Source organism: Oreochromis aureus, linkage group 8, assembly GCF_013358895.1.
Source record: "Oreochromis aureus strain Israel breed Guangdong linkage group 8, ZZ_aureus, whole genome shotgun sequence".
Lineage (NCBI taxonomy): Eukaryota > Metazoa > Chordata > Actinopteri > Cichliformes > Cichlidae > Oreochromis > Oreochromis aureus.
Window position 1 is genome coordinate 21601164 of NC_052949.1, and position 144179 is coordinate 21745342.

General features: G+C 39.4%; 6 protein-coding genes across 12 annotated transcripts in view; 3 read left to right on the forward strand and 3 right to left on the reverse strand.

Annotated features, from left to right (window-relative positions):
• si:dkey-121b10.7 (heparan sulfate glucosamine 3-O-sulfotransferase 6) overlaps positions 1–15391 on the forward strand; it is a 20376-nt gene extending 4985 nt beyond the window's left edge. Inside the window, exon 2 of the mRNA XM_031727053.2 lies at positions 13797–15391. Within this exon, the coding sequence (XP_031582913.1) occupies positions 13797–14439 (643 nt within the window). The 3' untranslated portion in view covers positions 14440–15391. The remainder of the gene's footprint in view (positions 1–13796) is intronic.
• Positions 15392–48522: 33131 nt separating this feature from the next.
• Positions 48523–56691, forward strand: meiob (meiosis specific with OB-fold). Of its 2 annotated transcripts, none has more exons than XM_031726950.2 (14): positions 48523–48645; positions 48937–49024; positions 49188–49245; positions 49424–49555; positions 49706–49778; positions 49935–50130; positions 53064–53164; positions 53398–53450; positions 53640–53735; positions 53932–54024; positions 55230–55374; positions 55467–55653; positions 55872–55958; positions 56039–56691. In XM_031726950.2, the coding sequence occupies exons 2-14, from the start codon at positions 48968–48970 to the stop codon at positions 56153–56155; spliced, it is 1395 nt and encodes a 464-aa protein (XP_031582810.1). In that variant the 5' UTR covers positions 48523–48645; positions 48937–48967; the 3' UTR covers positions 56156–56691. The 2 variants fall into 2 exon arrangements, with proteins under 2 accessions (XP_031582810.1, XP_031582807.1); XM_031726947.2 differs by having other exon boundaries at positions 48523–48622.
• Positions 56692–57124: 433 nt separating this feature from the next.
• Positions 57125–77437, reverse strand: LOC116310224 (voltage-dependent T-type calcium channel subunit alpha-1H-like). Of its 3 annotated transcripts, none has more exons than XM_039616177.1 (33): positions 77320–77437; positions 75387–75542; positions 75094–75196; positions 73943–74079; positions 73679–73767; positions 72344–72503; positions 70620–70905; positions 70322–70414; positions 69966–70123; positions 69625–69667; positions 69409–69534; positions 69025–69173; positions 68512–68697; positions 67941–68058; positions 66997–67152; positions 66815–66883; positions 66585–66701; positions 66353–66438; positions 65304–65427; positions 64787–64855; positions 64452–64636; positions 64180–64306; positions 63733–63858; positions 63053–63142; positions 61997–62168; positions 61646–61794; positions 61432–61541; positions 61208–61341; positions 61039–61097; positions 60813–60891; positions 60438–60559; positions 60152–60310; positions 57125–57585 (listed from the first exon to the last, which is right to left on the reverse strand). In XM_039616177.1, exons 2-33 carry the CDS (start codon positions 75521–75523, stop codon positions 57478–57480), a joined length of 4026 nt encoding a protein of 1341 aa, XP_039472111.1. In that variant the 5' UTR covers positions 75524–75542; positions 77320–77437; the 3' UTR covers positions 57125–57477. The 3 variants fall into 3 exon arrangements, with proteins under 3 accessions (XP_039472111.1, XP_031582824.1, XP_039472112.1); XM_031726964.2 differs by having other exon boundaries at positions 75387–75503; positions 77320–77402; XM_039616178.1 differs by lacking the exons at positions 75094–75196; positions 75387–75542 and having other exon boundaries at positions 77320–77402.
• A 1243-nt stretch (positions 77438–78680) lies between these two features.
• On the forward strand, positions 78681–82192 carry mlst8 (MTOR associated protein, LST8 homolog (S. cerevisiae)). Of its 2 annotated transcripts, none has more exons than XM_039615985.1 (9): positions 78681–78783; positions 78962–79109; positions 80078–80129; positions 80220–80382; positions 80462–80537; positions 80641–80793; positions 80910–81034; positions 81120–81283; positions 81601–82192. In XM_039615985.1, exons 2-9 carry the CDS (start codon positions 78981–78983, stop codon positions 81717–81719), a joined length of 981 nt encoding a protein of 326 aa, XP_039471919.1. In that variant the 5' UTR covers positions 78681–78783; positions 78962–78980; the 3' UTR covers positions 81720–82192. The 2 variants fall into 2 exon arrangements, with proteins under 2 accessions (XP_039471919.1, XP_031582923.1); XM_031727063.2 differs by having other exon boundaries at positions 78681–78761.
• A 139-nt stretch (positions 82193–82331) lies between these two features.
• Positions 82332–91036, reverse strand: bricd5 (BRICHOS domain containing 5). 2 transcript variants are annotated; one of them, XM_039615988.1, is made up of 8 exons: positions 90988–91036; positions 86758–86906; positions 86318–86433; positions 85983–86120; positions 85756–85905; positions 85556–85663; positions 84230–84380; positions 82332–82678 (listed from the first exon to the last, which is right to left on the reverse strand). In XM_039615988.1, the coding sequence occupies exons 3-8, from the start codon at positions 86369–86371 to the stop codon at positions 82584–82586; spliced, it is 696 nt and encodes a 231-aa protein (XP_039471922.1). In that variant the 5' UTR covers positions 86372–86433; positions 86758–86906; positions 90988–91036; the 3' UTR covers positions 82332–82583. The 2 variants fall into 2 exon arrangements, with proteins under 2 accessions (XP_039471922.1, XP_039471920.1); XM_039615986.1 differs by having other exon boundaries at positions 86758–86929.
• A 1721-nt stretch (positions 91037–92757) lies between these two features.
• Positions 92758–95081, reverse strand: LOC116310311 (phosphoglycolate phosphatase). Of its 2 annotated transcripts, XM_039616038.1 has the most exons (3): positions 94885–95081; positions 94166–94769; positions 93514–93839 (listed from the first exon to the last, which is right to left on the reverse strand). In XM_039616038.1, exons 2-3 carry the CDS (start codon positions 94758–94760, stop codon positions 93514–93516), a joined length of 921 nt encoding a protein of 306 aa, XP_039471972.1. In that variant the 5' UTR covers positions 94761–94769; positions 94885–95081. The 2 variants fall into 2 exon arrangements, with proteins under 2 accessions (XP_031582934.1, XP_039471972.1); XM_031727074.2 differs by having other exon boundaries at positions 92758–93839; positions 94166–95078.
• Positions 95082–144179: the final 49098 nt, after the last annotated feature.

The window sequence follows — 144179 nt, forward strand, 5'->3', positions numbered from 1 at the left end:
AATTTGCCAACTGGTTTTATAACAGCCGATAAATTACATTTTAATAAGTAAAGAAAAGACGAGAGAAACACCCTTCAGCCATGTTTTGAGCGTTGACATTGTATAGTTTGTCCACCAGAGGGCACTTTTCAAATTCCTTGTTGGCCATTGTGTTTAGAACACCCTAAACAACTTTGGGAAAATCTTTTTATGTTTGATGTTTCAAAAGAAATATTCACAGATATATCAGAATATCAGATACTTAAATTGCCAAATATATGTAATATATCTGTCTCAAAAATGCCAAATTTGTCGCACTCTACTAATATCTTCTTTTTCCCTCCTTCCTTCGATTTTCCTGCTTTTCTTCCTTTTCCATAATTCCAAATCTAATCTATTTTTGTAATAAAAATATATGATTAATTAAGTGTAATTACAGCCTAAGTACCTAGTGATTCAGATATATCAATTTGAAACAGAACCGTAGCATATGAAGCCAACAAAATCATCTGAAATTGTGCTGGAAAGTATCACTTAGTATTCTCTGACAGAGCTCTTCATTTCAAAGTGTCTTTGAGCTCAGAGAGCCATGGCCCTGTCTTCAGCTGGTAACCAAGTAAAACACATGGACATCCTTAAAGGAAGCATTTGGCAAATTGTTTCAGAAAAAATGCTTATATGTGGAAAAGCCTTGGCTTTACCATCTACTGGAAACGATTCTGTGGCTTTGTGGTGGGGAATGAGGGTTCAGACAGCCATGGTGTGCAATGAGTGAGTGTGAGCATGTGTGTGAGCTTGGATTCATTCACACTGCTTCAGCTGTATACCTGATCTCCATCCACTTTCTTCTTCTTCTTCTTCTTCTTCTTCTCCCCACCATTTCTTGACGCTATAAATATCTCACAGATAAAAATGTCATTTCCCCATATTGATCACCTAAAATACGTTCTTCCTATCGATTTCCTCCTCTCTGCCTTTATCATGCTGTTGCAGCAGAAATGAATTAACTTCTGAATATTCCATCTTGTTGACAAGAAGCTCGTACTCCCATCCGTGGCTGACATTTATGCCCCACAGTCTGAGTGTTGATGGAGTGGATTTATTGGCTTGTTCAGGTCACTCAAACTGTGTAATGTAAAGCCACCGGACACGCTCTCACTCCTTTTAGAGCCTCGTTCTCTTTATGCCTCCTCACAGTCACTACTTTTCTTTCTTTTTCGTTATCGACTCATTTCGTTTTCTCGTCGTAAAACCAAAGGAGCGTGTTGTATAATTCAGCTGAGGGTTAGATGCGCCGCCTAGACAGTAATGTCCAGGTTGTATTTCCTGTTAGGGCACTCTACCAATCACATGGGATTCTCTGGTTGAATTTCTCAGTACTCACATTCTTGGAAGCTGCATGTTACGGAGTGTTTTTTAGACTAAAAGAGGACTGGGAGGGAAAAAGGCACTTTCAATAAAGAATTCAGAAAAATAGGAAATGCAAAGAAAGAAAGGGAGCTTTCCTTGGAAGACAGGGTTCAGTGCTTTGGACGTTTGAAGCTGTATCACTATAAGAATAAACAAGTGGGTTCAAACCATTAACATTAGTAGCATCATCCAACATGTCTGTCAGAACTGACACACATGAGATTATTTACCTATATATAGAGAGATGTTATTATCAGAACGAGTATGAAATTCAGCTGGAAAAGCTTAAGTGCTGTAATTAAATGTGACTCAATCAAACTAGACTTGTTCTGGAGGAGGTATGGATTTTTACTTGGTCAAAAAAAAGGCCTGATGTAGCCCTGTCATCAGTTTTTTGACAGCTCGTCACGGTTCGACCTTTCCCCCCGCCAGCACGCCATTTTCATCCAGTCAAATTTAATAGAAACAGATGACTGGTGAGAGATGAACAATGAAAGGATCACTGGGGAAAGTATGAAACTTACCACATTTCAATCACAGTTACAGAAAGAGAAAGTTTGTGTTGTTCATCACCCAAACTGGTTTTTAATTCTTCTGTTTGGGATTTTAATTCCAAACTGCTGTGCTGAGTATGTGCATTTTTAGTAAGACTCAAAGAAGAGGGGCGTCGCTCTTGTTCTTCAGTCGCAAACTCATTGAAATCTGCAGACGAGGCTGCAGGAGACCTGTGAGATCAGGATGACTGATGAGCTGCCACAGACAACAAAATAATAATCCTATTTCTACCTCCTTCACCTTCTTTTCATCACATCATTTGCCTTCATTTCCACCAAACCTCTTGCTTTATTTTTCCCCCCTTTACACTGTTATTAGTCTTTTTATATTAAATGAGCCGGCATGAGGAAAGATGGGAGGGGTTAAAAATAGTGCAAGATCTGCAGACGTAGCTTACTCATAAATGAAAAAGAGGAAATGAAAGAGGTGTGAGGAGAGAAACAAAACTAACACATTTATTTCACTTAACTAAGCACCTATTATACTTATATGCTCCACTCACTCATAGGCCAGCAGCTACCCACTGCACTTATGGTGTCACAGCTTTGCTAATCTAATGTGAACGTTGATGAACTCTGCATGAACAAAAGGAGGGTAAACATACAAGACAAACAGCTTATTATTGCTTATTTGAGACCTTTATTTGATCATGTCGACCACACCTCTGGCCATTATCAGAAACTCCTGTGCTAACTGTCTACTTTTTTTTAACAACCCTAATTTACATTGATGGACATTACTTTAAATATACCAGAGTGAGTCACAGGCTCATTTTGACCTGTAGCTCTTGGCCATATTTACTCATATTTGAGGAACTATGGTAAGCAAATTTGAAGTTGTGTACAGTTCTGGGATATAAGTACCGTTTTATATCCCTTATAAATGAATATTTTTAACTCCAGTACATTGCCCATGTTAATTATGCAACATTAATATTAATTTAACCGTGATTAATAAATCCTTAATTTTTTTCAATTGACATTATGTCAAAAATGTGGTACTTTTACTAACCACAAACTGGTGAATTATGTCTACAACTTACTCTAATGTTTATATATTTTTTATTATATTTTTAATTTTATATATTTTCAATTATAGATTTTTTGTATTTATTTTATTTTAATTATTTTATTTTTTTAAATTATTTTTTATTTTATACATTTATGTTTAACAACTCTAATATTTAGTAATAGTTACTAAAACAGTTTGAATTCTAAATGTTCTAAATGCTTGTTCTAAAAACAACAGAAAAATATTTAAAATGTCTTTATATTGTTTTATATATTTGCCATCTTCTGGGGATCATTTTTAGTCAGCTCCACAATCTATAAAAGCTCAGGAATTTAAATCTCCTTTTAATTCTGCTTCCTATACGATGTTTCCTGCTTTTCATTCATAGTTAATGTTAATCCACAAATCCACACCAAATTTGCCACAAATGCTCTCTCTGGAGAGTCAGGTAATTATTGACTGTGTGTGTATTTGTGCGTGGCTGCTGACCTCTCATTGGTGTCCATCTCTGTTTAATGTCTGACTGCCTGACGGGCTTGGGGGTGGGTGGGTCGTGAGAACCTGCAGCCACTCTGAGAATCCCACAGAGAAACACACCTTTCTTTGTCTGCTACAAAACCTTCCTAGAAAACTCCCCTATGCTGGAACTAACCAACTTAGAATAACTGGTTGATTGTTAGTGATGCCTGTGTGGGTTTTGAGAGGAAATTAGGTTAATTATGCCTGAAACTCTGGCAGAGAGAGCTAGAGCTGAATTTGAGGACAAGCAAAACATCAAACAAGACACGGTGATGGGTGGAAATCTGGAAACCAACACCAGCTTCTGCTTCATGTACATCCAAAAGCCTTCTGTGTCCTGAATGTTTGATGTCTGGACAAATGTAGCCAAAGCTTGCTAAGAGCCTGATAGATGCTACTAATGGCAGACCGCTGCAAGGATGTTTTCCAGTTGTAAAAGCCCAGTCTCTGCCAGCAGTGATTTCCGTTTTTCAGCTTAAGACAGTGCTAACAATGAGCTGAGAAACCACAGGGATGAAGGCTGCAACTGCTCGGAAGTGGGTTTCCACGATCGTACAGTATCGAGTGTTCTTATTGGTCGGGACCTGGGGAGTTGCCAGGCAAGCAAAAGTCCATATTGAGTCAATTATAGCGTTGCCGAGGTGTGTTTGTCCCACATGTGTATGTACTCATTTAGAGGAGCTGTTTAATTAGTGGAAGCGTGTGTTCCCTGGTGCTAGTGCACGGTCAAAGGGAAGGGTAAACATTACCGCATGTACCTCTTTGCACATGTTTAATATTTAACTGGACTAACTGGACCGAAGGGCAAACTAACAGCAAGTCAAAAGGCAATAAACAGCAATTTATCTGTTTGCTATAATGGGTCATATTTGTGGTATAAAATTATAATTACTGTTATTATAGATTTGTCAAGCTGTAAAATGATATACATTTTGCCGTATGGTTTTAATATATTTATATCAAATGTTTTCATTAATTTTATAGTGAACATAGTGACTAGAAATGCTCATATTCATTATTATGTCCGAAACAGGCTCATTCATGAACTGTAGACGTGCACTGTTTGATTGAATTATTGTCATTCAGTCAATAGGCCAAACAGTGCACATCAGTCAAGAAAAATAATAATAATATGAATATATATATATATATACATAGTATAGGTAACATAGTAATAACATAATAATAACACCAAAGTCTGCTTTTTTTGGTTGTTGTTTTGTTTTATTTTTTGTTATACATTAGTGATTTCTACTTTCTATCTTTGACTTCCCTCTAGTGTGATTTTTCTGCCCCACCCTCAGTTGCATTAGTATCACCTGTGTTTAATGTACCACACCTGTTCCCGCCTCCCACTTGCTCACTCATCTGGTTCTCATTACACTCAAATTTTCCAGCAGTTTCTTTTTTTCCCTCTTGTAGCGTTCGTCTTTTCTTTTTTTCTCATGTTTCTACACAATTTGGTTCGCTCTTGCTCTTGAGTCGTGTATTTGTGTCCTCTTCCTCTGGATATTCTTTGTTAAAGTAGCAAACATTCACATATGAGTGGCGTTAGGGGAGTTCATTGAGTATTTGCTTATTCCATTAAAAAAAAAAAAAAGTTCCAGAGAAACTTCTCTCATGCTCACATGCATTCCCAAGTGTTGACATCTTACTGCCAGCCTAATTATATAACCGCAGCGTCCTGTGATGTCGGTGAGATCGTGACATTGTGACATCACCGGGGTTACATTCGAGAAGGCAGGAAGTGGAAGAGTCCCTCGCTTTCTCCACCCACTCTATCTGGCCGTATTCATCCTGCGTTCGGGAGATGGGGAAAGGCAGGGCGGGGCCCCTTAAAGGCCCCCTAGCTAGCTGCTCGGAGATAAAGCCCCACAAGTGGGCTGCTGTGGGCCCCGGCAGGAGCACAACAGTAGATTTTCCCATTTGATAAGTCAAGCAGGGTGGGAGCAATCAGGGGAAGTGACATGCACGTGCAAACACACACACAGTTATTTAAACTCACTTGTATGGGCACAAAAAAGTAGACTCACACGCCCAGACACTCATGAGGGTTTCCGTACTTTAGTGCTTTCTGTCATTACGGGCTGTTCTGTTATCAGAAAGATCTTATCATCACATCCTTTCTTCCTGATCTTCATTCTGTCTTCTTTAAGAGATTTACGAGTGTAGTATTTTCCAAAATGTTAAGCTACTCCCCAAAAAATATAATGTGTTATAAAAAGCCAGAAGTTCAATATAAAACACATTTATTCAGTGTAGTCGGTTTCCACCGAATGCTACAGCTTAGTGGTTTTATTGAAATTCACACATACGTTTGACAACAAAACCACGCCGAGCTTCCTCTTTCATTATCTGCTCTGATCTTTTTTCAGGGGAAACTCTGACCGCTCCTCGCTCACTCGCTCACTCACCGCTCTCGGGCCTTGAGATGTGTCTATTAACTGTTACGCCTCTATTTTTCCCCTCAGCTAGACGCATTCTTCAGCTCTTTCCTACCGACCTACCCCAGTGATGCAAACCTCCTCGGTAAAAATACTCATCGCCACCCTGGTGCGTCAGCCAGACAGCAACCTCCAGAGCGTGTAATAGTCTGCCACACACACACAAAAACACACACGTACACAACTGAAGGGAGCGTAACATGATCTGGATTTATGTCACACAGATATTGTGTAAGACTCTTGTGCCAACCTATAACATAGCACAGATGTCCAAGAAGCATTAAAAACACTGAATGCGCGTCCAGTAAGCAGGCGTAAATTCTTATAGGTCCTAACAGAGACGGTAACTTTAGCTAGTTTTGCATTGGTTTGTAAGTGCTTTTTGACCACTTCTTACCAATACTGCATACTAAAGCTTTTTTAAGCTATTTTAACTTGGAAGCTCATCGTCTGATCATAGTCAGCCCGTCAATTAATTTTTAATGCTAGGAATTCTTACATACTGCTGGGAAGTATTAACAAAATGTAATATAAATTTAAATATCACTGTCTGGAATATTTTAAAGGTCTTACATTTTTAATGAACGTAAACCCTTTAGGGTGTCGTTCTTTAAATTAAAAAAAAATTGCACTTAGACACACAAGAATCCCACATACAGTTTCCTTTTGTTATTATTATTATTGATGAAATCTATTTTTGGCAGCCAAACATGAAGAAATTTAAATACCTATGTAAAGGAGAAGATGTGCAAGATTTTTTGTATTTATACAAGGCATTGGGTACATTTAAATAAAGATCAGCGGCCAAAAACATCATCCAACTAACGCAATGGCCCGACTCCAACAGACACAAAGTGAAGCACTACTTTAGCTCCCCTTTTATTGAGTTGCTTACAGTCCCTGCTGACTTCTAATCAGCCCACAGAAACTTCTCAGCCCTGTATTTGCCGACAGTAATGACAACCCTCTCCCTCCACGCAGCAGCTTTTACAGATCTTTGAACACACGCAGGCTAACTGTATCCGTCTTCAGACGTCCCTCTGTAGTGGTTTGAGGATGTCAGTGTGTTTTAAAATCCCTTCACACATGTCAAATGCATTCATAACATTCTCACTTTGAAGGATACAGTAGAGGCCAAGGGGAAGCTTTGAAGTTGCTAAAAAAAAGGGGGGGGATCAGGAGTGGAAGAAAGGAGGTGAGGCGAGAAAAAATGGGGGAGATAGAGAAAGGAAACGCAAGGAAACGAGAGAGAAGTCTGCTCGTGATGACATGTTGCATTACATGATCTCCGTGATCCCCGGTGGTCTCGCTCCGTGAAACGCAACCATCTGCCCCTGACCTTCGGGGTGGAAGAGTCCATTTCCGTGCAGCGCAGGCTGGTGGGGATTAAGAGGGTCCGGGGATCTGGCCTCAGGCCCGGCAGAGCCTGTATGGATCACAGCTTTCAGAGCTCCGAACCCTGGGACCAGAGGGAAACTTCCTAAACCAGAAACACTTCCCTCATCTCCGCCATGCGCACACACATCCAACACGCGCACACAAACTAAGAACTTCATTGCTCCCAGATGTGGGTCCATCCTGTGGAGGGCATGTTCAGATGGTTACTGTGTGCACATGTGTGCGCTGTGTTTATATATGTGTGTGTAAGGAGAAGGCAGACAGAGCAAGATGGGTTGTGCACAAACAGAAATGGAAATGGCCGGGGAATGTGCTTACCACTGGAAAAGCGATAATAGGCATTCACAGTACCTTACCTTACCAAACCGCTTTTTTAAAAACAAATATGGCGTTCAGGTTGCAAAAAGTGGTAGGAATGTGCATGATCTTTGCTGCACCAAAGCTGTGTTGTGGTATTAGAAAGAAAATAGATATATCAATTGGTACATGGGATATTTTCCTTTTGCTTTTATAAAAGAAGATCAAACTCTGTAGCGTTAGCTACGAGAAGTCCCGCCTTATATTCCGTAATGATCAAACTGTAGAAAAACTTTATCCTCCATTCATCAAAATCCAACCCTCGGGGGGTGGAGGTTGCACTGAGGCATTTAAAAACTTTTAGAAACCTCCACTAGAGCTACAGAAAACATACTGCCACAGATGGAGTAGTACATCTTGTGACAGGCCGACTGAGCGTGGTGTGTGAAATGAGTAAGACGCCTCTACAGTCAGATCAAATGTTCAGTCAAAAACAGACACAGTGACCCTGCTGAGCTCGGTTTACTGCTTCTTTTTCTCCATTCGATTAAGCGACTTAGCATTGCGTAAAGAAAAATCCGAACATCAGTGGCAAGCAAAGCAACTAATCTCGCAGATATGTCAGTATTATCTAGCTTTGATATATAGCTGCTGTCGTATAGCAGAAAGTCAACTAAGTGTGCTTCTCATCTGGATTTTGCAGAGTCGGGTTTGGCTTGTTTTCTATTTGGTTTTCTTTTCTGTTTTTTCCTCAGCTCTCTCTGGTGTTCTTGCAGAAATTATTCATTTTTTTCCGATTAATCGGGGTGGCTGAAAAATATTTTTTCAGATAATCTGTTTGTCAAGTAGCCCCTGCTTTTCTCTTGCCTTTGAGGACAGCACAAACTACTAAACTAATGTGTCCTCATTTTCTGTTGATAAATAGAAGCCCACAAGTTTGCAGCCATTTAAACAGTCTCTAATAAACCTCAGCCCACCCACACAGACCACAAGCTAAATGTGTGTGTGTGTGAGAAAGAGAGAGTGTGTGTGCCTGGATGCATTTGTATGCACAGATAAACGCACATCAGCATACTTTCGGACCAAACCGCATTCCTGCTCCAGATGCTGATGGGAGAGGTGTGATGAAAACAAACATCAGGTTGCTAGGTCGCCCTAAACTCTCTCTGGCACCATTTCACACACACACCAGTTGTGATCAGATAAAAAGAACAAACATTTTGCTTTTTTTCTCATCTTCATGAGATAATGGGAGATTAGATGAGATGCCCCTGTTTTGTGCTTTCTCGCTGCTGCTTTTCTTCTCTCCATCTGTGGCTCTCGCCTTTTGTTTTTTTAGACTCACAGTCGCTGATCTTCATCTTCTTCTTCTTCTTCTTCTTCTTCATCTTCTTCATCTTCTTCATCTTCTTCTATCTCCTCTCGGCTGTAATCCACCCTTACCGGCAGCCCTTTTCCTCCCCCCACCCTGTGTTCCATCATTGTGTGGCCTGAAAATGTAAACACGACGTCAATAGAAGCCCCTCTGTGCCTCAAACAGGTTACTGTGGCTTTCATTAGCCTGACTGAAATTAAACATCCATTTAGTGCTGCAGCACACTCACGAAATAGCTCAAACATGCTGGAAACTCAGAAAAATACAATTAAAAAAAGGGGGGAGGGGGTATCGATGGTGTTAATATCACTGTTTCCAGTGTCAGGCTGATTCCTATGACAGTAATATTAATGGGCCAGAAAATATGATAATTAAAGGATGCGACTGTTCCTTTTTCTCAGCTGGAAATACTCACTGAATTGATCCCACATGTTTTTCCGTTGGGATTTTGGGAATCATATTGGAAAAAGTGGGTGACACAGGTAGGCAAGGATGGATAAGGAGAAGTAAATTTACCAGACTAGCATCTTCTTCTTCTACTTCTTTCGGCTGCTCCCTTTATGGGTCATCTGCGTCCGTCTCACTCTATCCCTAACATCCTCTGTCACACCAACCCTCTGCATGTCCTCTTTCACTACAGAGTTCTTCTTCTTTTCCTCCTGCTTTGCAGCTCCATATTCAGCATCCTTTGCCCAGTATATCCACCATCCCTCCTCCTCCTCCTCCTCCTCCTCCTCCAGGCTTTTCCTCAGAAGTAATTATTTCTAATCTTGCCCATCCTGGTCTTCTTTAACTTCTGTCTTTCTCTCAGTGCCCCTTTCTCCAAACTATCTCACTACCATGTTGTAAACCTTCCCTGTCGCTCCTGCTGCTATCCTTCTGTCACAAATCACCTACTTTTTGCTCTTTCCATTGCTTTGTGTGGTTGAGTCCAGTATTTAAAATGATCCCCCGTCATTACTTGTACTCCTTGGATCATCACTGTTACACCTGTCTCCCTCTCATTCACATACATGTATTCTACAAAAACACTCTGAGCTTCTCAGTACTTCCCCATCAACACTCTCAAAGCAAACATCACATCTGTAGTGCTCTCTCAGCATGAAGTCATACATCTTCTTAACCAAGCTTCAACAACTTTTTCCCAAACTTTATGCGAGAGTGCAGTTTCCTCTGAAAGGCAGAGCTCTTAAACTTTTCTGGGATACAAACGAGGTCTTCAGCTTCTTTTTTTCTGGGACTCAGATCCATAAAAACTATATTGCCACTTATATCATGTGGTCACCAGAAATAAACTCACGACCGACATGCTTAGAAACGTCTGAGCTATAGGTTGTAGCTTACACTACGCCGTAATGGAGAGAGGACTCATGGGAATAGCATCGGTTTTTTTTTCCTTTAGGTATTTGTTGTACATTTCACAATTTTGTTTTGCCTCAGCCCCCATAATCCAAGTCAGACATTTCTTATGAATGCCATAAGTTGTGTATTTGGTGTTACCCTCAGAGTTTCATGCCAGGGGACATGCCGGAGTTGGAGCCGAGTGTGTGTGTTGGATCAGAGAAAGAGGGAGAGAGAGAGAGAAATGGAGTCTCCATCACCACACACCAGAGCCCCAGTAAGCCCCTCACTTGCAGACCAACCACGAAGACTCCGACCCAACCGCCACCACATGCCTGCTGAGGAGGGAAGGGGGGAAGCATGGAAATTAGCTGAGGGATCTTTCACAGTTGCAACACTGGCATTCTTCTCCACTTGGATTTCTATAACACAAACTCCTGCTTGCGATTTGAATCTCCTTTGCAAACCAGTGCATTTTGTTGTTTTTTTAGGAGAGGGAAAATTGGCAGAATATTTTTCACAACGGAGGTTATTAGATTCCATTTTGGTGTTACGGTAGCATTTGAATGAAGTAAACGACACGAGACAAATAGGTTTTCCTTTCCCTCCCATTTCCCCCCAATTTATATACAATCTGTTCTGGCAGGTTATGGAGACTCTCAGTCAAACGCAGGCTTCGGTCAGGGTTTGTTGAACTTTTTGAGGTATGTCCTCTCAGTCTGAGTCATCTAAGTAGGGGTAAAGATCAAGAGGAAGAGGGCAGCCCTTTTTTTTTAAAGCCAAAGTGTGCCTAGAATACCTCAAGTACTGATAATAACAAGCAGAGAGCCAAAAGCAATAACAGGATTGGACCAGAAGACATGGTGAGCCCTATTATAGGATACCTTTGGGCTGTATGCAGTCCGCAAGTATAACTGCTGCAGTAGTATAATTGAAATGTAGAAATGCAGTTACACCACCACAGCCCAAATAGTCCATAAATTAAATAACAATCCCAGTTTATCGTTTGGATCTTATTTTTGTAAGTTATTACTTTGCTTGAGTTTGATAGCATGGATTGATCGATAAAATACAAGCAATCTGTCCAAATCCAACTCCCAGCAATTTGTGAAAGACTTGCATAACATCAGTCTGTTAAGCATATTGGTGCAAAGGTAATGAACCAAAAAGCCATTTGCACCAACACAAATTATTTTATTTTAGGTCACAAGATGGTCATATCATGTCAGTCTTAACCCTGTAAACCCTGAACCATTAAATTATTGCCATAAATGTTACATTTAAAAAAAAAAAAAGGAGTGTTTATTGAACCTTCTAAAAAACTCAAAACAAAAATAAATCAAATATTAATTTCCAGTTAATTTAGTTTTAATTTGTATCATATTTGCGACATATTTTATTTTCAATCTATTGTGCTATGCAATTGATTTAGATTTTTTAAAAGTCAAAAATTCATGCATCAAATATGAGATACTTGGTGATGGAGGGTTAAAATGTTACTTTAAGCTTCCTGCAAAGACAAATACTAGACATCAAAGTTAGAGGATATACTAAAGGTTATTTCACCAATGCCCCAAGCCTCATCAGACGACTGGCCTGGGGTTAAGGTTACTTTTTCATTCGTACTTCGTTCTACACAATCTACATTTGCAAAGTCGACTTTCTTTCACTGCGTTCAGGCGAGGTTGAGCTTTCTGTGCCACTACCTGCTTGAAGAGGTGGGCTCTGGCATGGTTCAGCTGTATTGGCATACACATGTTGTGTGATTGCTAACTGTGCCTAAATTACAACTAAAAATCAGCGTGACACTGTGCATTAGGACAGTGTGTTGCCGTGCCTAGACGCCGCCGAAATAAGTCACAAAGTAAGTCTAATCATAAGCTTTTGTTCTGCTGAAGCATCCTTCTTTAAAATAAACTGTCACGTCATAAAGATGTGGCAGCAATGGCGAGCAGGAGGTCAGTCCACTCGAGCAGGGATAATGGAAATAGAGAGCAAAGAGGAGCGGAGTGAAATATGGGGAGCAAAACAGAGAAACTGAAGCATACTTCATAATGTACTTCAATGTTAAAGAGTGGGCGCGGTGCAAAGTTACTGTGACTTTAATTTTGTTGCCTCTTGACAGGAACTTCTTCATCACATTGCATTTCATTCCATTTATCAGAGAAAAACAAACGCATGCCATTTCTACCCTCGGTTTAAACTGCGAGCCGACGTTTTAAATTTCACAGCGGTGCAAATTACTTTCAAATAATATTTCAAATTACATATTTTGACTGGCTTTGACTATAAAGCCTAAATATGCATAAAACCAACAGCAGAGTCATATTGGAGCTTTTGTAGATTATCTAAACCCTCAAGTGTGTGTTCGTCCAAATAACTTGACTATCTGACCATGTTCTTTCTAAGAGTGTTCCCAAATTCCCGGATGTCAGCAATAGCCCATTTTCTGGAAAAAACATTTAGCCATTGCAGAAAAGGCACACATGTAAATAATAAAAAATTAAAGACAGTTGAATTCCATTTAGCAGCTTCAGTTTCGGGGCCCTGGTACCGGCGCGGTGCTCTTTCTGCTGTCCTGTCTCGGCTTGCTGAGAAAAGCCACGACAGAGCGCCGTCAGTAATTAGTAACACCTGTGGTTTCCTAATGTGACAGGTCAAAGTGTCTGCTGTTGAAAAATGCCCGCTTGACGAGTGAATGCAGTGTTTTTGATTAGCAAAGATGGCCAAACTGCAAAAATAACATTTTACTCAAGTAGTAATCTAAACTAAATTTCTGGAGGAATTGCCTCGTGATTGCTGAAAGCTTTTGTAGTTAGCGTGCAGCTGTTTTAGTCGACCGACAGCTGGAAGTGTGTTTGCAATTCAAAGCAAGCAGTACGAGATAATGAAAGTTAGCTAGGTAACAGTTAGCTGCTATAGTTTTGATTTCCAGATGTCAGTGAGAGCAGTGCTGTAAGAAATGCTAGTGGTATTACAGCACTGTGGCTATTACTTCAGGCCAGCCGGACATTCTCCCATCATCGAGGAACACAGGAGCAAGAGCAGCGGTTATGAGCTTGTTTAGAAGGAGGCCGCGGATGAGATGAGGAAATTACTTTTCTGAGGTTAGCATAGCCTCGCGGTTTTCCTACAGTAGCCGTTCAGTAGCTCCCGCCCAGACTAAACTCACATGGTCACTCCATCAGTGCCAGCAGCTAATGCCATGTTTATCTCTCTCTAATCACGGATTTATCCCTCTAATTACAAAGCGAAATCGAAAAGCCTCGAAGGCAAGTGAGGCATCATCAAAGGAATGTACTGGAAATATTAAGGGAATGTATCATTTTTCTAATATGTACTCTTAATATGTGAGTTCTCAGTAATACGGCGCACATGCTGGCATTTCCTACAGTGTAGTGGGGTTTTTTGGGGGGGCTTTTCGACTATGTTTAATGGCTTTTTCTCTCTTCCCCTCTTTCATCCAGGAACCTGATGCCTCGTACTCTGGAAGGCCAGATAACCATGGAGAAAACCCCGAGCTACTTCATCACCAAAGAAGCTCCTCGGCGCGTCTTCTCCATGAGCCGCCACACCAGGCTTATCGTGGTGGTTCGGGACCCTGTGACGCGCGCTGTTTCCGATTACACGCAGACTCTGTCCAAATCTCCCGGGCTTCCGTCCTTTCAGAACCTGGTCTTTCGTAACGCCACCACAGGCCTCATCGACACATCTTGGAGCGCCATACGCATCGGCATCTATGCCAAGCACCTAGAGAACTGGCTGCGCTACTTTCCACTGTCGCGCTTCCTGTTTGTCAGCGGCGAACGCCTTGTAACAGACCCGGCGGGTGAAATGGGCCGGGTCCAGGACTTCCTAGGGCTCAAGCGCGTGGTCACAGATAAGCACTTCTACTTCAACCAGACCAAAGGTTTCCCCTGCCTAAAGAAGCCCGAGGGGAGCAGCAGGCCTCGCTGCCTGGGGAAGTCAAAGGGGAGGCCCCATCCACAGATATCCTCTGAGGTCCTGCTCAGGCTCAGAGACTTCTACAGACCGTTTAATCTTAAATTTTACCAAATGACTGGCCACGACTTTGGCTGGGACCAAATGGCAACTCACCAAAGCTCTTAGAAACTGCCAGTTTTATTCACCAACAGTTAAACACGGGCAGGGATATTGTGTGTTCTATTGTTTGTCGCCAAAGGTTCTACTCTGCATAACTTGCCTTTTGTTTTTCATTTCTTAAGGTATGATACCTGAATGCCAACGCACAAAGGAGCCTTCACCTGGCTTTATAACAACCATGCTAACAAAGTTTAGAAAAACTTCAATCCTTTGAAGCACTTTAGCAAGCATTTTCGACAAAGTCTTGTGCAAATGGCTTGTTTTGTGCTCATACAGACAAGCAGAAGGCAAACTAAAGCATAATGCCTATTTACTTAAATCAGGATTTCAAGCACTTGACACCCCAAGTTAAGCTGCCATTGCTATCCAAAACACTGACGATGGGAGACGTTCACAAAGTTAAACCAAAAAGAAAAAGAGATTTGCCGGGTGAACAAAGCCATGGTACGCAATGGTGCAATCATAATAAATGCAAATGGGTTGAGACACAAGTTGATCATTCGGAAATAGTTACACTAAATCAACAGAAATAACAGTTCAACTCTGGTTATATACACTTACAAAAAGTCTAAAGTTTGTTTTATGGACTATCATTTCATTTTTTTAAATACAAGATGTAGCAAAGATGATAAATAGCTGGTTCTGATGAAAAAAGGTAAGAGAGGGAAACCAGCCATGGTCAACTACATGCTGTAAATTTGCAGTTATTTATGTCATTAATGCAATGAGTGCATTGTTAAAGACTGGAGAGGAACATTTACAGTCAGTAAACCGGTGACTGTTTTTCCACTTTGTTTGATTAACACTTACCCTGTCACATGGTACAGTACTTACATGTAATTGTGTATTTCTAAAAGTCTTAATTTATAAGGTGGCACAGTGTTGTTGAGATGTTTTCTCTGAAACTTTTGTATTTGAAATTCTGCTGGAAATTCTGACTAAATATTTTGTTCTGAAACAAGCATTTGGGTCATTTTTTGCAATTTATTTCTGAGAAGTATTCAGATCAAACTCTTTGTATTTATTCCAGACAGGCCGAGTTTGCTGCTGCCAAGACTACAACATACATCTGCGGGGCAGATGATTTGCTGGTTCCTGGAAAAGATGTACGAGACTCGTGATGACTAGAAAAGAACGCGTAATTAATCGGTGTTGTGTTATTGCAAGAGATGAAGTAGGAATGACCCCATTCCTTTACATGATGTGAAATTGTAAAGACTATTTGTTTAATATTTCATCCTGAAATAATAAGTAGCTTTAAAATGAGATTGGCGCTTTAGCAGTCATGATCTCACACCACAGCTAGCCTCCGTTCCACTTCCACAGCTACTGTAAAGTACTATGCAAACAGTCTTGAGCTACACCAGGGAAATAGGTGCAGCTTTTTATTGAAATATATGAGTGCATAAATGGGAATATAGTATCCAGCCAGACATCTATCCATTCTGTTGTGCCTATCCAAACAAAAATAGAGTATACAAGGCAAAAACAGTTTGTACAACTGATTGAAAGTCAGTACTTGGTATGATCACCTTTATTCTTCTACACAGTTTGATCTCTCTTAGGCAATATTTCTTTTCATTTCTTAACCTAGTCTTTAGGAATAGTTCTCCGGGCTTCTTGAAGGACATTTAAAGCTTTTCTTTGGATGTCGGCGGCCTTTTGTTTTGTTCTCCATCAAGATGATCCCACATTGATACAGTAATGCTGACGTTCAAGCTCTGGTGAGGCCAATCCATGATAGTGTTTTTCTTTCCAGGTATGCTTTTACTGCATTGGCAGTTTGTTTGAGATCATCATCGTCATTATTATTACTTAGAAATAGAGCTGTTGCCAATCAAACACTTTCCAGATGGCACTGCATGGTGAATCAAAATCTGATGGTAATATTCTGTATTCACAATTGTATCATTTTTGATAAGACTGTAGCAAGGCAATACACAGACAGAGCCTCCATTGTGTTTTACAGATGGCTGTGGTTTGTTGTACTGCTCTCCTGACCTCCTATGTACAGGTTGACAGATGTTGGAACCAGAAATTTCAAATCTGGATTCATCGCTACATAATATCTTTTGCCACTGATTTTCAGCCCAGTTCTTGTGTAATTTGACATACCAAATTTTCTCCCTGCTTCCTTAAGAATGGCTTCTTGATATCCATACTTCCACTGAGACCATTTCACGTCGCCCAGGTCCTGTTCTACGTCTAAAGATTTATTTAAAAAAATATTCTTTGTTAAGTTTGTTAAGACTGTTATGTGTAGACACAACACTATTCGTCCTTTTTTTAGTCCTTTTTTATGCTTGAATGATCCAGAGTTCAATCTTAAGTGGCTTAACGAACCACAAAAACTGAGAAACATTTTTCTGAAAGTGGTGAGGTCCAAGGACATGAGTGAAAAAGCAGCCAATGTCCAAAGAAAACTTTGAAAGACCTTAAGAAAGCCTGGAGAATTTGCTCAAGCCTACTTTACAATAATGTCTGACTCTTTGGAAGCAATGAAATGAGGGGTATCTCTTTAACCACAAATAGCTCTGCATTTGACTTCCTGTAACCTACAACTAATCAGCTTTCATTACTACAGTACAAAAGCACCAATGGGAGTTAATTAACAGTGTTATTGTTGACATAAGTGTGATTTTTAACTCTTTTTGCAAAGAAACTGGAAGTTCTAGTTTAACTTAAGCTTTCTGTTTTAACTTTGCTTAACCTAGCAATCTGACAGAAGACATGGTTGGCCTTGTTTGAAAGTCTTATTGTCAGTATTGTCAGTAAGTATCAGGGATATTCTCCCACAGTTTGTAATGCAAACGTTTTTCCCCTCTGCATTTCAATTAGCTGATTAAAATTTTGGGAAACACATTTTTGTTTTCTTGCCAATAGCCAAATTTGAAGATTGACTCTGCTGTTCCTGTGCTTTGAATAAAGACTACAGAGTGAAAAGGTAATGTCATGTCTAATTAGTGAGGTTTAAATGTACTGGTAGGCTAAATTTGTTAAATTTAGAAAAAGCCTACTAATCAAGCCAGTTTCCAGTCTAAACTGTGCTTATCTTTAGTAACAGATATATGCATGCAACTATGCAATAGCTTCTCAAATCACATTTGAAAAAGGTTTGGTTTTATGCAAATAAGCAATCATTTTGGAGATCAGAAAAGAGATCACATATGATGAAATGTAATCACAGAGTCATCACCGTCGCCTTCTTTCGACTGCTCCCTTCAGGGGTCGCCACAGTAAATCATCTGCGTCCATTACACCCTATCTCTACCATCCTACTCTGTCACATCAACCCTCTGCATCACTGTAGTCCTCCTCTTCTTTTCCTCCTACCCGGCAGCTCCATATTCAACATCCTTTGTCCAGTATAGCCAGTTTTCCTCCTCTGCACATGTTCAAACCATCTTACTGCTCAGCCTGAATTATCTCTCCTAGATAAATTAATTTGTAATCCTGTCCATTCTGATCACTCCCAATGAAAATCTTATTAACTTTTCAGCTCGGCCACCTTCAGCTCAGCCAATCCCACCGTACTTCATAGCAGGTCTCACCTCCACCTTGTAAACCTTCTATTTCAATCTTTCTGCTCTCCTTCTCTCACAAATCATCAACAACCAGCCATCACCTGATGACTAAGCTCTGTATAAGCTTTTTTGGAATTTATCCTTGTTCAAAAGGAATAAATGGCACATGGAACAGGAAGTCTGGAACTGAATATCTGTTATCTACTATCAGGACATCCTGGCCACAAAAGACCCGAAAAATTGACTGTATCCCCCAGAGTGTTAGCCAGTCAGTTCCTGGAGTTTAAACTATGTTACCCATCTGCTGACTTTAGCGTCATATTTAGTGAACAGATGTGAGAGAGGTATCAATATTCCCATCTAACTTTCAGCATTAAGATAATTCACCAGGATGTCAAACTATATGTTTGTCCATGATGGAAAATGCTTTCTTCAAAGTGACTCTGGCTCTAACAGCGTAAAACTGCAGAAAGCCGCCCAGCAGTTTTAAATTTGCTGTACTCATTTGAACGTAGACATATGTTCAGTCGGTTTTTGGCACACACTTGTTTTAAGTGTGCAGAGACTGACTAAAGTTGGTGGCTGGATATAGTTGGGGTGGCTTTTTTTTGTAGGGGTCGTGTAGCTGCAGGCGTCTGCGGTTAAATTTGAAGTTAACACAGGACATTGGCTCTTCTGATGTGTAAGCAATCAATTCACCAGGGTGATTGGAGACCTTCTGGGGATGGCAATCTTTGACCTCTTCTCTCCCCCTTGACCTGTGAGCCTGGTCACCATAAACTGCTGACCGCTATAGCCATGCTGGTTAATGGAGTCACCCAGCATGAACTACGAGTGTGGAAGCATGCACACACTCACACACTTATAAACACACGCACACAGACATACAGCAACACCCTCCTGATCCATTAATATTACATTCTCAACCTCTGGGACCTCCACTGTGGGGAGATGCTACCAATCAATAGCTGCCTCTTTAGTTTATAGGTGGTGGAGATACGCGCTTATAGGTGCCATGTTCCAGCGTCGTTGTGATTTAGCTTTGGGGTCAGGTATGGGTCACTATCATACTTATCGTATTTGTATAATATTATTTATCAAATGATAGATCTTTCTTACATCTTTAATCGATGAAGCACCTAAACACAAATACACGGGTGGGGGAGGGGGGGTACTCACAAGGATGCTGGACCTGATTACGACTTTAATCCTTCAAGAGCTGCGCAGCCTGAGAAATGTATCTATTTTTAAATTTATTCATTATTTTAAATTCTTATTTCATTAGATTTGAATCAGCAGTTGTATCAGTTCAATTCAATTACCATTAATGTAGAAAAAGCTTGGATGACACTTGTGTTAGCAGCAGAAATTGAAGCTGGCGTACACATAATGAATTGTCAAATACCGCTGTGCACTCGCTGATCCCTGCACAGTTTTATGAGCAACTTTCACGTTTGATACATTTTTACCATTTTTACAGCTTCTGTTGCTTTAAGTACCTTGTTTTTTAAGCAAAGCTCTCTTTTGAACTCACTGCATGCTATTGGATTTTATCAGCTTAACAGCTAGATTTTAAAAAGAAGAAAAAAAAAACAGGGATGAACGTGGAGCAAGTTGCAGTTACAGGTCAAGACCACATGCTTTTTCATTCAAAATTCTGCAGCCACTTTCACTGCCAACAACATTTTTAGAGGAGTTATGAGGCGATCAATTACCTCAGCAGATTTTTTTAAAGCAAAACGTGCTAACATTTGACAGGCGGGTGGTGTTCACTTTCCCCAGTGTATACTCTCTAGTTATAGAATATCTTCAAGTCACACAATCCCATTCACTGGTGAGGAGTGCGTAAAGGGAACCACCGGGCTATGTCGTCGAGCTCTCCGCTGCTGAAAAGTTTCCTTTATGTCTCTCTCTGCACCAGAGAGCCCTGAGACCTGAGATAGCAGCAAATCTCTCATTCATCAGCTGACTGAAGTTATTCAGGCCTGAAGGTATTGATATGCAAACTAGATGGTTCAGCTTCAGGTCTGCAGAACAGACCTTTATCCAAAAAAAGAAAAAAAAACCCTGCTCTTTCCTTATACATTTCACTGTCGCTGACACAATGGCCCCTCCTGTCAATGGGCCATTTGAGCGTCTGGCTCCACTGACTGCATAGGATCCAAAAACACATGGATTAGGCAAAACCCGGATATCGGGATGGGTGGGCAAATGTCACCCCTTCAGATCTTTGCACCCTTAATAAAAGTGACTGGTGACCCTTATTGAGGAGGTCAAGTGTTTTTATTCAGGTGGATTGGAGGCTGCTTGAGGACTGCCTGCCACTCTGCCAGCCTGCTTACTGGGCACCACATGGGTTCAGTGAAGCGTGCAACAGCCGAAGGATGAGAGAGGCTAATTGAAACCCCGACTCTCGCAGGGTAGACGCACAGACTGGTTCAGAATTAATTTGTAGTTCAACTGGACAAGTTGTACCACACATGATATGCCAAACAAATATACTGCTAAAAAAAGTAAAGAGATACTTTTTATTTAGAATATAACATCAAGTCAGTCAAGCTTTTAGGATATTGATCTGGTCAGTTAAGTAGCAGAGGGGGATGTTAATCAGTTTCAGCTGCTTTGGTGTTAATGAAATTAACAGCAGGTGCACTAGAGGAGCAACCCCCAAAACAGGAATGGTTTTTCAGGTGGAGGCCACTGACATTGTTGCCTTCCTGATCTTTTCTGACCTTTTTTTCCACTAGTTTTACATTTGGCTGGGGTCAGTGTTACTGTAGCATGAGGCGATACCTGGACTCTACAGAGGCTGCACAGGTAGTCCAACTCCACCAGGATGGCACATCAATAGGCATCATTACCAGATGGTTTTCTGTGTCTCCCAGTACACTCTCAAGAGCATGGAGGTGATTCCAGCTCTCCAGTTACTCTAGGAGAGCTGGACAGACCCGTAGAAGGCCTGAGCCCATCAGCAGGACTGGTGTAAGGAGGAGGAGGATGAGCAACGCCAAAGCCCTACAGAATGACCTCTAGCATGACAGTGGTGTGAACATCTCTGACCAAACAGTCAGAAAGAGACTTCATGAGGGTGGCCTGAGGGCCCAACATCTTTTAGAGAGCTCTGCCTGGCACCGTGGAGCCTGATTGGAATTTGCCATAGAATAAAAGAATTGGCAGGTCCACCACTGGCGCCCATGTGGTTTTTACAGATGAGAGCAGGTTCACCCTAAGCACATGTGACAGATATGACATGGTCTAGAGCAGCGGTCCCCAACCCCCGGGCCACAGACCAGTACCGGTCCATGAGACATTTGGTACCAGGCCTCGAGAGTTGAGCCTCAAATGTGAAATTTATGTTTTTCAGGGTTTTTATCGTTAACTCGTTTTTTTTCTGTGTTGTAGTTGCGTGTCTTATTTTGAAAGAAAGATTTACACATTACCATAGTGACAAGAGAGCATTAAGGAGCAGAGAGGAGGATGTTACTCTCAATGTTGTTGGCGCATTTCAGGAGGACGCTACTAATAAAGTTACACAGTTACACAGTGAATTCAAATCAAATCAAATCAAATCACCTTTATTGTCACATCACATGTGCAGGTACACTGGTACAGTACATGCGAGTGAAATTCTTGTGTGCAAGCTTCACAAGCAACAGAGTTGTGCAAAATACAATAACGTGCAACAAGCAAAATATAAAAATGGTTAATCTAAAAAGTAATAAATATATGTACCATATATAAAGGTATATACATTACTGAATGTGTGTACTAAATATGTTTTTCTACGTGTGTGTGTGTGTGTGTGTGTGTGTGTGAGTGTGTATATACATGTTTTACAAATGAAATAGAGTAAACAATAAAATAAGATATATAAAATATAAAATATACAGAGGTAGGTATGTGCAAAACAGTGGCATTAATGTACAGTATGGAGTGCATAATGTTGAAGTTCCAGTAGTGAGGGTGAGGTGTCTATGACGTGTTCAGCAGTCTGATGGCCTGGTGGAAAAAGCTGTCTCTCAGTCTGCTGGTACGGGACCGGATGCTGCAGAACCTCCTTCCTGATGGAAGTAGTCTGAAGAGTTTATGGCTGGGGTGACTGGAGTCCTGATGATCCTCCCGCTTTCCTCAGGCACCGCTTCCTGTAGATGTCTTGGAGGAGGGAAGCTCACCTCCAATTATCCGTTCAGCACACCGCACTACTCTCTGGAGAGCTTTGCGGTTGTAAGCGGTGGTGTTGCCATACCAGGTGGTGATGCATCCAGTGAGGATGCTCTCAATGGCACAGCGATAGAAGGTCCTGAGGATGCGGGGCTCATGCCAAATCTTTTCAGTCTCCTGAGAAAGAAGAGGCGCTGCTGCGCCTTCTTCACTGTCTTGTTTATGTGTACTGACCACGTAAGATCCTCAGCCAGATGTACACCAAGGAAGCGGAAGCTGCTCACTCTCTCCACAGCGGCGCCGTTGATGGTGATGGGGGTGTGTACTCCTCTGCACCTCCGGAAGTCCACTATCAGCTCCTTTGTCTTTGCGACGTTGAGGGTGAGATGGTTGTCTTGACACCAGTGGGTCAGGCGCTGACCTCCTCCCTGTAGGCTGTCTCATCACCGTTGGTGATAAGACCCACCACTGTAGTGTCGTCCGCAAACTTCACAATGATGTTGGAGTTGTTAGTGGCCGTGCAGTCGTAGGTGTAGAGTGAGTACAGGAGAGGGCTCAGTACACACCCCTGTGGAGCACCAGTGTTCAGTGTGATGGGGATGAGGTGGTGCTGCCCAGTCTGACCACTTGGCGTCTGTCAGACAGGAAGTTAAGGATCCAGCTGCAGAGGGAGCTGCTCAGTCCTAGATCCTGCAGTTTCCTGTCCAGCTTCGAGGAACGATGGTGTTGAATGCTGAGCTGTAATCTACAAACAGCATTCTCACATACGTGTCTCTCTTCTCCAGGTGTGACAGGGCAGCATGGAGTGTCAGGGCTATGGCATCATCAGTGGACCTGTTGTGGCGGTATGCGAACTGTAGAGGGTCCAGTGAGTCGGGTAGTGCGGAGCAGATGAAGTCCCTGACCAGCTTCTCGAAGCATTTGCTCACGATGGGGGTCAGGGCTACAGGTCGCCAGTCGTTCAATGATGAGATGGTGGAGGATTTGGGTACAGGGACGATGGTGGCCATTTTGAAGCAGGCTGGGACTACAGACAGAGAGAGGAAAGGTTGAAGATATGTGTGAACACTCCAGCCAGCTGAGCCGCGCATGACTTGAGGACGCGGCCGGGAATCCCGTCCGGACCAGTAGCTTTGCGTGGGTTCACTCTCCTGAAGTACCTCCGCACATCCTCCTCAGACACAGTGTGCGCACTGACGTCATCCGCGGTGCGCACACTGTCCGGTCTCCTGGTGTTCGCTGTGTCGAATCTAGCGTAGAATACGTTTAGATCCTCACACAGAGAGGCCGTGGTCTGCGGTGTGCTGGTTTTCCTCTAAAGTCTGTGATCGTGTTTAGTCCCCGCCACATACTCGAGAGGTTGTCAAACTGTTGCTCCACCCTGTCCCTGTACTCACGTTTGGCTGCTTTGATCGTCTTCCGGAGTTGGTAATGTGCGTGTTTGTAGTCCGATGTGTTCGCGGAGGCAAAAGCGGTGCTCCGTGCCGCTAGCGCCGTGCGAACATCTCCGTTAATCCAGGGTTTTGATTTGGGAAGGATTTAACTGTTCCGGATGGGACGACATCTTCCACGCATTTTCTGATAAATCCACAGACTGAGTCTGTGTATTCATCGATGTCTTTAGCAGCCACGTGAAACATTTCCCAGTCCGCGTGATCAAAACAGTCCCGCAGCGTAGACTCCGATTGGTCCGACCAACGATGCACCGCCCTCAGGGTTGGAGCTTCCTGTTTCAGCTTCTGCCTGTAGGCGGGTAGAAGCAGGATGGAGCGGTGATCTGATTGGCCGAATGGGGCGCGGGGGAGGGCTTTGTACGCATCCCGGAAAGAGGTGTAGCAGTGGTCAAGAAGCCGGTCTCCACGAGTGTTGAAATGGATGTGTTGGTGGAGTTTTGGTGAGACTTTCTTCAGGTTACCCTTATTAAAGTCCCCGGTCGTGATAAACGCCGCCTCTGGGTGTGAGGTTTCCTCACTGCTGATCGCGCTGTACAGTTCCCTGAGTGCTCGGTCAGTGTCGGCTTGTGGGGGAATGTAAACAGCCGTAATAATCACTGCTGTAAATTCCCTCGGTAGCCAGAATGGCCGGCACTTAACCATCAGGTACTCCAGGTCCGGTGAGCAGAAGGTTATTATATTTACAAAGTACCACAGTTTTTGTCTTGGTCGTATCATTTTATTTTGTTGTATTTATCTGCGACACCTTAAAGGCCGGTCGGTGAAAATATTGTCTGATATTAAACTGGTCCATGGCGCAAGAAAGGTTGCAGACCGCAGGTCTAGAGTAGCCGAGGACAATATTATGTAAAATTGTTTAACTTGACTGGTTTGGTGGTGGGTCAGTGATGGTCTGAGGAGGGATACTCATGTAGGGACCTTCACAAGCCAGGCATCGGCACTCTCTCTACTACTAGGTATCGGGATGAGATGTTTGGATTGTCTAGCCTTGGGTCCTCCTAGTGCACGACAATGCCCAGCCTCATGTAGCAAGAGCATGCTGGCAGTTTCTGGAGGATGAAGGAACTGATACCATTTCTCTGAAACCTATCATGCTGTGACAAATTGTTAATCTTTCCAAATAGTTATTCTGATGCTCGGTCAGAGTGGGTACCCTTTTAACAGCAATTTTATAATATCCAAGGAAGAATTCAATCCTAAGTCTAACCAAAAATAAAAAATAAAAAAGGAAAAGTCAGAAAGAAGAATAACATAAATGTCTGTAATCTGCAATCCTAGACAGGACTTGTATGTTTTGGTGGGAAGCCTTCTACTACCCCACAAGCAGTCTTTCTGGGCTTCCTGTTTGCTCTCAACAAACAGCCCAACTAAGCCCTACTGAACTCGAGTGACAGTATTTTTCCTATGAAAACCTCTCAGTGCAGGTTAAACATGATCCTCAATAGGCTGACCAAAGCGTGCCACTGTTGCATTCCGCAATTAAGCGCTAAAATGTCGAAGCTTGTTTTCAATAACCGAACTCAAAACAAGCCTGTTCTGTTCCCACAACACAGAACAGCCATACATATCCGCCATCTACTGTCCACATTCCCTTTTAATGACCAAAACAACATCTCCTCTCACTCTTGAAGTCACTTGAGCAACTGGTCTCTGGTCCCCCTCTGCACTGTGCTCTTCCCTGTGCAGGTCAGGATCAGCACTGTAGCCCGCCTTGAGATCAAAGTTCAAAATGCATTCCACCGCCAGGGTCACTTAAGGTCACCTGAGGCCCGTGCTCTGAAGGTTATTCTGAGACTGATGAGTAGAAAGTGACTAATCTGTTACCCAATTCTAATAATGGAGTAATTTACTGTGAATGATTGAACTAAATTAGTCATTACAGCTCAGGGAGAACCTTTTACACGCTTTTATTATGGATGATCGCTACACTAGACATGGACAGATTGTTACAAAGTCTGTCCATGTCTACAAGCCAAATAAACCAAGCGTTAGCACTCGATATAGTAATGTACTTTTTCATTTTGCTAAGGAAGACCCAGGGCTTTAAACCTAATTCTTATTGTGTTTTTAAACTAATCCAAAAATTTAAAATACACCTCTGAGGTGCTGCACTGGAAGTTTAAGAAACTGAGACTCGCTCACAATCGTGCTAACAAGATCTTGGTCATCTCATAAGCAAATCGAAATTAAAGCCAGAAACATCAAAAAGTGTCCTTCAAACCTCATCTCCTGCTCTTATCTGTTTACCATAACTGTCTAAATGTATGCCAAATTACACAGACCCTGATTGGTTTAATATGAGGTCTTCCCTACTTTGACGAGCAAGCTTCAAATTAGGAGCAAACGTTTGAGTTCTGGCTGCAAAAGCTGCATTCCTGCAGCAAAGCAGAGAAAATCTGCACCCATGCTTCCTCTCTAATTAACAGATCAAGAGACGGACCAAAAACATGGACTACGTACATTTACACATACGCTGTTTTTTTTAACCACTGGAAATAAAACCAAGCCCCCGTGTTACATGCTCTCATTGGCTAATTTCTTAGGAATGGCCTCCTGGTGACAGTTTGCTTAATGAATGGACTCTCACATTGATTTCACCATATGTTCATTTTTTTCACATCTGATATGTTTTTTGTAATTCACTCATTTTGGAAAGAAGTGAATCAAAGAAAAGATAGATAACAAAAGCTATACATGTGGTGCTTTAATGCATTAAAGAAGCTAAGTTTAGAAATAAAAGTTGAAAGAAGAGCTGACAACTGTCAACCTCTAGAGAGGATCATTGACACCTAATGAAATTGATCCCACAGAGGGTATCTATGGGCCACCTTTGACCCTGACAGGGTATGTCAAGATCCTGAAACAGGCAAATTCTTAGAGACAGGCTAGTTGTCATACTGGGGATAAACAGTTATTTAGTTTTACCATGAACTGTGGTTATATTATTATTATTATATAGTATTTTTTAATATTAGATTAGATTAGATGAAACTTTATTAATCCCCCGGGTGGTATTATTAACTAATATGAAAATAAAAATAATAACATTAGCTTATTGTAAGTTAATTCTTTCCCATTAAAAGAAAAATGCACAGTGAAATTTACCCCCCCCCCCCAAAAAAAAAAACAACAACAAAATGAAAATGACCATTACGGCTAAATTCATGAAAGACTTTTATCATTTTAATTACTCTAAAAAATGTCTCCACCCATTCACATCCTGTGCTTGCTTTTCTTCTTTCCTATAGGAACTAAGTACGGCGTAAAGAGTTACTCTGTCAGTCTTTTTGGCCTGCTATGATGGTGTGTAACCCTGCCTGAGCGACCTGCTGTTAAACAGCTGTTTCTAGATCCTTTGCTCAGACAGTCTCACTTGAGTTTACATCTCAGCGAGCACTGATCATGTTGATCTACACACTGCTGCACAGTGAAAAAGTCATCCAAGCTTCTGATGCCTAAATCTCAGTTTCCTGTATTTCCACTAAGTGTTGGAAAAACTGCAGAGGCACACTGAGATATCCTCATTTTTTATTTATACCTTTCTATGCAGCAGTAGATTAAATTATTTCTTATTGGACACTTTTTAGTCAGAGACAGAGAGCGAAAAAATCTACATTTATACAAATGAAAAAGGTCACAGGGTTTTGGCATGTATGCAGCAGGATAGGACTCTAACACAGAGACACGCATACAGACCTCCCATTTCCAGGCTTATTTCTGTGCTTCCCTCCCACAAACCTCCCTTTCTTTATTTTTCCCTCTGCACCAAAAGGTAAATTAGATGCCATTCAAAGTAACAGATGTCTTGGGAGTCAAGTCACCTCTTGTACACTGTCTCAGTGTCTCTTAGGCTCTCTTAGGTCAGATGGAGTTTCCTATCACCCCAACAGAGAAGATGGAGCAAGTCTTTAGGGATGTGATCAGCTTTCAGCAGCTTGGGGGACAATGCAGAGTGGAAAAATAGAAACACATGGTCTAATAAAAACTGAATATTAATATATTTACTAGCAATATTTATTTTGTGTCTTTTAATTTAGCCATTCATTAACTGATTCACTGAATTGTTTGTTTGAATTTTAAGCGTAAAATACTTTTTTTGTAAAAAAAATAAATAAAAAAATTTAACCGCTAAAGTGATAAAGAGAAAAAGAAAAGGCAATAACACAAGCAAAACATAGCCTATGCTGAGTTCATCAATAATTATTAGTGATAATCAAACAAGGTAAGTAAACGGGATTAGCCTATAAAATAAAGCATTTTTGTTATGTCACCAGTAAAATAATAAAATTGCTTTTATTTTACATTTTAGGCTACTTTTCTTTTTTTTCATTTCACTTTTTATCCTTGAGTTTCTATATCCTTACCAAGTTGCTAGCAAAGCTCTGTGAATGACACACTAGCATTTTCAGATAGCATCCTAGCCAGGGGCGATTCTAGGATTAGAGCTTTGGGGGTGCTGAGCACCCAGAGAGCTGCCCAGCCAGGCAAGATAAACTTTACACGTCACGATGAGACTTCTTCCCCGTCTCTGTCGGTCCCTGCATCCTTAAATGTCTCCAGTTGTCCCGAGTTCCCTCTGACTGTCTCCTGGGTGCATTTAAACCCCTGTTCCTCCCTGTCCTCATCGTCTGTTGTCTTCATTTCCGTTATCAGTCATCATAATTTTACCATCTCTGTGCAAGTCTGCAAATTTCTTTATTAAATCATATGATTCTTAAATTCAACAAATCTCTCTCTGTGCCTGGGTCCTCGTCTCAAAACATGACATCACTGTTTTGTACATTTTAACACAATTTAATCCCCACATTTGCGAAAGAAAAACAAAACACTTTTTTTGAAAAGTCTGTAACAAAACCATCAAATCTGATAAAGGTTATTTAAATGCTGCAAAAGAAGAATGGATTGGAATAAAAAAAAAAAAATACATATCCTAACCTTAATTACTGGGGAATGAATGATGCTCATAGTGAGTAAGAAGTAAACTGAGTGCATTTGGACAGAGATTCACTTTTAATGTGTATGTATAATATAATACAGATACATAAAAAACACTCCCAAAACAGAATAAATTATTACAAATAAAAATCTTTACTGCAGATACTAATTCGACTAATTTAATAATACTAATTTTGTGTTGTAAGATTTATGAGTTTCATGCTTTCATAGTGGTACTTGGGAGAACTTGACATTTTTATCAGGTGGTACACACTGTAAAAAGTTTGAAAACATGGCAGCATCTACTGTTGGGATTTGGATTCCCTCCCCGATCCTTTGATTCTGACCTGGTACAAGAAAACGACTCGAAACAGAACAATTCAATTCAACAATTCTTTATTTCACCATGTACATAGGGGATGTGACAGTCTAGCCTTCAGATTTGCGTCACCGCTGTCTCGGTGGAGTTTAATAAACTCTGCTGTCTGCTCCTTGCTATCTAAAATGTAACATGACACTGGTGTAAATTCTTGACCATCTCACACTTCTGTTTAATCAGTTTTCTGTTTGACGTTTATTCATCTGTGTGAAAACCAAGGAGGAGGTCACTAGAGCCGTTCTCGCCGCTCTAGTGACCCTCGAGCTCCCGGTTAGCTATCGAGCTGGTGGGTAACAGACGTCTCCGAAAACGTCGGAGCACTTTTGCAAATATGTGATATCTTGATAAACCGAGCAGATATTTGAAGTTTACACAGCTACAGTATGTTAAAAGTTTATTTTGTGACCCAGAAAGAGTAATAAGAGCAGTGTTGGGTAAGTTACTTTAAATTAGTAACTTAGTTACATTACTAGTTACTTCTCTAAAAAAAGTAACTCAGTTACTTCAAGTTACTCGTTACTTTCAGAGTAACTAGTTACTAGGGAAAGTAACTTTGGTTTTACTCAGAATTCTCTTGTTAATGTGTTGCTTCCCTAACTGGATACCCAGCAAGATTGCCAGTCTTCTAGCTTGCTTACTTGCCACAAGTGCACTGTGCCACCTACCAATAGAAAGGAAAAAATAATGTGCATACTTCCACGAGAGAAATCCCACGCCTGGACCGTCGTTGACCGCCGCCATGATTCTAGCCTGCTTTTTACATCCAACACAAAAACTGTAGTCGTGGTGCTTTTGATTGTACTCAGAACTTGGAAATTCTGCCTTCTGAATAGGAAGATGTAGGTAACACCAGACTGCAGATGAGCTGCATACAGAGCTGGACTGGGACAAAAAAATCATCCCGGGCATTTTGACTAGAGACCGGCCCACCATTATAGGAAAAATCATAAAGCCTTTGAATGAAAATAAACACTGTTGTGACAGTGATGTACACTGTTCTGATGGTATATATGGATCAATCTATCAATCGTTTGTTGTAAGACTCAGATAATTATTTTTTAAAAGCGAGACATTTTAAATGAGAATAATAAAGAAAAGTATTTCCTTGTGCCCCCTTTCCCTGTTAATGCCCTACCTGGCCCCTGGCAACACTTTGCTAGACCCGCCCCTGCACAGTTACCAGCTGTCAGCTACATAGAAAAGGATCCTGGTGTTATTTGTCTCTCAGAAACAGCTCATAACTTCCTTCAACTCATTCATGTCACCTAAAAGGTAAACCTGTTTCTCCATCAGCTGTTCAGCTCTGATGATTCAGTAAGGACATCTCCTGGTTTCATCTTCATGTTTCCTCTCATCAGATAACCAAACCGATATCATGACCAGCAGCTTTACAGCTGTGGCTCCAGCAAACATCAGCTGATACTAGAAATTAATATTAAATAAATTCTAACAACAGCTGATCAAGCTTAAACGTGCTGCTGTTGTTTAACGCGACATCCGCTGGTTTCCTCTTTCTGGCGCAAAGTGGGCGATAAATAAACAAGAGAGAAAAGCCGATCAGCTGATCATTGATCAGTTTCGTGATTGAAGTAGAAACAGGAGAGAATGAGAGAAGAAGAGGCAGCTGTGCAGCTTCAGCTTTGTGTCTTTTTCATTGTAGCTGAAGTCCGGGACAAACTGTGTTCCTTTTCACCTCAGTACGAAACGCGTAATATTTTCTCTGAATACCAGACGATTCTGTTTTTTAGGGGACGGTTGGCAACTCTAATAATTAACCGTATGAACAAAATAAAGTTCAACATCAGTAACATAGCACCCACCCAGCTGTATAGAAACTCCGTCATGCTAGCTAGCACGCAGTACGAAAATGTCAGCATACCGAAAATAAACTCCACCTAAACTTGGTTTATATCTGACTCCGATAGACTGCAGGTCATAACTTCTTACCTGAAGTTCAGTTCACCTGACACGCGGACCGGCGGCCGCTCGGGTCTCTCCTCTTGCCTCCCTTTCCTTCATCCACCTGCTGACCTCCACCACTTGCTAATGTTATTGAATCTGTGGAAGCTCCGCGATATCCACCACCGCGAGTAACGAGTAACGAGCCTATCTAAATCCCAGTAACGAGTAACGCGTTCCTGGTTTTGGCATAATAACTAGTTACCGTGCTCGTTACCACAATAATAACGTAGTTACTGTAACGCGTTACTTAATAACGCGTTAGTCCCAACACTGAATAAGAGTAATATTAAAAACTTAGTAGCGCCCGCCATTGTTGAAAACTGGAATTGGCTGGGCCGCGCTGTGAATTCTGGGACATGGTGGGCCAAGAAGGATACACCCGACCCATCCTTCAAATTCGGGGAAAAGGAGGACGCATTTCTGGGCTGCATTCGGAGGAGTCTACGAATTTGGACAGCCTTCGTCGCGTCGCTGTGACGTAATCGGCCACAGGAGGATGCAGGCCATGAATTTGGACACCCCCAAAGTATCTGAAAACTGAATTGAAATAGTAGTCTAGGTTATGATTATTTTGCTTCCTCGACCTTTTTTATGTACTTTGCTTAATTAGTTCTGTTGGCCAATAATATTTCAACAGATTTAGTTGCAGTTAATCAAGAATTTTTTTAAAACAGGAAGGATTAGCAGCTATCATCTGGCAAAAATTTTGGTTTTTTTAAAACCTATGGGCATTAAATCTAATTTAATTTAATTTACTTGAAGCAAACTGTTTCCTTGCATTTTTTATTTAATTTATCTGCATTTATTAAAAGTCTAAAAACTACACTTTAGACATTTATTAAAAGTCTAAAAACAAAACTAAACAAAACTAAAACACATTAATAACTATCTGACTACACCAGAAGCCCTAAAAGTTAGCCAGCTAATTTATTTCTTTAGGACATTATATTCTTCTTCAGGTATATTTCTCTTGTTTTCATCAGAGGCCACACAACAGATTAAGAAAAAAAAACAATTTATCGCTATAGATTAAGAATATGCTGACTCACTGTTTTCTCACAGAGTAGTTCAGTGTAAGCAAATATTACCACTCAGCATGAGAAAAGATCATCGTGCTTTATTATCTACAGTGGTTACTCAAACAAATTGGAGACAGTGTTCTTCTTGTGTGCTGCTGGGATCCAGACTATAGTTAATTCCCACTTTGGAGGCAGATATGGGAACAATATCACATCTCATCCCTGGGGGGCCTGACAGAGGACCACATCACCTCCCTGAGTCTCATTATTTAATATCAGAGTGCTTTACTCAGAGGCTGCAAGGAGGTCAGAGATTTATGGGTCACTGTTCAATAAGGAGCATGTCACACACTCAAAAAAAGATGAACACAGAGGCCGAGCAGCTTGGGATTTACGGACATTAGTTTGCAGAGGGGGTGAAGAGATACAGCGATAAAGAGAGAGATTGTTGCACATTCAGACAGCACAGAGGAGTAATTGGTGGTGGAGAAAAGGAGGTAGCAAAAAGATGAGATGAGGGTGACCAGACGTGGAGAAAGTGGGAGTGAGCCGTTCAGCTCCAGCGAGAGAAATGAGACGAGCGATGCCATAAAGAGTAGAAATCTTTGGCGGCGCACATTTTCCATGTTTCTATTTTCTTTCTCCAACATAGAAGCCGAGATAGAACCTCGCCATCATTAACTGCAAACAGATGTGGTTATCGTTCGCAATTTAAATCATTGCAAAAAATTATATGATATCAGTGCACTGACAATATAGTCGTAATTACTCATTCATCCGCTTTGAAACATCATGTTGTTTTCCGACCAAAGCGGCCATACGCTGCTGCTCAGCCATTGCTGTCACTTTGAGGTAGAAACTCAGACATCAGACTGACATCATGATGGTTAGGGGCGGATAACACAAACCAGAAATTAACAGAAAGAAAAATTACACGTCCATTATTTTTGGTAGTAATGACTGCAAGCAGTGCATGAGAAAGGAAAGACAAACATTACAGTGGAATCATAATTCTTTATATATATATGTAGGAAATTACTTTTCTGATGTTCGACATCAGACGGCTCAGAGCACTGTGAAGAAAGGTTTAGTAAGTACAGTATTGGGTTTCCCTGGTGGCAAAATATATAAAAATATTAAATATTGTTCTGCAACTATTAATGACATTTTACAGCATTCACCCGTTTGACTTCACACTCCTAATGTGTGTTGTAGTAATCCCTTAGGGAAATAAGTGCAATCAACAGAGAATGTCCTGCCATACATCAGCAATCAACACTCAGCAATCACGCTGAATGCCCACATTTTATGGCCAAAATCAGCTTTTTAAAGACTCTACACTGAACCAATACTAATATTTGCAAAATTAAATAATTAAAAAAGAAATTATTATTTTAGCCATTTAGCTTCATTGACTCATCGTTCACAAGGGACTGTCACGTGAGCTCTCTCTAGGTGAATTCAAGCCAGTTCCAGTAAAATGTCATGAATCTGAATCAAACACACATCTGCTGCTTTGTTTGCAGAAACATGTAATCAGCCAGTCGTATGGCAGCAGCTCGTGCATCTAGACAACCTGCTGAAGTTCAGACTGAGCATCAGAAGACAGGTTAGTATTTGAAAAATTGGTGACCTACACATCTCTAGGGTTTACAAAGAATGGGCTTAGAAAATATTCACTGAGCTGCCGTTCTCTGGGCAAAAAAACCTTGTTGATGTCAGAGGTTAGAAGAGATCCCATATGGAAAAGAAATAGAAAAAACTTGCATAAGATGTGGCCTACTTCATATAGTGAATCATATAAGGCTTATATGATTTACTCATCAAAGTGGCCACTTTTTCATTACTTTGATATATTGTTTTAGTAAGTATCCAAAACATACAAGTTTCATTTATATAATTTTTCATTGGATCTTATATCTGTTTTCACTCTTGTATGCTTTTCATACAAGTTTCACACAAGACAGATACAAATTTTATAAGATTTATATATGTTTTTTCCATATGGGATTGACCAGACTGCTTTGAGCTGATAGGAAACAATTCAAATAATCACCTGTTGCCTCCTCTGAGTCTTCATTTCTGCTGAGACATTTCAATGGCACGGTCAAAAGTTGGTATAAACAGTATGAAGCCCTGGATTCACCCTGCCTTGCATACATTGGTATCTGAGGGTATTTTCTGGCATGCTTAGATTCACCTAGTACACCACAGCCTACCTGAGCTGACCATGTCGATCCTTTTATGACCACAGTTTATCCATCTTCTGATGATGATGATTTCAGCACATCACATCACATTTGTCACATCACAAATTGCTTTCTTGAAAATGACAGTCAAATGTCCTCCACATTCACCAGATCTCGGTCCATTAAAGCATCTTGGGGATGTGAAACAAGAACTTACAGAGAGAAGGACTATTGTTAAAAACAATCCAGCTAATTGTAGTAAAACCTTTTTTTATATATTTATTTTAATAGTAAGCTACTTTTAGCTGCTCATGCGGTCACCACAGCAGAAAGGGCACATATTTGATAGCAGCTCTTTTTTAACCAGGTGTCTGGTGCAGCCCCAAAGGATTTGTGCCTCCTCCAGTGATTAAACCATTTCCCCCCCTTGTTAGGGAAATATGTTAACCACTACAGTATGAAGGCACTGACTGGTTAGTTGGTTGGTGTGGCTCAGGAGGTAGAGCAAGGCTAATCAGAAGATTGGTGGTCTGGATGTGCTCATTTCACTGTGTGACTCTTATCCAGAAAGTATTTTGACACAGAAAAGTGCTTGTGTGAATGGGACGTTATCAGCTGGGTTGTTTTGTTTTCTTTTAAGGGCTGGATAGAGATTTGAGATTGGTTTGTCTGTTGATTTTGGCCCTCTGCAATATTTTGTGTTCCTGTGTTTTAACACTTCAGGTGTTAACACCTTTGGCTCCCAACCTCCGTTCTGGCTAAATCTGGCCCTATAGTGCAGCTTAATTACTCCTAGAATGGCAAACTGTGGTTGCACTTCAAACATTTTCCATTGCTGCACAAACAAAGGGTCATTTGGGACACAGGTATAATCCTTTTTTTTTTTTTTTTGTATTCTAATGGCCAGTTTAAAATAAAATTTGAAATAGAAAAACATCATTTTTATCATCAGCCTTTAGAAATCTATACTGATTAAAAGCTAACCCATACATCCTATCCAGGCCACAACAACATGCCCCATGTGCTATAAAGTGTCCATCTGACACAGAGGCTCTTCACATTCCCAGAGATCTATAGACAAACCATAATCCTCCCAACCCCCAGCCCATAGCGGCACATCCCAGTCCTACCGCCCTGATCTTAGAGCCTGACACTAGGGCACAGGTAATAGATCACATTATAACCAACACATGAACATTTGTTGCAGGCTTGCTCAATAAGCAGCTAAAGGAAGAGGTATAATATGCTATTGACGTAGCCACGATTACAAGGACGGTGAGAAGATGAATGTGATTTTACGTCCGTGTGTATGCGTGTGCATGCACTGTTCCTGTGCACACATGCGTGGCTGAGTTAATATATCTTTTTACAACGCAGATGTATCTTTGGTCAGCCTGACATGCCTTTGCATTTGCAGCATCCACCCTTCAGGCTGTAGCTCTCTGGGGTTTAATAGTCAGAGTCACTGGAGTAGTCATAAGGCCTAAAGGAAATCAATTACACAGAGACTGTGTTGTTAGTATCAGAGAATTTTAGCAGAGAATTTGTTAGATGGACAAGCTTTCAGGTCAATAATGTGAGGAAATTTGTATTTACTCAACAGTCCATGACCATTCCTGCTATTCTTTTAAATCGTACAGTATGCAGTAGCATTTGGGTTAACCAGTTGAGCTGACAGGATTGATTAGCAGTGAGTTCTTTCAGGGAAAATCCTTCTACATCAAATTATTCTTACATATAATGTAGGTAACCCAAGGCCAGAGTGGAATACCAGAAGTCCAACTCTGGTGGTCCAAAGTATAACGTCACTGACAGTGAAGAGGAAAACGACTTAGAGGTGGGGAGAGCAAATCAGGCGAGCTGGTGTTTCCTGATCCAAATATAACAGACTTGTATGTAGGTTCAATAAAGCAGGCCGGTTTTAAAGACAGACATGACTGCGAGCTGGTATGGAAGGCAGTATCGAGTGGCAAAACCCAGTTAAACAGAGAAGAAGACGGTGGCAAAATTGCTGAATTTAAGTCTTGAGTGACATGAAGCCCTGACTGCCACTGACTAAACGTAAGTTTGCTGCCTTCACATGCTTAATCATGGGCTGAAGTAATGACATACAGGTCGTATTTTGAGGAGGAAATAAAACATAGCAGACTGCACGCTTGTCATGATGGAGCCATTAGGATTCCCTCTGTGCTGTAGGTCTAAACTAACCTGTCACCTCCTCCAGCGGCAGCCGATCTAAAGACAGACATGTCACTGCATACAGAGACAAGGGTTAGGATCAGATCTGCCCACCCATGAAGTGAAAGCAGCCACTCTCGCTGCCAGCTGCTCTGCTCGTCTTCATCTGCTCTGTTTAAAGGCAACATTAATCACGGCAAAGCTACTATACGTTAATATCTGTTATGTTATGTTGACTAGTGCAATATATCACTTTTAATAGCTCTTTAATCAGAGACCACTACATAAAGAAATATACACAAGCCAAAGGGTCATTGCTGGGATTTCTGTGAAAATCTGCAAAATAAAGACGTAAGCTGGGAGCCAGAATGTCTCCATGATCTTGACAAATAAGAATCCGCATGTGGAAAGCTTCACCAGCAATAAATAAACAAATACATAAATTCTGTGACTATTGTGTGTTTCCCTCATTATATCTCCTCCACGGTGCCATATATAGAATTTATATTCACATGTCAAAGAGTAATATTTTCTTCCCCAAACAAGCGGTGCAAGCACTCAAAAATGCTCTCCGTGCATTTTCCATAGTCCACTTGCAGATGAGATGGGAACACACAAGGAGCAAGGAAGAGGTCAGATCATCTGTGGGGGCAGCAGGCTAACGATTTAATAAAACAAAAACTGTGTCAGAGGTGTGAGCACTTGCATTACTTCTTCTAAAATGTGGATACATGTGTGTTTCTGTCTCTTTCTGTGGATGCACCTGGATGGAGCAATGCCATTTTTTCTATTAATTACATATAAATCCCTACATGACCAGGCTCCTGCTCATAAAGCAGACCCACTGCTCATTCCAGAGCAGGGTGTTTTAACTGTTCCCACGCTCTTTATTTTAAATCTGTTGCTTTGTAACAGCCTTCCTCAGTCTATCAGGTTGGCAGAATCTGTGGTTTGTTTTAACCGACTGCTGAAAACTCATTTTTATTGGTTAGCTTTTCCTTAAGCTTTCCGCCCATTATTTTTGGCTCTTGTTCTCCTAATGTGTGTATGGAAGGGTGTATGCAGGATTTAATCTAAGAGCATATGTTTGACTGCGTGTTTGTATGTTTGCACATCTACACTTATATTTGATGTTTGGGTTTATCCGAACTGTTAAGCACTTTGTAACCGTGTTTTCAAAAAGGCTATACAAATAAAAGTTATTATTACTATGAATTGATCAAAATAAAGTCATAAGAAGAATTTTGAAAGTACCCCGTTGACACAGATTCAGTGGAACTTGGTTAAATTCAGTACAGATTATATTACCGATACTCTGTGGAGCACGGAAAAAGAAATCAAAGTTCTGCAAGCAAGCCTTTATTTTATTTGTATTCAGCACACACCATGCTGAGCACTCGACACATCAGGGCAGCAGGCTGTTTAAGTTGCTTATTGTTATTGCTTATAATGTTATTATATAACATTATTGCACCAATCAATTCAACAAGCAAGCCAACAAATTCAATGAAGGAGAATTCTAAAAGGTAAACATGGATGTGTACACCGATCAGACATTCTGACAACTGACAGGTGAAGTGAATAAAACTGATCATCTCATCATCGTGGCACCGGTTAGTGGGTGGGATATATCAGGGAGTGAGTGAACATTTTGTCCTCAAAGTTGATGTTAGAAGCAGGAAAAATGTGCAAACGTAGGGATTTGAGCTTTGACAAGAGTCAAACTGCGATGCCTATATGGGTGAGAGCATCTCCAAAACTGCAGCTCGTATGAGGGTGTTCCACGTCTGCACTGGTCAGTATCTATCAAAGGTGGTCCAAGGAAGGAACAGTGGTGAACCAGCGTCATGGGTGGCCAAGGCTCACTGATGCACACTGAGAGCGAAGGATCGCCCGTGTAGCTTAACTTGCTGAAAAAGTTAATGCTGGTTCTAATAGAGACGTGTATGAATACAGAGGATACACTTTTACATCACATGGATGGTTGGGTCCGTGCAAATCGCTTACCTGGGGAACATGTGGCACCATTGGCGTAACTTTGTGCTGAACATCGGGGGGATCAAGATCTCTGTCTAAATAAAAAAATAAATCTGGGTAAATTCCCAGATGATTAAACATGCAACTATTTTGTTGGTAATACCTGAAATGAGCAAAGAAAATCAACAGCCTATTTAAGATAATTCATAATTTTATTGGGGGGTTATAATGGTTGGGTCTGATTATTGGGGGGGTTATAACCCCCCTAACCCCCCTGGAAATTACACCCCTGTGTGGCACCAAGATGCACTATGCAAAGCAGGTATGTCAGTAGAAGCAGTGTGCTCTTTCAGCAATGTTCTGTTGGGCAGCCTTGGGTCCATGAGGATGTTACTTTGACACATGCCACCGACTTAAGTATTCTTTCATGGAAAGGGTACTCCCTGATGGCTGTGGTCTCTTTCAGCAGGATAATGTATCCTGCCAGAAAGCAAAAATTCCCCACATGTCAATTCACTCGAGTTAGATTGAGGCACCTGTGGGATGTGCCAGACCTGTGTGTGTGTGTGTGTTTAAGAGGAAACTAAGCAAACCTTGCAGGGTAATAATGGCCAAGAAGAGGAAGATGTTCCATTTTGATATTTTTTTCTTGCAAACCAAATTGTTATGGGGGTCACTGACGGGGTCTATCACCTGTCTGCAGCATGAGTTCTCTTCACTTTTACATTCCCTTAGCTCTGGATCGCTTGTTTTTCCCCTCATTCTTAAGTTCTTAGTTAAGAACTTAGCAAGTTCTTAGCTCCCATTCCCATGGCTTTCCTATGTTTTCACTTTTCTAGATGGGCGTGATAGTTTTTTTCATAATTTCACTTGGAAGACTCAGTTTAACCTTTGTCAAACTCCTCTTGATGTCCCATTACCTCTGGCAGAGGCCGCGTTTTAGCTGCCCACAGACTTGCTCTCCCTGTATCTCTCTGTGTGTTCCCCCTCTCAATACCACAGCACTGAACCCCAAGAGTCTGACTAGTTATTGCTGGGAAAGTCTGGTTGTTCCTAGTCAGCCCCAACAGTCTCCCCCCCACGCCCACCCATCTCCCCTCCCTGTCTCTGCTGGTCTGGTCTGGCTGCTGAGGCCACACTAATGCGCTGCAGTACATGATGGCTCTGACTAGGATGGGGCCATAATTCGTTCCATTCCTTTTTATTAAACCCATAGCCACACTGTTATTAGTGTTTGGTGAGGAGAGCTGCTCTGTAACAGCGTGATGTCTTCCATATGTGATGTTACTAGCATCCAAAGGAGAGACAGGAGTAGAAGAGACAGATGAGGCGGAGCCTTTTTCCCTCTAATGGTAGAGTTTGGTTTAAAGAAGCCCTAAATGACATCCAATAGGATTTGGGATTAGAGCGGCATGTCTTGGTCTTGCAGGCAGATAAAGTAATATGGCAATACACGACTTAAAGTCTGCACAAAGGAAAGTCAGTTTTTCTTCTAAACACATTATACATACTGATAAATGATGAAAACATGTAAAAACTTCATCATCTTAGGGCACTTTACTTCATAATGTGTATGCTCCAGTTAAAATAAACTGTTTGCCTTGCTGTGCCGGCAGTGGGCTTACCTGTGAGCTGTCATTTAGCTGCCCATCAGTGCACACTTTAAATTTATATATATTTATAATAAGGTAAATGTAACATTTAGACTTCTCACGTGATGTCACCTGCATATTGCTCAAGACTTGTCAGCATATTGGATGTTTACAGACATGTCGGCATTTCCATGCAAACTGCAGGCGACCTCGACAACGTGCTAACAGCCAAAGCAAAGGCAAGGTTTTCAGTGCAACACCGTGTACCTCTCTGCAACCAGTTTCTCATTGCAATTGCCAGAAACCTCCATCAACCTTTCATCAACTAGTCAAGGAATACACATTTTGCCCTAGCAACAGGTGGTTGCCAGAGGGATCACTGACCAACCTGTTTTCCTGTGTCCTTACTTGACCCCACAGCATCACATATTCAAAATGGCAGATGAGTTCAAGGGTCACGTGGCAAAACCTGAACTGGCTAACTCTCAAAAAGTGAGCATATTTCCAAAAATGCCAACAAGCACTTTGGTGTTTCAGACCCTTTTATGCAAACACATCCAATGCTTGACAACTTTTCAATCAGTCACTGGAAACTGGGCAGATAACTTAAAACAATGCAGATCCAAAAGTGTAATGTTTCTGATAAATTAATTGATTTCTGATGGATGAAGCTGCTTCTCAGTGGATGGAATTGATTTTTAATGGATGTGACTCATAAGCACAAACAGAGGAAACTTAATGACTCTACTCAACGTCCTTTGCAGAGACACGCTTGGACTCTAGAAATAAGCACAGCGCAGACAAAACATATCTCTTGTTAAGGGGCAGAACAACGAGGCCCCTGAAAACTCAGAACATGAATATTTCTGTTTTTCCTCATATTAAATCCTTAAAACAGATCATAACGATGAGAAAACGGAGAAGAATGAAAGTGCAATGCTTGAACGCACCACACAATGAACATAAACAATAGATAGGCATCGAAAAACTTATGTGGGATTCATGTTGAGTTTTGAATTGTTACAATAAGATTCTAGGCTGAAGATTTCTAACCATGGCACCAGTAAATTAGAGGACGTGAATTTCAGCGTGATCATTCAGCTTTTGTGCAAAAAAATACAAATGACTCATCCCCAAAACGCTCCAGAAACCCGCTCTTTTTGATTTTTATTCCAAGGAAATCAGTGAAAAGTTGTTTTCCATTGTAAATAATACAGAAGGAGTTTATCTGCGTTTCAACTGAGTACAGACGATTCTTTATACAGGACATTGGTTCCACATGCTAAAAAATCAGCACCTAATCAAAGCAACACTGAAATCATTAAACAATAATAAATAGCATTATTGTCATAACGCATGAAACTGTGTCCTGCTCAGTGCCATTTTGCTCCACAATATAATGATTTCATTGTGCAGTGGAACACGTGCGGCAAAGAAAAGAAAGCTTCTGTTTCATATATCACTCGACAATAATTGAAGAAATGTGTTTCTCACTTATTTGAGGAACAGAAAAAAATAATAAAAGGGGTTCTTTCTTAATTTGAAAGCGTTGGGGTCAAATCTAGAGCGCAATATTTCTGTCAGGGTTTGTATGAGGGGAACTACCTAAGCAGTGGATATTGTGAGGACGCTTGTGATGGACTGGGACAGCAGCACTGGCTTTGATGTAGCTGAAGTACAGCTCCAGGTCTTTCCACAGTTAAAATGATGAATGGATGAAAAATCTCTCTGGGTAACATTAAATTGACAGTGGCTGTATATCAGGCCGGATTTTTGTCCTAGAGGATAAAAAGTTTGAACTGAGTGATGCCCTTTGACTTGATACTAAAAGTCCAAAACACTCACACACACACACACACTCACACACACACACACATATTCATGCATATATTCTGAAAAGACACACTCGCTCCAAGTCACACAACTTCATACCAGACATTTAGCATCTTCCAAATTCAGATCAGTAAGTCATGATAAATGGGGAACGTGTGTAGATATGCTGCGCATTACATATAAGGAAAAAGATTTAGTACTGCATGGACTCCAGACATGGTATTTCTGGTTTGTCTGTTTTTCTGGGCTGTTTCAACAGATATTGGATCAATTACCATAAAATTTACTATTAAAATTCATTACCCTGAGAAGATCTCCATTCTATCCATTGGATCGCATCCAGAATTGAAAATAAAGCCAGCAGTAAAGTCCCAAAAACTGCAGTTCTTGGCATCGGCGTAACTTTGTGCTGAACATTGGGGGGGTCAAGATCTCTGTCTAAATAAATAAATAAATCTGGGTAAATTCTCAGATGATTAAACATGCAACTATTTTGCTGGTAATACCTGAAATGAGTAAAGAAAATCAACAGCCTATTTATGCAAGATAATTCATAATTTTATTGGGGGGGCTATATTGGTTGGGACTGATTATTGGGGGGGTCATAACCCCCTGGAAATTACACCCCTGGTTCTTTGACTGGCCACTTGAGGCTAGCTCCAGAAGCAAGGGAAACTCGCATGTTAAAAAGCGGAGCTTTACAGCTGAACAGAGTTCATGTTTACAACCACGGATTCTGTTGATAGGTGTCGATGCACGCTGCTAGAGCGTCATGGGCAGCGTATTTTATTAATGGAATTATCTTTAAAATATGGCCTGCTGTGTGTTTCAGACCATCCAACAAACTGAGCCCCAGTCTTAGCAACTCAAATTCTGGTATTACATTATTTATTTTGCACTAATTAACACGTATCTGTGTATGTCTCATAGCATTTATAGATGTTAGAGGTAACTGAAAATTTTGCACGCCTCTCATCCAAATTTGGTCTGTTCTGACTCAAAAACCAAAAAACAACATGGCCGTTACCAAAATGCAGAAAGGGCCAAGGCCCATCTTTCACATGATGCTACCATGAAGGTTCGGTTAAATCTGAAGAACTATTGGTTGAATTCTCTTGTCATTTGATGCAGACATTGAATTCCCCCTTTAGAAAAACTAGTAGCCATTTTTACTACACAATCATCAAGTGGCGACTTAGAACCAGCTGCCATCTGAACTAATGGCATTCCCCTCAGCCTCTTCGTTCTAATAATTGGACTACGAAAAATAATGAAAGCTGTAAACTTGAGCTATTGTTCAAGTTCTTGTCTTGCCTTTATGCATTTCCCACTACATGGACTCCCTGTTTACAAAATGTAATTTCAACCAAATCATCAGTCTGTGAAAATCTGCTATTAGATGTATGCAGGGAATAGATGTCAAAGTCTCTGAGTCACTGCAGTTTTAAAGAACTTGGACTTTGTGTTGTTCTCGTGCCGTCATGTCTTTTAGGGGATCTTTGGTGTCTGTTCTTCCTCCACTGTTCTCATGTTTTATGCATGGTTTGCATGGTTTTACTATAAATCTTCTGTCTGGTGCCTTTACGGAGATCGAGGAGGCTGCTGCTAAAGAATTGGAAGAAGTATTCGGGACTTTAAAAACACTCAAATAGAAATATGTAAGTCTTAAAGTCAGAAAAATGAGCTTAAAGTCTGTCGGCTCCTGGAAAGGCTCTTTCCGGCCTTTTTTTAAAATTAATTTTCATTATGTTAGGTGCAGTTTTTGCTACTGATGCATTAACAGAGCAGGATTTTTTTTTTTAAATTAGTCTACAAACCAGTGACATCACTGCAGCTACATCCATCTTCTATACAGCCTCGTCGTTTCACATTTCAACATTATTTTTAGTCACAACCTTTCCATAACCCGAACCACATGTTAATTACTGTAACCACACTGTATACTCTATTATAACCCAAACCCTGATTAAAAGCAACCAATATTTTTGGACCTAACTAAATAAAATCTTACAATTGATTGCGTTCACAGAAAAAATTAAAGGTTTTGCTTAAAAGTACAGCCGCGCACAGCCTCGAAAACTTATTTTGCAGAAAACAGCCTTTCTATAGTCATGTTTTGATTGAACTTCAATAATGAAAAATGGTTGATGAAGTTTTGCTTATACCTGTCAAACCTGGACTCAAACCTGTGAGTCCAGGTTTGACTGGACTCACAGGTCCAGTCAAACCTGTGAGTCAGCACAGAACAAATGGGATAAAGGCCATAAGTGAGCAAGCCTCACAAATAGAAAACATCCCTGATCTGGGTGTGTAAGTGGCGTTACCGGTTTTGTGAAAACAGTTTCATGAAAGCGTTCACCCACAGATTTCATTTTTCGGTTATAGAATAAAACCAGCTCCTGTTGTGCTGTAATATTCAACAAATTTCATTTCCTTCATATTTCCATTTCCTCCTCATCAGTATTTCAGTTTTCACTGTACTGAAATGCTTCCTCTCTAACTAACTCCTGCAAAGTTTAATCTGAAAAACAAGACTTTAAATCTGCTAACAGCACATCAAAAAAGGCAGCCGAAGGAATAGCATGACAAACGCCGCAGTGTTCCTCCCATTACCTCATGGTGGCATAATGATGGGAGCTGACATCATGCGTGCATGCCACCGATTTCTGTCTTCGTGTTGCTTTTCAACAGCATGTTATTAACATCATTTAAAGTTTCCTCCACATCCCCATCTCACTGGGCACGAGGACGAGGAGACGGAGCGCATTGTTCTACCAGAGCCGGGCAGATCCGATGGCTCTGAGCAGGCCCAGTGGCTCAGCAGCAGCAGCTCCACCATAGTCAGTCACACAGGTGGCAGGGAAATTACAGTGTATGCATACTTGTAGTTTGGACGTCTTCCACTTGTGGAAACCAATAAAGACTGCACAGGCTCCTGCCAGCGACTGCAAAAGCTATAGTTGGATGTTGAAGTCTGGGTTATGCCAAGATATTGCTCACCATGCGCAGAACAATATGTTTTAATGGTCGGATACAATAAAATAATGAGGATTGGTTACATTTTTTCCTTTTTTTAACAATGGCCCTCTTGTCTTGCATGTGCACAATCATCGGTACCTTCTCACACGTGAGTGCAAACCATCTAAATACTACAACCTGTCTACCCACTTCCTGTACAGCATATTGCAGCAATGTAAAACCCTGTATAGGATTTTTTGGTACATTACCAAACATATGGATATAGTGTAAACACCGGCTCTTTCACTTCCCGATTGCAAAAGGTCATTTCAATCAAACCATCAGTCTGTGAACCTCTGCTGTTGCATGCATGCAGGATATATGAAGGTGCCACAGACCTGCAGTTCTGAGTCTCTGCAGTTTTAAAGGATTTCAACTTGGTTTCGTGTTGTCTTTGTGTCGCCTGGTCTCCGAGCAGGTCTGTGGTGGTTTTACTCCCTCCAGTGTTCTCATGTTTTATACATGGTTTGCAGTTTAACTATAAATCTCCTGTCTGGTCCCTTTACATAAGGTCCAGGAGACTGTGAAAGAAGTGGAAGAGCTTTAAGGCTGCTCTAAAAAGCAACACCACAATGTAAAAACACTTAAATACAAAAAGTCCAAATACAAAAATACAAATACAAAAAAAGTATTATAAGAGAAAAATGTCTGGAGAGGTTCTTGTCAGTCCTATTTAATTTATTTTGATTATAGTGGGTACATTTGAGCAGTATTTAGAGATTGAAGCTTACACAACTTTTCACCACTGAGTAAAAAGAGCTCTATAGATTTATTATTGCATCACATTTTACGTGCTAAGATAATTGTCTTAATGCAAAAAAAAAAAAACATTATCTTTTTGAGTCATACTGTACGTCTTCCTCATAATACCTTTTCAATGCAAATATATTTTTATTTATCTTACTTTATGTATTTTCATAACTTTCTTTGACCTTTTCAAAAGAGGTAAATTGTAGAGGTGAAAAATCATTTTTACCTGTGTAAATGACTTTGACTCCTGAGTTTGGAAAATGTAAGCAAATCTAAAGTGAGAAATTCATTATAGTTGCACTACCATGTAGTTACATTTGGTTTTTTAAATGTATTTATTTGCCTGAGCTCTAATGCATTTGATTCTGAATCATGTAAAGCACTAGCCTTTTTAGTCTGTTAAGATGCTCAATAGATAAACATTTAAGCATGCGAGATGTGAGCAAAAGCTAAGCTGGTGGAGTATTTACATTCATGGACATTATTCTTTATGAAATTAGCTTTTAAATGTGCTGTTTGAACACTTGTTTTCTGTAAGTTTACAGATTAATATGAATCTAGAAAAGCAATTTTCTTGAATTATTCATGACAGTTCATCAGGGCAGTAACTGATGCAGCAGCTGCAAGATATGAAATTTCCTGCATGAATGTTATTGTCCATTTGAATATCTGTTTCTAAACAGCCTCACCTCTGATTATTGGAGTTATTGTTCTTGTTTTTTACAGACATTCTTTATGAACTTTGAACTGTCCTTTTGATGACAGTAAAAATAGATGTGCTGTATGCACTATGCATGGCGCATCTACGGAAAGGAGCTCATACTCATACACATGAGATGATGGATTAATAGTTGATTAGTGGCCACACGGCTGCAGGCCCTCTGGGGAGCCGACCTGAGGCAGAGAGGCCACGCGATCACAGCACATTCCTGCGGTGACTGCGTGCATGCGACATCCTGCTCGGCTCTGCATAAAGTCAGGTTTTTGGAAGGTGACAAGCAAGACCTTAGCTGACTGCTTTTGGTATAGACATTTACATAGTTTATTCAAATTACGTCAAAAGAACCAGTTGAACGTTTGATCCGAGAGTGATTGATGACAGGTGAATTCATTATGAATAATTCATCAAACCAACAGTAAGTTTCACTTGATTTATCTGATGACGCTTTACAGCGCTTTGATTAATGGACTCACCAAGTTTAGTCAGAAAAACCCTAATGAAATTAGAATTTGAAATTTTCTTTCATTTGAATAGCCTGCCGCTGCTGCGAAAAGCAAATCGATTCCTTTGTGTAGATAAAAGTTCAATGCATTTAACCACTTCAGTTTAACATTACACAAGATTATACAAAGCTCACCAATACACTGATGGATAGTTACACATCAGGCTATCTGATCAGGAATAATCTACCCGTGTTAGCTGTTTTCTTACTCTGTTATTAAGCACATGACTGCTACTGTACCCCGCCTTCTCTTTTTTTTCCCTTTTTTTTTAGCAGCAGCCATAAAATCACATCACCAGAGACATTACTGTCTGAAAAATCAACATTAGTCACAGGGATCAGTTATCTGATCCGACTGTGAGGATTAGTCAACACGGGAAATGAGCAAGGGCTCTGTGAAGCTGAATGAGGGTTTACTGTTACACCTTTTGATTCCTGCTTAGGTGCATGAGACAGTATCATATGTCAAACACGGCTTTGTGCTATCAAAACAAACCAGGAAGCTGTCAAATTAATCTCTGCATGGCTGTCTGAGCACAAATCCCATGTTGTGAATGATAGCTGGGTAGGATCATCAAGCTAATATTAAAGTCTAAGGTACAAAGACACTAAAACAGATGACTCAAATAAAATGTGTGTGTGTTTCAGTGTGCATAACTGACAGCTTTCAGTCATTGTGCCCTTAGCAGTTTCATTGTTACTCCTGTTTCAATGCATGTTTGCGCAGCTGTATCGGTGTTTACCACACTGAATGCGTGTTGAAACTGTAGATTTGATCTTGCGCAACATTAAACAGCAACTAACAAAACATTACGTGAATAGAGCCTGGTTTGTGTTCGTTATTATGAAATCAAGATTAATGCAACCAATCAGTTAGTGAAATTGAGGAAGAGTATGTTTGAAGTGCAGAAAGGTGAAACGATTTGCTTAAATTATAGTAACAATTACTGTTTTTTTTATCAGAATGTAAAATGATGATTAAAGTGGGGAAATAGACTTAATTCATATTGTATTTTCTGAATAAAGAAGTTGAAATAATGAGGAGTTCAGTAGCACGTATGTATTTTGTTGCTTGTTGGGCTATGCCTAGTTGAAAAGAAGTTAGTAGTGGATCAGAACCCACTACAACATTCAGGCTGTTGAGAGTATCTCTGGATTTAAATTCCTCAGTGTCCCCTTCTCAGAGGATCTGTCCTGAGCCTCTCCTATCACTGGCAAGGCTCAGGAATGCCTAGATCTCATGAGGAACCTGAGGAAGGTTGAATTACCTCAGAATCTCCTCACTAACTTGTAGCAAACCGACTCAGAAGGCACTACAGAGGATCGCTAAGGAGGCCCAGAAAATCACTGGGATCCAGCAACTGCAATTAGTGACATCTTCAAGCCCCACTGCCCAAACTGGGCCACCAACATCATAGGGGACCAGTGAAGTGAAGCTGCTAAAAGACTTGAATAATATTGCATGTATATAGCCTATTTGTGTGTGTGTGTGTGTGTGTGTGTGTGTGTGTGTGTGTGTGTGTTAATATTTAATACTTTAATATTTTATGTTTGCATTTGATTATTTATATGACAGTATTTAAGACTTTTATATTTACTATTATTTGTATTATTTGTATTTCTTTATTTATTGGGTTGGTTTTTTTTAGCACAACCTAATTATGTGGTGACCCTGTGATAGTGGCACAATGACAGTAAAGACTTATGTGACTTTAAACATAAAACCTTTATTATAAAATAATAAAGAAAACTCCTACTTCACACTAACAGTTGTTCTGTACTTTTTACTAATGTATGCCACTATGAAAAGAGAGCCGTATTTTTTAAGTCTTTTTTTTTCGTTCGTATGTGTATTGTAGCCTGAAGACGCAGCTGTATTAATGCAGAAATTTCCAGCAACAATGAAGGCAGCATCAAAGCTCCGTTATACCGTCGCGTGCAACAGCTTCACCGCGAAAATCTTATGTCACGTGACAAGAGAACTGCTGGAGACAGGTAAAAACCGCAGACGGCAAACGGTAAAAACATGCTGAGCCTTAAATTAAAGAGTATTAAGGCTAGAGTACAACTGTAAAATTAGTCTGTTTGAATCAAATTTAGCGTTAAAAGTACTAAAAATAATCCAGCGTTAGCTTGGTACTTATATAATTACTGCATTAAGTTAAATTTAGCTAGTAAATGTATGTAGCTCTTACACATTACTCACTGTGTTTTAATGTATTCAGAGCAGATGTAGAAATCGTCTTGCAGAGGTTCAGCTGAGGCCCAGTTCCTGACTTCTGTTTATTATTTTTTTATTTTATTTATAGACCGACCGTGCTGAGGTTATGAATAAACAAAATGGCTGCTCACACCTATATCGCTATCTCTGAGCTGCATCCCAACATCTCTCATTCAGTGAGTACAACTGATGATTTTTTTTTTTTCAAACTTCATGTCCTTTATTTTCTGCTTTCTCCTAGGGCTTATACCCGAATGTAGCCCAGTGTATTTTCAGGCTTGTTTTAGTGTTTGATTAAATAGTATGATGCACTCCCGTTGTCCTTGTAATGTTTTCCAGAAAGTGGCAGGCATCATCATTGGAAAAACTGACGTCAAAAGCTTCCCTGACAGAAAAAGTTCGTATCCTGGCTGTATTTCTTTCAGTGCACCTTCACCATTATTTCCAACATTCCTCGTCGTGCTCTGCACTTCAGTGTGTTGTACACCAGCGCCCTCTCCTGGTGGTGATTTTTAGGTTTCTTTTTTCTCCGTTGAACTGCATCACTAAACTAACCCTCCATTTCTGAAATACAGATATTGGTATGGACAGATTCACTTTTGGCTTCACTGTTAAAGATTCTCCGGACTTCTTCATCAACGTGAGCGCTTGGGGAAATGATGCCTACGTCAACGGGCTGGCCAGCAGCATCAGCATTGGGGACTGTGGTGAGAAAGTCTCTCTCAAAGTTGTGTAGATTTCTTTTACTGTCCTCTTTTGCTTTTTAATAAACTGAAACATTTTTAATGTATTTCTTGCCTATAGACATTACATAATGATGCTTGAAAACAGAACTGCTTCTTTTGCTTCCTTTTCAGTCACAATTGAAAACCCTTTAGTTGCCACCAAAGACCTGGAAAAAGGAGATCGATTTTGTCCTGCAACACCGAGGTAATTTAGCATTTTAAGACAGATGCTATCTAAGAAGCATGTTCTCCTTACTGTGCTTTTAGGTAGCTGATGGCAAGTGAGGCAAACATAATGTAATGCTGTGCAAAGCATGGTGTAACAGGGAGTAATGTGTAATGATAGCATCTGCTGTCTTAGCCACTACAGGCTGCTGGTGACGGAGGCTCATTCCCAGGTGTGTCTGTGTGCTGATATGGACACCATTGACAGACTGCTGTCATTGATTCACCTGCCTGTTAAGGACTCTAGAGATTTCTACTCTCTGGGAGACATAGTGGCCAACGGGCAAAAGCTGGATGGTTCGGTGATAAATATACTTGCTGCTGTAAAATCGGTAGGACACTTTAAGGCTTCAGTCGCTCAGTGATACATAGCAGAAAAGTTCACCTTTTATGCACTTAAGGTTTTGTGTAGAGTGCTGTAAGCTGTTAATCACAAATACTTTTTATTTACATATTTATTGTGCTGATATTTTCATGAACCCACCTCACCTGCTTTTACTGAGGTTAGTGTTTTTTTCCTTATTTTCCCAGAATGCTTTTCTGTACATGCATGGACAGATCAGTGTGTTGTAAAGAGGGCAATAAACATTACACCAACTAGGGAAATAAATATTTGAGTTCTTGAAAAATGACATGTATCAAGATTAACTTCACTCTGATGTCCATGTAGTGTGTCATATGAGAATTTACCCCCAGTAGCTTAGCTTGCACTATTTAAAGATTAAAAAACTGCTTTAATAGCATCTGTAAGATGATTATTTTTTAAAATGTGGCCAGAATGTGGCATAAAATGTTGATTATTGAACTCATTTTGCTGGATTTTGTTTTATGGCCAAATCCTGGCAGCTATATTTATAGTTTAGTTATTACAGTAGTTTTTATTTTATATTCAAATTCTCAGCAATCAAATAAGCAATGACCTTTTCAAAAGCATTCCCAGTTTTCCATAATGGCATTTTTAAAGACTCTTTAAGTGGGAAAGAAAACTTTCTCTCTTTCTATATTAGCATGCAAAAGTTTTGTGCCACTGCTCATCGTCATTCTTTAACACTGAACTCTCTTAGGCAGCTTTCTTTCTTTATGTAGCCAGGAACAGTTCTCCAGGCTTCTGGAAGGACATTCAAAACTGGCTGCTGATTGTTCCATTGTTCATCAAGATGATCGCACACTGCTTTAATAATGTTGAGGTGGGGTCTCTGGAGAGGCCAGTCTATGACTGATAGTGTTACTGATGATGATTTGAAACAGACATTTCAAATTCGTCTTTGTCACTCCAGAAGACCTGTTGGGTTTTCAGTCCAGTTCTTGTGTAATTTTCATACCTAAGCCTTTTCTACATGTTTCTTTTCCCTAAGAATGGTTTCTTGACAGTGACGCTTCCACTGAGACCATTTCTGATGCAGCTTCAGTGAACTGTAGATGGAAAAACTGAAGGGCCAGAGGCAAGCTCTCAGATACTGTGTCAGGGCTTTGCTGGATTGTTTCCTAGATTCTCAGATAGTGTTCATCTGCTAAACATAGTTTTTGCCCCTCAGTTGTAAAAGGCCGACGGAGTATTGTCGTACCCCACCTGTTAGACACCCAAAGTTGTGAATGTGATAACTTGAGAACCAGGTGACACAGGATTTTGAAATTCATGCCATAGGTGCATCTTCTAAAAATCTCGTATGAGCTCAAATCTCAGTGACATCGACCTCAAGGTTAAGGTCAGATGGTTAACTTCTCTGAAAATCACCTAGGATTTTCACATTGAACTGACAGCCTGTGTTTATTTGTTCTGTAGCATCACAGGTTGTGTAAACTTAGTTTGACACTAAAGAGGAAATAAATAAACGACAATCAACCAAATCAGATTTCCAAAGACAATACAATAAAATAAAAACCGTTCAGTACACTGTTAAAAAAAAAATCCTAGAAAAACAGTAATATTCCGGCAGCTGGGGCGCCAAAATAATACCAGAAAATAACAGAAAATAACTTTCTCATAAAAATACGGTTATTTTCAGTAATGACAATACAGTTTGTTGCCCTAATTTTACATGGGATTTTGCCTTTTTCAAGTGCTTTTAAACATTAAATTAGGAACATGTTAATGTGAGTAAACAATGAAATTACCTATAAACAAGGTCAATGAATGTGGCAATATGAATAATAATATTTAAATGTACAGAAATATACAGTTAGTTTAAATAATAATGGATTGCATGCCCTGGGACAGAGGCGAGGCTGCCATATCGCACCATCGGCCCCTCACCAGTAGGTGGTAGGTGAAGTGTCTTGACCAATAATAATTATTATTTGATGTAAAAAAAAGTTTATGAGAATCATTTTATATATTGTTCCACAGCATTACATTTGAATTTAACAGTTCAATCTTTCAAATAACGGACACATATTTGTGAAATCATGATACATTTGTGAATGTATTTTAACAATCTAAATATGCATATGTACAGACAAATACATAAAAAAAAACCCCAAGAAAATTATGTTTTTTAAATTACAGTGATTTTACGTTAATTTACATTTGAAATGTGAAATCACAGTCTATTTACGTAAATTTAATGATATTCTAGAAGAACAGAACAAAACTGTAAAATACACAGTAAAATACTTTTATATTAGGATTTTCTTTTACAGTGTAGAAACATTTATAGCATGTTTGTGCTTAGTAGATTCTTTGCCAAGTAACACATTGCAATCATATAAACTTGAGTATATTAAATGTATCCATATTTTAAGAGGTGGTTTTCAGTTAGTAAAATATGTATTTTCCAACTTTGCTCCCACATTGATTACATTAGATGGTGTTTGTTTTGTTTTTTCCTCTATCATAAACTGAACTATGGTGGAAAATAGGCTGTTAAAAGTTTCTTGAGCTGAAAAACAACTTTAACAAGAAAAGAGAGGGAGGGTAGTTAAAAAGTGGCTCGATGTTGGATTATTAAAGTCAGTCACGGAAAAGTCACACAACCTGTCAGAGAGACGCTGTGGTGGGAAGCCTGTTGTGTATGAGTGTGATGAGTGAGCGATCAAATAAGTTGAGTTTTCATTTACATCTTATAAATTGTCAATTAGGCTAAACTGTGTCTGTGTTTGTGTGCGTGTGGTTTCATGGTGAATAGTCGTTGTTGGTTTTGGAACATACCAGCTCACCATAATGGCCCCAAAGTTCACACACGGGCCAGACCCGCCCTGATCTCAGTGTCACATGAAAGGGAGATAGTGTGATAGGAACTTCAAGTGACCGTGTTTGCATTTTCAGATCGGAGACACAAAGCAGTTCACCACTTCAGACGGACGCAGAGGGCAGAGGCTGGAAGTGAGGCTCTTTGATGACTCTGTCTCTTCCTTCCCCCTCGTCTGGTGTGTCAAAGGCATTTATTAATTTGGAAAATGAACGTAGATTTATTACTTCTGTTGCTTTTGTGCCATATTCCATCTTTACTGCCTCTTGGATCACCGCTGTGTCTCCTTAAGCGACCACAAATTTACATTAGCAATACAACGCCTTAGATTACCCCTCTGAACTACATGTGTGTTTGATTTTTGACTGTTCTCTCCCCTGAGTGACTCCCTGACCTCTGTCTCACTCACAGCTGGGACAGAGAAGCCATTCATCTCATGCAACCTCTGATACCCAGGGAGACGGGTAGGTTTAGGGGCTGCTGCTCTTTCTCCGCCGCAGAAATGAATGTTTATTTAACTGTTATTCCTACCCGTCATGTCCCATTAGCATACTGTGCCGAAGACAAACACAGCGGTGGTTACCTGAGATCCAACCGCGTGTTTGCGTTTAAGATGGTTTTCTGTTGTTTCAACTGTTTTTCTTCATTCCAAGTGCTCTTCATAGCCGACGCGAAGATCAGCTTTGACAGCTTTCGCAGCGGCATGGTGGCAACCGTTAACTCGAAAAGCATTATCACTGTCAATCCTGGTAAGAGATCACAGCGGCACTTACAAAAACATAGGCTCTGATAGAGATTTAAATGGTGTAATTGATCAAAAACAAGACTGAAGTGCTGGTTTTGGACTTAACCAATCAGTCATGGTAGACAGTGAAAGAAATGGAGCTTTCCTTCCTGCTGTGCAGGGAGAGAAACATGCTAGAGTCAATCATAATTTGTTTTCAGACACCCGAGAGGCCAGCCTGCTGTTCAGCTATGCTAAAGAGGTGTCAGAGTCTGGAGCTCTGGATCAAGATGACATGCCAGAGGATGTCCCTGGTAAGTTATAATGAGTTCCTGTCATGACTTCCCCATATTCATATAAGTCATTCTGCTCATCTAAATGTAAAAGACTCTTTGAATTTGAGGCATCAGATGCTGTTATTTCCCCTGCTTTTGTCTTGGATCTTTAAGCAAAAGATTATATTATATAAAATAATGATATTTTCAGTTACAGAGGGCATATAGGAAAGTTTAAAAGGTGAATGCAAGATGCTATTATCAAATCAAAAAGTCATTTTTCCCACTTTTGGTAAATCCCCTAAAAAGAGCAAAACTAACAGGATCCGACGGACGAGTACGGCTAACCTGTGACTTAGACCTCCATCACTGACCAGTGGTAGCACAGTCAGTTCAGCTCCTCATTAAAAGCACATTATCAAGCCACACAGTTACTCTAGCTGCTGTTTTTCTAGCTGCTGTTTTTCTTCTTGAAAATGAAAACCAATAGTTCATTTATTTTATTTTTTTTCTCAGTCCACATAGAGACCTTCTGGTGTAAAGATTTTCAGGCTTTAAGAGTGTTTCCAGAGGAGGTATTGAGACTATGATGCCAATAAATTTTTGATTTTGCTGTGCACTGAGACATGTGAGTGTGAGATCAAAAGTTTTAGCTTTTATTCCCTGGTAGTTACATCTAGATGTGTTAAACAACATAGAAGATATGACTTACCAGTCCGAAAACATTTTTTCCCACCAATTAAATTGTTGAGGAGGAATTTCTTTCTTTAATATGTAGCATATCAGTATCCTGGCATCAGGATTTTCTTTGTATAAAGACTGCAGACTGTGACCTTGCTAGTAACTGGTTGAACCCCATTTTCCTTCAGAACTGCCGTAATTGGTGCTGGAAACGTTGCTCAGAGACTTTGGTCCATATTGACATGACAACATGGCAAAGTTACTGCAGATTTTCCGGCATCACATCCATGGTGTGAATGATTTACTCCACCACATCTCAAAGGTGCTCTATTGGACTGAGATCTGGTCATATGAATCTAACAGAGCATGACTATGAGTACAGTGAAGTCATCTTCACCCCTTTCTGATGATTCCTAAAATTTCAGCACATGGTCTTGATCATGTCTACATGCTTAAATGCATTTGGCTGCTGCCATGTGATTGGCTGATGTGTGTTAATGAGCATTTGAGCAGGTAGAAAGTGGCTTTTGAGTACACATGTATGCTGCTGTTTTGGTCTGCAGTGGAGTCCATCACCGACGTTTACACAGTGAGCCAGCTGATGCAGAAGGCCCGAGAAAATCCCGAGGCTTTATTTGGCATCACATATAGTTTCATCTCCAAGCTCGACCTCGACTCATCTGTTTCAAAAGTCATCAAGACACGGTGGTAAATTCACACATTGTTTACTACCTATAACCATGATAGCCACTTCCTTGAACAAGAACATAGATCAGCTCTTTGCTTTGTCTTTCCTTCAGCTCTAAATGCAAATTCCTGGTGACTGAGGACTTGAACAGCTGCACCAACCAGTTATGTCCAGGAAAGGATCAGATTGTTTCAGCTACTACAGGCTTTGATCTCCTGGTGGACTTCACAGACCACACCGGCACTCTGCACGCCTGCAGCCTCAGGAGTCCAGTGGCAGAAAAGGCTCTGGGATGCACAGTAAGTATCAGTTCATAGAAAGACGATTCTCCAGTCTCAGTTCTAAACCTTGTGCTCCTATATCTGTGCTGTTATGTATGGCTCCGATGTCAGTTACAAAATTATCTAATTATTCTGTATTTTGTAGCTATTGCTCAGATGAACCTCCACAATCCAGTAAATGAATGGTGCTGGTTGATAGCTTTGCCACATCACCTTTTCTGTTTGATCTGTTTCAGAAAGAGGAGTTCATCAGTTTGACTGATGGTGAGAGGACTGCAATGAAGTGGAAATTTCTTTTGGAGAGATGCAAAATATATGTGAAGGTACCTTAGCTTTTGATACCAAGCTGCAAAAGCTATTAGCTGTAAAAACAAAGTGTTTACAAAACTTTGATGTGCTGTAGATCGTTCCTTCTCCTAAGATGAAGAGTGGAATCAGGGGCATGATCCTGGACTGCTCGCTGGCAGATGCAGGAGAGGTGAAGCAGCACATGTCTGCCCTGCTGCAGCAGCGCCTGTGATCAGCACACTCACTCACACGTTTCAGCTTTCTGCCTCACCTACTGTTTGGTGTTTGGACTCACATGTTAACAACAGGCTTTCATGCATGTGCACTTTGAGTTTTAATTATTAACAATTATTTATTAGGACACCAGATTATTTAATGTATTTATGTAAAAGTATTTATTTATAAAACATGCTGCTAAGTTGTTTGATTTTAAAGCTGTTACACTAACTTCATCCGCTCCATGTTAATGTGTTATGTTTTACACTGCAACTTTTATGTTCCATTATATTAAAGCTAAGGAGCAGTCTGGGTTTAAAACATCTCCAAATATGCACAAGTTAGACAATAAGCTGTGTTCTTCATGTTCTTCAGTGGTTGGAGCCCCTAAAACTGTGTGATACATACTTTTGAAGCATTTTTAAAGATTAGGTACTGCTCTGTTTAAATAATTAAGTCAAGTTGACACCATTTAATCTCTGAATTTTATGCATTAGTTGATGAAAAGGTTTTTCTGTTCTTCAGACTAAGACTCATAAAAAATATAATGGATTTTCTGGTCTTTTGTTTTCTTTTTTTTAGCCTTCATTTGTCAAATTTTCTAAAAAAAACTGCAAAACGAAGAATCAATCAAACCCAAACTTGGTGCATGAACATGCATAAGAAATATTGCCATACTTCTGCACACCAGCAGAGGGCAGTACTGTTCTATTACCAACAATCTGTACCTAACTCTCCAGTGATCCAAAAGTGACTTTTATGATTGGATCAGTTTGTCTCAGTGATATTAGTCGTCAATGTGTTTTATAATTTCAACTCATTTTCACACCTCGTTTAAATTAGAACGAGCCATGATGTAGACACTGCTTGATTATACAGTGAAAGCACTTATACCGTAAACCATGAGTGTGTATTTGTGTGGTGATAAATTTATGAAATCATCTTAATTCATTTCGAAATAATTTTGGAATAAAGACAGTTCAGCTTGTTTTTATAAGAAGTTTATTCCTTTACATTTTAAAGGTTTGATCGTTTAAAACAGTGCATAAGATCATGGATCTTGGTGTTTAAACACACCTGTAATGTAGTTACTATAATACTACTAATTGTAAACAACGTGTGTATGTCTGTAGTATTTATCTATATATAGTGTATACTTATAGTTTATATAAACAATTATTAACAAAGGAACTGTTAACATTTAAGTGAATTTTGTTAAAGATGTTTACAGTAAGATAAAAGTACATAGGTATAAAATGTTTAACATTTACAGGATATCAGAAAATGTCACAGTAACAGAGAAGTATAAACAAAAACAAGTCTAAGGTATGAAATGATTTACAATTGGACTCCTTCGGTGGTACCAGCCGAGCTGGATATGACAGGTTCGCCCGGAGACTCCTGTGGCTGCTGCATGATGTCTGAGGATTCAGTCTTAGGCCTTTTCTGTAATATTTAAATATTCTTGTGTAAGATTTTATTTCATTTTAAGCGTGAGAAATCCAAGATTTGTTTAGATTATTATGTGGCAGAATTAATACTGGATAATCCATGGTCAACAAAACAGTTTTCAAGGTATTTTATTAGCATTTTTTCAGATATTATAGGATACTATACACGTTCGCCACTAAATACCTTTTTAAAATGAACTATATAATTAATGTCAGAGATTCCTGTGTTGTAATGACTTATTATATTTGATACTAATTACAGGAAAAAATAGAGGCTATGCTCTGAGACGTTCATACACTATATTGCCATTTGCAGCTACAACAGCTTCTTCTCTTCTGTGAATGCTTTCCACCAGGTTTACAAGTGTGTTCATGGGAATCTTTGTTTGTGATGGCCTGGCTCGCAGTCTCCGCTCTAATTCATCCTAAAAGTCTTCTATTGGGTTGAGGCCATTCTAGAAGCTTAATCTTATCTATTTCAAACTTAGTTTCTGTTTACGATCATCATCCTGTTAAATACCTGTGTCCAAAATTCAGTTGTCTGGCAGTTGACTTGAGGTGAAGTTGAAGACTTTAAAGGTAGTCACCCTTTTTCATTATTCCACCTACATCTGGTAGTAATATAGCACCAGAGCATGATGGTACCACCACCATGCTTAACAGCTGTCAGTGTTTTCAGGTTTCAAAAGGCCATAAACCAACACTTTTACAACCCATCTGGTTAAGAAATTATTTAAAAAGTTTAATAAGTCAGGATGCTGTAAGTCAGGGAACACCTCACCAGAACACCATATTTTATGCCAGCGAGTGGCTTTTTGAACACCTCCTTTTGAGTGGTGGGAAAAATGGCGTTTTTGGAGAACTGAGCATGCTTTTTCCAGCGCTCAGTGACAGCTGTGACAGCGTTTTCTTAAATTATGCAGGGCCCTACCCATGGTTTTCTCATCCACTTAAATAAAAACTCCATGATGAATTGGTGTAGTCTGCACTTCTTCTTTGACCAGGTGATTATAGTTTAACTTAAGTGTGCTTTTTCCAGTGCTAATAAACGTTGAGCAGCTGTGTGATGTACAAAGCAGCATTCAATGACTCGGAAGGAAGGGTTCAAAACTCCACTTACTTGCGTCGAGTTTTCACCAACTTTTACAGTGTCCTGACTTAATAAATGTTGATTTTTACATCGTTTCTTAAATGATTTGTAAAAGTTTATGGCCTAGATGGCTTGCCATATAAAATCCACTTCCTGTAATGACTAGCCACTAACCAATTTTCCCTTGTCTGAGGGTGACAGTTGCCAAAATGGTGACATATCCAAATAATTATATTAAATTGTACGCTTGCATAGTTGTTTAAACTGATGACTCTGGATGACTCTGCTTACAAATGTCCCATTAAGCTTCTAGGATGGCCTTCCCAAAGCCTCCGGCCCCAACCATGTTGAAAATTTGTGATAAATGCTTGAAATCTGGGTCTGTGCCAACAAACCAAACAGTTTAAATTATTCTATCAATTCTGCCAAGAATTACATTCCGCAAATATCCAGCAATAATTTTAGCACAAGCTTATTGATGGCTAGTCTATTTAAGGTGTGACTTAGGGTGTAAAATAATTGCAAACCCATGGAACAAAGTCTTGTTTTTCAAGGCATTAAAGGTCTTTGCTTTAGAATCATTGTGCTCTATATCAATAAACAGTTCAAAGAAATCAATAAAAGCCTCAAATTACCATGACATTCATGCCTACATTCATGAATATGCATAAACTTTTGGCCATATATATACTAGCTGGACAACAGCTAAATTTTAGCCTGTACTGGGGGGGGGGGGCAATCACAAAAGCTCTGGTGAGGAATTTTATATGTAGTTACCGCAGACCGCTCTAGCACATAAAGTGACCTAGTGTTTGAGTGGTGATTTGCTATCCATCAAAGCTGACAGATCACAAATGCACCAGCCAGGTTGTCTATTAACTGGTTCACAGCAAAGGATGATGGCACAGGAAAAGGATCTGTATAACAGGAAAATGATATCCTTTTATCAAGAACCTGCTGAGCAGCTTATGCCCACTGTTCCAGCTTATATGAAGGAGTTGGGGTGTTACTGGGAATAATCTTTACACCACATAGTTCTCATCGAGGTTCATTTTGGACTGAAAGCTACCACTGGAGGTTTTGGGTTCTACTGAGTCCCCAGTGGTGGAGCAGCTGGTGGTATATCACTTCCACCCAAACTTATGTTCTATACTAGGTAAAACAGAGCATTTCACTGCCTCCATGTACCAGAATGTTTACAAGTCAGCAGCCCAGTCCAAAGAAAACCTTAATGAGCTCACCCTTGTCTCAGCTTATTACACTGATCTGTTTCAGGACACATGGCTTTTCCCACTGTGAGATACTGTGAGTGAGGTTTGAAAGAGAACAACTGGTTATCAGTGTGATCCTGGTTTCAAAGCCAAGTGATGTATCATAAGAAATAGCTACAAAGAACTGTACAGATCTTCTTATTGGTGCATACCTGCATGTTTGTGGGCTCTCTAAGTCTGTTAACATGTAGCAACACTACCTCTTTGCTGTCCTCCAACGCTTGCATGACGGCTGCCACGACCAGGTTTGCCAGAACAAAGTGAACCATGACCACAAAGGTGGCGAAGCAGATTGGCGAGGCCCACCACAGGTAGCTGGGACAGGCTTTATCATTGGGACGGCATGGGCGCAATGTGTCCTTTAGAGACACAGAGCAGGTATAAATGAACCATAAAACCCTGACTGGAGATTCAAGTGTTGATTACTCCTTACACTACAGGTTTTGTGCAGAGTTTGTGTGCATGGGTGAATGAGTACAAGCATACCTTCAAAATGCCACTCCAGTTGTCCCCTGTGCACACTTTGTACAGTGTGAGCAGCGCCATCCCGAAGTTCTTAAAGTTAGCGTACTGATTTATGCCTTCACACGGATAGTCCGGGGTGCATTCTGACAACACACACACACACACAGTGATTTTCTGCACTGCCTCCTTGATAAATGCAATGATTCAGTTTAGCACATTTTAAACAACCTCAGTTGACCAAACTGCTGTACAAGTTATGCAAATATCTCCCTTCCTTGTTTTTCTACTTAACAACGTAGATACAGTAAAAATAAAATAAATCATCTAACAGGCTCCTTTGCATCATGCACAATACATTTATGTGTGTGTGATTGTTATGATAGTAGTTTGACTGACCGAGGTTGCCAAACAGCTCCACTCCCAGTGCAGCGTAGATGAAAAAGAAGAACATAAAGAGCAGACAGAGGTTTCCAACCTGGAACCAAAATGCCTGTGAAATCCTCTTTGAAGACTATAATGCATATATTTATATATCCTACTTTTGGTTTATTGTAAAGATTGCCACTTCTAAGCATGGAAAGCAAAATCAGCTGGTCTTAGTGAGTTTATTCTGGGTGTTTACCTGTGACAGTGTCTTAGCAATGGTTCTCAGCAGAACTCTGATCTTCTTGGCCTTCAGTACTGAAAAGGGAAACAAGTGTTGTCTTCAAAGTGTTTGTAGATGTGCAGAACACACAAATGCCTTAGTAAGAAAAAATATCTCATATTGTCAAATGTGTGTGTGTGTGTACCTTGTGCTAGTCTGAGCACTCTAGTGATTTTTAGGATGCTGGGATTAATGGGAAGAGTGTCTTCCATATTCATCACGGTGAAAACGATAAAGATGAAGGAAACCAAGACTATAGCGATGTCCAGCACATTCCAACTAAAGACACACACACATCATGCAGTCAATCAGGCCTTTACGAAACCCAACACACCACATAAGTTAAATTCTTGGGCATGATTGTGTTACCTGTTTTTTATGAACCTCAGTACGCCAAATGCCACAACCTTTAGCATGATTTCCAGGACCAGGAGGACAGTGAACACATAGAAGGAGTACTCTATCATCTGCTCTACATACTGAACACACACACACACGCATTTCTATCATAGATGCATGTGCATTTTTTGAAAGGATTTTGTGTGTGCGTGCGTGTGTGTGTGTGTGCATGCATTTGCATTACCAAAGGCTGATTATAGTGTTCCAAAGCCATTAACACGACATTAATGAAGATGATGACCGTCATGAATAACTCGAGGAATCTGCTGGTAGTCAGGTCATAGATACGGCGACGCACGAGGGAGTAGTGCCTGAAATAATTCTCCTCTCTGCCTGGAAGAGACATGCACACATGTAAGGGTAGAGGTATTTAAATAAATAAATACATGAAACAAGTACCTAAAAGATGCTGAACACAGTCAACCATAGGATCCAATCAGCTCTGTTCGGCTGACTTAATGGACTGGTTCTTAAATAGCAATTATCTACTCCACATGAGCACTCAAAGCACTTTATACAACTCTAAGTTCATCACCTTTACGTTTATCCCGTGAGTTTCCTCCTCTCTGCAGTGACTGTTTTTGCTGCTGCTGGCACACATGGAAGGTCTCCACCATGACGCCAATAAACATGTCGAGGAGGAAAAAGCTCATTACCACGAAGGAGATGAAATAAATGAGCATCCATTCGTTATAGTTCTTCACAGGCTGAAAAAGAAACACAAGAGGAAAGTCTGTGAGAAATTTAAGAACTAAATAATCGGGCTTTAATAATCGTTCTATAGTCACATTAGACTTGAGTGTGTGAAGGACTGGAAACATATAAAAGAAGCGCTCAGAGTGCAAACCTCTGCCAGGGCAGCTCACTCTGTGGGAGGTATTTACTAGTAATAGTAACAGTAATAGTAGTGTATTTTGTATATATTCATTGTTTTCTTTGTTATTTTTAAATGTATTGTAAAAAAGTTTGGAGTGCAGTGAAAATAATGCATTTTGGGGTCAACTTGAAAGAAAGGCAGAGGTCATGTGACATGATATTGCAGAGGTCATGTGACGTGATATTTTAATTTTTGGTATGGTACTTTCTATATGTTGACAACACACACCAAACTTGTAGGAACTGTAGTTTCTAAGTTACAGTGTTTTGACCTTTAAATTATTGAGGTGACCTTGAAGACCTTGGTGGATGTCAAATTTTCAAATTTTCATAGATCGTGACACCACCAGGTCTTAAAATGACATAAATATATCCTCAGATGAACAACAGCACATCAAGTATTAGTCTGTGTTACTATTAATTTACAAAAACTAAACCAAAATGTAAAAATAGTATGTGAAAAACTAAGAGCACCCTTACTGCTTCTCCAGGAATTTGTAGATGATTTTTTAATTATATCCTTCAGACCTTCATTTGTTTCCTGGATCCTAAGAACTCAGTTAAGAAACCCATGAAACTTGCTTGAAAAACAAAAAAAAGTCCATTCAAATCATGAACTTAGTTACATCATCCCGTATAATCACAATCCTTTTACTTCATAATGTGTGTAAGCAACAATATAAAACATACATTAAAATACTGGTAGCAATACTACCTGTTGATCTACTCCCACACCATCCAGTCCATCATACATGATGTTCATCCAGCCGTCCTTAGAGTACATCACAAACAAGGCTATCAGAGCCTGAATAAGAAACACAAACAGCTGTTAAGTTGACATACATTTATTTTCCGGGTGCCAATATTAATAGAACATTAATATTAACAAGTCACAGTCTCCTTTGGACGTCTGGGTTTGAATCCTACTTCTGAGATTAACTGTTTTAAACTCAGCCACGGAGGGCACCACATGCCACTGCACTCATAGTACCTACCCCAACCTCAGATAAAAGGGGAGGGTTGTGTCAGAAAGGGCCAAGGTTAACAATAGCTACAGTGCTGTTGACCAACAGGGCCAGTGGAAACCATGCTACTGTTAGCCAAAGACAAAGTAGGACGAGAGGGGAGAGAGGAAGGTTGAGCTAGAGGTGGACTTGCTGAGATTTTCACTGGGTGTGAACAAGATGGATAGAATTAGAAATGAGTTCATCAAAAAGACAACTCAGGTCGAAACTTGGTTTACAGACAAAGGTAGAGAAGGAAGGCCGAGATGGTTTGGACATGTGTAGAGGAGGGAATGTGGACATAATGGACAGCTTGTGTTAAATATGGAGCTGTTGATCGTTCCTATACTTGTACTTAACAACAATGTGGAACTAGTCTGTGAGTCCGTACCTGAGGCAGGTTGTCAAAGTTGTACTCCTTCCGAACCCACGAATAATTAGCAGAGAGACATTCGGCCTTATTGGTGATGTTTGAAGTGTTTTCACCTTCACAGTAGAAGAACTTTCCTTTGAACAGCTACATCGTGAGTGTGAAATAAGGACAGAGGCAGAGGGTTTATTTTGATGTCAGGTTATTACACTGTTGATGCCAAAAGGAGTACACACTCTTGGGTGTTAACTGTGAATGTTTGGCTAAAAGCTAACAAGGAGTCATGCTGTAATTTTGTTCAGAAAAGTCTGTGTGTGTGTGTGTGTGTGTGTGTGTGTGTGTGTGTGTGTGTGTGTGTGTGTGTGTGTGTGTGTGTGTGTGTGTGTGTGTGTGTGTGTGTGCGTGCGTGCGTGTGCGTGTGTGCGTGTGTGTGTGCGTGTGTGTGTGTGGGAGGGGGTGGGGGCTAACCTGAACCCCAAGGATCCCAAAGAAAAAGAAGAGGACACAGCAAATCAGGACAATGTTCCCAATTGGTTTAGCAGAGGCAACAAGAGCTTTGACAGCCAGCTTCAGTTTTGGGGTTTGCTTGATCATCCTGGGACACACAAACATACATGTATGTATTAACGCCAGCACATCTACACACAGACATATATGGAGAAAAGTAAGACAAATCTCAAATGAGGTGCTGCATATGACAACAAACATCTATTTACACAGCGTGTGTGTACACACGGTACCTCAGCGTGCGAAGTGTTCTTAGCAGCCGAAAAACTTTGAGGATGCTGAGCATGTTCTTTTTGTCAGAAGTGACCAAAGTGATAATAAAGTTGGTTAAGGACAGAATCACCAAAAAGCCATCCATGAGATTCCAGTATGACCGGCAGTAGCTGCCCTTCCCGATCACCAAGCCAAGAGCTATAACCTGTGTTAAAGCAATAAATCAACAGTACAAATTCAAAACATTCCCGATTCCCACAGCTGAAAGTACTCACAATCTGAGTTTGGAAATGTTTGATCAAAACTGAAGAACATTATTTTGAAAAAAATAAATAAAAGCAAATCTGGTGTTTACCTTAATAACCATCTCGATCAGGAAGACGGCAGTAAAAACACAACAGGATGCATTCAGGATCAAGCGTTCCTTTAGAGCAGAGCGACATTCACTTGTAACCTACATGTGTTTTCTTTTAGAAACATACGCTCACTTGACACTTCATTAGGTATACTAAAGACGTTTCACACATTAGGTGCAAGTGTGAGCACCGTTATTGTCAGTTTGCTGGTCTGGGGAGTTCGAGTGAGTGTTAACACAATGCCACAATCTTCTCAGGAGCAAGTTCGCCCCAAAGTCAGACCGTGCAAGACTCAAAGAATTGCAAATAATCCAAGAGCTACACCTCAGACTCTACATGCTAAATCTTTTTACATTTCTTTTACAGGACTGCACTGAGGCTTGAAGTGTTTATCACCCAGCTTGGCAGCGTCTAACTCCACACAGATGCTACATCTGAAATGTGTCTATATATTTGTGCTTCTCTGAGTGAGTGTATCACCAGTATATCTGTAACTGCTCCAGATGTGGGACTCACCATGCTTTTTGGGTTTATGCTAGGCCTCTCCATAGCAATGGTGACACAGTTCAGCAGAATGAAGAAGAGAATCACATGGTCAAACGCCTTGTGAGAGATCAAACGCTGGCAAAATCTACGTAACCTAAAACACAAACACCGACACTTTAATTACAATCGTCAGAGTCGTTTAAGAAGGAAACAAACACAATTAAGGACAGAAAAATATGATCGTGAACATCCTGAATTTTAGATAAAAAATTTTAAACTTAGGTATGTGTATGCACAAATTCACCTTTCATGGAATATACAGGTACAGGTAAAATATGTATATGTTTGAATCTAACTGGTCCTCAGAAGTGTAGAATTTTATACTTTTACCTTTACTTTCTATAAAATTTTGATTTGTCTTACAAGGTCAAGGAAATCAGGAAGAACCTGTGCAGTTCATAACAAACAGGACATGGACAGTAAATACACTATCCAGGTACCGTCATTAGGACTTTGTCTATCCAGCTAAACATGCTGCTGTTAGCCCTCTGCGGCCACTTTCATCATACTGTAAGCTTTATTATTTTATTAGCTTCAATCTATTTTCATGGTGTAGGACTTATTTGCATCAAAGTGCCATAAACATCCACATAACTGCACTGTTAGGATTAAAACTTGTTCTAACACCAGTTGAAACAAAGACTCAGCGAGGCTGCGTCTTGCTGCTCATGTGTGAATGATCTGAATGTGCTGCCGTGTTTGGTGACTCCAGAGGGTTAATGCCAGCAACAGATAGGACAGGAGCGATGGTGGATTAAATACAATTTAAATGGCTGTTTATTTGTATTCAGGTAAATTACAGATGTGTGGAGCCGTACAGGAAAAGTCTTTCTAAGTTCTGAGTGACTATTAACTAGTTTAGTGGACATGAATGAGCTTCAGTGTTAAAAAAATCTCAGCTAGTAAAAATGTAAAAGTCAGTGGAGCTCTGTCCAGTCAAACGTAATAAAGTAAAGAGTAAAAAACCTCATGAATCTAAGTATGAAGTGTGTGTCCCTTGTTGTGTGTGAATCACTTGCCTGTTCTGTGGAGAGAGCATGTACAATGACCAGTCTTTATGCTGTTGGCACCACAGCAGCACTTTCTGAATCCTATTCAAAAATCTCTGCAGGAGTCAACGGTCACACATCAGTCACTCCTCTTTATCCAAAGCATAAATAAAATACTGAAAAAAAATCTGTTTCTCTAATTTTTTTAATGTAGATTAGTGTTAATAAACTAGACCTTAAAAACAATCATTTTTACACTTACAGTGAAACTGTTGTTTTTTGTCTGTGGGGAGGGAATCTCAGAGGCTGAGGTACTCCCATTGGATCTGCTGGGCTCAGTGGCAGGAACAGAATATTCTCCTGTGATTGTTCTGGGGCTCTGGAACGACATAACAAAGGTGTGAGTGGCAGTGTGGGTGTTTGAACAAAGGCACCTTCAGTCAGATTCATAAATCAGCAAATAGCAAAGTCAATTCAAAGAATTCTCAGTACCTCAGAGCTTTCTGCCTCACATGTCAAGCTGGGACAGCGAGGGCAGTCTTGATGAATGTTTTCACTGGGCTGTCAGAAAGGACAACAGGAAACACAGATTGGCAGAGGTGTGTGTGCACACACACACCTTTAATGTTATTGTAACTTAACATTAAACTCGAGAAAACTGAAACAGTTCTTACCCTGGCCTGGAAGCTGTCAACCACTATGCCCACCAGTACATTAAGAAGAACATTTTTTCCAAACACAATGATGGCAATAAAGTAGATAGCTGCCCACGGGGAGGTAGCAGCCACGGCATTATAAAGCACCACGTTCCAGTCGTCTTGAGTCAGAATCTAGATAGATTAACAAAGCTTTCATTCTTTGTGGCACAGATTCAACAAGGTGCTGGAAACACAGCTGGGAGATTTTGGTCCATATTGACAGGAGAGCGTCACACAGTTGCTGCAGATTTGTCAGCTGTACATCAATGACATGGATGACATTCTCCCACATCCTAAACTACAGCCACCTTTTCATTGTGGCATTGTGCTTGCTTTGTTTTTGAATATTTACAAGTTCTTTGATAATATGTAGTATAATGAAACATTATCTATTAACACATAACACATCATTTTCCATGCATAAAGACTCCGGCCATACACTCACTAGACACCTTATTATGTACATATTGTTAGTACCAGGTTGAACTCCCTTTTGCTTTTAGAACTTCATGGCAAATATTCTGTTTTTTTAATGTAGCACCAAATCCCTACAATATGAAACCCCAACAATCAGATGCCCCCCTATATGCAAGAACTTGGCTACAGTGGAGAGGAAAAACCTCCTTTAGACAGGAAGAAACCTCCACCAGAACCAGGGTTAGAGGGGGCAGCTATCTACCGCAACCAGTTGGGGTTGAGGGGAGGGCAACAGAACAATCAACAAGGTGGTGGAAACATTTCTCAGACATTTTAGTTCCCATTGACGTGATCGGCTGCACATCAACAATGTGAATCTCCTGTCCCCCCACATCCCAGAGGTGTTCTATTAGACAGAGATCTGGTGACACATGTTCCTAATACAGTGCCCATTGAGTTTACATGACAATGAAACAGCACACATCCCAAAGTCAATACCTCACCTGGAACACAGTGACCATGGACCACAGCAGGCTGTCAAAGTTTTTTCGATCATCAACGGTTTCATCATCTATTGACCTGAAGTGAAATTTGCATCCGAAGAGGTGCATGCCCACAATACTGCAAAGAAACAGCAAGCTGCAGTGAGAATCACATGTATGTAAATATGGGATCTAAAGGGTGACAGAAAATAAAACAACTAAATCAGAAACTGTATTTAAAGAAGCATACAGTCATTTTGAAGCCTCAACTTGTGCAAATTTTTAAATTTTACTTTTACTTACTTTGGTTCATAATTTATAAAATTAGCATCACAGTGTATTAAGAATTTTAAATAATGTCTATAAATGCATCAGGAGATTATTTACTGATGCGAGTAGGCTCACTCACAGACCCATAAACGACGAGTCGCCCCCTGGTGGCTGTTAGGCAGAATGTAATTTAAGGAACTTTGGTATTGGCTTTACTTTTCAGCCCTGTAAACAACGTCTATCGTTTATATACAGTCTATGAATATAACATCTTAGAGGTCACAAATGTGTACACCGAGACTCTTGGTGTGTGGATACATACCTAAAAATGAAAATGACGAACAGCATTAGCCAGCACAGAGTGGATGCCTCTCCAATCGTCCTCTTCAGGACCAGCAGTTGCCTCTTCAGGTACGGGAGGAAGTGAAACAGCCTCACGAAGCGCAGCACACGAAATGCTCGCACGACTGACAGCTTGCCATCAGCTTGGGAGCCTAATTCCCATAAACTGAAAACCACAAACAAACACGTTAACATGCAGCTCTGTCAAACCACTTTGTCCACAATGACTAATAACTGTATGCTGAGATCATGTTTTATTATACTGATATCATTAGTCTGACCTGTTGGTAATACAGCTAACATGATACAAACACTAGGATGTGGCTTCAGAAATACTTATATGATAAATAAAAATGACAAAAGTAAGAAGAGCGAGAATAAAGTTACATTTATTTAAACTTGAGAAACCCCTAAAGAAACAAAGAAATGTTTCCGAATGTGACGCAATAAAACAATAAGCAAAGTTTAAAAGTCAAAGGATAAAGGTTTATACCTGATGAGAACGACCACAAAGTCGAAGCTGTTGTCAAGGTCCGCAAAGTACATCCACGAGAGGGCGATCAGCTTTATTATCATCTCCACCACAAATATAATGGTAATAATTATGTTACTGACATTTAATACTCGTGTCAACTCCTGAGGCTGCAGGAGGAGAAAATGGAAATAAATAAGAAAACAGAATCACACACAGACAAGAGGAATGAGAATCATTTAAATGCATGAACGTAAGGGAAGAGTCATCATTAGATGCAAAAGAAAATATGGATTTTTTAATGAACCCTCTTATCTCTTCTCACTCTTAATCTAACAGTTAGCGCAAGCTTCTTATATCACTGAGTTAAAATTTATGTAATAAATAATCACAAACATGTCTCACCTGGTTGTAGTGCTCTATCGCCATGGTGACAATAGTCATGAAAATAGCAATAATGATGATTCGATTAAAGAGTTTAGTGTTGATAAGAATGTTAAACTTTTCTTTAAAAGGGATCCAGACCTGATGCTGGAGGATGAGACAGTTGGTTAGACGAATCAGAAACAGCTAACGCTATTATGACTGATGTTACTGCACCCAGTTGTAAACTGGTCTTACCAGTGTGGGTTTGACATGTGTTGAGCTCTTGGTGGGATGCACCCTGTCATGATGTAAACACACAGCATGTGAAAACCTGTTCATAGCTAACAAAAGGACCTGAGTGGCCTAATCTGTGAACTATGTTCTTCTAGTACTTTCTGTATTCTTTTTTAATTATTTCAATTTTTTTCCTTCTATTTGAAAATAAAGCTCAAATTTTTTTTACCTAGCCTGAAACGAGTAATACTTTTAAAACTACGTCCCTGACACAGTCTGACATACTTTTACACCCTGCAAACTACAAATCTGACCTCAAACACAACAAAGTCAAGATTTTATAGCCACAGTACCTTTCTTACCTGTTGTTCATCATCTTCAGGAAGGAAACAAACTTCCTGAAGAGATTTTTAAAAGACAGAGGACCAGCATGCTGCTCTGTTGTGACTCTTGCGAAGTTCTCTGAGAACTGGGTTGCAATGATGACTGCACACACATTCATTATGATAAAGGAGCCCATCTAGTTGAGGAGATAAAGAATTAGCTATAGAATTTCTTGGGAAATTGCACAACCAACTATGAAGGGTTGTTGAAATCTCCACATAAGAAACAAAGAGTTCAGCATCCTCTGATTTAGTGGTTTTGGTTTCCAGAAAAACACATCAATACTTGTTATTGAATACATAATAAAAATGATTTAACAGGTGTGGGTACTTACAATAGTGACAAATATGAAAAACACAAAACTCCAGAAGGAATAAGAGTCCATAACATAATACATGATATTGGTCCATCCTTCAAGTGTCACAACCTGGGAGTAGGGAGACACAGAGAGACATAAATACTATCCCTCTACATTACAGATGGCAAAACAGCAGGCGGATGAACAGATAAACTGCACTACATGCCAAAGAAAATGCAGTTGTTTTATGAATTTTGAATTTTTTTTCTATGAACTGCCATACAGAGGTTGACGAAATCCAGATGTTTTTCTGTATATATCAACAATTTCTTACCTGGAAAATGGTTATCCAGGCATAGACGATGTTATCAAAGTTAACAGCTCCCAAGTCAGGGTTGTGGTCCCCAGCACGGCATACATTGTAGTACATGTTCCAGTTTACACATTGGCCGGCTTGGATGGGCTCGTCTGCTGCCAGTGTGCAGATTTTCCCATCCTCCTGGTAAGGTGGCACATCACTGCAAAAGCGTCCTCCACCCTTGTCGTCAGCTGAACAGATGAACGAGGATTGTCCACCAAAGATGGGCACAAAGTATGGACTCAGGGACACGTTATACTTTCTAGAAAGAAATAGATAACAATGTGCACGTATTATGTAAAACAATCATTTAAATATAGTCGGTCATTTCAGTGTTGTATGTATGAGAAGCTGCTGTATATGGCAACCCCCACCATAAGGCTGGCTCTGCCGGATGTTTCTTTTTGTTAAAATGGGATTTTTCTGTCCCACAGTCACCTACTACTTGCTCATGTCACAGCATGTTGAGGTCTTCTGTCTAATATTGTAGGGTTTTTGCAATGCCATGAAAATGTATTTGCCCCCTTCCTGATTTGTTAGTTTTTTGCATAATTGTTACACTTACTATTAGACAAAAATGACCACAGTAAATACAAAACACAGTTTTTAAATGACAATTTAACTTAAAGGGAAAGTTATCCAAACCTACCAGGGCCTGTGTGAAAAAGTAATTTAAAAAGTACATTTATCTACCTCACATTTACAGCCAATTTGTCACCACCAGGGCAAGCCGGAGCAGCAGAGAAAACCCAAAGCCAGAACAGGTAGAACAAACTCCATATGAGCTCTTTTAATCAGATTTGACTGGTAATTCTATACATGCAGTTTTTATTTCCCAGTGAACATGGAAACTAAATTTATAGATTTCTCCTAATTCATTTAGATTGGACCTCAAAAGCCCCGGATTGCTGCCAAGATGGCTGCAGAGTGACAAGACTAGTTGTCTAGGTGTTGTTCAGTCTTCTGTTACAGCTTTACAAGTGAATTGAGACTTTTAGTTCTCTTTAGTTTTTGTAGGTTATTTTGTAAATTGTAAATCCAAGAATTTTCCAACTGTTGTTCATGCAAAACAAACATATGATAAAAAGTCTCTTGTTCATGGGAGAAATATTGAAAATACAACTCAAATTGTTTAATAAATGAACCAGATGGTGCACACCAGAGAAGAAAGGAGCCATCAAGCTGAAGAAGGAGCCCTGTTGGGGTTGGTTAGGCTGTTGGACTTTAGAGGCACCTGGTGGGTACATGGAGGCCTTGCAGAAGGCAACTCAGGTGTTCGGTGAGGTCATGAAAAAAAACATCCTCTAAGAGATTCTGGCAAACTGTCAGGAGATTCAGGAGGGGAAAGCAGTGCTTTACTGGGTGAGGTGATCCAGGCAGTCCCCACCGGGGGGAGGTCCCGGGGTAGACCCAAGACAAACTGGAGAGATTACATCTGTCAGATGGTGTTCCACTGGATAAGCTGGGGAGTGGGAGGTTTGGGTTTTATGCTTAGGCTGTTGCACCCAAGACCCTGCCCCCGATAGGCAGAAGAAAATGGATGGAATGCATTTGATAAATTTAATACTTAAAGACATTATTTGTTATAGGTAAAGAGTTTGATTCTCTAATTGGTTAAAGTTCGTTAGAAGCTTGTGCTGCCCAGAGAGAAAAGAAAAAAAATGAAAGTCTTAGAAGAGCAGATGAAGCAGTTTACATACGTCAGGATGTCCTCTCCCAGGAAGCAGCGGTTGCGCAACTTCCCCGCCCACATCTGAACTCCAATGACTCCGAAGATGTGGATGACAAACGCGTAGAGGATGAGAACATTACCAAGCATGGGGGCCGTTTCAAGGAGTATTGTCACCAATATCCGCATACCTACACGAATGAGCAGCAGGAAAATGGAAGCATACATGAATAATAGTTAGACTCTCTCTGAAAACTTTAATTTGTTTTGCAAGTCTGGAATAAAACCCTTCTCCTTGGATCCAGCAGGTACTGTGTAATTGTATAAATCATGGTAAAAAACTTAACAGAAACTCAATTACTGCATTCCATATGACTTGACAATGACCAAACAATGAATCCATACACTGGGGGAAATAATTATTTGATCCCCTCCTGAAATTGTAAGTTTGCTCTCTATGGTCTTATGGTTATTTCATTTTACTGGAGAGAGACAGAAAATCAACCAAAAATCCTGAAGAAACACAAACAAAAGGTCTAAACTGATTTGCATGACACTGAGTGAAATAACTATTTGATCTTCTGCAAACTCACATTTCCTGGAAAATCCCAAATAAATCTGAAAGTGACAAATTTCACTAATTTCTTATTACAGTTTGTGTTTTGAAAAGGTTCAACAAAAAATGTCACGAATGCCTCAGAATTTAATTACTTACATTACTTACTGTGAAATCTTAAATATTTAAAAGATATTTTATTGACGTTGTATACTTCATGGAGATTTGTCACAATGGTTACAATGCAGTGATGAAATATTACATTTCCCCTTTATAATCACATATAAATTAGCAAATACCTTTATTCCCCGTATTCAGTTAGAAATAAACAACCTGTGGAGCAAAATTCTTTATTACTGTTGTTTAACTGGAGTGGTTCAACATTTTAAACTAGATCTGAATTTAACAAAGAAAAAACACTGCTACCCCTCAACCTCCCAGTAGACACACCTATGGATTCAATTACAAAATCCTACGTCACCTTGTTCTCGAATTATCGCAATCAGAATATTTTCAGAAAACTTGAGCTTGAGGTCAAGGTCACTGAGATTTGGATTGGTCCAAGATTTTTAGTAAATACACCTATGATATCATAGGTGATGTACTGAAACTCATACATCACTTTGTGCTTGAGTTATCAAATTCACAAACTTGGATGACCATGCCACATGCTCGCCTGCCCTTTAAAACTTTCCTTGTTTAGCCCTCCAGTCTAAACAATGTAGTGTACATTCAAAATAACCACACTAATCTAAATAATGACAATCATCAGGCCTCTGTTCTCTTCAAACTCTGTAAATATCAACTTACTTGGTACTCGGCTGATTAGTCTCATTGGCTTGATGGCATGAGACGCTTCTACGTGGAGATTAAAGAATCCAAACGTATAATCCATTAGCCTGAGGTGGCAGTTACAGACACAAACAAGAAGGTGAGTTTTACTTTCTTTCATTCATAAAAATAAGTGTGCCTTCCAATAATCTAAAACTGCATCTTTTTGGAATTCCTCTGCAAAGGTTTTTAAACTGAAACTAAATTCTAGAGACACACAGATACAGACACATGGATACTAACTCTGCAAAGATGATGAAAAGGTCAAACTTGTTCCAGTGGCTGCTCAGGTAGCTTCCTTTATGACCGATGAATCCCACGGCTATTGTCTTAATGAGCGTTTCCATGATGAAGTAAAGAAAGACGAGAGAACCCAAAATCTGTATACAGAGAACGAAAAACATCATCATATCAAATATCAAAACATACAAGGCATACTGTTAACATACAATCACTGGTAACAACGGCAGTAGCACAGATATAACATACTATATCCAGATGCTGCATCTGAGCTTGTAAGGGGTCTGAGGGTCTGGTTATGGGCTCTGATCCATTCCTACAAGATTTTACTGTTTAATGTGACTTATTGCAATAAGTTACCTCCTCTTTAAGATGACATATTGTTAAGTGACTGTTCTGACAAAGTTAATGCTGACTTATGTCAGGTTAAGAAAAAAGAGATAACCATTTTAATTAAAGTCATTCAACAGAAATAGGTGAAAATTAAATACATGTATGTCATTCAAAATTCTCTCTTTCTGTGTTAAATCTGTTTTTGGCCACAAATAAGACAAACCAACAAATCCTTTAAATGATGTGAGTAATCCTGTCAGTTTTTAAAGAAGAACATTTAAAAAGCAGCTGCAGAATTGAAATATTAAGTGTAGGACTAGCACTGTTAGTATCATACATGGTACAAAAACTCACATTTTAAACTTAAAACATGTCCTTGACAAAGCACTTTGGGATTTTTCATCGTGAAGCCAAGAATCAAGATTACACTAGAACATTATAGGACTAACAAATGAGAGCGTTTACGAAGTGTGTTGTAAACTACAGCTTATCGTTAGTCCTTAAAGGGACAGTTCACATGTTGTACATTTGTATACTTTCTGTTGGGCCTGTTGTGCCATCTTCATCTAAATTGCTATGATTTGAAGTTCAGCTGTAGAAATATTAGCAGAATATTCATGATTCCCGAAATTATGGCCCTCCCCTGAAAAACATCAACAAATTGTGTTATAAATAGTTCATTTAAGGACTTTTTTTTTTCTACAGAACTAGAACCGCCAGCCAAAGATGATGAAAATGAAGATGCATAATTTCTTCTGCACAGTGATAAGCACTTCTAGTCTGCTAGTCTCTTCTTCTGACGCTCAGCTCATTATAATAACCTCTCGGGTGAAGCTCTCCTCTTCCGCCTCTACACAAGGCTGGTACATGCCGTCATTCACGCAGCTGAGCAGGACCACCAGTATGGACAAATAATCCAACCATGTAGAAGAAGAGGTTAAGGTCCAAACACATTCATAAAATTTATCAGCAACAAAGGAAGCTTTCGTACTAAAAGTGTTTAATGTGGACATATTGAGTGGTATACAAGAAAAAAAACCTATAAAAAATTTAAAAAAAAAGGTTTGAAATTGTGTTAATGACATTCTTACTTCATTCAGTACAGAAAGGATATGGGCCAGAGACTATTTTGAGGAACCATTTGCGGGGTCTACTCGTCTGCTTTAGTCCGAAGCACACAGGCGCTACCTCTGGGAAGGGAAGCTGCTCCTCTACAACGACGCCTCTATGTCTATCATGGATTTCATGCATAATGAAACCAGAAACGCATCTGAGAGAGGTCAGGAAAAAGGGGCAAAGAAAACCATAATATACAGATCTATTTGGAGAAACAACTTCCTGAATAAATTTTCAGAGTATGAAGAGAGAGGTGTTTTTCTTGCATAAAAAAGTTAAGCAGTCCCACACTAATAGAGTTGGCTATATATGGATTTTTTCTGTTAAATGTTTGGATACATTTCATTACACCTGTTCAACTGCTCCTTAAGTCAAATACCTAATCAGAGAATCACATGGCAGCAATTCAGTGCATTTAGTCATGCAAGCATGGTCAAAAATAACTGCTGAAATTTAAACTGATCATCATAACAGAGAACAAAGGGGAATTTAAGTGACTTTGAATGTGGCTAATTGTTGACCCTAGAGGAGCAGGTCTGAGTATTTCAGAAACTGTTGCTCTCAAACATATCTGCAATCAGTTTCTGTTAAAGTGACTTTTATATATCATCCAGGTAAAAACTTCCATTGACATTAAAAATGTCTTCAAATGTCTTTGAAGAAAGTTATAAAAAGTGCCAAGGGTGCAGCAGAGATCCAGTGGCCAAAAGGATCTGTATTGATTATAATGTAGAATACAGAGTAGATAAAATAGCGCACAGCCATTTGCAAGGATCCTTGCAAAACAGGTTAATCAGTCAGAATCAGAATCAGTATACTTTAATAATCCCTAAGGAAATTATGTGGGTTACATTTGCTCCAATACAGTAACAGAAACAGACTAGACTATTTAACAATACAATATGTCGCAGATTTACAAATTTAAGAAACAGCACAATATATACAAATCACTCAATAATAAATATCAAGGATTGACAGAGGTGATTATAAATAAATATCAAGAATGTTGACAGGAATATTATTGAGAAGAAAAGAGCATGTGCAAAAAGGGTGTAACTATTATGGAGAATTAATTAATTATATTAATAATTGGAAATATAACAAAAAATATTAGACAAATAATAATAAAAATAATAATCGCGCACACATAAAATCATAGGATTCATTTTTGGCATGACACCTGTACCAGTTACTGTGAAATGTAAAATAGGGTTAAAGTATCAACCTGGGTAATGATAGCTGAGTGTTAGCAACATGTCAGAACCAATGAGTTAGGAAAGCTGTCAAATAAAGGTAAACAAAAGAAAATTATTGTAATTCTCACTGAAATGAATTGACAACTTTTCACTGTTTTAAGTTGTAGTCCGGAAGAGCAGTGACTCAACACATTAACGTTGAGTGTACCTTATTTAGGCAACATGCTAACGTTTTAGTGACTTCGCATTAGCCTAAAGCTACAGTCATTGGAGGCTACATGATGGGGCTGTTAGCATGACACTGTCATAAACATGAATAGGCGACACACAATCATAAACTCTCCATTTGTTTTCTACTTATGAAAGTTTGGTTGGATTAGCTAACTGGTTTTGGATAAAAGAGTTGCGTATGGCATTAGCTAGCTAACTAACTAGCCTCTTTTAGATAATAACTATAGGCACTGGAGACAGAAATATTTAACAGTTTGCAAACATGTTATCCTCAGGTTCAGCAGACAGAAGTAAACATACAAAAGTAAAACTTGGAAAATCCTTTCCTAATTTAGCTCAATCAATCAATCAAAAGAAAATCCAACAATGCTTTGAGGACATTTCTGTACCTAATTATGCTACTACAGTTTATTTTAAACAAATTTAAAACACTAAACTCTGAAAATGTTCATTTTTACATTTTCGAAAATACTCAAGTTACATTTTTCCCCCAAACAGACTCACAGGTTTCTGATTGTAAATTCTCCTCTTCACCTTGACTTTGGCCAGTCAAAGGTAAATGAGCCAAACTCTGATGTGAAGCTGTAACCAACAGCAACCATCCTGAAACCGGATGTTGACGATGAAGAGCAAACTGTTTTATTAAACAGTAATTTCTTCCCTTTAAGTTTTTTTATTCTTAAAATTTATCTTATAGTATTTTAATGTGGGCCCAAGAAACTATTGATAGCGGGTGTGTTGAAGCTAATATTTTAATCATTAAGTTCTGGCCGAAAAGGTGGAGACTGAAGCTTAAGCACAGCACCTAAACTTTTTGTACAAAATGTTGCTTAACTGGCAACACTTTTCTAACCTGATCTGCCCCAAAGAAACACCAAAAATGACACAAAATTAGGAATAAATACTAAACTAGGACAAAAACAAATAGTAATCATATTGATTGTGCCTCATGTTTATTTTTTTTAATCACCTGAGTTTTTATGTTGTTGTTTTATGTTGTTTTTTTTTAGATAATGATCAATCTTAATTCAATCTTAATAATTTTATATTTTGTACATCAGTGCATTTCAGACAGTAGATCATATATGAAACTATGAGGGGACAATATACCATGATGATTTTTGATTTATAATGCCTTTAGTTTTATATCATTTTGCAATAGTTTTTGTTTCATTTTTGTTTTTACATTGTTAATAATGAGTCTTCCATAACTGTCAAGTTGATACTAGATGTGTTAATACCTGTTAGAACTAGTGTTGATCGTGGTACTGAGTACAGTATTTGTGAGGTTTTTCTGAGCGGTTCTAGAAACTGGTTGTACAGACAGAGGATGATGTCACGAGGTTGGAGTGTAATTTTTTATATACCGAAAAAAACCCTTATTAGTTAAGCAACAATATTGTATCCATATTGGCACGTTTCTATACATCCAGCTATGTTTCTATGTTTCTATTCAACCCTTGCCATTTGAAATGTACGAAAAGTTTAGTAGTACTTAGAATAACACAGGCTACAGTGATAGAAGCGATCATCTTAAATCCTATTGACTCATCGGCATTTTTCAACTTTCTATTATTTACTTTCTTTTACTTTGGTACTGACTATTAGGACTGAGATATCGCCATATTGACACAAGCAACTTTCCAGACGATGCTAATAAAGCTGAAATTAAAAGATGTTGCAATATTACATAATGAAATACGATTAGTCTTAATTAATATTATGAATTATTGGTATACACTTCTTTGAAAATCATTGCATTTAATTGCAGCATGTCTATTCCTCGTGGACACACCAGCAGAGGGCGGTACTGATCTAGTGATTGAACCGGAACTCTTGAAACACTATTATGTTTCTAAGGGGAGCGTTAAGGAGACGTACTTCTTGGCTGGCTTCAACACTAACAACAACAAAGGGGAACTAAAGAAATTTGTCCTTTTAAAACGGTAGTACTGCTGTGTTGTTACAGTTAAGGGGTCTAATGGTTTCATACTAGAAGCGTTTATTGTTTATTGCATAGACTATAAGTTTGGCTAGCCTCTCTTGCTAAAGTTAGCTTATGATACGCTCACAGTTTAACCCTTTTTTGTGCTTTAGCTGTGTTTTGTATTTTACTTTAATTGTTGCAAATTGAATTTCCCTGCAGTATCCGCCAGGAGTTCGTCATGAATGTGAATCAGGGGACGGTGGGCAGCGACCCGGTCATTCTGGCCACGGCTGGATACGACCACACTGTCCGCTTCTGGCAGGCCCACAGCGGGATCTGCACCAGGACGGTCCAGCACCAGGACTCAGTATCCTTACCCTGATATATGGAGGCTTACGCAGAATGTGTACTGTCATGTTTGAATAATTATAGGTTATGACCATCTATAAATCTCAGGTTTAAAGTTCAAAGTTAATCAGATGTTGTCTATGGGGGGGGCTTCTCTTCAAGGCAACAAAAGAAAACAAGCTTCTCACAAAAATCCACGTGAACGCAAAAAGTGCTTTTGTTTTAGTTCTGTGTTTTCTATTTCTTTATAGATGTTCTATAAACCCTTTAGGGTTCGCTGAAGTGGGTAATTGCCTTCATCTCACACTCTTTTGTCACACCAACCCTCTGCATGTCCTTCTTCACTACATCCAAGAATCTCTTCTGTGGTCTTCCTGTTTTCCTCCTGCCTGGCGGCTCCATATTCACACTTCACAGGTCTCATTTACACTGTCTCTCCTCTGCATATGTCCAAACCATCTCAGCCTTGCCTCTAACCTGTCTCCAAACCACTGTCTTTACTCCGAATGAATCTTGAAATCTTCATTTCTGCCACATCCAGCTCTGTCCCGTATCTTTTTGTCACTGTCACCGTCACCAAACCACACATCATAGCAGGTGTCACTTCCATCTTACAAACCTTCCCTTTCATTCTTGCTGCTATCCTTCTGACACTCATCCCCACATTCTCCAGTCTGCCTGCTCACTCTTGTCACCTCTCTTGTGGACTATCTTGACTGTTACGCTTGTCTCTCTCTCATTCACACTTGTATTCTGTCTTGCTTCTGCTGACTTTCATTCCTCCTCTCTCCAGACACTCTTCCACCTGGTGCCTGCTTTCACTACAGATCAAAATCTTGTCTGTGAACATCATAGTCCACAGAGACTCCTTTCTGATGTCATCTGTCCACCTGACAGTACCCTGACCTTACCTAGCAGTTTAAATTTGATGAGCTGTAAAATATAGCAGCAACCTACATTGTCCACTTCCTCAACATTTACTCTCAGCAAGTAAATTCACTCGAGGTCACACCTGACAGAAGTATGATTGCAGCCGCAGGTTGGTTACAATTTTCCCCACAATCCTTTTTCTCATTTCTCACCTTAATGTTACTTTGCTTCATAGTAATGTTTGCATTCTGCTTTCAAGGTTATCAGCATATCCGCATGTACGACTTGAACTCCAACAACCCCAACCCGGTCATCAACTACGATGGAGTTAGCAAGAACATCACGTCTGTGGGCTTCCACGAAGATGGACGCTGGATGTACACAGGAGGAGAGGACTGCATGGCTCGCATATGGGACCTGAGGTACTGAAGGACAAGCTCACTGGTCTTTGTTTATTTAATGATCAGCAAACTAAACTCTGATCCCTGCTCTACCTTGTAGGTCAAGAAATCTGCAGTGTCAGAGGATCTTCCAAGTAAATGCTCCAATCAACTGTGTGTGCTTGCATCCTAACCAGGTGAGACACTCAGTACACACAGATGAATCAGGTGAGGCTGTGCTCTTGGTTACTATCTGGAGCATTTGCACTTAATGCCGAAGATTTCATTATGTTTTTTTAGGCAGAGCTTATAGTTGGAGACCAGAGTGGAGTGATCCATATCTGGGATCTGAAGACAGACCATAATGAGCAGCTGATTCCAGAGCCGGAGGTCTCAATCAACTCAGTTCACATTGACCCAGATGCGAGTTACATGGCAGCAGTCAACAGCTCGGTCAGATGCTTAAAAAAATCTGCAGCATATGTGGCGCAGGTTAATAAATTCACTGTTTTATATCATGTTATATTATTGAAAACCTTTTTTTTTTTTTGCCCGCCTCTCTTTTACAGGGAAACTGTTATGTGTGGAACCTCGCTGGAGGCATCGGGGATGAAGTGACTCAGCTCATTCCCAAAACCAAGATCCCTGCGCACAAACGCTATTCCCTCCGCTGCAAGTTCAGCCCCGATTCCACGTGAGTGAACCTTTTTTCTCCAATTTCCCCCTCATTTCCCCACCAAAAATACAACTTGACATTTTGCATTCGTCGTCGCCTCCAGGCTGCTGGCCACCTGCTCGGCAGACCAGACGTGTAAGATCTGGAGGACGTCCAATTTCTCACTGATGACAGAGCTCAGCATCAAGAGCAATAATCCGGGAGAAACATCCAGAGGCTGGATGTGGGACTGCGCCTTCTCCGGAGACTCGCAGTATATTGTTACAGGTCCATACAGCAGCACACTGCAACACCAGATCTCAAAACTGAATAAGAATTGTTAAAGTAAAACACTGCAATCTATCTGAGGGCTGCAGATTTGAAATGTGGCTGTTTGTAAGATAAAAAGGACATCTCATTTTCTGATTTTGTCTTGATTTGTCACACTAACCCCTGCCCTGCCATTACATCTGCCATGATGTAAAAGGGGTTTAAAAATGAAACATGGCTTTAAGTGTGCTCTCAGATTATGATAACTTTTAGACACTTCCATGTAAGGCTGGACATTGCTTTGTTTTAATTCTATTTTTTCACTCACTCCACAGCCTCCTCAGATAACCTGGCTCGCCTGTGGTGCGTGGAAACTGGTGAGATCAAAAGGGAATACAGCGGCCACCAGAAGGCCGTGGTGTGTCTGGCCTTTAATGACAGCGTGCTCGGCTGAGAAGGAGAAGGAGGAGATAAAAGGTTGTCAGACAGGAACTAAAGACTCTTATGAGGGTGCCACTCATGTCGCGTATGTCAGCGCCAGTACAGTGATCGACTCGAGGAAGCGGGCACAGTGGCCATCTCTGGCATATGCGCAGAGCGACACAGCCAAAATAAAAATCTGTAAAGTTAAAATCTGTTTTAATGGACCTATTTTGTTTCCACAGACGTACAGAAAGAAATCTGTCAATGACGAGGCAGACATAATAGTTTGTTTTTTTTTTATTCAAATTGCAAAACTCTGTTTTTACAGAGCGTTATATTTATTGTAAAAAAGACCACATTAATCACAGGTGCTTTGTATGTGCAGCAGACTTGTCTAATCTCTTACATGTGCTATGTATGATTTATTTGAATAGCTGTTCTGTTCTTCATTATGTGGAGGAGGACTGCTGAATAAATGGTGTACAGAAATGTCTTTATACCCAACAGGTTGTGTCTTTTATTCTCAGAACAAAACAGTCACATTGTAACAGGAACGGTTACACACAGCAGTCTGTTACAGGACATACAGTTAGAGGCATTTACAACAAAAAAACGGGGGGCGAGGGTTCTTTCTTCTTTAATCTTTGAAGCGTGCCACCAGAGAGGGAATTATACATGAAGAGAGTGATGATGGGGATTTGGCGATAAATGTGACAGCCTGTCTCCAGCTCACTTCTTTCTCGGAAGGAAGAAAATGGTTTACTGGTGGCTGTATGGCACAAAGGAAACAGTCAAAGCTCGCTTTTGTTCTTGAAGAGGGAGCCAAAAACAAAAAAAAAAGAGACAACTTTGTTTCCCTGATCTTTTGCCGGGAGGATCGAGAGAGAATGCAGAGTCACTCTGGAAGGTAGTAGAAGCACACGGACACGCAGATGTTGCTGGGGAAGCAGATGTCGATGCAGAAGTAGACCAACCTCTGTTTGCCTGGGCCTGAGAAAATGAGAGGTCATGTGACTCATTAAAAAATACAAATTTAGATTAAAGTGTCACTTGAAAACAAATCATTTAGAAATGCAGTCATTTGCATGAATCATTCATGGTTTAAAAGCAGCCAGATTTAGTTTGCTGTTCAGAATGGGCTCGCGTACATGCTGTTGAGGGAGCACACAGTGAAGTACATAAAAAGACTTTCAGGCCGTGGAAAGGTCACATTAGGCCACGAATCAGGTTTCAGTCTGACACGCTGCTGCGTTGCGGAGCGGCCGCAGGGCTAATTGAAAAACCTCTCTGCGCGTAGGCTCCGGTGACCCTGACAAATGAGCCCTTGTGTGAAAACTTCAGCATAATTTCTGTTCTGTTCTCCCAATTTGTGACTCAGGTGTCTGGAAAAAAGAGTCGATTCATAAATGAGTCTATGAAACTAGTAGGGAACAGTTCTGGGGTGGTTATAGAAAATTCCACTGTTTTCTGAGTATTTAAAGGGATCATCATCAGAGTAAAAGACTCCGTGGTGCTCTTTGGTGCAGCTTTGTCAAACAGTGTCAGAAATCGCTTTTTAAGCCGAATCTGAAGCTCTTGTGAAACCAATTTTTAAAGCCCATGTTCCAAATATAGACAAATTTTATTAAAAATCCAGAGCCCATAAAATGTTCTGACTATCCTGAGGAACTGAGCCTGACGCCAGTTCTTTTTTCCTGAAAGTGTAAGTAGAGGAGAAATGCAGCACACTGTTTTTTCTTTAGTTTTGCAGAAAACATAACTCAGGATATTTTGGGAGATATTTTCAGCTTTGGATTAATGCACATTTGATCTTTGAGCTGTGCGAAACTTCAAATTTTGGTATTGATGCGATACTAAATATATACAAGATCAGTATTGCAGATATCGAGACTTATAACCAGTAAAGGCAGCTTATAAAGGGGAGAGCAGTGTGTGTGGTCTGTGAGATTAATCATCAATTTGTACATTCTGAACACATTTTAATGACCACTAAATCACTGTAATTTTTTACTGTCTACAATAATTAGTTAAATTAGTTCATCACTATAACAACCCCTTCGTGGTGGTCATGTATTTTGAAATGTGCTTGTCCCTAAAGCACTTTAGGTCACCTTCTTTTATGATGTGTGTGACAGTCAACACAAACCGGTTCAGACATTTTTCATGGTGCATGTTTGAGGTATATTCTTTCATATCCCCAAAAAATACTTTTCTCACCACAATTCAGTGAGCTACATACTGAGAGGATAGAGGATAGGATAGAAACAAAGTATCAATCCAGTACCGATACTAATACCAAAGCTGGTATTGATACTATTGATATTTGGATGTATAGATACTGATACTATTGATATCCCACCTCTAATGATGCAAAAAGATGTCACACAGTGAAAACATGTGGATTTGTTGACAACAGGTAAAATTCAGAATATATCAGCTTTTTTTTCACTAGTTTAACTTTTTTTTCTAAACTTTATCAGAATAATTGTAAAGCTTTTTTTAACGTAACATTTGATGTTTATGCCAAAGCAGTCCCCTCACCCTCGGTCCTCCTGGTCCAGTGGACCGACCTGTCCTGACACAGGGCCTGGAGAGGCTCCTCCAGCGAGGACACATTCACCTGACTGGCTGCCAGTACTCCCAGGAACTCCATCTGCCTCTGGGTCTCATTCCCAGACAGCTGGAACTGGCTCTGCCGAGGACAGCACCGCAGTATCAATATCCACAACAAAGAGTTCTTATTTTCAGCGGAAAGTATTTTAATTACTGTGAGGAATCATATTAAACTCATAAAGGAGAAAAAGCGAGAAAAAAAAAGATGGAAACTTGAGCTCCTATTAGCCTGATATCTTCACTGATGAGGCCGACTTGGTTGCGCATTTGTGCTCACATTCACCCCAAACACTGTGCGTAATTGCGCCTCTTACAACTCTGATTGGCTCTGATAACAAACCGCTTAAAGTCCTGTTGTGCTGAAGTAGCTCACACACCAACCAGTTTTCCTTTTCTGTTAAAAAGAACCAATAAGACCATTGTGCCTCAGCACAGACAAGCCACATCTGCTAGCCCCAATATCATAGATTAAATGGCTACAGCAGCTACGTTTGAATACACAGAGCCTGTATGAGATATGTGACACCATGAGACAGGATCACAGAAAAGCAGCTTCTGAGACGAGGAACTGGGGTATTGTGTAAAAAGATGATAAGAAGTCCCTCTCAGTTTACCTCCAAGGTCCCACAACTCATCTCAAAGTCTCCATTCAGCCAGGGCCAGCACCATTCACCTGATCATATTGTCAAATCATAATTAAGAATCAGATAATGACACAGATGAAAACTTTTTAAAGACTGGATGTCAGTGTTCAAGATCCAGGCATTTGTCAACAAGCAGATACACGCTGGCCCTTTAATGCATCAACCTGTATTTTAATCCAAAAAGAAGCGCCTTAAAAGTTGAAAAGCCCTCACACAGAGTGGCCATTGTGCCCAGTCCAGGGCTCGGGCTCGCTGCCGTAACCTCCTGTAAGAATATCCCCGGGCACGCCGAGGGGGCTGAAGGGATCAGATGTGCTGAGGAATTCAGCCGTTGGAGTAAGAGAGACAGACTATGAGGCTCTTCGCGGCCCTGTACGCTTCACTTCTCTCTTTGTACGGCGTACCCCACAAAGTCATGCAAAACCACCAAGTCCTGGCTCAGTGGTGCAGTGCACTGAAATGCCAGTTCACACATTAGTGCAGCTGCTACCTTAGAAACACCTGGCAGAGCTAAAAGGGCAACTTTTTCTTAATATGCCTGGTGCACTTTGATGTCTCTCGTAATGCAGTGGGGAAGACCATATTATATAACATGTCCCCTGCCCGCTACCTTGCGTGCCGACTCGTGGAGGACGGAGTTCACATTCTTGTAGTCTGACTCCTCCATCTTTCTCAGGAAGCAGCTCTCCTGGCTGACGGGTTTGTAGCATATCAGACTCTGAAACACAGAAACACATTTACCCATCATAACTCGCAGACGTTCCCCCTTTTTTCTAATTAATCAGCGTAATTCAAATCATCTGGACATACATGTTTTATATCAAAGAGCACAGTGGACGTCTGATTCATCGACGAGGTCACAGAAAAGGTCACCAGGTCATTCTGCTGGTCAACAACTGCTGATTGGTTGATAAGCGCGCCAGTCTGATCTGAAACAGTGAACCTCACAGTCTGCAAAGGCTGAAAAAACAGAGACTGGTAAATCAGAAGTTGGAAAATGTAAACCAGGGCACGATAAGGGAAGGTGTGTGTCGTACCTGAGAGTGAGGCTGAGACCTCCCGAAGTGCCCCGTCAAACCCAGGGCGAGGATGGCCAGGAGCAGGCAGGCTGAGAGGCTGACCCAGAATGCCTTGTGCGGGAAGTGGAACAAAGGGGACTCCTCAGGGCCCCCATCCTGAGAACACATGAACCAGCAACAGGCGTTAAAAAACCCTATTTGATGGTTATTTGGGGTATTTAAGTCCCGGGCTGTGAACAGGAACCCACCCAGCTATAAACTTGTAAACTTGCAATACAACAAAAGTGGGGTCTGTAAGTAACCAACATATCCCAGCTATTTCAAATCCTCCCTCTTGTCTGTAATGCTCTTACTGCGCACTCTTCTTCCTCCAGGCGGTTTTCTGAACGCTTCCAGCACCTCACCATCGCTGTGTCCCTTGGCGGCTCCTCACTCGGTCTGCTCCCTTCTCGTAGCTACCGGCATGGAGCTGTGGTCATGACCAGCACTGGACTGAGACTCGGTACACCTGACCGGCTTCTCTTTTCTTTGTCCTCACAAACCTCACACCTCCCCCTCCCCTCCTCAGGTCTCACAGATTCCCTCCCCCCCAAAAACAGGGAAAAAAAGTCACGCTTCACCCTAAACTTCCAGATCTCGCCAAACTCAATTTCCAATTTTTGTCTTCCTGCAATTTCCTTCATTTTTTAAATGTCTTCTCTAATGTGGCTTAATACGCCTCTTTAACATGATCCATCTCTTTATTGCCCCTGTCCCCCCACTCCTTTCTCCCCTTGCTCCAACATACACTTACACGAGAGGAACTGGCTTCTCCCCAACAGTCCAAACAAAGGACAAAGAGGTAAGGCAGGCACGGGCTGGAAAGCTTCTCTCGTCAGGTGAGGGGTGATATGCTGCTGCTGGTGCTGCATCCAGCCGATGACAGCCCAAGGTGACTGAGGACTTTGAGAGAAGTTCACTCTAAACTTAAAGCCACGAGGAAGTAAGTATGTAAGGTTTGTTTATATAGAGCTTTACAGGAAGCAAGGTCACAAAGTGTTTTACAGAATAAGATACAACAACTAAAATTCTATAAACAGATAAAACTAAATAAAGGCATGCCATCACAGGGGAGTCTTGAGTTTCTTTTCAAAGGTATTAACAGCATCCACAGATTTTAGGTCCAAAGAAAGAGTTCCACAAACTGGGGGCCAGAAGCATTGATCAGCAGACCTCAGACGTTGGGTATGGATGTAGCAGGTCAGTGACAAATAGAAGCACTCGAGGGCTGTGATAGTGATCAGCACAATTTAAATTGAACGTTAAACTTTATTGGGAGTCAGCATAAGGAAGACAGAATCAGTGTCACATGGGGGTGTGGTGAGAAGCCTTGCAGCAGCATTCTGAATCACTTTTAAGAAATCCAGGGATGACTTCTACAAAGGCGTAGCACCTCATTTCAGTTCAGTTCAGTTCAACTCAATTTTATTCAAGTGGAACCAACTTCTACAGCTCCACAGCTCCCAGTTTGGAGCCTTGTAACCAATAGAACAAGGAGGCTATCTATATCAGCTGTGTACAACCCTCACTGAACAGAGGTTGTGACTTATGACACCAGCTATTAGCCACCTACAATGCAGTCTTGAGAACCCTTCCCAGAAGCTTCAGTCCCCACTCACACCATGCCTCAGGTGACCTCAATAAGCCATAGCACGGAGCGATGTCTTTGAGTGGTTTCATCATTAACTTTTTCACACCTTGGCTCTTGTGGTAAAACACATGATCCTCCAAGGGAAAAAAAAACCCAGTTGGGGTTAAAGATGTAGGACTTTGCAGTTTTTCTTTTTATAACTGAAGAAGCCTCTTGGATAAGAAGTGAAATGTCTTCACAAACTTAAAGAACTTTGACTGTCTCCTTTTTTCAACTTTTAAGACAGTAAATTTTAATAATCAAGGCATCTACCACACCTACCACACATTATCAGTGTTAAAAACAACAGAAAGATGTGCAGAAAGATGATAAAAAATATTTTTCTGTATTTATATGATAACCAGTAACAGGGTTCAAATCTTAAGTGAATAAAAAAGAACACACAAGCAATGTTCCCTCTAAGCTGCGCACGTGCGCAATTGCGCACTGCTGGCACGGTCTCTGCGCACAGAAAATCTGTGTTGCGCACAAAAAAAATTAACCTGAATTGAAATTAAAATTAATACTTTAACAATTCTGTTTTGCAGTGTTAGTCAGTAAGTGACTGGCTGCTCCCATATTGTATTAGAACGATGCCACCTTATCCCATAGTCCAGCCAATAATGCGATTTACATTCGTATATACGCAGCCAATCAACGTGGTTGACAGGCTATGACAGCGTCCTTATGTGCCGACACCGGTCTTTTAGCTGGCAAAGCGGCGTGGCTGACGCAGTGTTGCCAACTTAGCGACTTTGTCGCTATATTTAGCGAGTTTTCAGACCCCCTAGCGACTTTTTTTCTTTAAAAAGTCGCTAAAAAAGACGTGAAAGCACATACCGCTTTTACTCTCAACAAGCAGCGGGTGCTGCAACGCAGTCAGTTCTTCTTTTACTCTTTTACTCTTATGCTGTTTTGTGGATCACAAGGTTTAAAACTACTTATAAACACACACACACAAAGTAACTCCACCAGAGTGCCTATTTCGGGTCACTTTTGCCGGTCCAAGCCCGGGTAAAGGAGCAGGGTTGGAATTGTGACATTAAAAAAACAATAATTGCTAAAAGAAATTTAATTTGTAGTTCTAAATAAACTCTAAATGCATTTAGGACGTTTTTTACTCACTTTATGTCTCTTCCACGATGTCATTTCTCTCTCCAACAACATAGGTTACAATTATATTAGCATGAACAATTATGCAAATTAGGTGATGACGTCATTTAGCGACTTCTAGCGACTTTTAGGACAACCAATAGCGATTTTCCTTACTGAGGAGTTGGCAACACTGGGCTGACGTGGAGTGAAGCCACGTTAATGACAACTTGTACAACCATTGGAGATGTGAGCAGGACAGACGAAACAATTGACGGGAAAAGTGTGGACTTTATACCAGTTTTTAAATTGTGTTGGTAGGCCACGTAAAACCAGAGTTGTGATAAAAAAAAATATGCAATGTTTGGTTTTCTTCCTGAATACTGTCGTTGTTTATATTTACTGCTGGAAGAAACGGTAAAAACGGCGTTTTATAAGAAAAAAGGCTCGAAAGCGCTCTCTGCCTGTGAGCAAAAACAAACTCCACCCCCCTCTCCCTTTCCTATTCGTCCAAACAAGTACCATGTCGACCAATCAAAAAATGATATGGCAACGTGGCATCTAGTTGTTAAGAAACGGGGGGAAGTTTTAGGAGTGACGGCGGTGCTTTGATATGTGAGAGATTTGCGACGTTTAGCGCAAATCTTGTGTAGTTAGTGTGTAGTGTAGTCAATAGTTTTGCTGTGTGCCAGAACAATGAGGCGAGTACTGAATGTTACAGGTGTTACAGGAGCAGTGTTGGGTAAGTTACTTTAAATTAGTAACTTAGTTACATTACTAGTTACTTCTCTAAAAAAGTAACTCAGTTACTTCAAGTTACTCGTTACTTTCAAAGTAACTAGTTACTAGGGAAAGTAACTTTGGTTTTACTCAGAATTCTCTTGTTAATGTGTTGCTTCCGTAACTGGATACCCAGCAAGATTGCCAGTCTTCTAGCTTGCTTACTTGCCACAAGTGCACTGTGCCACCTACCAACAGAAAGGAAAAAATAATGTGCACATTTCCACGAGAGAAATCACGCCTGGACCGTCGTTGACCGCCGCCATGATTCTAGCCTGCTTTTTACATCCAACACAAAACTGCAGTCGTGGTGGTTTTGATTGTACTCAGAACTCAGAAATTCTGCCTTCTGAATAGGAAGATGTAGGTAACACCAGACTGCAGATGAGCTGCATACAGAGCTGGACTGGGACAAAAAAAAAAAATCGTCCCGGGCATTTTGACTAGAGACCGCCCACCATTATAGGAAAAATCATAAAGCCTTTGAATGAAAATAAACACTGTTGTGACAGTGATGTACACTGTTCTGATGGTATATATGTATCAATCTATCAATTGTTTGTTGTAAGACTCAGATAATTATTTTTTTAAAAGCGAGACATTTTAAATGAGAATAATAAAGAAAAGTATTTCCTTGTGCCCCCCTTTCCCTGTTAATGCCCTACCTGGCCCCTGGCAACACTTTGCTAGATCCGCCCCTGCACAGTTACCAGCTGTCAGCTACATAGAAAAGGATCCTGGTGTTATTTGTCTCTCAGAAACAGCTCATAACTTCCTTCAACTCATTCATGTCACCTAACAGGTAAACCTGTTTCTCCATCACCTGTTCAGCTCTGATGATTCAGTAAGGACATCTCCTGGTTTCATCTGCATGTTTCCTCTCACCACATATCCAAACCGACATCATGACCAGCAGCTTTACAGCTGTGGCTCCAGCAAACATCAGCTGATACTAGAAATTAATATTAAATAAATTCTAACAACAGCTGATCAAGCTTAAACGTGCTGCTGTTGTTTAACGCGACATCCGCTGGTTTCCTCTTTCTGGCGCAAAGTGGGCGATAAATAAACAAGAGAGAAAAGCCGATCAGCTGATCATTGATCAGTTTCGTGATTGAAGTAGAAACGGGAGAGGAGAGAAGGAGAGAAGGAGAGGCAGCTGTGCAGCTTCAGCTTTGTGTCTTTTTCATTGTAGCTGAAGTCTGGGACAAACTGTGTTCCTTTTCACCTCAGTACGAAACGCGTAATATTTTCTCTGAATACCAGACGATTCTGTTTTTTACGGGACGGTTGGCAACTCTAATAATTAACCGTATGAACAAAATAAAGTTCAGCATCAGTAACATAGCACCCACACAGCTGTATAGAAACTCCGTCATGCTAGCTAGCACGCAGTACGAAAATGTCAGCATACCGAAAATAAACTCCACCTAAACTTGGTTTATATCTGACCCAGATAGACTGCAGGTCATAACTTCTTACCTGAAGTTCAGTTCACCTGACACGCGGACCAGCGGCCGCTTCGGGTCTCTCCTCTTGCCTCCCTTTTCCTTCATCCACCTGCTGGCTTCCACCACTTGCTAATGTTATTGAATCTGTGGAAGCTCCGCGATATCCACCACACGAAGTAACGAGTAACGAGCCTATCTAAATCCCAGTAACGAGTAACGCGTTCCTGGTTTTGGCATAATAACTAGTTACCGTGCTCGTTACCACAATAATAACGTAGTTACTGTAACGCGTTACTTAATAACGCGTTAGTCCCAACACTGTACAGGAGTGATACATCTCCTGTTGTCAGGCCTGCAGGTATCAGGCTGTTGTTCTCCTTTATCTCATAGTGGACAGAAATTATTTTTTGGAGTGGCACAAATGATTTGTGTGGCATCAGATTTGATGCAGAACAGCTGATTGTTCTGTAAATAGTTTGAAATGTTTATTTAAAAATGCCTTGGTTGGATTTAAAAAAAAATAGCTGCAAAAATCTTTGTTGTTTGCCAAACTGAGTTAGTTTTTTGATGTAGTAACTATATAATTAAGTGCCCAGCATTGGTCATTATATACTATATTTTGCAGACAGAGAGTTACAGACTCTCTCCCAGACCACAGACTCATAATACAAGTCAGAGCTTTTTTTAAAAAAGAAAGAAAGTTGTGTTTTCAAAATTGGAGTTCAAGTTATTTTTACTTCCAATAGTGTTAACATACTACACAGGTCAATGACTAGATTTCTTTTACATTTTCATTGTAAGTGGGCTAAAGCAGTTAATTAAAAGTAGTCTAACATAAATGTAAATGCTGTAATTTGATTATTTTAATAAACCATGTAACTTGGATGGATTAGATGCCGGCGCGACCACAGTGCACACGTCTGATGTCGCTCACAGTGGTCCAAGGGATCGCTCAGGGAGTTTGTGTGTTCGCTCAGACATGTGAAAAATTAGAGGGAACATTGCACACAAGTGGTCAGAATAAATGGACTTGATGTTCAGGCCTAGATTAAAAACAATATGTAAAACGTGTCCTTTGTTGCGAGTGAGTTTGACACATTGTGAAAGAGAGCCAGAGATTAATAATAACTAATGGTGAAATACGGAGTGATTTATAAACACATAGCGAGTGAAAAAGAAACACTCAGTGCATCATGGGAGCCCCCAGCAGCCTAGACCATTGCAGCATAGTTAAAGGAGGGGTCAGGGTCACCTTATCCAGCCCTAACTGTAACCTTTATATAAAAGGAAAGTTTTAAGCCTAATCTTAAAAGTAGAGTGGGTGTTTATCTCCCGAACCCAAACTGGAAGCTGGAGGCTCTGCCTCCTATTCGATCTCTAAATAGCCACAAGTAAGCTATCAGTCTGAGTGAAGTGCTCTATTGGGGTGATACGGTACTCTGAAGTCTTCAACAAAAGATAAGGCCTGATTATTCAAGACCTTGTATGTGGGGAGAAGGATTTCAGAATAGATTCTGGATCTAACTGGGAGCCAGTGATAGGAGAAATATGCTCTCTGTCTAGTCCCTGTGCATGCACTTTAGAGATGTTGTGCAAATGCATGAAAACAATTTGTATTTACTATGCACACTGAAGGACATGTGCTGGTCAATAGTCCATCAAGCTGATGAATTTTGCTATAGCATCTTCTATATGAAAATTAAAACCACCCAAAAATAAGAAGTTTCAACAATTTTAAAAGTAATAATCAGGAAATCAGTGAACGTGTTAAAAACAAGAAACATGAACCAGGCAGACGGTATGGTAGATCATGTAAAAATAGTTTATTTTTGAGTTTAACATGAGTTAAACTCATGTTAGAGTTTAACATGTCTTTTTTGGATGTGATACTTACCCTTAAGAAAAGTCAGACATATTTTTTTTTAAATGTTATGTGATTGTTTTATAACGTAATAAATAACATGACGGATCCAAATATTACTCTTGCACAATCCCTTGAATCTAAATGCAGATATCGGAACATTGTGTTGAGGTCTTAGAATACAGAACAAAGAAAGCTCAAGTTCAGCCAGTTCAGCGCCTTTCAGTCTGATTCTGCCCGTTGGAACAATGATGTAAACCTTATTACTAAACTGTTGACACTTCGTGTGTGCTCACTTCTCTTCCCAAGTTTGACTTGTAGTTGCTCAAGAGGTTACATTGCATATCTGGTAGGGGCTTTTATAGTTCACTGACATCTTTAAAAAAAAAAAGAAAGGAACACACTCATTTTTGCAATGTAACTCTTAACGCTTAAATACATTGAAAAAATACTGAGGATTATTGTTCTCACGCTGTTAATAATCACTTAAAACATATTAAAATTAGGTTTAGCAGATAAAATAAAATATAGATAGAGCTTCTGTAGCTTTAGTCTCCTGTCCCACAGCAGGTAAGTGCTGTTACAGAGATGATCTGAAGCAGCAGAAAACAACACACAACAAAAAAATTCCCTTTTTTAAAGAAAAAAACAAAAGAAAAAACACTGGATCCTGAGTGTTGTGCAGGTTTCTCAGTCTCATCCCTGCAGAGCTGGAAGGAGGTCTGCGATGCTCTCCACGTAGTAATCCGGCACCATCCCCTGCCTCTCTGGGCAGCCGCTTTTCTGATGGGCTTCGGCATCTGCCACAGTGCTGACCCCCGTGAGGGTTAGAAGGGTCTTCAGGCCGCAGTTGGAGCCCAGCAAGATGTCAGTGTCCAGACGGTCGCCAACCATCAGGCAACGGTCAGCTTTCACACCGAACTGGGAGGCCACACAGTCGAACATGAAGTGGTTGGGCTTCCCAACCGTCTGGGCCTCACGCTGGGCTGCCGTCTCAACGGCCTGAAGCAGACAGCCGGTACCTGAAGGTTAAGAGTGACAGTCAGTAGGTAGGTGAGGTGACCGTTTACTGTTTAATCCTACAGATTAGGTTTGTTCAGATTGACAGGAAAGAGGACAAGATTGAAAATAAATTGTTGCCAATACACTTAAAAGCCTCAGCGCTGCCTCTATTCAGGTCTTCTAACCTCTGTTTAGGGTTAAACACGGCTGAACAATAAATCCCTTGTGCTGACATTACTCTGAAAACAGTTGTGTGGATATTCTGACCGAAATAAAAGCAAACAAAAGGCACCTACAGAGTTTTAAAAATGCGTTAAATGGAATAAAGTGCAGAGTAACTGTTTACCTGGGACGGCCTTGCCTCCCTCCAGGGGCAGCCTGGTGTCCCTGTTGGTCCCCACAAACAGACAGCCCTGCTGGGTCAGATACTGCATGGCTCGGTTCAATTTCATGTAACTGAAATGCTCATCGAAACCGACCACCACCGCTTTCACCTCGGGGTCCAGGGGCACGTTTGCCCAGTCAATCGGCTTTCCGCAGATGTGGTCGGGTCCCACCCCGGTCTGCTGGATCCCCACCGCCTCCAGCTCCTGCCTCATCGCGTTGCTTCCTATCAGGTACACTTTGCCCTCCAGCTTGCAGACCGTTTTCAGGTACATAGCGCAGCAGTAAGCGGTCCCGAACACTTCATCTTCCGTCACGTCGAAGCCGAGCGCGGTCATTTTATCGGCGTACATCTTCCTGGACTTAGTGCTGTTGTTGGTGACGAAGAACACCCTCTTGCCATTTTCCTTGAGAAGGTTTATGACTTGAGGAGCTCCGGGAATGGCCTGGTCCCCCCGCCAGATGACGCCGTCGCAGTCGAACAGGATGCTGTCCACAGAGTCCAGCAGCTGCTTCACCAGAGCTCCGCTCAGCCGGGTGCATTTTGACACAGACATCGGGGAAGACTGCGGCGAACGGAGCGTGAAGAAATTTAAAAACGGGAAGCTTTACCGGCTGGCAGCTATCGCTACTGGACGTTGCTTTCCTCACCGGGAAAAAAGCCTCTGTCACGATACTTACTCAAGTAAAGTAGTAGCGCTATGTCAGGAGACAAAGAGGCGAGCTGTAAATGTTAACCGTTAATAACCGGTCAAAACAACCGGTTTTGGTGTGCTGTGTGAGGAGCTCCACTCCACCGGAGAAGCAGCCTGACCTTCTGACCGCCGAGCGTTGCATCAATGCAGCGAGTACTTCCGCACCGGCTTAAAGCGACAGGAGCCACACACTAAGAAGTCCGGTCAAACTTCCGCTTTGATAAAATAAAAGTAATAAAATCTTTTTTTTATTTAGAAGAACAGGTGCTTTATGATGATGATTTTTTGTGAATAACTCAATCAGCAAACACATTTGTTTTCTAACCCATCTTCTGATTTTTTTAGTTGTTATGTTTTTTGTATCGTGGTTTCAATAAAGTTTAAGAAAAAATCAGAACAAAAGTGCATTTTCTGAAGAAACTGCAGTGAATGCTTGAATTGAATGTATGCACTGAAATGAATTAATTGTGAATTTTAAGTTAAAAATGTTGAATGAGATAAAAAATACAGAAATTTGCATCTGAAAACAAAAGTGCTGAACTGCTAAAAGCTGACAATCACACAGTAGAAGTTGTAAAATAGCTGAAAAGTTTTTCAATAAAAATTAGAAAAACCTAAGAAATGAGAAAAGAAAATTTAGAGTCAGAAAACCTCTGAATGAATATTAAAAGTTCATATTCGTTGAATCACTGAATGACTAAAATGTGAACCCTCCACTTGGATCCACACAGTTTAAAAAGTTTGTATCTATGAGTTTTGAAAGACACGGTGTTGGAAAGAGAAGAACGATGGCGACGTTTTGAGGGTAAAATGATGGCTGTAGAGCAAACACTGTGGACACAGCAGTGGTTGAAAGAGAAGTGTTTAAGATGAATCTTGGCACAGTGAGAGACAGAGCTCGTTAAGCAGGCAGGTGTGAGCCTGGTTGCTATAGTGACTGCACCTAACGGCTCCATACACACACACAGACATGCACCTCACTTTTGCTGCTTAAAATGAACAGAAAAGTCAGGCCGAAACAAATCGCTCCCAAATGAAAAGTACAAGTCGTATTGACAAAATTCTTTCACCGTGAGCACCGGCAATGTCTAGTCTACCTAATTCTCGGTTTTCATGCCTGTGGAGTTTATTATATGGACGTGGTGACAGTGGAAAGACACCATGCTCTTCTGATTTTCAAATGAACTTTCTGAGCCATTTTAACATTAAAGTCTATGGAAGAGTTGGAGGGAGTAGGCTGTGCTTTGGTGACATTTATGAAAGAACCCTAACACCTAGTACAATAGTAAACACACTGGATGAAAGAGGACAGCGATGGCTACGTTTTGAGGGTAAAATCAGACCGGTAGAGCGAACGCTGCAGACACAGCAGCAGTTTTAAAAAAGATTTTAAGATTAATTTTTTTGCTTCTCTCACTGTAGCAGTTGAGCTGTCTCACTCTGGCCCCAACATTCCGTCCCATACACACCCATTATAAACTCTGAAACGGCTGAAAAAACATCATGAAACTTAAACTGGAACTGAAGAAAAAGTATAAAAGATATTGAAAAGATAAATACAAGTTGAATAGTTGAATGTCTTGTCTTCGTTTTAAAGTTTGAATGGTGGCTCTATGTCAACGTATGTGGAAGTAGTAGGAGTTTAAAATGAGTAAGTTGAATGAGGATTTGAAGGGTCTCCCCATTGAAATACATGGGAAATTTTTGTTGAAAAAGTTGAATAAAATTAAAAATATAAATGTTAAAAATGAGAAAAATAGAAGCAGTCATGTCCAAAAGAAGAGGAATCTAACGGTGTTTGAATGGTTTTTCTAAGTTGAACGGTTTTTAAGGAGTAGGAGTACAAAAAACGTACGGAATAGATAATAATAAAATAGAATAAAGATTACAACAACAATACTGTGAATGCTTTTACAAGCATTCACACTAACTAGAAAAATTTGCATTTCCTGCGAAAATGCAGTGTGGATGCTGTAAAGCTGAAGCTGTCTGCTGAAAATAGCTGAAGAAGCTGAAGAAATCAAAGTCAGTGTTTAAAAAGTTGTTGAAATTTAATTACGTTGCAGAACAACATCAAGTTAACAAAAATGTAATAACTTAGCAGAAATGCAATAACTTGGAAGACACATAACAATTCAGCAGAAATGTTGTAGTTTACCAGAAGCTACAACTTAGCAGAAATGAAATAATTTAGAATAACATAACTTAACATAAAATAACATAATAAATAAAAGTAGTGTAACCTAGTAAAAATAATATAATTTAGTAGAAAATTAAAAACTTGGCAGAAATATTACAAGTTATCAGAACTGCTACAATTTTGCAGAAATGTAATAATTAGGCAAAACTGTCAACAGATAACAGCTGAAAAGGCTGAAGTAACCTCAAAGTTACTTGTTTATCTGTTAAAAATTACCAGAAACATTAGAAAAGAAAGAAAATATGCCAGCAGATAAACTGATGTGGAACAAAACCAAGGTAAAATAACAGAGTTTACACAGCTGGTGAAATCTAAAAATGGCAATAAAAAAAACCCAAACAAAAACAAAACAAAACAAAACAAAACAAAACCCACACAAACAACATTTAGGTAATAAATGCACAAGATGCTGTGGTCAGAGATAAAAAACACCCAAAAATAATGTTATTGAAATGCCAAAGAGTGGAAGAAAGTTTAGAAAGTAGAAAACCAGTAGTAGAAAAGTAGAACATTCAAATATTTTTAGAAACATATGATACAAAATATTTACTCAGTTGTTTCCAATGATTACAATAATGGCATACAGAAATAAAAATCACATTTGGGATAAACAGAAAAATATTAATAGAAAATGCAAATCAAATGGATCTAACATCTATACAAACAATTGAAGCATATGTTGGAATTGTGAACATATCCTTGTTTGCCATGTTTATGTTTATGGCCCTAAGATGCGCAGACACGTGATAAGCTATTAACTGCAAAAATATACACATATATAAACAGCAAGTAAGAGACAAAAATATATCCTCTGATTTGCTGGAGTTTTGTGTAAATACCATTTGGCAAGGATAAACAACATGTTCCAATGCCACGTTAAAATTTTCATAAGCTTCATTTTTTCAGTTAGTTTACAGTTTCCTGATTTTATGATAAATATGGTACCAATCTACAAAATACTGTCGAAATGAAGTCCACATTGTGATATATTTGAGGTGTAGAGAGTCACACAGCTGAACAATCGATGTGCATATTTAAAGAAACAGGGATCAAATAAAGAACATTGTTGTGGAATAAATTACAGTGAAAAATAATCACTGCCCTGCGTTAGATGCGTTACTTATGATGAGGTATTAATTGGGTTAACTTTACCTCTAACAGCTTTTCACATAGTGCTGTGACCAGGATGAAATCCATCATAAAGTAACTGTAAACAGTAGAACCATTAGAATGAATGTTATGGTTCTACTCTGATCAAAACAAAAGTCAGCTGTGTGACCTGATATAAAATATAAAAGAGGAACACAAATAAATGGATGTGGCCTTTATGAACTTTTCAAAATGACTTTATATGTCTGACCCATTATCTATATATATTAGAGCAGATGTCGAAAACCACTGTTAGACCTACTCTATACTAATGTAGTCACTGACACCCCATACTAACGCAGGATTCATACAAACACACATTATTTATTCTCTTAAACATTTTCTTTTTTCACATTTTGAGATTGTGTAATTTCTATAAAGAATATGTGTAATGGTGCAATAGATATAGTTATTTAAATGTCCATAATAATCACATGATCATTTTTGTACATCCTACAATTCAAGATTTAGAGCTGTGTGTTTGTATGAATTCAGCTTGCTATACTTATAGACTTAGATATATTAATCCACTATTTACCCAAACAAGTTACGTTGTTTGGGTAAATAGATTGGGTTTGTCCTACAAAATAATTATTCAACAATAAAAAAAAAAAAAAAAAAAACATCTAGACATTAATCCAGAGTTCAGTTTCATATGTCTGATATTGTTTGTTAAATCTGGTGACACAATCACAGTCAAAAATTCATTGCTAGTGTGACATGTGGTCCGTTTTGCCTTTAACCAACGATATGCTGGTTACTTGGACCAGTTTAGTATTTGCTGTCACAGAGGAACAAAACAAAATAAATAAATAAAATAATAATAAAAAATTAACACAAGGGAAGACTTTTGATTAAAAACTAAGCTTAAAATAAGTGTTACCATTGAATATTTGTGGGAAAAATCTGATACTACCCCAAGAATTCAAAGCCACACTGGAAACGATGACAGGCTTGCAGCCCTCTGTCTTCCTGGAGTGAGGTGCCTGATCAGTAGCAGTGAGTTGACAGAAGTCGGTGTCTGTAAGAGTGGCCAAACACTGATACTCTGTCCACTTGCGTAGAGTCTAAGAAGCTGGAATGCAGGCACACTGTACGAGCTTGTTCTAAAAATACAGAAAAAGGAGCATTTTATTTGTGTTAAGGCCTAAAAACTACAAATAAGTTATAAAATGGAAAATTTTGAAATACCTTATAGGTGCTGCAGACCACATAACCAGAATCCAGAGCAATCTCACACTCACATGATGGTGAGGAAAGACTTGAGCTCTGCAATGAGGTTTGAATGTCTCAGTTGGGACACTGAAGAACTCAGGAGACAGCATTACCTGCACAGAGAGACAGAGTAGAAAAAGCATAGATTTGTAATCCATAATGTGAATTAAAACTCAAAAAGTGTCAACAAGTATAATCATTTGAGTGTGTAATTATTTATGCAATAAACAGGATTTAAATTAATTAAATGAATTAAAAGCAATGCCATTTTTTTTTATCAAGGATAAAGAATCATACCTCTCTCTGCTCTGAGGATCACTGAGCATCTCTGACAGGAAATACAGTTTCCTCAGTATCAGTCATCATTGATGGTCTCAGAGGTGTGTAGTGTGGCAGCATGATGGTGGTCTCCAGATCAGGCAGGAGGTCAGGTGATGGGTGTGTCATCTTCTCCATTGAAGACACACTGGTATGGCAGTTCATAACACAGCAGTCTCCTTGTGGCATGTAGTTATCTGTGCAGTCCAGCACTGATGGATCAGGTTTGGCTCAGCAGTTCATGAAGATGGTGTTAAGATGTTGTTGTTTCAGCTGAGGATGGTGAAGCTTGAAGGTTTTCCCACAAAGGAGACAGGACTGTGTGTGCCCTGTCTGAAAAAATACATCTACAAAACATAAAGTGCTTTTAACACCACGCACCCACCCTCCCCTCCCACCCATCTCAGCCCCCAAGTGCCTATGTAATGCTGGTATGGGGTGTCAGTTACTAAATCTAATTAGTGCGTCAGAAAGCGGGGGCTACACCTAAAGCCCCCACTTTCTGATGTCTTTTTGCAGCTGCTCAGAAAATTCTGACTTGGCCTTTATCCACCCAAACCCAAACCCACCCGGATAAAGGCCAAGTCAGAAAATGGATGCAGAAACTTTCCATGTACTTCTAAATCAGATTTAATATATATTCTGTAAGCTGTAAAAATGTTTCTCTCTACATAATGTATCATTATAGACATCTCTGGTAGCCTAAAGATAGTTTAAAACTTTTAATATTTTTTTACCTGTAAAACATGATAAGCAAAACGTCATTCATCCCAAAAACATATGATTTTACAAAATTTACTATAATCAAGAAAATATAATTGTCTGTTACTATTCTTGTGACCCATAATAAATACCTGCATTTATCTGGGATTTATTTATTTACTATTTCATATTTGAAAGGCCTTTGAGGGGAAGCTCTCGTTTGTTGAGATACATACATCAGAGTAAAAAAAAGTATCCAAAAAGATGACAATTAACATCCATGAAAAAATGCATTAGTAGATTTAGTCATTTAAAACATGAGAATAAAAAATAAATTATGTCCGTTTAATACTTTTTGCAGCATTTTTCAGATCTGAGGTTCATGATAACAGAAAGCAGATCTCCCGGGTCTGCATGAAGTACAGCCATGATTTGGTGAAATGATTAATAACATTGCAATAAGAAAGGGTCTTCTTACAGACAGAGTAGGGAAGACAATATGAAGAAATAAGATTTTTCAATGAAAAATCTTTTTCATGCTCTACAATCAGTAAACTCTGTAGCAAACATGATCTGTAATTGTTTCAAAACTCACCAGACGACTTCATGATTGGCTGGAGGACAGGACACAAAACACAGGGTTGTGGTAACTGTAATATGTCCTCAGAACACCTGAATGAAGATTGTGCTGTGGCTGAGAAATAAAAATGAGGTCAAGCAGGGTGTTCTTGTCTGTAGTGGCAGAAGTGATCAGCTGTGAAAACCCTCTTGACTGAAACTGCTCCAGAATCTGTTTTCTCCCACTCTGAAACTGGTTCTCATTAAAATCTCCACACACAATGATTGGGTGACAGTCCATTATTTCAAGTGAATCTAAAAGACTTACCAAGTTTTGCATGAACGGTGCCAAACTGTAGTCTGGAGGTCTGTACACAACCGCAATGAGCGCAGGGAATGGAGCCTGAATCTTCAACACTAAGAACTCAAGATCAGTGACATTATGCAGATACTGTTTTACCTGAACCTGAAAATGATTCCTCAAATACACAACAACTCCCCCACCACTTCTGCTGGCCATGTGAGGAAAGTTTGTGTAGGACAGATGTCTGTTGCGTTTAAACATGGTGTAGCCGTCCAAATGAAGACTGTCTGCAACAAAGGAGCCTTGGAGGTGAGACTCAGTGAGACACAAAACATCTGCTAAACACATTTCATGATGACTCTTGATGTCACTGATGTGAGATGGCAAACCCTCTGTATTGTGATGGATCAGTGTGAGAGTGTCAGGTCTGCTGGCTGTTTCTCTGACCTTAAGAAGAGGCATCATTTCCTCAACACTGGCTTGTCTCATGGTTTGGAGCGCTGCAGTTACCTCGGGATTGGCGTAAATCTTTTTCTCATCCAAGTCCTGCAAATAGAGTCCACTGAGAGACGTCACCCTGCTGAGAGCAACATAAGCCATACCTGGTTCAAAAATGTTCTTCATTGAAACTACAGCTGTCTGTGTTGTAAGACCCTGGGTTTTGTGAATTGTGCAGGCAAATGCTAGCTTTACAGGAAACTGTCTGCGTGCATCTCCTTTAAACTTCAGACTCTCCTCTGCTCTCTCAATGTAAACCAGATCATCAGATGCTGCATTAGCACTGTGGTTGTGTCTCATAGGCTGCCGGTTGTCCATTCTGAGCCCCAGTTTAATTATGTGTCCATCATTTTCAGATCTCACCACCTTTATCAGTATACCAAAAGCACCATTGACCAAACCGTTTAGTGTGTCCAAGTTTCTGGTCAGCATCACTCGGGCTCCTTCAGCAACATTCAGGGTGTCGGGTAAATCATTTCTCCCACCTGTAAATGGTTTGTCTCTTTGTGCCATTCTGCCTGTACATTTATCCTTCTGGAAATCGTCTGCAGTGATGATTATAATGTTTGAATGAAGCTTCTTGAGCGTATCTGTGTTGTGGGATTCCACATTCTTGTTGGTGGCATAAATGTGTAAGACCTCGATTGGACATTCTTCTGGTGCAGTCACAGCCTGTGACAACAAATCTCTGTCGCACTGAGAAAGCTCATCTGTCTTTTCTTTCACTCTAATCCTGTTCAACATCTCTGCAAAGGCCACATCATCTTTCTGACGCATGATCTCGGTTAGAGTGATCATCTGAAAATGCTCCTGCCATAGGTCAATCTGTTCTGGATCATAAACGCAGAGAGGCTTAGACTGTCGCACTGGTGGCAGCTGGTAAAAATCTCCAACAGCTAAAACTGACATTCCACCAAAAGGTCTCTGAGTGCCTTTGATTTGTTTCAGTCTTGCATCCACATAAGCAAAAAGGGGTTTTGAAACCATTGAAATCTCATCAATAACAATAATTTCAGCATTGATAAGCTCACATCTGACTTCATCCAGTTGGTTACCAAGTCCTTGAATGGGTGGTTTCAGACTCCTGGGTAGTTTGAGCAGGGAATGTAACGTAGAGCCATTGATAGAAAAAGCTGCTGTCCCAGTAAATGAAGTCAGTAAAACAGTTGGATTTGATATGTCAGCTTCTTCTGCATTAGCAGGCAGTCTGCTCAGGATCTTTGATGCTTCAGAGTGAATACATTTAATCAGATGTGACTTTCCAGTTCCTGCACCACCGTTGATATAGAAGAAAAATGGATCTGGGTTTAAACCACAAACTCGCTGAATACACCAGTCTCTTATGGCATAGAACACGCAGGCCTGCTTCTGGTTCAGATTCTGATACATTACACGTACCACAGCTGGATCGACTGCAGGTTGTTCTCTGACGGCTCTGATCTCTGTTACAGCATCAGACTGACGACTGTAGTCGGGAACATTCTCCTGTTCGTTCTCATCATCAGAATGTCTCTCAGGAAGATTCTCATCACATTGCAACCTCACAACTTCAGATTCAGGAGCAAGATTACACCATTCATCAATCACAACATCCCTATTTTGTTCAAACTCTTCCAGTGCACTCTCAATATCCTCAGAGTTCTTCTCATACTTGTCTTTATTTCTCTTCACAATCCTTTTCACAGACTCACTGTGGTCTGAACATGGAAGTCGTACAAAACCTGAGTTGTAGAAGGACTGATAGGTTTGGAACCCTTGTGGTTTCAGTTCCTGCTCTGATCTGTGTGGAAGGTAAAGTCTCAACAGTCGACCATAATATTGCTCGGGATCTTTTTCCTGTGAACAGTGGTAATACCTGATTATAGCTGGTTTATCATTCTTTCGCTTTTGTACAAATCCAAGCTGGTTTAGAAGAGGAAGCACATCTTTTCCTTCATTTGGACCACTCACCAACCGGCACAAGGCAGCAAAATCAGCCAGTGACATTTCCTCATATTCTGGTGTCTCAGGTCTGCATTTGTATTTATCACTCAAACTTGTCATCCAAATATTACAACTGTCATGTGTTGTGGTTTCCAGGTAGCTCATGGGGCGACTCATTTTTACTGGGTTATCATCTGTTGGTACAAATACAACACTGCGGGAACATTTTTTTTTTTTAGGCCACAGACTCGAGTCACACACCTCCTGTGCGCTGATTTCTCTCTTTTTTGAGTAAGCCTGCATCACAGCTCTCATTTCATCACATTCATTGACCGTGTTCTTATCAGAGTTGTCAATAACTGTCTTCAGGTATTCAGAGAGGCCAGATTCTTTCTTCGTTATATATTTACAGAGATATTCTATACATGAGTAGGCATTCAATATGAACGAGACATCTAAATTAGAGTTCCAGGCTTCAAGGAGGTGTGAGTTGTAATTGTTGATCCAACAGTCCTTTGGGTCACGTTTCAGAATCAGCGCTGTTTTCTTGTTTATGTCTTGCAGACATTGTTCATACTCATTCATTGTCAAGTTGCATCGTGACAGAATCTGCTCTATGGTGAGGGAAGCAGCTTCAGGTTCCTTCAGCAGGTTCAACAAAGGTCTGAGTTTGGCTTTTGCAGCTTCAGTGTCTGAATCCTCATCCTGTCTCACAATCATTGTTCTTGTGGCTGGTGGTTTTGGAAACCCAAATCTACAACCAGAGTTCACACTCTTAAAGCATGTCTTTGTGTGGTTTTTGCTGTGCTTTTGTAGTTCAGTGACTTTTTTGTGCAGTTCAGGTTGTTTTTCTGGATCAGGGAGTTGAGCTGAGATGTATCTGTCCACAAAGTCACAGACAGTTTGGTCATCATCCACATCTACTTCTACCATTTCTCTAATCCACAGCAACATGTGTATATGCGGACTACCTCTGTGCTGGAACTCAACTCTGTAAAAGTAATCAATGATCTCACCAAGGGGCTGTGCAGGAGAAAAAAGCAAATCTCTGAACAAAGCCTCAACACGCTTATCAAACATTCGCATGGTGGTTACTGGATTTGATCTTAGAATTTCACACTTTTCTGACCAGTCCAGGGCTTCAAAATCAACCTCTTCACCTTGCTGTCTCTTTATTGCTTGAATCACTTCAGGCCATCTCATCTCAGCAGCAGAGAAAGTGACAAAGAACTGAGGTGTTCCTATTTGACGGACCATACTGAATAGATCTTTGGTGGTTTTCTGCCAGTAAGCTGGAGTTCCTCTGAGTGGCTGCATAAATCTGATTGCATCTTTATTTCTTACCAGCTTCTCTACTTCTGTCTTACTTTGCAACATTCCTGATGTGATTTTGCGTCCATCTTTGGTCATAGTTTTACCTTTCCTTAGCTGTATTGTCATGCTGGAATTAGCCAGGTGTATTTCAGTGACAAACTGTGAGAAAAACAGGTAATTTGTATCTTTAGCAAATCTTGCATCAATGTTGAAAAGCCTTGACTTGAAGTAAGCACTTGGTGTGAGTTTAAGACGTCGCTTTTCATCCAGTGTATTCTGACCAGTAGGAAACTGCACAGGAAATGCCATGGCTTCCAAATGAGGAGTTCTGAAGAAGCTAACAGGATTGTTTCTTTCTGCAGGAGCCACACAATATGTGTTATCAGTGAAAGAGAGAATCTCTTCTGAAATGTCAACAGGCTGCAGACAACTTTCTAGAGCAAAACCTCCATTGTTCAAATCACTTTCTGGTTCCTCTGGATTTTGTTCCTCTGGTTGTTCATCACAGGATTGCATATTAATATCTTGTTCACTTTCAGACTCGGTTTCACACAAAAGGGCATCTTTTTCATAGTTGTCAATTTCCATTAAATCTGCTTCATCATAATCATCACTTGCCATGCTGGCTTCATCACTGCTGTCATCATCAGGTAACGTTGGATCACAAAGCAATGCATCATCTCTGATAATAATATCTGTGTACTGTGGATGAATCTGTTTGAGTTTACGCAGGGCTTGGATCAGTTTAGACCAGGTGACAGTCTGGAACAGCTGATGGCCTTTGTAGCACAGTCGTCTTTTCAACTTGATCCTCATTATCTGTGATTGGTTTCTGAGCCGAGGTAAAGAGTCAACTGTTTGTTGGACCTCAGATGGTACACACACCACATTACCACGTATGAGTCTTTGTCTGCCCTTTGGAAGTGGAATAATCTTAGCAAATGGGATGCATTTGGCAATCAGATGTCTCTCCAGAATGTTGAGATCACACAGTTCAGCTGGAATATCCTGCAGTTCTAAACCATTGACAGCGGCAAGCCTTGGCATGCGTCCACTTTTGAGGGAACTGTGACACGTGTGACAGATATACTCCTTTTTTCTCTCAACAGGAAAGCTGCACTGATCATTACATGCTTCATCACACACATGAACAAATTTACCAGTTAGACACTGCTGAGCTACAGTTTGGTGTTTTGAGTAATTGTTTCTTTTGCAGATTTTCACCTGATTAGGAAAAGAAGCTTTTAGACAAACAGTACAAACATAAGATGGTGCTGACTTAATGTTTGATCTGAAACGAAATATGGCCTCATTCATTAAACTGTTATCTGGATGACACTGTAAACTTTCAGCTGGTTGATGCATCTGACGATATTTTCTTTTTATTTTCATTGCACATCTGATATTATGCATCTGTCTAAAAGAAAACCCGTTCCAATATTTTACTCTCATTCGTTCTCTCATATTCTCTTTGTGTTGTTGCTGAAATTGTCTCTCTTCTGCATAACGTTTAGTGATATAACATTGTTTTTTCTGTCTAAATGCTTCACTTTCTTTATATAGGTTAGAAACATATGACCTCATGTAAGCTTTATGTTTCTCTCTGAATTCAGCACAAGTTCTGTATATTCTTCTAATACGTTCCTTCTGCTTTTCTTTGAATATCGGATTGTCTTTATACATCCTTATGACATATTCTCTTTTTTTCTCTCTAATTTTAGCACTTTCTCTATAGATCCTTCTCATTTGCTCCTTATGTTTTTCCTTAAAATCTCTTTCCTTATAGATCTTTCTCAAATGTTCCCTCTGTTTCTCTCTATATGTAGGATTTAGCTTATATAGATTACTTTTGTACACACTCTTCTTTTGTCTGTGATCAGGATCATTAGACTTTCCACTGGAATTTCTTTTGTTTGCCTTAAAGCTTTCATTGGAAGTGTACATCTGCCTTTCTTTCTTTTTCTGATTTTCCTTTCTTTTTGGTAGTTTTTGTTGGGCCAGTGACCGTCTCCTCATTTTTTTCCTTTCCTGTTTACTATATTTCAGCAGTTTATGTGAAAGTTCCTGTGTTGTCTTGGTTGAACAGGAGGCAGCGGTTGGATCCTTCTGAGGAACAGAATCGGATGTTACCTGAGTTTCTCTCACAGAAGATGCAGATGTTTCTTTTTGTAAAAAATCAGAAGGATGATGGTTGCTTTCAGGAGCAGCTGTCTCATTTGAATAATCCACTCTGGATGATGTCACTTCTGTGGTTAAAGTGTCGATCACGGTTTTTTGTGTCTGCTCAGTGGATGTCTGGGAGTTTAATTCAGGAACAGGTTCATTTAAATCTGGTGCTAGAGCACCTATGGCGCATTGTCTGTATTCTGTGTTTTGATTAGCATGTCTTTGATTAGCAGCATTTTGACTGTGAAACTTGACAGGCTGTAGCTCATAAGTGCAGGTTGGTGCGATGCTAAGCATTCGGTACAAGTGTTTGAGCCTGTCAATCATGTCGTTAAGACGTGTGAATTTTAACATAACTGCAGTTCCACCACTTACAGCTAGCGACAATGGTATTCCTGTAGACTTACGTGGGTGAGGGTCAAAATATGCGTATTCACCTGAAGTCAGCTGGCAAACTGCAATGACGTTTCCTCCCATGACTAGCAAAGCGTAGCGAACCACTGAAGCCAAACACTGTAGTCCCTGTTCAAGGCTCGGAAGATGATCTGTACCATCAAATGTGCCATAATGAGCTAACTGAGACATGTCCACTTGATACTCATGACTGCGGCTGGTGACCACTGAGGGAAGCTCATTGGAGGCTAGAAACACGCTGTTCACAAACCTCTTTCTGGCATCTGAATGCATGGCATGGCCTTTGTCCAACACACGGTTTAGATCTGCTCTGGTAATGAATTCATCCTCGTGTAAGAATGACAGGAAAACCAAACTGTTAGCCATGCATTGATGATTCCTGTACTTTCCATACCTAGGAGAAGCCTGGCTTCGGGACGCACAGATGCTACTCACTCGTGGACGACTTTCACTGTTTGTAACCTGTACATGAGACTGTCCTGGAGCTTCTCCATCATGCTGCGTTTGTACAGTTACCTGGGGTTCAGTCTGGATTACCTGCTGTACTTTAGCATCTGGCACACATGCTGAGGGAACACCTCTCTTTACCACATCTGCATAAGACACTGCAGCTGTCTGAGCACTGCTCTGCACTTCTGGGCTGGGAACAGTTGTAACAGACACCTTTACCTCCTCACCGCTCTGAGAAACATTTACCTGTTCTTTCTGCTTTTGCCATCTAAGCTTCTGGGACAGTGACCTTTGACCTTTCCTTGGCATTTTATCGAAGTACAAACTGGACCTTATATGTATTTATACACAAATGTAAACAAAACTCAACCTGGAAACACTGAAAAACTAATAGAAACTCCTCAAGTTTCTATTAAATCAGAGATTTATCAGAATTGATGTAAAAGGCTCACTTAAATACAAACTCAATATAAAAGTTATTTAAAGTTCTTTGAAAACACTTTGGTCTGTTTTATTGTAGCTTTTTCAAAAACTGTATATTATCACTTCTTATATTTTTTTTAACCAGACTGGATAACAAATCGGTCTATACTTCTGTAATGTAATATGCAGGATAAATCTCAACAATCAATCAACAGGCTATAATATAACTCTTAGCTTTTAAGTAAATTTTGTGTAAATCTTTCAGATATTTAAAATTTAAAGCAAATATGAGGAGCTGTGATGGTGTGGTGATCAGATGACAGGTGATGGGGATTCTTCAGCTGGATGTTCTGCAGCAGTCAGGAAACAGGAAGTCTGGGTTCTCAGGGCAGCTTCTCGATGATAATTGCAGCAGAACACTTACACTGAGTAACAGAAGTGGCTTTGTCTTTAAATAATAATAATAATAATAATGATAAAAGTATAAACTTGTAGTCAAATGTTATAACCAATGAAACAGACTTGAAAAATGTATTTGAATCAAATTTAATATTTATGTGAATATAAGAGTCTGAATTACAAAATAACCAATTATCTTACTACAAATATCTCAAAAAAGGTGTATATAAGTTTATATAATTTATCAAATTGCACTTGTAAGCCAAACTAAGTGTAATGCAAAATTAAAATGACAAATGTAGGGCTCTGTAAGTAGTTTCTACAGTGAGTTCTACTGTACTGTATTTCTATTACTGTATATTCAACTTTTTACTTGTAATTTCCAGCAAAATGACTGGATGTGAGAGAGTTTAACGACAGGAAAGATGGAGCAGTGAGAGCGGAGATCTCTCAGAATTCTGAAAACAGATCGATCGAAGTTCTGGTAACTTCAATTCCAAAACTTAGATTCTGGTAAAACTTGATTTCAAGTCACAGGATTGCGTTTCAACTCAGGTTCAAGCTTGTCAACTTAGATAGAGCTCATGGCGGAGAAATGATAGAAGATAGAATGGCTTGTCAAAAAAGATGGAGCAGGGAGAGGGAGAGTGATAGGACAGACTGAATTGCTTGTTAATGATAGAGGGAGAGGGTTTTCTGCAGCAGGTCACCTGTAAGACAGAAAGAAAGTGGAATTAGACACACTTCCAATAAACCTGGCTTTACCGTATTTTTCAGACTATAAGGCACATTTAAAAGCCTTTAATTTTCTCAAAAATAGACAGTGCACCTTATATATGGTTGTGCTTACTGATTTCAAACCAATTCTATGTGGTACACAGCACTCAAAAATCTGTCAAATGTTTTAGTATGTCTTTGGTAAGCTACAAAGCAGCACCACTTGATGTATTGTCGGAGCATGGCTACCATAGTCAGCACCCTCTTAGAGTAATTCGTACTGTGCTTCAACATAATGTGGTGTGTGTGTATAAGGGCCTGGCACCTGTTGAGAGCCATGCTTATGAAGCAGATTTCAAACTGATCAATCCACATTCATCAATCCACAAATCCTGAAAAGTGAGTGCATTGTTCTGTATTTTATGTCTTACAACTGAACAATGCTGAGAGTTATTGTAAATGAGTTGAATGAAGTTTGACTTATCTGTTTTGTTTGGCTTAATGTGCCTTAGAATTTAGTGCGCCTTACAGTCCGAAAAATACAGAACATATATATCATTACACACTGAAGAGTTGTACAGTACATTATTAGATTAAACTGAATGAAAATGTTTAACATATGGTGGTGGAACATTTCTAAGGACATTTTTACATTCTATTAACACAATTAAAACAAACAGAGCCTGTAAACCAAGATGTGGTGCTACAGTAACTTACTGTAAACATTATATGGTCAAGCTAAACCCACACAATGAAGTTAGAGCAGACAGTTTCAGACCACCTGCTTTAAACAGTTCACATGCACTCAACTCAAACTTATGACACATTACATGTTCCTAAATGCCCAAAGGTCTCAAATTCCCGTTTCTGTGTGTACTTACCTGGTACAACAGTATATCATAATGTCTGGGGAGCCGTTAACATAAAATAATTTACTCAGTATGACTTTTGGCAAAATGAAAAATTTGGAGACAGATGACTCCTATACAGCAGTTTCTATATATTTCAGTCAAATATGGGGCATGTTTAATACACACCCCGCTAAATCTATAATAAACTTAGCATGGCCGATATTAGGGCCTAATTAAAAATGTAGTATGATGATAAGCGAGATCTGTAACTCTGGAAATGTTTACACAGACTTTTTTAGGATTTGATGACTTTTGATAATCACCAATAGCTGTGCTCACTCACAGCACTAAACTGAATCTCCTATAATGAGAAACATTTCCCAGCACTGCACCTCAGACAAACCTTTACTTACCAGACTTGAGACGATCAGATCAGCAGTCTAGAGAAAGGAAACAATTCATCAGATCACTGTTTGATGATTCAGACAGTAGAGCCTCTTCACACACAATCCAAATGACTGTGACACAAATTAACTAGTAAAATCCTCAATTACTTTACTTTTTTAAGTTCACTGTAGTCTAAAGAGGAGATAATTGAACTGCAGGGTCTCACATGGCTTTAGCATGTGTAATAGAAGCATTATTACTACAGGAACCTATATTTGTTGTCACAAGTGCAGGATACACCAAATATTTCCTACACAGAAGCCTCGTGGCTCCAACATTTTCTACAACAGGTCAGTGCTAATAAAGTGTGAAAAACCAAAACTTTTAATGTCCTTTCAGGTTAAAAACATTAAATACAAAGTAATTATTTAAATCAGAAGCAACAGAAAACCTCATCATGTTTTGGTTAGTCTGATATAAATATGCAAATCCTAAAATACATATAAATATTGACATGTTACCATAACAGACTTGCACCATGTTTTGTGATTAAAAGGAAATATCTTAAAATATTACACTACAAAGTCCTTTCATTGTACCAGTTGCTAGGAATATTTATGTATTTTGCAATGTCCCTTTTTGGCAACATTTCTATTTAATTTTAAAACATATTATGTTCACTAAATAAGTAATAAACTAATTAGACACACTGGTTGTAATGTACCTAACAATATCCACTCACACCTCTGGTTCTCTTCGTTTTTATTATTGCTTAACTGTTAAAGCTATTACTTATACCGAGTCAGGCAAAATACTTCTACAGTGTTCTGACTTTAATGTAATAAATCAGCACAATTTGACAGACAATATAAATCAATACCTGTGCAGCTCTTAAGTGTTTGAGCAACCACTTATACTGACTCCCCTAAAACACTTTAATTGTTTTGTCTGCTACTTAAATCCACAAACATAAGTACAAAATGAACACCTGGATAAAGACATCTGACATTTAGCCATGTTTGGATTTGATGAGCCATAAGAAATTTAAATCATACATAAATGGGCTATTAAACTTCAGGGACATTTTCAGGGACAGTCAGAGTCCCTGTGTGTGGGGGCTTTGCTGCTACAGGTCACAAATCCTGTGTTTTTGCCAATCAGTAAATGGAAACATATCACAAAAAGTCAAACTACTGTATGCAAGTCGTCAAACGTGCTACACAATGCCAGGTTCATACTGCTTCAGTTACAATCACTGTTTACTTACCAGCAAAGGCAAAACCAAAGATCTCTTTCACTCTGTGTAACAAAAGACAAAGCACAAAAATACAGAATGAGACAACTCAGATCAGCATCACAGTCAATACTACATCACTCTGTGTAGTCCAAAAGATTCAGCACACTTCTTTGTTTACCACAGCAACAAACAACTCACTTGTTTTTTCTACACCTTATTAAAGATTACTGTCTTCATTAAGGTAAAATGTGGTTTCATCCATTTGTAATAAGCCACACATGTTTCTCAGTTATGTGACAGCTCTATTAGTTTGGTACTATTAGATAACACAGTAGATTTAATAAGCAATGATTTGCTATACCTAGCACTGCACACTTTATCAAATTCTGACATCACAATTTCAAAGCATGAACAATCATAAATGAAAGCTTGGATGATATTTTTGTAGGCTTCAACATTTGAGTTGGTCTGTATTCAAATTCTGCCTCCTAAAAATATTATCTGCACACAGTATCATTTAATATGTTGTTGTTTTAAATATCTACATATCATATTTATAATATTAATATTATTTATAATATTAATGGTGCACTGCTGCATATTTATTTGAAGGTGGCCTTTTTTAGATTTCATTAATCTTTCACATATTGAGAAGTTAAACAGAGCTGCAGGTGTAGGTTTTATTTAAAAAAAAAAACACCCTGAACAAACAAGTGTTTGTTAAATACTTCTTAAAATTTAACTAAAAAACTTCTTGTTAAGAAACGTTATTATTCTTATATTATGCGTTTTATCCTCACTCTCTCTCTCTCCCTCCCTTCTGTTAATTAACCTACAACACAGACACACCTGCACAGGCAGTGACTCTTTTTCTCCCAGCCTTCAGTCAGAGGCGGTAAAATGGCTCCTTTGAAGTTGCCGACCCTGCTGCTTCAGCAGCTAATCAGTGGCTCTAAAATGGCGGCTCATTACCTTATAACCTAAAGAATGAGGCCGTTTTAACTGACTGATTTGTGAAGAGGAGAACTAACTTCAGCTTCCCTAAGAGACTCAGAAACACTAACACACCGAATGAACCAAATAAAACAACACAATAACTGTATTAAACAATTAAATGAACCACATTAATTTCACACTAGGCCTATAGGAGCTAGGCTAGGCGTTAGTGCTTAGGTTGCTAGGGCTAGCATACTAAAATTACAACGTTTCACTAAAAAAGCAGCCATTGTGTTACTTTAATATGACTTATACTTCGACTGGCTTCATAAGTCACTAACAACAACTTGGTAAATCACTCAAACAGCTTATACACATTTAATTTCAGAGAAGAGAGACAGAGAGGCAGCGCTTACCGGCAGGGATCAAGCAGAGAGTGGGCGGAGATTCAGTAGTCAGCCGTAGACGTAAAAAAGAGGCATTCACGGGTAGTGGGAAACTTCGCCATTACACAAAATTGGCATTGAAAAGGTGAAAAATATATGTAGATTTAAATATTATTATACTAGATTTTTTTGCAACAAAAAACAACTAGTAGAAATTTAATTCTATAAGTTTAATAAATGTTTCAAACAGGATTCTTTGAATTTGAAATAATGGTTAACAGACATAAATAAACATAAGGTCATTATGTTAAAATGTACTGTATTATGATAGATTTATGTAACTGACTGCAGTAATAAGAACAGTCTTCAGGACAGTAGGAGCTGCAGAGTCTCATCTCACTGCTCTGCAGGACTCAAGAGGCTCAGGAGGTCCTTTAACCCCACTGCTATGAGACTTTTTAACAGTGACCCTTGAAATGTTCATTGCACATTTATTTCTTTTTTTCTAAATCATAATGGTTGTAATCATATAAACTCCCCCTTGTGGGACTAATAAAGGTATATCAAATATCAAATTCTGACCTGAAGAAAATCGGTTTCATAGAGTGGAAACCTGTTAATACACAAAGACTTGTTCTGAACTATCAGTAATTAGTGCAGGGGTGGCTTTCTACACAGTAACAGAGAGAGAGAGAGAGATACACGCTTCAGCCATAATTTCATAACCATAGGGGCTAAGACTGTCATTCTTAGACCGTTTTGTTCGGAAGAGATGGGGGAATCCTTAAGTGTTATGTATTTAAAATAAAATTATGAATTATTAGAGATATATGACGTAGATGATTGGTTGGCTTAGGAGCCAAAAAGGCATCAAAATGCAAATTTTAATGTCCCAGCTCTCAGAAATGATTGGCTGGTTGTTGGAGCAAGTCGTGCAGGTCCTGATATGTAAATTTGAATATTACAGTGCTCACAGACTATTAACTCCCTGGGAGCTGGCAGAAATATATAGAAATACTATGGTTACCCAGAAATACTGCATTTAGTTGAAATACTATGTTTTAGCACAAATACTATAAAATGGCAGAAATAACAAATCACAAATACTGTATTTGGTAGAAATATGTTTTAGCAGAAATATTATAGTTAGCACAAATATTATAAAATAGCAGAAATATTATGATTAGCAGAAATACTGAAAAGCAGCAGAAAATCTATGATTTAGCACAATAGTAATAACTTGCATAGAAATATTAGAAATACAAAATGGAAAGCTGAAGAAAACCTGAATATGGTTAGATTTGTTAGAAAAACTATGACTAATACTATATTTTGCACAAATCTTATGAAATAGCAGAAACAGTATGATTTAGCAGAAATGCTGTATTTAGCACAAATACTGAAAAGCAGCAGAAATGCTATGACTTAGCATAATTGTAATAATTTAAATAGAAAAATTGGAAAAGCAAAATGGACAGCTGAACAAATGCTGAACATGCTATAACAGTATAACAGTAGTATAACAGTCACACAATCACAAACATGGACACATATGGAAACACACATGCACAGAGAGACACACACAGGATCAAATTCAGTCAACCAGTCTAAATATACTGAATTTAAATCATACAATAAGATGCTCCCATAAAAACTCTCTCTCGCCCTCTCTCTCTCTCTCTCTCTCTGTCACACACACACAGGGAGAGAACAGCAAGTTTCTAGGTCAGTCAAGCAGCCTGGGAGCTGCTAAATTTGAATCCACCAATCAGAGAGGCTGTGCACTTTTTCCCGCCAAAACAGGTGCACCTCTTTTTACACACACGCAGCACAGAGACAGGATTTGTGCTGTCTATTTTTCATAGTCAGGATTCCCCTCAAACAAATGGCTATAATTTCCTAACCGTAGGGGCTAGAACAGTCATTGTTACACCGTTTTGTTCAGAAGACATGGGGGAATCTTGAAATGTTGACCATTTAAAATACAAATATGAAATATTAAAGATATATGACATGGATGATTGGTTGGCTTAGAAGCCATGAATGACCCAATATGCAAATTTGAATGTGCCAGGGCTCAGATATGATTGGCTGGCTGGGAAGCCGTCCAGGTCCTCATAAATAATTTTGAATATTACAGTCCTTACAGAGGACTGACTCCCTGGGGACCTGGCAGAAATATATAGAAATACAATGATTACCCAGAAATACTGCATTTAGTAGAAATACTATGTTTTAGCACAAATACTATAAAATGGCAGAAATACTATAATTAAGCAGAAATATTATATTAAGTACAAATCCTATAAAATAGCAGAAATAGTATGATTTAGCAGAAATGCTGTATTTAGCACAAATACTGTAAATCAGCAGAAATGCTATGACTTAGCACAATAGTAATAAGTTAAATACAAAAATTGGAAAAGCAAAATGGACAGCTGAAAAAATCCTGAACATGCTAAGGGTCCCTCAAATGTAATTGTTAAATGAAAAAAAATCAGCAAAAAAAAAGTATAACAGTCACACAATCACAAATATGAACACATATGGAAACACACAAGCACAGAGAGACACACAGGATCAAATTCAATCAACCAGTCTAAATATATTGAATTTGAATCATACAATAAGATGCTCCCATAAAAAGTCTCTCTCTCTCTCTCTCTCTCTGTGTGTCACACACACACACACACACACACACACACACACACACACACACACACACACACACACAGGAGAGAACAGCACGTTTGTAGGTCATTCAAGCAGCCTGGGAGCTACTAAATTTGAATCCACCAATCAGAGAGGCTGTGTACTTTTTCCCACCAGAACAGGTGCAACTGCTTACACATACGCAGCATAGAGAGACCCAAACACACAGGGTCTATGACAGTCAACCATTCTGAATATATTAAATTTCTATCCACCAATGAGATGCTGCCCTAAAAAGGTCTTTGTGTGTATCTTTCTTTCTCTCTCTCTCTCTCTCTCTCTCACACACACACACACACACACACACACACACACACACACACACACAGCAGCAGCAAGTGAACAGCATGTTTCTAGGTCAGTAAAACAGCTGTGAGCTTCTCAATTTGAATCCACCAATCAGAGAGGCTGTGTGCTTTTTCCCGCCAAAACTGGTGCACCAAGTGCAGGCTTTTACACATGCAGCACAGAGAGAGAAAGGATTTTTGCAGTCTATTTCTCATAGTCAGGACTCCCCTCAAACAAACAGCCATAAATTCCTAACCGTAGGGGCTAAAACAGTCATTCTTAGACCGTTTTGTTCAGAAGACATGGGGGAATCTTGAAATGTTGACCATTTAAAATACAAATATGAAATATTAAAGATATATGACATAGATGATTGGTTGGCTTAGAAGTCATGAATGACCCAATATGCAAATTTGAATGTGCCAGGGCTCAAATATGATTGGTTGTCTTAGAAGCCATGAAGGCCCCAATATGCAAATTTGAATGTGCCAGGGCTCAGATATGATTGGTTGTCTTAGAAGCCATGAAGGCCCCAATATGCAAATTTGAATGTGCCAGGGCTCAGATATGATTGGTTGTCTTAGAAGCCATGAAGGCCCCAATATGCAAATTTGAATGTGCCAGGGCTCAGATATGATTGGCTGGCTGGGAAGCCGTCCAGGTCCTGATAGGTAAGTTTGAATATTATAGTCCTTACAGAGGAATGACTTCCTTGGGACTTGGCAGAAATATATAGAAATACAATGATTACCCAGAAATACTTCATTTAGTAAAAATACTATGTTTTAGCACAAATACTATAAAATGGCAGAAATACTATAATTAAGCAGAAATATTATATTAAGTACAAATCCTATAAAATAGCAGAAATAGTATGATTTAGCAGAAATGCTGTAATTAGCACAAATACTGAAAAGCAGCAGAAATGCTATGACTTAGCACAATAGTAATAAGTTAAATACAAAAATTGGAAAAGCAAAATGGACAGCTGAAAAAATGCTAAGGGTCCCTCAAATGTAATTGTTAAATGAAAAAAAATCAGCAAAAAAAAAAGTTTAACAGTCACACAATCACAAATGTGAACACACATGGAAACACACATGCACAGAGAGACACACAGGATCAAATTCAGTCAACCAGTCTAAATATATTGAAATTGAATCATACAATAAGATGCTCCCATAAAAAGTCTCTCTCTCTCTCTCTCTCTCTGTCACACACACACACACACACACACACACACACACACACACACACACACACACACACACACACAAACACACACAGGAAGAGAAAACCAAGTTTCTAGGTCAGTCAAGCAGCCTGGGAGCTGCTAAATTTGAATCCACCAATCAGAGAGGCTCTGTGCTTTTTCCCGCCAAAACAGGTGCACCTGTTTTCACACACACGCAGCACAGAGACAGGATTTCTGCAGTCTATTTCTCATAGTCAGGACTCCCCTCAAACAAATGGCCATAATTTCCTAACCGTAGGGGCTAGAACAGTCATTCTTACACCATTTTGTTCAGAAGAGATGGGGGAATCTTCAAGTGTTGACAATTTATCATTAAAATATGAATTATTAAAGATATTTGACTTGTAATGCACCAAAACTGAGTAGAGGCGAAGAGAAAACTGCCCTGACTTGCCCTTGAACAAAGCTTTGTAACTCTAAATCTATTTGGAGTATCGATATCATTCTTTCACCGTAAGAGACAGCAGGCTTTGGTGAACAGTCATGGAAATTTTCTGGTCTCTGTGGAAATCCAACAAAAGTTATGACGAGAGAAAAAGTGGTTCATTTCCAGAGTTTGAAATCTGAAGAAATCTGAGTGAAGGACGAATTTCCTACCCTCAAACAAGTCTAACTCATTTCAGAATGGTAATAGGTAAGGAACAAATTCTTGAATTGTGAGCGTCAGGAGTGTCTGAAGATATACGGGGACAAGCCTCATGTCTTAACTTCGCTTCGTTCTGGAGATATGACGATTCGAATATGCCTCTCATGACAGAAATCAAGCGGTGATTTTGAACAAACTCTCCATTGACTTTGTATGGAGACTTTTCCGACCTTGTGTTGGTCTGAGGAGATTTGGCAAAATTTTATAAATCCCACAACAATGACAGTGACATTTTCCGAAAGCCAGCAAAAATACCTACGTTTTGATGTATAATTTGTGTGGGTTGAGTGAAAATTGAGCGAGTAGCAAGAAGTTGTTCGGACATGAAGAGAAGACTGCAAAACTTACAGTGGCTCACTGAAAGCCAAGTGCATAGCAACCATAACAACGCATGTATTTTGTGAAAAATCATAATTTTGCAACTCAAAACTAAAAGATGGATAAGATGAAAACGGTAACAGATATGAAAAAGCTGAATCATACATGAATAGCACAATAATTTGTGAACATTTTAAAGTTTAAATGGAGTTTCTAGGTGAAAGTATGAGGAAGTAGTTAAGTTTCAAAAACAAGCAAGTTTTAGCAGAATTTTGGAAGTTTTCCATTCATTTCAATGGGACAAAAATTGCATAAAAGCTTAATATTTTAAAAAGTATAATAGCAGAAAATACCAAAAATCATAGCAGAAATTAGCAAAAATAGCAGAATAGTTTAAAATTTGAATGGTGAAAATAGCACAAAAATTGTGGAAGTAGTTAACGGACGAAAAACGTACGGAAGCAACTTGAAGAATAACTAGAAAAATTTGCATTTCCTGCGAAAATGCAGTGTGGATGCTGTAAAGCTGAAGCTGTCAGCTGAAACTAGCTGAAAAAGCTGAAAAGTTGCAGAAGTTGTAAAACCTTTGCAAAAAATTGTAATAACTTTGCAGAAGCATAAGAACTTAGCAAAAATGTAATTACTTAGCAGAACTGCAATAACGTAAAGAAAACATAATACTTGGCAGAAATACAATAACATAGCAGAACTTAGCAGCAGAAATTAGAATAAATATTGTAACTTAGCAGAAACAAGATAACTTTTCAGAAATACAGGATTTTAGCAAACATGGTACAAGATTACATAGATACTTTATTTAAACAAAAATACCTAAACATTGCACAAATACTGTGATTTAGGACAAATACTACAACATAGCAGAAATGCTGTAATTCAGCAAATATATTATGCTATGGCACAAATAGAAAGAATATGCTCAAATACTATGATTTTGCTCAAATAATATGATTAAGCAATAATACTAAGATTTAGCAGAAATACTGTATTTGTATGCACAGAGACACACACAGGATCCAATTCAATCAACCAGTGTAAATATATTGATTTTAAATCACACAATAAGATACACCCATAAAAAGGCTCTCTCTCTCTCTCTCTCTGTCATACAGACACACACACACACACAGACACACACACACACACACACACACACACGCAGCAGCAGCAGAAGCAAGTGAACAAACAGGGGCTGTACATACAGTGTTTCCTGTATGTTTCTAGGTGGGTCAAAAAGCCTGGAGCTGCTTAATTTGAATCCACCAATCAGAGAGGCTATGTACTTTTTCCCGCCAAAACAGGTGCACCTGTTTTTACACACGCAGCACAGAGACAGGATTTGTGCAGTCTATTTTTCATAGTGAGGATTCCCCTCAAACAAATGGCTATAATTTCCTTACCAGCTGCGCCACTGGGAAAGACAGTGAGCTCTTGGGAAACAGGGTGATGAGCAGTCAGAATTAGATCGCGGTGTGAGGCAAAGAGCGCCGTTTTCTGGAGTTACAAAACGTCGTGTAACTCCAAAACTAGGTGGACTAGGAGCATAATTCTTGTACTGGGTGAATCAGCGGACTTTGGTGTACTTTGACTGCGATTTTCATTACTCTTTGTACATCCGTCGCTGATATATGACGAGAGAAGAAACGGCAGACCTCAGATATGATTGGCTGGCTGGGAAGCTGGCAGAAATATATAGTAATAGTGTGATTAAGCATAAATACTACATTTAGCAGAAATACTGTATTAAGCACAAATCCTATAAAAGCAGAAATACTATATTAAGCACAAATCCTATAAAAGCAGAAATACTATATTAAGCAATATAAAAATCCTATAAAAATGGTATAAAAAGCAAAAATACTGTAATATGATTTGGTAGAAAACTATAATTAATCAGAAATACTATATTTGGCAGAAATACTGTAATCAGCACATATACTGTAACATGACAGAAATTCCTCCACTTAGTAGTAATACTATAACATAACACAAATGTTATGATGAGTTGAGCGGCTGGTACTCTGGTGCAGTCAGCACAATCTGGAGCTGAACACTCTTAAAACTGTAGAGATGACAGTGGACTTCAGGAGACATCCTCAACTCTGCCCCCCATCATCATATCAGACAGCCCTGTGTCGACTGTGGAGATCTTCAAGTTGCTGGGTACCACCATCTCCCAGGACCTGAAGTGGGAGACCAACATCAACTCCATCCTCAAAAGACCCAGCAGAGGATGTACTTCCTGAGACAACTGGGGAAGTACAGTCTTCCACAGGAGCTGCTGATCCAGTTCTACACTGCAGTCATTGAGTCTGTCCTGTGCTCCTCCATCACAGTCTGGTATGGTGCAGCCACTAAACAGGACAGGAGCAGACTGCAGCGGACTGTACGGGCAGCAGAAAGGATCATCGGCGCCCCCTGCCCTCCATCCAGGATCTGTACCTCTCAAGAACCAGGAAACGGGCAGGAAAATCATCACAGACCCCTCACACCCTGGACACAGACTTTTTGATCTGCTGCCCTCTGGCAGACGGTACAGAAGCCTGCAGACCAGGACCACCCGACACAGGAACAGTTTCTTTCCCTCGCCATCTCCCTTCTAAACAGTTGAACTGTCACACTGCTCCCACTGCCAGACTGCAACTGCACCTTATGTACATTCTGTAGTATTCATTCCACCTCATTTCATTTCTGTATTTTATGTATATACGTTTAGATTAGTTATTTATAGTTGGTTTACACAGCTTTGTGTATGTATGTGTATGCATGTGTAATGTATATATACGATGTGTGTGTGTGTGGGTGCGTGTGTGTGCGTGTGTGTGTGTGTGTGTGTGTGTGTGTGTGTGTGTGATTTACATTGCTGTGCTCGAGAGCCACCATCTACCGGAACCAAATTCCTTGTATTTGTATGCACATATACTTGGCCAATAAACATGATTCTGATGACTTGGCACAAAAACCATGATTTAGCAGAAATACTATGATTGAGCAGAAGTACTAAGATGTAGTAAAAGTACTTTGATTTAAGAGAAATCCAATTATGGAGGAGTAATACTTTAAAATGGGAGAAATATTGATACACACACACATTCACAGAGCCTAAAGGGAAGAGTATTTGTGCCATGGAGTGTTAAGAAGAATCTGAGGTCCATATTAGAAAAGCTGGTAAAAAGTTTTCAGAATTGTAATAAATGATGAATATGAATTAGTGGTCTGTGATAGTGTATTAATTTGTAGGGCAAAAAACGTGCTGTCCAAGGTGGAGTTGAACCCACGACCTTTGGGTTGCAGACCTGTGTCATTACCAGCTGCGCCACTGGGAAAGACAGTGAGCTCTTGGGAAACGGGGTGATGAGCAGTCAGAATTAGATCGCGGTGAGAGGCAAAGAGCGCCGTTTTTTGGAGTTACAAAACGTCGTGTAACTTCAAAACTAGGTGGACTAGAAGCATAATTCTTGTACTGGGTGAATCAGCGGACTTTGGTGTACTTTGACTGCGATTTTCATTACTCTTTGTACATCCGTCGCTGATATATGACGAGAGAAGAAACGGCAGACCTCAGATATGATTGGCTGGCTGGGAAGCTGGCAGAAATATATAGTAATAGTGTGATTAAGCACAAATACTACATTTAGCAGAAATACTGTATTAAGCACAAATCCTATAAAAAGCAGAAATACTATATTAAGCACAAATCCTATAAAAAGCAGAAATACTATATTAAGCAATATAAAAATCCTATAAAATGGTATAAAAAGCAAAAATAGTGTAATATGATTTGGTAGAAAACTATAATTAATCAGAAATACTATACTGGGTAGAAATACTATATTTAGCACAAATTTTATAAAATAGCAGAAATAGTATGATTCAGCACAATAGTAATAACTTAAACAGAAAAATTGGAAAAGCAAAATGGACAGCTGAAAAAATGCTGAACATGCTAAGGGTCCTTCAAATGTACTTGTTAAATGAAAAAAAAAACCTCAGCAAAAAAGTGTAACAGTCACACAATCACAAATATGGAAACATATGGAAACACACATGCACAGAGAGACACACACAGGATCAAATTCAGTCAACCAGTCTAAATATATTGAATTTAAATCATACAATAAGATGCTCCCATAAAAACTCTGTCTCGCCTCTCTTTCTCTCTCTCTCACACACACACACACACACACACACACACACACACACACACACACATACATAGGGAGAGACAAGCAAGTTTCTAGGTCAGTCAAGCAGCCTGGGAGCTGCTAAATTTGAATCCACCAATCAGAGAGGCTGTACACTTTTTCCCGCCAAAACAGGTGCAGCCGTTTTTACACACACGCAGCACAGAGACAGGATTTCTGCAGTGTATTTCTCATAGTGAGGATTCCTCTCAAACAAATGGCCATAATTTCCTAACCGTAGGGGCTAGAACGGTCATTCTTACACCGTTTTGTTCAGAAGAGATGGGGGAATCTTAAAGTGTTTACAATTTATCATTAAAATATGAATTATTAAAGATATTTGACTTCTAATGCACCATAACTGAGTAGAGGCAAGCGAAAACTGCCTTGACTTGCCCCCAAACAACGCTTTCTAACTCTAAATCTATTTGGAGTATTGATATCATTCTTTCACCGTAAGAGACAGCAGGCTTTGGTGAACAGTCATGGAAATTTTCAGGTCTCTGTGGAAATCCATCAAAAAGATATGACGAGAGAAAAAAGTGCCTCATTTCCAGAGTTTGAAATCTGAAGAAATCTGAGCGAGGGACGAATTTCCTACCCTCAAACAAGTGTAACTCATCTCAGAACGGTAATAGGTGAGAAAAAAATTCTTGAATTGTGAGCGTCAGGAGTGTCTGAAGATATACTGGGACAAGCCTCATGTTTTAACTTCGCTTCGTTAAGGAGATATGACGATTCGAATATGCCTCTCATTACAGAAATCAAGCGGTGATTCTGAAGAAGCTCTCCATTGACTTTCTATGGAGAGTTTTGCGACTTTGTGTTGGTCTGAGGAGATTTGCCAAAATTCTATAAATCTCACAACAATGATGGTGACATTTTCTGAAAGCCAGCAAAAATACCTACGTTTTGATGTATAATTTGTGTGGGTTGAGTGAAAATTGAGCGAGTAGCAAGAAGTTGTTCGGACATGAAGAGAAAATTGCCAAAGGTACAGTGGCTCACTTAGAACCAACTGCATAGCAACCATAACAACGCATGTATTTTGTGAAAAATCACAAAGATGAAACTCAAAACTTAAAGAGGATAAGATGAAAACGGTAACAGATATGAAAAAGCTGAATCATTCATGAATAGCCCAATAATTTGTGAACATTTTAAAGTTTGAATGGTTGTTCTACGTGAAAGTAGGAAAAAGTAGTTAAGTTTCAAAAACAAGCAAGTTTTAGCAGAATTATGGAAGTTTCCCATTCATGTCAATGGGACAAATTAAAGGAAAAAGCTTAATATTTTAAAAAGTATAAGAGCAGAAAATACCAAAAGTCATAGCAGGAATTAGCAGAAAAGCAGAATAGTTTAAAATTTGAATGGTGAAAATCGCCAAAAAATTGTGAAAGTAGTTAACGGACGAAAAACCGAAAAAACGGGAGCAACTTGAAGAATAATAATAAAGAACTAGAAAATTTGCATTTCCTGCGAAAATGCAGTGTGGATGCTGTAACGCTGAAGCTGTCTGCTAAAAAATAGCTGAAAAAGCTGAAAAGTAGCAAAAAATTGTAATATATTTGGAGAAGCATAGCAGAACTTAGCAAAAATGTAAAACTTAGCAGAACTGCAATAATGTAAAGAAAACATAATACTCGGCAGAAATAAAATAACCTAGCAGAACTTAGCAGAAATATTGTAACTTAGCAGAAACATGATAACTTCTCAGAAATACAGAAATTTAGCAAATATGGTACAAGATTACAGAGATACTTTATTTAAACAAAAATACCTAAACATTGCGGAAATACTGTGATTTAGGACAAATACTACAACATAGCAGAAATGCTGTGATTCAGCAAATATACTATTCTATGGCACAAATAGAATGAATATGCTCAAATAATATGATTTTGCTCAAAAACTATGATTTAGCAATAATACTAAGATTTGGCAGAAATACTATGCTAGGGCACAAATACTATAATTAATTACAAGTACAATAACATAGCAGAACTATCAAGATTTGGCAGAAATACTTTTAGTTTTAGTAGTAATACTATGATTTGGTAGAAATACTATAATTACACAGAAATATTATATTTACCTCAAATCCTATAAAATAGCAGAAATAGTATGATTTAGCACAAATGCTGTATTTAGCACAAATACTGAAAAGCAGCAGAAATGCTATGACTTAGCACAATAGTAATAAGTTAAATAGAAAAATTGGAAAAGCAAAATGGACAGCTGAAAAACCAGTCCTGAACATGCTAAGGGTCCCTCAAATATAATTGTTAAATGAAAAACTAACACAGCAACAAAACAGTATAACAGTCACACAATCAGAAATATGTACACATATGGAAACACACATGCACAGAGAGACACACACAGGACCAAATTCAGTCAACCAGTTTAAATATATTGAATTTAAATCATACAATAAGATGCTTCCATAAAAAGGCTCTCTCGCCTGTGTCATTTCTGAGGGATTTGAATGCACACACAAACACACACACACACACACACACACACACAAGATCCAATTCAGTCAACCAGTCTAAATATATTGAATTTAAATCTTACAATGAGATCATCTCACACACACACACACACACACACACACACACAAACACACATTAAGATCCAATTCAGTCAACCAGCCTAAATATATTGAATTTGAATCTTACTATGATTTGAGATCATCCCATAATCAAAATACTATATCTCTCTCTTATAAAACAGCAGAAATCTCTTTAGCACAATACACACACACACACACACACACACACACACACAGCTGACACACACACTGAACATCCAATTCAGTCAACCAGTCTAAATATATTGAATTTAAATCTTACAATGAGATATAACATCCACATAAAATATGGACACATATGGCACACATGCTCTCTCACACAAGATCCAATTCAGTCAACACACACACACACACACATCTCTCTGTCACACACACACACACACACACACACACACACACAAGATCCAATTCAGTCAACCAGTCTAAATATATTGAATTTGAATCTTACAATGACATCATCCCATGAAAAAGGCTTTCTCTCTCTCTCTCTCTCTCTCTCTCTCTCACTCTGCACACACACACACACACACACAAGATCCAATTCAGTCAACCAGTCTAAATATATTGAATTTGAATCTTACAATGAGATCATCCCATAAAAAGCTCTGTCTCTCTCTCTCTCTCTCTCTCTGTCACACACACACACACACACACACACACACACACACACACAAGATCAATTCAGTCAACCAGTCTAAATATATTGAATTTGAATCTTACAATGAGATCATCCCATAAAAAGGCTTTCTCTCTCTCTCTCTCTCTCTCTGTCACACACACACACACACACACACACACACAGATCCAATTCAGTCAAGCAGTCTAAATATATTGAAGTTGAATCTTACAATGAGATCATCCCATAAAACGGCTTTCTCTATCTCTCTCTCGCTCTCTCTCTCTCTCTCTCTCTCTCACACACACACACACACACACACACACACACACAGGAGAGAAGTAAGTTTCTAGCTCAGTCAAGCAGCCTGGGAGCTGCTGAATTTGAATCCACCAATAAGAGAACCTGTGCACTTTTTCCCGCCAAAACTGGTGCACGGCACAGAGAGACACAGGATTTTGCAGTCTATTTCTCATAATGAGGACTCCCCTCAAACAAACAGCCATAAATTCCTAACCATAGGGGCTAAAACGGTCATTCTTAGACCGTTGTGTTCAGACGACATGGGGAATCTTGAAATGTTGACCATTTGAAATACAAATATGAAATATTAGAGATATATGACATAGATGATTGGTGGGCTTAGAAGCCACGAAGGTCCCAATATGCAAATTTAAATGTGCCAGGACTCAGATATGATTGGCTGGCTGGGAAGCCATGAAGGCAACAATATGCAAATTTAAATGTGCCAGGACCAAGATATGATTGGCTGGCTGGGAAGCCATGAAGGTCCCAATATGCAAATTTGAATGTGCCAGGACTCAGATATGATTGGCTGGCTGGGAAGCCATGAAGGTCCCAATATGCAAATTTAAATGTGCCAGGACTCAGATATGATTGGCTGGCTGGGAAGCCATGAAGGCAACAATATGCAAATTTAAATGTGCCAGGACTCAGATATGATTGGCTGGCTGGGAAGCCATGAAGGTCCCAATCATAAATTTGAATGTGCCAGGAGTCAGATATGATTGGCTGGCTGGGAAGCCGTGCATGACTTGATATGTCAATTTGAAAATTACAGTCCTCACAGAGGATTGGCTTCCTGAGGAGCTGGCAGGAATACATAGAAATACTATGATTACCCAGAAATACTGCGTTTAGTAGAAATACTATGTTTTAGCACAAATACTATAATTAAGCAGAAATATTATATTAAGTACAAATCCTATAAAATAGCAGAAATAGTATGATTTAGCACAAATGCTGTATTTAGCACAAATCTTATAAAATAGCAGAAATAGTATGATTTAGCACAAATGCTGTATTTAGCACAAATCTTATAAAATAACAGAAATAGTATGATTTAGCACAAATGCTGTATTTAGCACAAATCTTATAAAATAGCAGAAATAGTATGATTTAGCAGAAATGCTGTATTTAGCACAAATACTGAAAAGCAGCACAAATGCTATGACTTAGCACAATAGTAATAACTTAAATAGAAAAATTGGAAAAAGCAAAATGGACAGCTGCAAAAAGTCCCACAAGCACAGAGAGACACACACAGGATCAAATTCAGTCAACCAGTCTAAATATATTGAATTTAAATCATACAATAAGATGCTCCCATAAAACTCTCTCTCGCCCTCTCTCTGTCTCACGCTCGCACACACACACACACACACACACACACACACACACACACACACACACACACACAGGAGAAAATCAAGTTTCTAGGTCAGTCAAGCAGCCTGGGAGCTGCTAAATTTGAATCCACCAATCAGAGAGGCTGTGTACTTTTTCCGCCAAAACTGGTGCACTAAGTGCAGGCCTTTACACATGCAGCACAGAGAGAGACAGGATTTTGCAGTCTATTTCTCATAGTGAGAATTCCCCTCAAACAAACAGCCATAAATTTCTAACCGTGGGGCTAAAACAGTCATTCTTAGACCATTTTATTCAGAAGACATAGGGAATCTTGAAATACTGACCATTTAAAATAAAAATATGAAATATTAGAGATATATGACATAGATGATTGGTGGGCTTAGAAGCCATGAATGTCCCAATATGCAAATTTAAATGAGCCAGGACTCAGATATGATTGGCTGGCTGGGAAGCCATGAAGGCAACAATATGCAAATTTAAATGTGCCAGGACTCAGATATGATTGGCTGGCTGGGAAGCCATGAAGGTCCCAATATGCAAATTTGAATGTGCCAGGACTCAGATATGATTGGCTGGCTGGGAAGCCGTGCATGACTTGATATGTCAATTTGAAAATTACAGTCCTCACAGAGGATTGGCTTCCTGAGGAGCTGGCAGGAATACATAGAAATACTATGATTACCCAGAAATACTGCGTTTAGTAGAAATACTATGTTTTAGCACAAATACTATAATTAAGCAGAAATATTATATTAAGTACAAATCTTATAAAATAGCAGAAATAGTATGATTTAGCACAAATGCTGTATTTAGCACAAATCTTATAAAATAGCAGAAATAGTATGATTTAGCAGAAATGCTGTATTTAGCACAAATACTGAAAAGCAACACAAATGCTATGACTTAGCACAATAGTAATAACTTGAATAGAAAAATTGGAAAAGCAAAATGGACAGCTGCAAAAGTCCCACAAGCACAGAGAGACACACACAGGATCAAATTCAGTCAACCAGTCTAAATATATTGAATTTAAATCATACAATAAGATGCTCCCATAAAACTCTCTCTCCCTCTCTCTCTGTCTCACGACACACACACACACACACACACACACACACACACACACACACACACACAGGAGAGAAAATCAAGTTTCTAGGTCAGTCAAGCAGCCTGGGAGCTGCTAAATTTGAATCCACCAATCAGAGGCTGTGTACTTTTTCCCGCCAAAACTGGTGCACTAAGTGCAGGCCTTTACACATGCAGCACAGAGAGACACAGGATTTTGCAGTCTATTTCTCATAGTGAGAATTCCCCTCAAACAAACAGCCATAAATTTCTAACCGTGAGGGGCTAAAACAGTCATTCTTAGACCATTTTATTCAGAAGACATAGGGAATCTTGAAATACTGACCATTTAAAATAAAAATATGAAATATTAGAGATATATGACATAGATGATTGGTGGGCTTAGAAGCCATGAATGTCCCAATATGCAAATTTAAATGAGCCAGGACTCAGATATGATTGGCTGGCTGGGAAGCCATGAAGGCAACAATATGCAAATTTAAATGTGCCAGGACTCAGATATGATTGGCTGGCTGGGAAGCCATGAAGGTCCCAATATGCAAATTTGAATGTGCCAGGACTCAGATATGATTGGCTGGCTGGGAAGCCGTGCATGACTTGATATGTCAATTTGAAAATTACAGTCCTCACAGAGGATTGGCTTCCTGAGGAGCTGGCAGGAATACATAGAAATACTATTATTACCCAGAAATACTGCGTTTAGTAGAAATACTATTTTTAGCACAAATACTATAATTAAGCAGAAATATTATATTAAGTACAAATCTTATAAAATAGCAGAAATAGTATGATTTAGCACAAATGCTGTATTTAGCACAAATCTTATAAAATAGCAGAAATAGTATGATTTAGCAGAAATGCTGTATTTAGCACAAATACTGAAAAGCAGCACAAATGCTATGACTTAGCACAATAGTAATAACTTAAATAGAAAAATTGGAAAAGCAAAATGGACAGCTGCAAAAAGTCCCACAAGCACAGAGAGACACACAGGATCAAATTCAGTCAACCAGTCTAAATATATTGAATTTAAATCATACAATAAGATGCTCCCATAAAAACTCTCTCTCGCCCTCTCTCTCTCTCTCTCTCTCACACACACACACACACACACACACACACACACAGGAGAGAAAATCAAGTTTCTAGGTCAGTCAAGCAGCCTGGGAGCTGCTAAATTTGAATCCACCAATCAGAGAGGCTGTGTACTTTTTCCCGCCAAAACAGGTGCAGCCGTTTTACACACACAGAGCACAGAGACAGGATTTCTGCAGTGAATTTCTCATAGTGAGGATTCCTCTCAAACAAATGGCCATAATTTCCTAACCGTGGGGGCTAGAACAGTCATTCTTACACCGTTTTGTTCAGAAGAGATGGGGAATCTTAAAATGTTGACAATTTATCATTAAAATATGAATTATTGATGATATTTGACTTCTAATGCACCATAACTGAGTAGAGGCAAGCAAAATCTGCCTTGACTAGTCCTCAAACAACGCTTTCTAACTCTAAATCTATTTGGAGTATCGATATCATTCTTTCACCGTAAGAGACAGCAGGCTTTGGTGAACAGTCATGGAAATTTTCAGGTCTCTGTGGAAATCTATCAAAAAGATATGACGAGAGAAAAAAGTGTCCCATTTCCAGAGTTTGAAATCTGAAGAAATCTGAGCGAGGGACGAATTTCCTACCCTCAAACAAACCCAATTCATGGCCAAATGGTAATAGATGAGAAAACAATTCTTGAATTGTGAGCATCAGGAGTGTCTGAAGATATATTGGCACAAGCCTCATGTCTTAACTTCGCTTCGTTAAGGAGATATGACGATTCGAATATGCCTCTCATTAGAGAAATCAAGCGATGATTTTGAACAAACTCTCCATTGACTTTCTATGGAGAGTTTTCTGACTTTGTGTTGGTCTGAGGGGATTTGCCAAAATTCTATAAATCTCACAACAATGATAGTAACATTTTCTGAAAGCCAGCAAAAATACCTATGTTTTGATGCATAATTTGTGTGGGTTAAGTGAAAATTGAGCGAGTAGCAAGAAGTTGTTCGGACATGAAGAAAAAATTGCCAAAGGTACAGTGGCTCACTTAGAACCAACTGCATAGCAACCATAACAACGCATGTATTTTGTGAAAATCACAAAGATGAAACTCAAAACTTAGAGAGGGATACGATGAAAACGGTAACAGATATGAAAAAGCTGAATCATTCATGAATAGCCCAATAATTTGTGAACATTTTAAAATTTGAATGGTTGTTCTAGGCGAAAGTATGAGAACGTAGTTAAGTTTCAAAAAAGAGTAAGTTTTAGCAGAATTGCGGAAGTTTCCCATTCATTTCAATGGGACAAATTAAAGGAAAAAAACGTAATATTTTAAAAAGTATAAGAGCAAAAATACCAAAAGTCATTGCGGAAAGAGAAAAAATAGCAGAATAGTTTAAAATTTGAGCGGTGAAAATAGCACAAAATTGTGGAAGTAGTTCTCTGAAAAAAACGTCTGGAAGCAACTTGAAGAATAATAAAGTATAAAGAATAAAGAGAAACAGGAACTCAATAGTGTGGATGCTTAAAGCATCCACACAACTAAAAAAAACTTTGCATTTCCTGCGAAAATGCAGTGTGGATGCTGTAATGCTGAAGCTGTCTGCTGAAACTAGCAGAAAAAGCTGAAAAGTTGGAGAATTTGTAAAACTTTGCAGAAGCAAAGGAACTTTGCTAAAATGTAGTAACTTAGCAGAACTGCAATATCTTAGAGGAAACATAATACTTGGCAGAAATACAATAGCATAGCAGAACTTAGCAGAAATATTGTAACTTACCAGAAACACGATAACTTCTCAAAAATACAAAATTTAGGAGAAATAGTATAAGATAACAGAAAGAATATATTTAGCCAAACATTCTTAAACATTACAGAAATACTATGATTTAGAGAAACAGTACAACATAGCAGAAATGCTGCGATTTACCAGAGACACTGTAATTTACTATTAATATTGAAATTTTTAAAAAAAAATACTATGTTTTAGCACAAATACTGTAATTTGACAGAAATACTATCATTTGGCAGAAATACTATGTTTCAGCAGAAATACTCTGGTTTAGCACAAATATTATAACATAGCAGTAATACAATTATATAGCAGAAATGCTATATTTAGAAAAAAAATATAATATAGTAGAAATACTATGATTTAGCAGAAATACTGTAATCAGCACATATACTGTAACATGACAGAAATTCCTCCACTTAGTAGTAATACTATAACATAAAACAAATGTTATGATTTGGCACAGAAACCATAATTTGGCAAAATACTATGATTTAGCAGAAATACTATGATTGAGCAGAAGTACTAAGATGTAGTAAAAGTACTTTGATTTAACAGAAATACAATTATGGAGGAGTAATACTTTAAAATGGGAGAAATATTGATACACACACACATACACAGAGCCTAAAGGGAACAGTATTTGTGCCATGGAGTGTTAACAAGAATCTGAGGTCCATATCAGAAAAGCTGCTAAAATCATAAAAGTTTGCAGAATTGTAATAAATGATGAATATGAATTAGTGGTCTGTGATAGTGTATTAATTTGTAGGGAAAAAAAACATGTTGCCCAAGGTGTAATTGAACCCACGACCTTTGGGTTGCAGACCTGTGTCATTACCAACTGCCTGGAAAACAGGGTGATGAGCAGTCAGAATTAGATTGCGGTGAGAGGCGAAAAACGCTGTTTTTTGGAGTTACAAAACGTCGTGTAACTCAAAAACTAGGTGGACTAGGAGCATAATTCTTGTACTGGGTGAATCAGCGGACTTTGGTGTACTTTGACTGCGATTTTAATTACTCTTTGTACATCCGTCGCTGAGATATGACGAGAGAAGAAACTGCAGACCTCAGATATGATTGGCTGGCTGGGAAGCTGGCAGAAATATATAGTAATAGTGTGATTAAGCATAAATACTACATTTAGCAGAAATACTGTATTAAGCACAAATCCTATAAAAAGCAGAAATACTATATTAAGCACAAATCCTATAAAAGCAGAAATACTATATTAAGCAATATAAAATCCTATAAAATGGTATAAAAAGCAAAAATACTGTAATATGATTTGGTAGAAAAACTATAATTAATCAGAAATACTATACTGGGTAGAAATACTATATTTAGCACAAATCTTATAAAATAGCAGAAATAGTATGATTCAGCACAATAGTAATAACTTAAACAGAAAAATTGGAAAAGCAAAATGGACAGCTGAAAAATGCTGAACATGCTAAGGGTCCCTCAAATGTACTTGTTAAATGAAAAAAAAAACTCAGCAAAAAAAGTGTAACAGTCACACAATCACAAATATGGAAACATATGGAAACACACATGCACAGAGAGACAGACACAGGATCAAATTCAGTCAACCAGTCTAAATATATTGAATTTAAATCATACAATAAGATGCTCCCATAAAAACTCTGTCTCGCCCTCTCTTCTCTCTCTCACACACACACACACACACACACACACACACACACACACACACATATAGGGAGAGACAAGCAAGTTTCTCGTCAGTCAAGCAGCCTGGGAGCTGCTAAATTTGAATCCACCAATCAGAGAGGCTGTGTACTTTTTCCCGCCAAAACAGGTGCAGCCGTTTTTACACTCAGCACAGAGAGACAGGATTTCTGCAGTGTATTTCTCATAATGACGACTCCCCTCAAACAAATGACCATAATTTCCTAACCGTAGGGGCTAGAACGGTCATTCTTACACCGTTTTGTTCAGAAGAGATGGGGAATCTTAAAGTGTTGACACTTTATCATTAAAATATGAATTATTAAAGATATTTGACTTCTAATGCAGCATAACTGAGTAGAGCAAAGCAAAACTGCCTTGACTTGCCCTCAAACAACGCTTTCTAACTCTAAATCTATTTGGAGTATCAATATCATTCTTTCACCGTAAGAGACAGCAGGCTTTGGTGAACAATCATGGAAATTTTCAGGTCTCTGTGGAAATCCATTAAAAAGATATGACGAGAGAAAAAGTGGTTCATTTCAGAGTTTGAAATCTGAAGAAATCTGAGCGAAGGACGAATTTCCTACCCTCAAACAAGTCTAACTCATTTCAGAACGGTAATAGGTGAGAAAATAATTCTTGAATTGTGAGCGTCAGGAGTGTCTGAAGATATCTGAGGGACAAGCCTCATGTCGTAACCCGCTTCGTTAAGGAGATATGACGATTCGAATATGCCTCTCATTACAGAAATCAGCGATGATTTTGAACAAACTCTCCATTGACTTTCTATGGAGAGTTTTCTGACTTTAATGTTGGTCTGAGGAGATTTGCCAAAATTCTATAAATTTCACAACAATGATGGTGACATTTTCTGAAAGCCAGCAAAAATACCTACGTTTTGATGTATAATTTGTGTGGGTTGAGTGAAAATTGAGTGAGTAGCAAGAAGTTGTTCGGACATGAAGAGAAAATTGCCAAAGGTACAGTGGCTCACTTAGAACCAACTGCATAGCAACCATAACAACGCATGTATTTTGTGAAAAATCACAAATATGAAACTCAAAACTTAAAGAGGGATAAGATGAAAACGGTAACAGATATGAAAAAGCTGAATCATTAATGAATAGCCCAATAATTTGTGAACATTTTAAAGTTTGAATGGTTGTTCTAGGCGAAAGTATGAGAATGTAGTTAAGTTTCAAAAACAAGCAAGTTTTAGCAGAATTGTGGAAGTTTCCCATTCATTTCAATGGGACAAATTAAAGGAAAAAAGCTTAATATTTTAAAAAGTATAACAGCAAAAAATACCAAAAGTCATAGCCGGAATTAGCAGAAATAGCAGAATAGTTTAAAATTTGAATGGCAAAAATCGGCTGAAAATTGTGGAAGTAGATAAGGTCCAAAAAAAGCGTCTGCGGAAGCAACTATAAGAATAAAGTATAAAGAACTAGAAAATTTGCATTTCCTGCGAAAATGCTGTGTGGATGCCTATGCTGCTGAAGCTGTCTGCTGAAAAGCTGAAAAAGCTGAAAAGTTGCAAAAAGTTATATGGTGGTGAAAAAAAAATGTTGCCCTGTGCAGGATTCGAACCTGGCCCTCCTGGGCTCAAGGCAGCTACTCATCTCACTGAGCCTAAGTCATTCTCTTAAAGAAGAGGTGGAGAGGCGGACAATTTTGCTGTAATTAGCAGAAGCTGCTGAGAATTGTGCTGATAAGAGGTGAAAAGGCTGAAAATTTTGCAGAAAAGAGGTGAATCAGCAGAATTTCTGCTGAAAAGAGGTGAAAAAGCAGAAAATTGCAACGAAAAGAGATGAATCAGCAGAATTTCTGCTCAAAAGAGTTTTTCTGAAAACAGCTGAGATCTGTGCTAATAAGAGGTGAAAAGGCTGAAAATTTTGCAGAAGAGGTGAATAAGCAGAATTTCGGCTGAAAAGAGGTGAAAATTCTGCTGAAAAGAGTTCAATCAGCAGAATTTCTGCTGAAAAGAGTTCTGCAGAACTTTTCAGAATTCTGCTGAAAAGATGTTTTGCTGAAAATAGCTGAAAAAGCTGGGATTTGTGCTGAAAAGTGGTGAAAAACTGAAGATTCTGCTGAAAACGGGTTATAAAGCTGAAATTTGTGTTGAAAAGAGTAAAAAGTTTAACTGTTAACTGAAAGAAATGTTGCCATAAGCGGGATTTGAACCGGGCCTCCCAGTCTGAGAACGGACGCTCATCTCACTGAGCTAAAACACAGGTCAACCCGGCAAGGAAAATCAGTGAGGCCACTGATAATATGGCAGAAATGGGCAAAAAATATTGCAAAAAAATTCAATATCTCAAAAAGTATAGAAGTTATGAGCACCAAAAGTCATTGCCGGAAAGAGCAGAAAGAGCAGAATTTTTAAGATTTGAGCGGTGAAAATAGCAGAAAAACTGAGGCAGTAGTTAAGTGCCAAAAAGTGTACGGAAGCAACTAGAAGAATAACTAGAAAATTTGCATTTCCTGCGAAAATGCTGTGTGGATGCTATAACGCTGAAGCTGTCTGCTGAAAAGCTGAAAAAGATGAAAAGTTGCAAGAAGTTGCATGGTGGTGAAAAAAAAAACATGTCACCCTGAGCAGGATTCGAACCTGGCCCTGTTGGTCTCAAGGCAGCTCCTCATCTCACTCAGCTAAACTCACTCTCTCAAAAAGGGAGGAGAGACCAACAATTCTGCTAAAATGAGCAGAAGCTGCTGAGAATTGTGCTGAGAAGAGGTGAAAAGGCTGAAAATTTTGCAGAAAAGAGGTAAATCAGCAGAATAGCTGCAGAAAAGAGGCAGAACAAAAGAAAACTGAAAACAGGTTTTGCCATGACCGGGATTTGAACCTGGCCCTTCTGGTCTCAAGGGAGCTGCTCATCTCACTGAACCAAACTCATTCTCACAAAAACAAGAGATGGAGCAACTGACAATTTTGCTAAATGAGCAGAAGCTGCTGAGAACTGTGCTGAGAAGAAGTGAAAAGGCTGAAAATTTTGCAGAAAAGAGGTGAATCAGCAGAATTTCTGCAGAAAAGAGGTAAAGAAGCAATAAGTTGCGCCTAAAAGAGATGAATCAGCAGAATTTCTGCTCAAAAGAGTTTTTTCTGAAAACAGCTGATATTTGTGCTAATAAGAGGTGAAAAGGCTGAAAATTTTGCAGAAGAGGTGAACATACTTCACACTGTGTACATTATAACATACCATAACAGACCCATTTCTGTAATATACTTACACATCTCTATTATTGCTAATTTATATTGTAATATATCTATATCACGACTAAAGCACTTTCTGGATGGATGCAAACTGCATTTCGTTGCCCTGTACCTGTGACATGTGCAATGACAATAAAGTTGAATTCTATTCTATTCTATTCTAATAAGCAGAATTTGGGCTGAAAAGAGGTTTTGCTGAAAACAGCTGAAAAAGCTGGGATATGTGCTGAAAAGTGGTGAAAAGGCTGAAAACTTTGCTGAAAAGAGTTCAATCAGCAGAATTTCTGCTGAAAAGAGGCAGAAGGTTCTGTATGTAGAAAAAGAAATACTGTTGAACCATGTGTGAAATAAATAAAGAAATGAAATGAAAGAACAACCTGGTTCTGCTCAAATTCACCAGTCAGAGGTACTGCCTCAGTCTGCTTCATCAGGCTGTGTACTTGTTTCTGCCATGGGCGTTAACAAGAATCTGAGGTCCATATTAGAAAAGCTGCTAAAATCATAAAACTTTGCAGAATTGTAATAAATTAGCAATATAAATTACAGGTCTGTGATAGTGTATAAATTTGTAGTGAAAAAAAAAACGTGGACCAAGGTGGGATTGAACCCACGACCTTTGAGCTGCAGAGCCGTGTCACTACTGATTGCGCCACCTGGAAAGGGGCGGCGGTCTGAAAGACAGATACTTGGGCAGTCAGAAATAGATCGCGGTGAGAGGCGAAAAACGCCGTTTTTGGAGTTACAAAACGTCGTGTAACTCAAAAACTAGGAGGGCTAGCAGCATAATTCTTGTACTGGGTGAATCAGCGGACTTTGGTGTATTTTGACTGCGATTTTCATAGCTCGTTCTACCTCTGTCGCGGAGATATGACGAGAGAAGAAACGGCTTCATTTTCGGAGTTTGAAAACTGAGAGGAGGACAGATTTCCACCCCTCAAACAAACGTAATTCATTGCTCAACGGTAAGATAATTGTAAAACTGCTTCCACTGTGAGTGTCAGCAGTGTCTGAAGATATATTGGCACAAGCCTCATGTCCTAACTTTGCTTTGTTAAAGAGATATGGCGATTTGAAAATGCCTCCGTTTCAGAATTTCAGCTCTGAATTTCAAAACCTCCCATAGACTTTGAATGGGGAGTATTGAGACCTTAATGTCACTCCGAGGCAAATTGCGAAAAAAAACGGTAAATCTCACAATAAAGATAGTGACATTGTCTGAAAGCCAGCAAAAATACCTACGTTTTGATGTATAATTTGTGGGAGTTGAGTGGAAATTGAGCGAGTAGGAAGAAGTTGTTTAGACATGAAGAGAAAATTCAGAACGGACCAGCACTCACTCTGACTTAATTGCATAGCAACCATAGCAACGCATGTATTTTCTGAAAAATCACAATTTTGCAACTGAAAACTTAAAGAGAGATAAGATTAAAACGGTAGATGATCTGAAAAAGCTGAATCACTCAGGAATAGCCCAATAATCTGAGAACATTTTAAAGTTTGAATGGAGTTTCTAGGTGAAAGTATGACAAAGTAGTTAAGTTTCAAAGACAAGCAAGTTTAGCAGAATTGTGGAAGTTTTCCATTCATTTCAATGGGACAAATTAAAGGAAAAAAGTGTAATATTTTAAAAAGTATAACAGTAATAAACACCAAAAGTCATAGCCGGCATTAGCAGAAAGAGCAGAACAGTTTAGAGTTTGAGCGGAGAAAATCGGCTGAAAACTGAGGGAGTAGATAAGTGCCAAAAAGTGTCACGGAAGCAACTGGAATATAGTGGAATAAAGAACTAGAAAAATTTGCATTTCCTGCGAAAATGCTGTGTGGATGCCTTAACGCTGAAGCTGTCTGCTGAAAAGCTGAAAAAGATGAAAAGTTGCAAAAAGTTGTATGGTGGTGAAAAAAACATGTCGCCCTGAGCAGGATTTGAACCTGGCCCTCCTGGTCTCAAGGCAGCTACTCATCTCACTGAGCTAAACTCATTCTCTCAAAAACAGGAGGAGGAGAGACCGACAATTCTGCTAAAATGAGCAGAAGCTGCTGAGAATTGTGCTGAGAAGAGGTGAAAAGGCTGAAAATTTTGCAGAAAACAGGTAAATCAGCAGAATTTCTGCAGAAAAGAGGTAAAGAAGCAATAAGTTGCGCTGAAAAGAGATGAATCAGCAGAATTTCTGCTCAAAGGTGGCTATTCATTTCCCTGAGCCAAAGTCACTCTTACAAAGAAGAGGTGGAGAGGCGGACAATTCTGCTGAAATGAGCAGAAGCTGATAAGAGGTGAAAAGGCTGAAAATTTTGCAGAAAAGAGGTGAATCAGCAGAATTTCTGCAGAAAAGAGCAAAAAAAGCAGAAACTTGCGCTGAAAAGAGATGAATCAGCAGAGTTTCTGCTCAAAAGAGTTGTCTTTTTCTGAATACAGCCAAAAAGGTGGAATTTGTGCTGAAAAGGGGTGAAAAAATGAAAATTTTGCTGAAAAGGGGTGAAGAAGATGAAGAAGCTAAAGTATACTAAATCAAAGTATTTGTGCCAAAACATAGTGTTTCTGCCATATTGTGGTACTACTACATTACAACATGAATACGGATTAAAGATAAAAGAAACTGGCAACAAATTCCTCCACTACAAACCAGTCTGATACCACTTCTTTGCAGTGTTCACGTTTACTAAGGCACTACCCAAAAGGCGCCACAAGAGGGCACTCCAACACAAGAGAAGAGGTGAATGAGCAGAATTTCTGCTGAAAAGAGGCAGAAGGTTCTGTATGTAGAAAAAGAAACACTGTTGAACCATGTGTGAAATAAATAAAGAAATGAAATGAAAGAACAACCTGGTTCTGCTCAAAGTCACCAGTCAGAGGTACTGCCTCTGTCTGCTTCATCAGGCTGTGTACTTGTTTCTGCCATGGGCGTTAACAAGAATCTGAGGTCCATATTAGAAAAGCTGCTAAAATCATAAAACTTTGCAGAATTGTAATAAATTAGCAATATAAATTACAGGTCTGTGATAGTATATAAATTTGTAGTGAAAAAAAAAAACCATGGACCAAGGTGGGATTGAACCCACGACCTTTGAGCTGCAGAGCCGTGTCATTACTGATTGCGCCACCTGGAAAGTGGGCGGCGGTCTGAAAGACGGATACTTGGGCAGTCAGAAAATAGATCGCGGTGAGAGGCGAAAAAACGCCGTTTTTGGAGTTACAAAACGTCGTGTAACTCAAAAACTAGGAGGGCTAGCAGCATAATTCTTGTACTGGGTGAATCAGCGGACTTTGGTGTATTTTGACTGCGATTTTCATAGCTCGTTCTACCTCCGTCGCGGAGATATGACGAGAGAAGAAAAAGCGGCTTCATTTCCAGAGTTTGAAGACTGAGAGAAGGACAGATTTCCACCCTCAAACAAACGTAATTCATTGCTCAACGGTAAGATAATTGTAAAAACTGCTTCCACTGTGAGTGTCAGCAGTGTCTGAAGATATATTGGCACAAGCCTCATGTCCTAACTTTGCTTTGTTTAAGAGATATGGCAATTTGAAAATGCCTCCCGTTACAGAATTTCAGCTCTGAATTTCAAAACCTCCTATAGACTTTGAATGGGGAGTTGTCAGACCTTGTGTCACTCCGAGGCAAATTGCGAAAAAAACGGTAAACCTCACAATAAAGATAGTGACATTTTCTGAAAGCCAGCAAAAATACCTACGTTTTGATGTATAATTTGTGGGGGTTGAGTGGAAATTGTGTGAGTAGCAAGTTGTTCAGACATGAAGAGAAAATTCAGAACGGACCAGCACTCACTCTGACTTAATTGCATAGCAACCATAGCAACGCATGTATTTTCTGAAAAATCACAATTTTGCAACTGAAAACTTAAAGAGATAAGATTAAAACGGTGAAGATCTGAAAAAGCTGAATCAGACAGGAATAGCCCAATAATCTGAGAACATTTTAAAGTTTGAATGGAGTTTCTAGGTGAAAGCATGAGAACGTAGTTAAGTTTGAAAGACAAGCAAGTTTTAGCAGAATTGTGGAAGTTTCCCATTCATTTCAATGGGACAAATTAAAGGAAAAAAAGTGTAATATTTTAAAAAGTATAACAGTAATAAACACCAAAAGTCATAGCTGGAATTAGCAGAAAGAGCAGAACAGTTTAGAGTTTGAACTGAGAAAATCGGCTGAAAACTGGAGGAGTAGTTAAGTGCGAAAAAAACGTACGGAAGCAACTTGCAGAATAATAAAGAATAAAGAGAAACAGGAACTCAATAGTGTGGATGCCTTTGAAGGCATCCACACAATAAAGATAAAGAATAAAGAGAAACAGGAACTCAATAGTGTGGAAGCCCTTGAGGGCATCCACACAATTTACATTCCTCTTGAAAATGCTGTGTGGATGCCTTAACGCTGAAGCTGTCTGCTGAAAAGCTGAAAAAGATGAAAAGTTGCAAAAAGTTGCATGGTGGTGAAAAAAAACATGTCACCCTGAGCAGGATTCGAACCTGGCCATGCTGGTCTCAAGGCAGCTGCTCATCTCACTGAGCTAAACTCACTCTCTCAAAAAAGAGGAGGAGAGACCCACAATTCTGCTAAAATGTGCAGAAGCTGCTGAGAAGAGGTGAAAAGGTTGAAAATTTTGCAGAAAAGAGGTAAATCAGCAGAATTTCTGCAGAAAAGAGGCAGAACAAAAGAGAAAACTGAGAACAGGTTTTGCCATGACTGGGATTTGAACCTGGCCCTTCTGGTCTCAAGGTAGCTGCTCATCTCACTGAACCAAACTCATTCTCGCAAAAACAAGAGATGGAGCAACTGACAATTTTGCTAAATGAGCAGAAGCTGCTGAGAACTGTGCTGAGAAGAAGTGAAAAGGCTGAAAATTTTACAGAAAAGAGGTGAATCAGCAGAATTTCTGCAGAAAAGAGGTAAAGAAGCAATAAGTTGCGCCTAAAAGAGATGAATCAGCAGAATTTCTGCTCAAAAGAGTTTTTTTCTGAAAACAGCTGAGATTTGTGCTGATAAGAGGTGAAAAGGCTGAACATTTTGCAGAAAAGAGGTGAATCAGCAGAATTTCTGCAGAAAAGAGGTAAAGAAGCAATAAGTTGCGCTGAAAGAGATGAATCAGCAGAGTTTCTGCTGAAAAGAGTTGTGTTTTTCTGAAAAACAGCCAAAAAGCTGGAATTTGTGCTGAAAAGGGGTGAAAAAATGAAAATTTTGCCTACAGGGTGAAGAAGCTAAAGTATACCAAATCAAAGTATTTGTGCCAAAACATAGTGTTTCTGCCATATTGTGGTACTACTACATTACAACATGAATACGGATTAAAGATGAAAGAAACTGGCAACAAATTCCTCCACTACAAACCAGTCTGATACCACTTCTTTGCAGTGTTCACGTTTACTAAGGCACTACCCAAAAGGCGCCACAAGAGGGCACTCCAACACAAGAGATGACCTATCTACACTGATGCACCTAGTAACAGTCAGCCTCCTACTTAGCCACTCGTAATACAGCGATATTACAGTGTACAAATTCACATAAATTTGCAGGGGAACAAACAAAGCAGGAACAAGCCCAAAACAATCAAATAACTGTGCTGCCATAGCTATCGCTAACTAGCACATATCGCTAAAGGTAAGTAAAACCAATACACACAAGTAGCAGTGTAAACATCTTAAGCATGGAACATTAACTCACGTTTATGTGACACACACCATCCCCAACAAATACAGGATGGGCTATTTGCTCCCCTTCCCAGCAGCTCTCTCCTCAATCGTTAGCCCAGGAACAAAGGAAGACCATCTAGCTCAGAAGTCCCATGAATTCCCTCACTGCTCAGAGGCTGCTGGGTAATGTAGCTCACAATAACACAGGTTTTCTACAAGCACAGATACTATAACATAGCAGAAATACTGTGATTTTGTTAAAATACTATGCTTTGGAACAAATACCATGATTTGGCAGAAATACTATGAGCAGTAATAATATAACATAGCAGAAATACTATTATTTGGGTGAATGCTATTGTTTGGCACAAACACTATGATTTAGCACTGTACAGAATGGTGTCGTCAGTTTAATGCTGGGTGGTGCTGCAATAGTAGCTATCCTCGGTCAGAAGGAGGCTGGCATCCAGGGATTAGATTACCACAGGTGGAGTTTATTGGCAGTCAGATGGATGTTACAGGGAGATATGGCATACAGTAGGAGGATGTGGAGGGGTGATATGGTGTGGTTTCTATGATTAAGAACAGGGTATACATTACAACATGAATACGGATTAAAGATGAAAGAAACTGGCAACAAATTCCTCCACTACAAACCAGTCTGATACCACTTCTTGCAGTGTTCACATTTACTAAGGCACTACCCAAAAGGCGTCACAAGAGGGCACTCCAACACAAGAGATGACCTATGTACACTGATGCACTTAGTAACAGTCAGCCTCCTACTTAGCCACTACATAATACAGCAATATTACAGTGTACAAATTCACATAAATATGATTTGGCAGAAATGCTAAACTTTGGCACAAATACTATAATTGAGTACAAGTACTCTAAGATAACAGAAATACTATGATTTAGCAGAAATACAATGTTTTTGCAGAAACACTGTAATTTCACTCAAATACTATGAGATAGCAGTAATACTATGATTTGGCAGAAATACTACGTTTTAGTACAAATACTATGACAAAGCAGAAATACTATGACTTAGAAGTAATACTATAACAAAAGGGATTCCTCAAAATACTATGAAATTGCAGTAATTCTATGATTTGGCAGAAATACTGTACTTCGTACAAATACAATGCTTTGGTACAAATACTATATTTTGATTTCAATACTATGATTTGGCACGAGTAGTATGATTTAGTACAAATACTACGAATTGGCAGAAATACTGTGACTTAGTAGTAATACTATAACATAACAGATATACTATGATTTTGCAGACAGTCTATGTTTTTGCACAACTAGCACAATATGGCAGAAATACTATGATTTGGCACAAGTACTATGATTTAGTACAAATACTCTTATTGGCACAAATACTATGTTTCAGTACAAATACTACGATTTGGCAATAATACTGGGTTTTAGCACAACTACTGAGATTTGGGTGAAATACTATGATTTAGAAGAAATACTATGACTTCGTTACAAATACAATGTTTTGGTTCAAATAATATGATTTGCAAAAAATACTATGATTTGGTACAAGTACCATGATTTAGTACAAATACTACAATTTTGCTCAAATACTATGAAATTGCAGTGATACTATGATTTTGAAGGAATACTATGATTTGGTAGAAATACTATGCCTTAGTAGTAATACTATAACATAGCAGATATAATGTGATTTTGCAGGCATAGTATGTTTTTGCACAAATACTACGATTTCGCTCAAATACTATGGAATTGCAGTAATACTATGATTTGGAATGCTATGATTTGGTAGGAATACTATGCCTTAGTAGTAATACTATAACATAACAGATATACTATGATTTTGCAGAAATTCTATGTTTTTGCACAAATACTACAACAACTACTACTACAAATACTACAAGAAATACTATGTTTGGGCAGTAATACTATTATTTGC

Bases quoted from the DNA above. Each gene is read 5' to 3' on its own strand.
- meiob (XM_031726950.2), top strand. From the start codon at position 48,968: ATGGCTGCTCACACCTATATCGCTATCTCTGAGCTGCATCCCAACATC. The intron at 49,779-49,934 runs GTAATTTAGCAT...CTGCTGTCTTAG, and splicing joins TTTTGTCCTGCAACACCGAG to CCACTACAGGCTGCTGGTGA. The intron at 53,736-53,931 runs GTAAGAGATCAC...ATTTGTTTTCAG, and splicing joins CATTATCACTGTCAATCCTG to ACACCCGAGAGGCCAGCCTG.
- LOC116310224 (XM_039616177.1), bottom strand. From the start codon at position 75,523: ATGCATGAAATCCATGATAGACATAGAGGCGTCGTTGTAGAGGAGCAG. The intron at 70,124-70,321 runs GTAAGTACCCAC...CTCCTCAACTAG, and splicing joins TTTTCATATTTGTCACTATT to ATGGGCTCCTTTATCATAAT. The intron at 64,307-64,451 runs GTACCGTGTGTA...TGTGTGTCCCAG, and splicing joins AGAACACTTCGCACGCTGAG to GATGATCAAGCAAACCCCAA.
- mlst8 (XM_039615985.1), top strand. From the start codon at position 78,981: ATGAATGTGAATCAGGGGACGGTGGGCAGCGACCCGGTCATTCTGGCC. The intron at 80,383-80,461 runs GTACTGAAGGAC...TCTACCTTGTAG, and splicing joins GCTCGCATATGGGACCTGAG to GTCAAGAAATCTGCAGTGTC. The intron at 81,035-81,119 runs GTGAGTGAACCT...CGTCGCCTCCAG, and splicing joins AAGTTCAGCCCCGATTCCAC to GCTGCTGGCCACCTGCTCGG.
- bricd5 (XM_039615988.1), bottom strand. From the start codon at position 86,371: ATGGTGAGGTGCTGGAAGCGTTCAGAAAACCGCCTGGAGGAAGAAGAG. The intron at 85,906-85,982 runs GTACGACACACA...CTGTTTTTTCAG, and splicing joins GGTCTCAGCCTCACTCTCAG to CCTTTGCAGACTGTGAGGTT. The intron at 85,664-85,755 runs GTATGTCCAGAT...TCTGTGTTTCAG, and splicing joins TGCTCTTTGATATAAAACAT to AGTCTGATATGCTACAAACC.
- LOC116310311 (XM_031727074.2), bottom strand. From the start codon at position 94,760: ATGTCTGTGTCAAAATGCACCCGGCTGAGCGGAGCTCTGGTGAAGCAG. The intron at 93,840-94,165 runs GTAAACAGTTAC...CTTAACCTTCAG, and splicing joins GGGAGGCAAGGCCGTCCCAG to GTACCGGCTGTCTGCTTCAG.